Below are 144,179 nucleotides of genomic sequence, written 5' to 3'. Positions count from 1 at the left end.
CCTCAGTGTACTCAGTGTGTATTTAGAGAAAGCAACCAAGTGTTTTGCATGTTCAGTCTTACCTATGACTCGTAGCTCAACGTTGGTGAAAATCCGGCCGTGCTTGTTCTCTGCCACACATTGGTACATGCCGATGTCGGCCAGATTCAAGCTACTGATTGTCAGCACTCCATTATTCACCAGAACTCTGTCCTGCAAGAGACACACATGCACAAATACAAATGTACTACATGACTTGCAGCGGAAGCTGGTCTGCTAACCTGACAACCATGTTGTTCTCTCCGCGAATAGCTAGTGGTACTATTGCATGTTCACTTGGTGCTGAACACTTGCTCATATTGTGATAAATTATTATTATTTTCAAATTACACATCATTTCAAATATTCGGCATCCTTTTGTCTCTGCCCTCACAAAAACTTTTTTTTTATATACTGTACATACTGTATACAATGTTTACAGTGGTGATATGCACAAGGAACAGCATTGGCTCTGTGTAAACAGCATATTCATAATGAAATTGTTCATAGTTTTACTAAGTTGCAAGTAGGATTTGGAGTAGGATTTAACCTAAGCTGTACCTGTACCAGCTGTACTAAACATAATAACATACTTATTTGCTGACTCTGTGGTCAACACTCTCAGTGATGTGTTATATATTTTGTTTTGAGACTGACCTTTTACTAAATCTACATCGAGGAGGGTAATTAGGGCTATTTATTGACATTTTAAGTATCACATTGCCAAATGTGTTCATTCTGAAGAACGGCCTGATCCAATTCATGCTTTAGCCACACTTTCTCTCTCCTTGGGGGGGCTGATAATTGAAACACTGCTAATTGTCTGTGGTCTTAATAGGCCCACGGCGAGTAGATGTAACCCCTCGCTGCTTAACATAGCACTGAGACATCATCAAACGGTGGCTGAGACCAGACCACTGAGGAAATATTTAAGAATAACCCACAACTCGCGGGGTATTTTTGTCCTCGACAAAGTATCATAGAGTGTTGGATGTCAGACAAATATGCTCAGTAAGCGATGGTATTTTGTTTAGAAAGAAATGACATTTAAAACACCTACAAAGACGACAGCCAGTGCTAACAACTTCAGGTATAGTTCTTATCTTTCGCCCGCCTCCCACTGCTCCTTCTAACCTTTACTAGTCCTGGCCCTGCTTTCTGCCCCCTTTTTATAGTTGTGTCAATTTAAGTGTGACAGTGCTCAATTGCCTTGATCTTTCCAACTGAGTGAAGCTGGACCTTTTAATGTCACTGACAAAGTAGTCCAGAGGGTCCTGCCGCCAGTCTGTCTGTCGTCTGGAATCATTACAGCACTGCCACTTGAAAAAGACAAGGACTGTCCCTGAACACCGGCTAGTGATACTACTGCAGGTCTTCAAATAGGGCTCTTTCTGAAGCACAGACACAAAGCTGACCTGGTGCTCAAGCAAGGTAAGGATGGATGCAGTAGTTCACGATTTTTCAAGGGGGAAAAGAATGAGACAGTGATACAGAGGGAGAACAGAAAGAGAGGGAGGAGAAGTCAGAAAGAGCGATAGATAGGAGAGGGTGAGCCATGGCAACTCTGAATAGATAATAGATGGTCCTTTTAGGTTACATAGTGCAAGGGCCCAGGGGGATGACAGATGAAAGAGATCTGTGTAAGTGCAGGGGTTGGTGCCACACTACTCTGTACCCAGTGCCCTGTTAAAAAACCCTCAGAGACTCGGCAGCGGCTCTATCACAATCTCTTTAGCACCAGAGACAAATGGCTGCATTCGTCTGCTTTATGGCCATCATTAATTATGCTTGACTCTTCTCTGATACCAGCACTGTTGAGGTTTTGAAAAGGCAAATCATGGACAGAGTAACTCCTCAGAAGTCAGGCCCCTAGTTTTAGAGGACAAAGGCAGACAGACCTCAAAAACACACTTACATATTTTATTAAAGGGAGCGCTGGCAGAGGATTGGAAAAATACAAGCAAGAGTAGGTCCTTGTTTCACTGGGGTGACATTTTGAAGTGACAGCCCTCCTCTGTGCCATTTAATTCCCTTGGAGGTGGCCCAATATGAGGTAGAAAGAGAGAGAGATAGAGAGAGAGAGAGAGATAGAGAGAGAGAGAGAGAGCGAGGGAGGGAGTGACAGAACAAAGTGGGAGGGAGACCAGCCTTAAAAGAGAGCATAAGAAAGAGAAAGGGTGCACCACAGATGCTGAGATAAAGAGAGAGAGAGTGGGAGATGGGGACTGATCCATTCTAATGAGGAATAACAAATGGGCCCTATCGTCTCCCCCTCATTCTCCCTCTCTCTCCCTCTCTTTCTCTCTACACTGCTGACCTTTGGGTTTGGAAATTGATTTACTGTTGCCGCAGTTGACGGTGGCATTTTGAAAATGGTAACACCCCCACCTCATTAATACAGCCACATGTACAGAGAATAAGTTACCTCGGACACCTGCCAGAGGATTTTCTTTCAATGTTATTTACACATTAGCGAGCGACTTGTGACGAAATCACTCTGGTCTGACAACGTTTTGACAACACACAAAGTATTCACGAATGCATTACGACAAGAGCACTCGGTAGTCACCACTCCGATACATGCGTCACCACAAGGCCACGCCCATCTTCATCCCTGCTTTTTCATTTTCATCTCAACTCCACACCTCTGACAGAATGTAATGGTATGTCTGTGATATTATCACAAGGCCAAATTCTGAACAAACAACTACCAAGGCAGACAAGACTGTCTGATATGTCTCAACAGTGGTATAACCTTTGTCAAACTTTTTTTACAAAACAATACGATCAGACTGGCCTGACTTATGAGCCTTGACTGGCAGTGCAATGTGATAAAAGGTTGGAAATACCTTGTGAGGCAAAGGTAAACAACTGAAGACATGTGCCTGGCATCTGCAGGACGTATCTGAGACCTGGTGATGATCCTTGACATCCGCTACCATGGCAACTTACTGTTCGTCAAGTGTGGAGAACCATCATTGGATATTTACCATCTTGTCACATGTTTCAAATACCGATTGAATTTCTGTTTGCTCCAAAAACAGAACTGTCAGGCAACTTCTTCTATCTGTGTCATAGCAGCTACCGTTTGTCATTGTTTCCCTAATGGCAGCAATGTTTTCAGCAAAATCGAGCCTCTGTGTTCCAAGACGGGTCCTGGCACAGGGGGCGCACGCACACACACACACACACACACACACACACACAGTACACTTCTAAACAAACTTAACTACCACTTTAAATTAGAGCGCCAAGTCACAGAAAACTAAACCAACCCGTCCCCTTCAAAGTAATTTCCTACAAACAACAACAGACCACTCATGGGCTCATTACCCAGCCCAAACAACGGACACTCTCACTAGATGTGTTTCACTGGAGTTAGACAGATAGAGCCCTCACTCCATACGCACAATAACACAAAATATGGCAACTTGCCTAAATGAGCAATGTAGTTCGGACGACGAGGCTTTTTTTCAACCTCCCCCAGAGAAAAGAGAGTTGATGACAAAATTGAGAGTAGCAGATACGAGAGATTGAGTTCTAAATTATTGAGTCCCAAGTTGATGACAGGCAGAAAATGGACTCACTTTGGCTTTCTTGCAAAACACTTATACAAACGCTCACCCGCCAACACACACATATTTACGCACAATCACACACACGTGCACACACGCACTTTTGATGCCAAATTTAGTCCCAAGCAAATGCAGCCTTTTTGGAGTGACATGCTCTTGCCTAGTTTGGGGTTGAAACCATGTGAATCCAGTCCTTTCTGCATGTCATATCCTGTCTGTCTGTCTGTCTGTCTGTCTGCCTACACATCTTTGTAAGATTAGGTGTTGAATAAAAGCTGGACAGTCTGATTTAATTAGAATAATCCTTTTACCTCCATGGGGTCCAGAGGCTCTCCGTTCTTCAGCCAGCGGTACGAAGGTTTGGGCTTGGCACTGGCTTTGCATTCCCACACCAGAGTGTCATCAATGGTCTTCTGAACATCCTGAGGCTTGTCAGTAAAGTGAGGCGCAGCTGAGAGGTCACAAACAACGTATTGAAAATTTAATGCAACACAAACGCTTGAGTAATACCAGTATGCAGCACTTTAACAATAAATCAATGAAGCGACTAGACAGGCAATTAGTTCATTCAAGAAGCATACGAGGGCAAAAATCATAAATCCACTTCCAATTAACCCAAAGTTAAACTTGCTATGTAACTGCCTGAACGAGCCTGAAATGAAGGGAAGGGATCAAAAACAAAGCTGTTTACTAAGAGATTAAAGGTTAAAGGCCTAGTTATTAGATTTGCTACTGCATTGATTAAGTATATTGATGCAGATATTTTACAGGGATCAGATTCAGTGACCATAATACTGTGTACTGTATACAATCTTACAATGAATAGGTTGTAATTCTTTTCAGCAGTGCAGTTAATAACAGAGGTTACGTTTGCTTTTTGTCTTTTGCAACACCAGCAATCCATGGAAAATTCCTCTGTATTTATGATAGTGCTCCTGTTGTCATATAAATGACTAGCACCTTATCTCTGGCGACAGTGTGATACGATTTATGGCCCTAGTGAAGCACCCACATAAATACAGGATGCCCTGCCAGGGTCAGGGGGAACAAGGTAGTTAGTCTATCTGCTGGCCAAGGTGCGCCACTTTGATATCGTAATAGTTTTAATAATACTACCCCATTTTCGCCTTGATTGAAAGAGCCTTTTATCTTATTTCTCTCCATGCCGATGACAATACAGTCACAGCTGGAAATGTGTCTGCGGTAAAATCTGTGTCATGGACTTTTTAGTGAGGCAAATGTTTTCCATACAAATTACAGTCTCTCCTCTCACTGGGTCATATTGTAGTTGCAAGTATTATGAGTGAACCTGTTTAAATCAGTCACAGTGTGCTCGGTGGACCGCAGAATTGTTGGTTTGGGGGTAAAGGTTGGCTCATCGTATCCAGAACAGTCGGTGTTTCAAAACTGTGTACCCATTACATGACACAAAAATGTCAGGCAATGTAAAGATGGTAAAAAGAAAAGATGACTTATGTGTTATGTTCTGTACTGATGATATCTTTGGATAGAGTTTTGTAAGCATGATCAGAATTCCAGTGTACCTGGTAGTAGCTCATATTTCCTTACTTCATTACCATTACCTTGAAGAGAATACGTATTTGTATGGATGGAAAGAGTGCTGGAAACATTTTGTAAGTCAACTACACAACCAAATATACTATATATAACATTAGTAAATTCCATGTTGAATTCTAGTAAAATAAATGTCATCATGATAGCATCGGCTATCAACAGCAAACATAAATTAAATATAATAAAAAAATAAAATCACATGACACACTGTTAGCGATGATAACATCATGGAAACAAGGTCATGATGCACGCCATTTCTAGGAAAAGTCAAAGTAATTGTGTGTGTGAGCCTTATTCAGATACAGTCAGCTGCTTAACCATGATGTTATTTGATAATCCCCCAGAACTACAGAAGGACAATTAAGTGGAAAATCGAAAGAGAAGTCAACCCTTATTGTTCCTCCCGCCACATCGGTTGGGTGTCGCAAACACCACATCCCTATATTGATTCTGCTATTCTGCTACAGAGTTGATGGATGTCCCACAACCGCTTGTCTATGGGAGTTTAAAACGAGATTACAGATTTTTATCACCTGGCGACAGGCCAGTCTGTGGGGCTTTGTGATAAGACAAGACTTAAATCTTACGAGGGCAGACATGACTTCCACACAGCTACAGTAGAGAAAAGGTATATAAGCCAAGCAGCGCGGTATGATACAAGTTCTTGAAACAGCTTGATCTTAATCACAAAATGACCCTAACATGATCATACCATTTCCCAAACATTAGACCTGTAGCTCATCAAGAACCAGTCTCGTTTCTTGCACTATGAAAAGGTGCTTCTCTTTACAGTGAGACAGCTTTAATCTCCAGCCTACCTACAGCTACTGTGAGCATTTCATCTGCACCCACAGGTGCTGGAAAAACTCTATTATCATATCAAAGACATGCTCCTTCACACAGGAAAGAAAAATCTGGATTTGATGATTCCAGTCAAGCACGTCCCTACTGGGCCTTGTGGGCAGATATCATCAGTGCCTAAACTGCAAAATAATGGAGAGAGAAAGCATAAAAATCCTTCATCAAGGGCCATTAAAGCTTTCTCACAATATGGGCCATAAGTCCAGTGTTGGTGACGGAAAAATCACCTCTTTCTGGAAGGTGGTATAAATCTGTGGGACACTGTCGGCCGCTGGCACAATACAAAAAGCTTGTCAGAAATGAACTACTGGTAATAGTGTAATTTACTACCACGCTGCACACATTTGTCCACATGATGCAGTTATATATGAGTTCTAATAAAAGCTACAGATTGCATGACAACAAATAAAACCTTCTTTTGTTAGAGTCACACTAAAGCTGGCCTTCGATTTTCAGTCAGGCTAAGTAGAAGTGAAACTTTACAGGCTATGAATCTGAAAGGACAGAGAATTTGGAGTTAACCCATAAACATACAAGTAGAAAAATCAGTGAAAGTGAATTTTCCAACTCACCATAGAAAGCTAGTTTTCCTTTAACTGAGTTTCTTCCTCTGCTGTTTTCAGCCACACATTCATATAACCCTGCATCCTCCTGCTGGAAGTAAGGGATTTCTAAAACTCCACTGGCTTTATTGATGTCCACTTTCCTGCCAAAAGAGGCTCCATCCACTCTTCTCCAGCTGATGGTTGGCACTGGGCTAGGGATATAACAATAAAACACAGTCACAGGAAGGCCATGCAAAAACAAAAACAAAAAAAACACTCCTGGTGACTGTCCAGGGATTTAGCTTAATTGAAGGCACATGTGATAACACTATGACTAACCAAGGCATGGCTTAATTAATGTGAAACAGAAAGCGTTTCTTTGAATATACAGAACAAGAAGAATCATTATAACAAATGAAATCCGCTGCTCAATTCTCATGTGTCTCTACATATAACCATGCAACTTGGAATGCAAACTGCAAATGTGTGAAGAGTATAATCGTACAGAGTGGGACATACTTTCCAAGTGCAAAACATTCCAGTTTGACAGTTGAGCTTTTAGCAACAGGGACAACTTCAGGGAACTGAACTTCGATCTTTGGCTCGTATTCACCCATCACACCTGAAGATACAGAGAAGCACATTCACAAAGAAAGAAATTAATAAAATGTTGCTCATTTTTGTATTTTTTTATGAAAATGTACACATCCGACATTTACCGAGCTTTTGTTTGTCTACTTTGTTTTAACATGAAAAAAAAAGATGACCACTCAGCCAGAACAAAGTCAATAAAAAGAAAACAAAATACTTTATAATAATCTGATTTCCCTATTTAACCAAACTCCACTTCCACTGTGTTGGACAAAGTGAGCAGTAAATGCACAAGACCTGTTTTAGTCCAAGCACAACACAAGAGACGCTAACCAGAGATGTAATTTAGTAAGAAAAAAAGGTCATGAATAAGCAACATATAATTTAAAAAAAAAAAAAGAATTATATGTTGCTTATATCTGATTTGGATAATCCTAATTTATTATACTTTTAAAGGGTGATATATTTAATTTCCTATATAATTAATGTATTATTTTAAAGACATTATTTATTGTTTTATTTAAAATATTATTATTTAACATATGTTAATTTTAATATTGCTGTTTTATATTATGTTGTCTATTTGGTACCATTTGTGTTCACTGCATACTTTTGTTACTCTTACTTGAGTAATTACTTTCATGAGTACTTTTACTTGAGTACATTTTTTGGCTACTCTACCCACCTCTGTTTTTCTGGCAGCAGATGAACACGCTGGCAAAATATTCATCTTGGCAGGTTATACCTAATTAAACTCATAGCACTTTGAAACTAGGTCAGTCTCACAAATAAATCACATTTCACTCTCTGTTACAATCAGCCTAAGATGATGACTTTCATACCATCAACTCGTAGCACTAGAGGAGTCGGTGGTCCCTGCACGCTGCTTTTGGTGACTGTGTTGGTGACGACACACGTGTAGTTGCCCACATCGGAGGGTTCCACTTTGGCGATGTAGAGGTTGCCAGTCTTCTGGGACACAAATCGCCGCGTGTCCTGGACGATAAACGACGGGTACTCGTTGAAAATCCATGTGAAGGTAAGCTCTGTGAACGATAGGAGACATCATGTATGTGAGACACAGAGACTTTTTTTTTTGTGTCCAACGCCACAAACTCGATCAAGTATCCACTGATAGTGATATTAGTCAGATACAGTAATTTATGAACAACACATTTGTGCTGAGTCTTTTCAAAGACACAGTTCTCCAGCTGTGTAACAAATATTGTTCTCCCAAAAAGAACAAATAAACAGCCCAAGCATGACTCAGCTAAAATGTTTTTGCTGATATTTATTTAGATATTTATAGTCTGTGCATAGTGAAGCATGCAATATATATATACATACTGTACATACATACATACATATATATATATACAGTATGATTTTTGGATGGTGTCATATTTTACATTTTTATCTGTCTGTTTATATGATCCAGCGATTTCGACCAGTATTGGACCGATACCAATTACCATCCCTAATTGTTTATAAATGTGCTTTAACTGTTGTGTTATTCACAATTAAGAACACAATTCACAACTGAATAACTACTCACAGTTGTGCAAATGCACTATGTTGACACACTATGTGCCCTGATAGATTCCCTCGTAGGGAATGACTCGCTTTTCAGGGGAGCATTTACATTTCACTGGAGTGAGACGCTTGTCTTAAAAGGTTAGATGCAAAAATGAGGAGTGGGGTGACAGGCACTCAGGCCAATTACGGCCCAGGGCTAAGACAGCGAAGAAGCTCATGTTGCCTCAGACACTGCTGAGACAGGAAATACAATATAAGGTCTGAATCACAGATCACACCAATCACACCACAATGGTTTATGACACAGGATCTTAAATGAGGTATAGACTCACAATGATCATTAAAACCTTTTGGCTACAGTCCAGACCATGATCATTTCTTCTTATTTTTCCTGCCAACAGAGTCACCTCTGTCAAAGTAAAATAACCCTGTTTTACCACTGCATCTTTAAATTAAGCTCTGTCTCATTTCAGCAACATTTTATCTCATTTTTTATTCTCCTGCTTAAGAATTTACGACTCAATAGGAACTTATTTAAAAACACAGACAGGGGTTGTTCATAAATAAACAACAACAATAACGAGCATCTCCCTTTGTGGCTGTCATGTAGCAGCAGTGAGCCTTACATCAACACTCAAGCTGTGGCTTTTGCATTAAGAAACTGTAAAATGCATAATAAAACCAGCGTATTACAGAACATGTTATTCAGTATTGTACCACATATAGTCTACTATTCATCATCCATGATAACAAGTTTCGGTCTAAGACTCCCAGTGTGATCAACCAAATGGAGTGCAGTCAGAGCAGCTATGAACTACCAATCAGCAACATTATAAAAAAGAATGATGATGTTTTGACATATTGACACAAGGATAGATTGCTCTGGACCATATTGCATCCCTGTCCCAAAAGCAATCTGGGCCATTGGTAAAAACTTGTCTACGAGAGGACTCGACACTCCAGTACAGAGAATGATTGAGAAGTGAGTTGGACACTCAACTCAGTATTCTTCATCTACATCTGACACAAGGATGTGTGGGCTTTAACATATGAATACAGACTGACCTCATCCCAAGAACACACCACAAGCCTGAACGTGTTAGCACTTGATGTAAACAAACATTATTGTTTGCCCAATAACGTGTAGTTATTGATAGATTTGCTGTGACATAAAAGGAATAGTGTAATATAAAAATATATATATATACATAATTCATATCTGTTGAGAAAAGGGTGGAAATCTGAACATTTCTCTTTCCAAAGCAAACACATCTAATTCACATAAAATCAAAGGGAATGAATTGATACTTTTACTGTGGCTTATAAACTGGACAATTAAACCCACGGGATTGGTCACATTTTTGAGTCTTATAATCAGCTTCAAAAACCTCTACCTTTAAAAAAAAAATGGGACAAATTTACATTCTTTAATGAGATTTTAGAGCCCCGCCATCTAGTAACATGGAGTTAAACTGTTGACAAATTTGACACATATAATAAAACGTGGTCCATTTCAGTTTCACCATGATCCATTTGACCCACACAGGAACAGCTGTAATATCCTCCTCTCCTCTAAATAATACATGGCGGCTCTCATCCTGACAACGTTATTTATATTTAATGTCTGTTTTTCAAACAATGCCGTGCAAAGGTGAAGAGCACACCAGACTGGAACGACAGCAAATAAGAGGTTACCAATTTGTTGCTAAAAGATTCATGGTGAGAAACAGGAAGCAGGAAATAGGAAGCGGAAAGCCCCATTGGCTGTGCTTAATGATTTCACTTGAGAGCCTTCTGTGGATGGGCAGTAATGGAATAATGCAATCATGAGTGACAGTGAGTGGCAGATTTTCATTGTGGTTCCATTTAGCCCTTGTATAATGAACAGGCAGCATCAATTCCTCCTTAATGACCTGAGAGGAGGAAAGAGAAATGGAACATGACAGGCCAAGGACATGCTGGATCCACAGCGGGTTTGTGTACAAGTGTGTATCATATAAAATAAAAGTGTATGCACTTGTCGCAAAGTTTGGGCTCGTAAGTCTGCTCTCTAGACACGAACCAGGGCCACCTTTCTGTATTCATAACACACAACAAGTTCACTCGATGCAATGGCTCGGGTCACGCACATTGCATAAAATCCCTGCAAGCTATATGTGTTGTTACTAGCCAGCAAGCAGCCACTGCTTTGGGGTAGATGCAGTGGATATGGAGAACAAGTGATTTCAGCCTTGAGTAAATCTAAAAGGCCCATTTCCATTAGTAAAAGGAGGTCAGGATGCATTAGGTCTTGGGTAAACCAAAGTCATTCAGACGCTCTCAAAGCAAAAAAAACTACATCTAATGCAACTTCGGGACAGCACATTCAGAGAATGCAGCTGGAACTTCTCTTGGATAATTGACATTATTTTGGTCATTCTCTAACAACCTGAACCTGCGTTTCAGTTTTAGAGCATCCGCCGCCACACGAAACTAGTTCCCGCAGCTGTCTTGTGGGTTCTGAGGCATCGTTAAAATGAAATAATGGCTTCCTGAATCATGCATGGGATATTGAAATCCTTTAAAGGGGAGATGAGGCTGATCCATGTCTAAGGCTGCATTGTGCCGAGCATGAATTGTGTCCTGTCACCATTTATAGGAGCATATTTCTCACTTTCCCCAACACTGTGAGAGTGTATTTAAATGCCAGGCCGATTTTCTTTGTTTCAAATGTGCAACAATACAGCCACAGTGCCACGAAATATCGCCCCCCCCCCAGCATATTTGTGTTTGACATGTCCGTAAATGTCTTTCATTTGCACAAATGTTGGCAACACATGCGATGATGATATTCAACATTTATTTGCAAAACCTGTGAGTAAACGGTTAGATTTTAAAATGTTTAAAGTCTTATCTCTTATATCTTATATTTACTCTAAAAAAACAAAGACAAACACAGCTATTTATTGATACAATATTATCAATATCATTCTGGTTGAAACCTTGTTTTCTCCTTTTCCTCTTTTTAAAGTGCATAATCAAACATATATGTGTCCAAAAGGAGGAAAAAAGTGAGTATGCGAGTGCAGCGTGTATGTTTGTCTATGTATAAAGGTCTTGATGGATAAAACATCACCATAACAAATATGGTCAGTCTGGCCTTTCAGCAAAGATGCTGAAAATTGGCCATGATTTATGCTTAAGTACAGCTCAACACCCTCAACATCTCCATAATAGACATAATCTACAATGGCAGCGGCTGAAAATATTGTCAGAAAATGGATCATTCCAAACACTGTGCTATAGGTCTCCAGAGAACAGACATGATCCGTAAAAACAAGAAGGGAAAAAAAGAGGCCATCGGTGTAAACAAAAGCAGCGAGTACATTACTGGTGCGACGGGAAAAATGCAGGCTCTGGCTTTTTTGTGTGTTTGATCAAAAGAAAGCAGAGAAGTAAAACCGACATTTCATTTGAATGAATCTGAATAAAATTAGCAATTATTCATCATTTCCCTGAGCACAATTGCCTCCAAGCACGGGCACAAAAAAACAGGTGTGTGCTTTTGAGAAGCTCATAAAAATTGCTAATGTAGCAAATTCTACTGTATTTTGACTAATATTGACCATTTAATCAGGCAAAGAATCTGCATGTCATTTTATTTCAACCACGGTGTTGAACATTATTGTGAGAACAAGTGGAAGAGACTGTAGTTTGTACGTGTCCATCAGTGCTTGCTGTATTAGCAAAAACTGTAAAAACACATATTATGCCCTCGTTTATTATAGAAAATGTGCATATTGTTATATTTTATCAGAGGTATTGTACTGGTTAACTTATTTAATGATGAATGATAATGTACAGGTAACAGATTCACAGTAAAAGGAGGCAGTAACACTTTATGCATACTGCCATGGGGCCAAATATTATAATTTTAATATATCTGGTTATTGATTCATTGGGAGGGAAATGCCCTCAGTTTTGTGCATCTAATGTTTGTTCATTTATGTTGTCTTAATTACTTAAATAAATGTATTACTTGGTCGTTTGCTGTTCAGGCTTGCTAAAGAACACATGTACTTTGGTCACAGGCCCCTCTAGAGTGCCCTCTAGATTGGTAAAAACATAAAAAAAAATTAGTAGCGTCTCTTCCTGGTGTTCAAAAGTGATGCAGTGCCCTTGCAACTTTGTTTCCTATGTTTCCCTTCCAATCAAAAAGGGTACGTCCCCAGGGCCGGGCTGTCTTTGGCCCCAGGTCACACTTTGGACATGCTTGCCTTAAGCGTACTAGTGGCGCCTGCCAAAGCGGTGCACAGTAGGTGTCCTTTTATATTTTCACCCCTGCCCTTCCAAATGTCAGTGCACGCTTCTGGTCTGCACAGATTTACACTGGAGCTGTGTGCTGAATAATCTGTGAGGTTTTGAAAATGTGAGTATGATTAAGGTGTCAGTCAAACCGTTTTGACAATATTCCTCTGTATGATTAAACAAACAGGAAATACTTTTGACCATTCAGTCAATGCAACATCTCATTGAGCTTGCACTATACAGTATACATGTAATTACCCTACGAACACAGCACACATCACCGATGTCAAGAGAAGTTTGGTAAACATATAATGTGAATGCTCTGGCTTCAGACTGCAAACAATACAGGGATTGTTCTTACACAATAAATCACATTTGCAGTTAACAGTCACCATGTATATAGTGAATATTCTGTTTTGTAAACTTGTGCCTCCATTATAACCAACTGACTGAAATGATGATGCAACAATATTACACCACATTTCTTGCAATACATGCCGATCTTTCTCTTCCAAACATTGTGCTTTCACAACAGACAATTCATTATGTTGCCATAAAGAAAGACCGAATTCTGCAAATGGGCTTAACGGGTGACGTTTCCTGTGAATAATGAATAAATTGAATTTAAATTGCAGTCCGCTGAGTTTCTCCAAATATTTTTGGACATTGTCAAGACACTGTTACAACAGTACAACAGTGCTTACAGTGCTGCTGTTTTGTTTTCAGGTGGTTAGATTGTGTGTTGGCATTTGGACACCTTGCACTGGGGAATGTGTCTTAAAAAAATGACACTACAAGGCTGCCAAATGTAAGCATATGGCTCATTGTTCCAGCTTTTCTTGTTAACATAAGGCGAGATTTCTCATTATAACATAGAAAATAAAGTACTACAAATATAAGCACGGTGTCGGGTATGCTTGTGACTATACGACAAAAACACCTGATACTATTCTCTCTGCAGCAGCTGAAGCACATTGTTCCGCATTGGGACAATGTTGACAGTCAAACAAAAAGTGTTTTAACACAGTTTAACACCAAGGAGCCGAAGCAACTGAGTCTGTTACCTAAATCTCTTGACAATAAACGTGCTTCTTTTGTTTTTGCACAGAAATTATAACTGGAATCCCTTCATATATATAGGAATGGTATAGGAAAAAACAAAATGAACATGAAGATATATTACAAATTCTCTGTAGCATATTAAGTATAAGATGATCAAATGGTCATATTTTCACTGATTAAATTGCGTTTTATTTTTGCACCATTATTCACTGACATGCTACATGGTATTAGTGCTGCATTAGTGCTACTAGTTCATCACAGATGTTCACCAGTGTGTCATGACTGTACATTTAACCCAAACTAATACTATAATAACATCACTATAGTCTTTAACATCAACCCTTAAAAGGTAACAGTATTCCACACTAGAAAAGTAACCTCGCTGGCTGGTGGAGCAACAAGCTATTTTCAGACCCCTGTGTAGAAGTTAATAACACTGGTCGCCAACTCTCCCTGATAGTGCCATGGTGGCAAAGGGCTGATCTGAAGCAAACAAAGCACCTCCAGAGAGAAGGTCCATTACTCAGACTGGCAGGGACCCAGCCACAGACAGACTCTCCACTCTGGATGCCAAAGTTGCTCCTTGTGCCCAGTGAAAATTAGGCCCACAGGCCCAGAGTGACTGTCCCAAGGCATAAAAATGAGTCACTCCATTGATCTCAACCACACAAACAAAAAGCCAAGAGATCTAACGGGAACAGCGCAAACATTTCTTCCATTTTATCCAGTTAAACAGGAACATGATGAGGAATCAAGACAAGGAAAATCACTTTCTGGCCACATTCACTGATACTGATCAGACGGACTTACCTCCAGTGTAAGGTGGTGGACCACACAGTAAGACCACTCCTTGACCTTCACGAACCCTCACTGGACTTCTTCTCTGCGTCTTGAAGTTTTCCAGGTCTGTTTACCACAACACAAAAGCACAATCATTTCATTCTAAATCAATAAGCAGCACACAGGAAGCAAACAGGGTTTGCCTCACTGAGATAAAAAATACAAAACATGTCTGCGGTTGCTCAATAATTTCCAATCTGATACTAACCAATGAGGAACTCATGCATATGCAAATGCTCATGAACCACTCGTGCCATGTTTGCATAAACACACATGTGGCGCAATAAAGTCCTGAACACTTCTGACTGTAGCAGAAAGCAATTCCTCAAGTATAAGTCACACATGAGTGAGTTTAATTGGAAGTGCACATTGTTATCACTTTCTGTGTTTCATCCACTGCACACAGACCAGCAACAATTAAATGACTAAGACTGAAACATCATTTGTATGGAGACCGATTACATGTTGACAACCAAATGAGAGAAAGAAAATAGAGACAGCAATCCTTGAAGTCTTTGCCTTTTGTTGCCCACTGTGGCTCTTGGAAATATCACAGGCAGCACAGCCAAATATGACACCGCCATATAATGACATAATCAAGAGTGAATTTACGAAAACAGAGAGGAAGAGTGCAAAATGACAGACCCTGCACAACAGAATGACCTGAGCTACATAATGAATCACATGCATTAGCTTTACAGGCTTTGTCAGTAATGGAAGTCAGCATTCAGCGGCTCAGTATTACATCACCATAACTAAAAGAAGCTCATATGATTTCACAAATGAATTAGTAGCTTTCATATTTGGTGCAGACAGATTGAGCTGACGCGTTCAGTGGCCAATTCTTAATCTATGGATGATTCATGTGTATTGCCAACTAACGTACAGCCTCATTGTGCGTGAACAGATTCGGCACAGTTTGGGTCCCTCCAAACCAGCAAGACATCAATAAATCTCTCTAGATCCGACAAAGCCCCCGAGGAAATGTGAGAAATCTGTTAATTCACCATGATCATGTTTAATGCTGTGTTTGTCAGATATATTTGTGGGAACAATTATGACCTAATGTCAAGTAACGTCAAATTGTCATGCGGTTATTCACAGTATTTAAAATAATTTAATTTAAAAACACACACACACACACACAAAAAAAAACACTTAATAAAATCTAAACTTTAATTCAAACTGAAGCTTAGGCACTGTTTCCGGTATCTAATATTGTTGAAGGCCATACAGTAGCTCATCGATATAAATAAACCAGCATTGGCAACGCACAGAGGCAGAAATAAAATTATCTTTCTCCAGGCTCATCCAAACATATATCTTATTTTATCTGATGTCTTTTAATATTTCAATATGAAGTGATAAACAAAAACAACAAAAGCCAACATGCCGTCATTTAGCAGAAACAATACCAGGACCTTTAAACTGAGGCAACTGGGTTTAGCCATTATTTTTTTTCAGGGATATACACTCTGCACCTCCTATAATGTCACAAAAACGTCAACCGACTGGTAATGGTGTAGTGATGTTCAGAAAATGTCATTAGGCTACTTCATCTGTGGTCCATAAATATCTGTGCCAATAAAACGTGTCAGTCCAAACCAAAGTGCTTGGCTGACAGACGGAGTGACAGCGCTAAAAGTAAAAATAGTTGCTTCACTCGTTTCACCTACATCAGCATACAGTAGTGCCCTCGCTCTCTGATAACATATTAAACTACAGCTGCTCTGCCACGGCTCAACCTGCTGAGTCAGACAGTATATCCCAGTAGTAAGGATTTTTAATGGTTTGATCCAATGCTTTCAGTAGATATTCTCCACACTGTTGATATTCCAGTGCAGTGATGGAATAATATGCTGTCAACGTTGAGCCAACCAGGGTAACAGAAATCATTTAAAACAACAGTACAACATATTTAAAGGACAATTCTAAATTGTGATACTGATTTCCATGTACAAAGTTTGAGTTTATATATTTGTTTAACTGCATAGACCTCCAAACCATTCTAGTTCTAGTTCTAGTCACTACAGAACAGTGTTGGTGAAAAGATGGTATGTTATACTCTGTATAACTCGGGTTACTGTGACTTGCAGCTATGGATTTACGTGATGCTGTCTGGTATGAACAAAAGGTGGGTTCCTGTTTTGTACGAAACCAACTGCTGCTTGTCCTTGAACAAGCTGCTGCAACTTCTCAACCTGACAGTTTTGGCACCCAGATATTCACACACACACACACACACACACTCATTTTTTGCCAGTGTTTCTCACCCTCGATCCCTTTTCCTATAAGTAAACCATTTTTCTTGCCAGATACTGATACCATAGCCTTGGGTATATCTACAGATACTAATATCAGCCATATAGAGTAGCTTTTACATCTTCTGTTCAAATTCAGTGCTTTACAAATTTATTAGACCACCACGTAATGCCTTAAATTAACAGCATTGATAATCATCCAAATCATTTTCTATGTTTCTGTAATGGTTAATACACCAGTATGTAGAAGCACTTAAATCAAGATATTTGTTTTTCCAAAGAAAATAGTAAGGAACAGTATTATTTCTTGATTAAGATGTCAACTTGTGGTTATTTAAAAAAATGTTTTAGTGGTGGAATGTTATGCTTGATTAATTTCTGACTTCTCAGAGAAGATGTTTTTGAAGGATTTTTGAAATATGTATTGTTTTCTCATTTTTATGACAGTCTAATAAATGTGTTAAGCACTGTACATGATAAATAAACAATCAGTCTGTGCTTAGTGGAATATCTAGTATGTGAAATTGATGCTGTTTTGATCATGTCAGATTTATTTTCCCCTAGTCTCCACTTGCATTGTGTGACTGTACACTGATCCCTCTATGTCCAAATCAAGAGCACAGAGTCTTCAGTTTTTCCAGATTTCCATGACAACTTTATTATTTCTTCACGCTTTACCATCAAGTTTAGCAGTGTACGGTACATGAAACACCCAAACAATCACCTGTGTGCCATTACTGTCAGGTAAACAAAGCTGTGTCTGAAAACACAATAGATCAGAGGGGCCAGACGCAATTGGGTAATTTTGTTCTGATATTCTTTCCATTAGCGGACACCACAAACAACCAAGCCCACAGAATAGAAAATACCGGCGCTGCTCAACACCCACTAAGAGTGAAACTCTCCTGATTAATATTCCTTTGGAGTATGGCGAGGCATAAATGAGCTAGACACACTAAAAGCCAACAATGCCTGACAACCCAAGCTGCTCTGTACCCTGTGGATCATCTTATCAAGCCTATCATGGGTCTGCACCTCCATGTGCCTCTCCATGGCTGGGTTCAGGCTATTTAGAGTGTTTTTAGATCCATGAAATTGGATCTGAATTTGAATTTATTTGGACCTGCTAGTCCAATGTGACCCATTGTCATGAATGAGAGGCGATTGCAGAAAGGGAGAAACAAATGAATTGTTGTTAGAGTTTGAGCAGGAGGACAGTTTGTGATATGGGGACATTTGCCTGTTATTTGAAGTTCAGTGTCAGTCCTACGTAATCATAGTAGAGGCTCAGCTCAGCTCACGATGGCAGGAATATGATCGTATTAATGTCCTTTTTGATGAACTTAAAGGGAGTAGAAGCATTTTAATGTGGTGACATTTACAGTTTTTTTTTTATCTTCCCCATCAAATGTCATCATTCCAAAGATCATTTTCAACTACCACTCACTTTTTCTCAATCCCTTAAAAAGTTCTGAAAATGCTATATCATGCATACATTTCAGCAGTCTAAAACAGAAGATGACTGAAGTTCGATGCAAGGACAAGAAGATGTTATTTAGTTTACGTTAAGCATTAAAGCTAATGCTTCATTTGCATGATAAAGCTTTGTTGTGTTTGTCTCTCTGTGAGCAGTGTAACTCAAAAAAAAAGTTATGAATGGTTTTGATTCAAATTTCTGTGCATTTACGTTACGGCCCAAGGAAGAAATGATTAGCATAACAGTGAAAAACCACTGCACTCTGGGTTGAGTGAACAATGTGTTTCACCCGTGAGTTCCTCAGGTTCACTCAGCTTGGACAAGTGTTCACAGCTGATAACATAATATCACATGACATCCTTTTTTGGGCCACACTTGGGGAGAAACTTATAAGTATGTACAGTACGTGACAGACAAACAATATACATCAGCATCACTTCTAAAATCCCCATCCTTTCGTGTTCTCTCACTATATTTTGTGAGCATAAGTGGCTACAAAAATACAAATTAGACATATGACATGAAAAGAATAAACCAAAATCTACTGTATGTCCCTCTGAATAACCAGTGGGGAAAGGGAAACTAGATGCTCATCTCTCTCTATGTTAGCCCAATTTACCTGCAAAGATAGAGTGCATTAATATGTCACATTTAATTGAAATGAATTCAATTCAATATTAAATATAAAATGGCTTGGGTCTCAGTCAGTCAATAATGTAAGTCTATATAAATATTTATGCAGAATGGCTCCCTTTTAAACTTATTTTGATACCAATAAATCGAAGGGAGGTTGAACCACAGAACTTCTCAATATACTTGTCTAGCAATGGCATTTTGAGATCTATCAGTCCTTTCTCCACACATGCCCCGCCCTCATTACATTCACCTGTGTTCAATTAGCCACACCTAAAGTATATAGTATAGTCTTCCCTCATCATTCAGTCTCTAGCTGTGTCTCCAGGGCTGGATCCTCCCAAGTGTGGATTCATTGTCCAGATGTTGTCAAAACGCATCACAGCACCGCTTCGAATGTGACCGACAAAGGCAGCAAATGGCGTCCAGAGTCTAAAGATGCTAAAGTCTTTACACTGTCTTTAATGAAACATTCCACTAAATGACTCAAAGGTCCAGATAACTGGCTTTTACTTTAACTTATTCTCCAGTGTGTTTCGTAAGAGCTCGTCTCGGTTAAGTGCTTCTCCACAGGGCTCTGCAACAACCGAGTTAAAAAATAACATTATTAGAGTTTGGTGCTGATTGATATCCATGCTCAAGAAATGTTTGCTCTCTGAGTGCTTCCTCTAAATTATGCAAGTCTTTTCTATTATTACCTAGCTTTAACTTAAAGCATCTAGAGGGGACAAAATGAAGAAACAAATGTTAGAAAAATAAAAAAAAAACCTGCAAATAAACATGTCATATAAAGGCAAAGACATAAATAAACACCTGAATTAAAATGGCTTCTCTCAAGAGTTCTCAGGGAATCATCATGCAGTGAAGCATGAGCATTGAGTGACATTTGACATTTCAGGAGTGATAAGCATCAATTAGGCCCAATTCTGACAAAGCCCTGCCGCTGGTTTCTCCTGACAGCTACAGCACTACAGTGAAGTGAGGCATTCAGAAAAAAATGCCCACTGCGCTCCCTCCTTGAAAGATGATCTAAAACCCAAATTGAGCACTGATAAGAAAGTTATCGCCCCTTCCTCAGATGCTTTTCAGCTGAAAACAGACTTAACTTCTACCTGAGGCAACAACAATGAGTAGCGAGTACAAAGCTAATAGAAATGACAGACGAAATAAAGAGCGATAGAAATTGGGCAAAGTAATTATATGGATAAGGAGGTCGGGTTTGATCAGAGCTATATGAGGCGCAATTACAGGACTGAATTTGAAAGGAGGAATCACGAGCACAAAGACACAAGTGAGTCGCATCCTGCATTTCCTTCATAAATATAGCAATTTCACCCTTCATTAAACACACTGTTACCCTTGTGGCTGAATAAGCAGCACTGCATGGGCTGTACCATCTCCCCTCAATGTGTCAGACATCTAGTTCACTTATATTAAAGACCCCGGAATCTGTTGTATAAAGTTGTATCTTCCAGCAGGGATAATCCTTTCACTTAGAGCAAAAATATCCCTTGGAGATTAGGAAACTCAATCTGGCATGATAACCAACTAGATTATTCCTTCCAGCAGTGCAGCAGGGGAGCAGAACCTTTTAAACATTTAAGTCTGCGTTGTCAACAGGATCAAGAACCTTTATACTTTTAGACGTTTAAGCCCTGACCAGATGGTAACAGAACCTGTTATGTCATCCATCTTTCAGAGGATTTAAATGTAGGCTATCTGAACTAAATACATGTAGATTCATGCAATGCAAATTTAATGCCGTGGGGCGTCAGCAGTTGGCACAAATCTAAGACACTGATCTTCATCAGCATTAACTACCATGAATAATTTACTAAATATAGATTACATTGCTTGAGACGGCACTGTACTGTTTTTAATAATGACACCGCGTTAGTCACTGTTTCTACAATTGTTTTATGCAGTGCAGCTGAAAGCACTGGGGTCAGATGGGATTACGAGCCGGACTTTAAAATAGATCCTTGTATTCTCTTCATCAATGGCCTTTACCTTGGTTTTTGTCTCACAGAGTTATTGCAAGACAGACTGAGGGACAGACGGAAGTCGTTTGGTGTCTTTTGGAGTCTATTACACCTGACTTCATCGTGACTCAAAACTGGCTGCTCCTCCAATGAATTATTCCCTTGACTTGTGTCGCGCTCAATCACACAGTGCACTTAATTACGTTAAACCACGAGCAATAAATAAGGTGCGTGACACATCTGTGCTGATGCTTGCTCTCATTTGATGACAAAAAAGCTGCAGGTTCCAGGTCAGGCTCAGGTGATGGATGAAACCAATCACGGTGACATACAGTTCTGGTCAGGACCCCAAAACTAATTGGAAATGTGAATATGCTCAACAGGCATAACCTAGGACACCGGTGTGTCCTATATGCTAAAGATTTGATGGTACTTTGTGACAAAGAATCACCAAACAGTGGTGAGATGGATACCTCTGGTGCTCTCTGCCAAGGATCATCTCTGCCTCTGCTATGGCAGAGAAACAGACATCAGAATTCAATCTAGCTGCACCATCTGTCCACAGATATAAGAGCTGTCATTTGATATGGGCTGCCCGTCAAGAGTGGAGGCCTCAAGTTCACCTTGCCATCAGAGATGCCTGAGACTTTGGTCTTATAAAATGTGATGGATGAAGGCTGTAAAGCAACGACTACACTGGAGTTTGTCAAGGCCCACCACACAATCAAGTCTTTATCACAAGTGTGCGAGAAGTTTAGAACCGCCAGGCAGAGTAAGCACAAGTGGCGGTGTTTTAGTCAGGATTAAAGGAAAACGAACAGATACTTGTTCTCGCATAATAGTCTGCTGAATCAACCTAATGTGTGGGTCTGATGACAAAGTACAGACATTACGTTTTCAGCAAAGTTTGATAATGAATAAACTTGTACTTACTTGCACTTAGATCATAATATCTAAACTTGAACTGAGGTGAAGGTGAAAAGGAGACACACAGTTTAAGAAATGTCAAATTCAAGAGCTATATTTTTGCTTGGAAGCTTTCAGTGACTCTCTGGAGTAAGATGAGTGGAAGTTGATGAGGAAATTAAGGATTTCTGGATGTTGCCAGTTTGGAATAGCGTTCTCTTCCAAACTCATAAAAAGTAAGCCGGGATATTATAAGGATCAGATTTATTAAGTCTGTCAAGTTTTGCAATATATTGGTTGAGCTCCTTGGATTTAAAGTGCACAGTGAACTCTGACAGGTTGAATCCAGCACCGATGCCGCTCAACATTGCTGCATGTTAGGCTGCCATGATGGATGTTGGTTGATAGAAACCGAGTCGCGTGACGTCTGGAGCTCTATAACATACCATACTACTGATGAAAAGTTACAAAACCCATCAAAATTGTTGCTTCTCAAAACACATCAATCCACACATCATTTGTCATTGTCAAACCCTGGATCTGTCATTACCCACAATGCATCTCTAAAGTTTCAAAAGTCTAAATGTGCATGATATATGAGCAAAATAAAAGAAATCTCCATTGGTCAACAGCAGGCAAAAAACATGCTGGTGTGTAATACTAGTTAAACTTGCAGTGCCTGCTAATACCGAATTAATGTCAACACTAAAGGTCATTTTTTCAAAAGGTTTCACAAACATTTTGTCATGTGTCCAGCCGAGCTGGAGACAAGTGCAAAACGGATGGATTTCTACTTACATGCGACATGTAGACTGGCCTCTCTGCTGACTATAGTTCCAAAAGAGTTTGAAGCCAAGCACTGATAGATGCCAACATCTTCCTCCTTATTCAGTCGGCTGATGTGTAGGTTTCCTCCCATGAGAGAGTAACGTGACCCTGGTCTGGGCAGGATGAAAGAGTCGTTTAACTTCCACCTGTGAATGCAAACACACAAGACATGACCCGGTGTCCTTAATACAGAAGGTTTATGTGCCGTGTAAAGTGTGAAAAATGGACAACAGGGTAAAATAGAGAGTGGATAATAGCATAGAGCAGACATGAACAGAGACGACACAGTCGGACGTTGCTGGAAGGAAAAACAAATTGACTATAACTCAAATTAAGGGGACAATCAGCAACAGGTCATTTCAAAAACACTCTTCATTACTATTCAGGCTGTTATTCACTTCAACCACAAATCCTACTCACTAATCAAATTCAGTACATTCTGACTGACATGTTCTTTGTCTTCTGAGTCCTTGTTCATCATGCCCGAAATCAGCATCCTCGCGTTCAATCACAGTGATTATCACAGGGGAGGATCAAGAACCAGCACTACTCAAACAAGTTGGCTAAAAGCAAACCACAGGATAATGCCGTCCTCTGATTAAACATTCTTTAAAGTAATACAACAATCCAGCAGTTCTGTGTCTGTGTGTGGCTGTGAGAGACACACAGAGAGACGCGGGGAGAGAGAGAAGAGCAAAATGCAATTGTGAGCAATCAACTTTTAACTAAACACGACGTCTGCGTTTTGATTTAAGAGACTTATTGTTGTTCACTTTGCATAATTGCAGCTCTATTTCCAAGGAAACCTGCTGTGCTGATGCATGTGACCATGTCATCGGAAAAAAAATTACACAGACTACAAGGTTCTATTAACTGTGAATAGCGATTAGAGTTTACAAGCCTCTTACAACACGTGAAAAGCAACGACTTTCAAATTTCATTTAGCACAAAACTTTCTAAATATATTCTGGCAAATTTAATAAAGCCACTTGGTGCTTGAGATTCTCTACAAAGTTAATGTGCAAGTAATACTTTCACTCTCATCACAAATGGCAGTTACTGAGGGGAAAAAGAACACAATCTATCAATAAAAGTGAGACTTGCACAGGCAGACGTTTTTGAAATAGCTCTTTCTGGAAAGAAAAAAGGCACAATTACGCTAACCGTTAGCTCTTCCATCTCAATTAGATTGTACAACTCTGAGAGAAAAAGCTATCTTTATGTTTCTATTCTACCTTCCTCCCTCTTTTGTCCATGAACATTTAACAAAGCCAGTGGGGGGAAGGGCTGAATGGAGGGAGACATATGCAGCAGAGTGGTGCTCAACAGCAGATTGGCTGATTGGATTGATTTAGTGATGTGATGCTGGAACTGTTCCGAAGGTTCCAGATGAGAAAAATCAAGGATCCATGGTGACAACTTAGAGTGGGAGTCCTTTGCGGCAGCGGTCGTTGGGTAGTATAACACAAATGAATTTGTCCTTTTGCCCCAGAAATAGACCTGTCTATATTCACCTCAGTGAGGAGTCACTAAGCATACGACGTCATACTGCTGAACCCAGACCAGGACCCAGAAGTCATTTCCAAGGCTGTCAACAGTGACCTTTATTTCAAAAAGGAACTTCTCATAGTGATGACAGCGCCATGTGATGTGTGCAGAGCAAACAAACTATCACAGCAGTGTCCATCCAAACATCAGCTCCATCCTAAAAATTGATCCTATCAGCTTGTGCTAAATCTAAAAAAGAATCACATCCTAATGTGGTATATAAACGCCCACAGTTGGTGACAATTTCTAAATGAATTAGGTGGGGAGCAGGACACTCTCTTGGAACTCGATATCAGAGGGTCAGAAAAGTAAAAAAAAACTTCATGAATTGTTTTTATTTAAAAAAGTAGGACTATTCAGACACTGAAATAGCATCTTTGCACCTGACCCAAATGATAGGATCTTGTACATTCATTTCAATTTGTGTCCATTAGGCATAGCACCAAAGATCTACAGCCACATTAACGGCTGCATATGCTGATGTTATGAGAGATCATTGCAACCTATTACACATTAAATGCTTAGCTTTGCAATTTGCATTTAATTATGCTGACAGGAGTACAACATCTATCTGAACCCATTTGATAGATTGTGAATTAATAGTACATGCACTTGATGCGCTTCATTGCAAATCATCGTTCTCCATTTGTTTTCATTTGTCCTCATTTCCACAGCAGAGGCGCTGGACATCAATTTGTTTCTACCACAGTCCCTGGAGGAAAAACATAAGGCGAGTGTGCTGAACGTGCACAAGGAACAAATACTGTTTGTGTGCACCTTTGTCTATTGTGGGATTTGTGTAACGATAACCTCCATATCAGATGCCCCGTGGCAGTGTCTGAACAGCCCCTGGCAGTGATTCTCTACATAAAACATTCGCGGGTGTAGTTATGGGACGACCCTTCAGACCCTCTCCGTCCACTTGATGTTCCCAATGGTCACTGATACCGACAACAGGAAATGCTGCAGCAGATCAATGTCTATCTGGCAATGCAAAAAATATGACAGTGCAGCAACTAAGGCTAATTAATTCATCATTCTCAAATTAACCATGACTGACAGCAAGGCTTAGCACTGCAGTCAGTGACCAATGGCGAGCCATGAGGCCCGCCAATCCCCCAGTTTTCCAGGGCAATCAATACAGTCTCATTTAGGTTTTTGGTAGTGTTGGGTGGTATGACTTAAAATGTAAATCACAGGATTTTAGTACAGTTTCACAGAATACAAAAGGTATTTTTTATGCATGATCATTCCTGCAATTAATACCAGTTACTTCTTTAGCTATGCCCTTATATAATTAGATTTGTGTCGATATTATCAAACAAAAATGAGCCACAAAATCAAAATATACAAATTGCAAATAAAATTATTTGTGTATTGTATTGTATGTATTTCATTTGTTTGAAAATACACTTTTTGGAATGATCGGAATTCGCTTGCTCCGCCTCATTTGCGTTTGCGCTCAAAACTTGTTCTTTGCACTTGTTCTTTTGGTTTTTTGTAAGCAAGCTGCCTGCCGATTGGCTACTGGAATGAGCTATGATGCGTTTAATGACATCCAGGAAAATCCAGCTCTGCTTCACAAAAAACAACCATATTCTTTCTGGAAATATAATCATAACATACTGAAAAAGTAATTGAATTCAGACATGTTCAGACACAAATTAATTTGATTATTAAAAATAATAATAATAATTAAAAAAAATACTTTTTTGATATTGTCAGCAGAGAAGGCCCTGCTGGCCCTGACAACCCACCACTGTATATACATATATATACATATACATATATATACATACATATATATATATATATATATATATATATATATATATATATATATATATATATATATATATATAAACATATACTGTATGTAAATGCATCATAGCTCCGTGGACCTGCTCTAGTAGTATTGCTGGCCTTTCGTTGAAGCTGCCATTTCCTATTTGGTTATAACTTTGACTGACGTGTGTTGTCAACCAATCAAAATGTGATATCATAGTGACAGAACGCCCCAGGCCCAGCGATGTGTCTGGCGCTAGCCCCCGCTGTTGTCATCAACGACGTTTGAACCTTTGGCGGGTTTTGATGTAAGCTATGATCACTGCATTAACACCACCGATCTCATGGCGATCGTTTGGAGAAAAGAAGGACATTATTTCAAGAGGAAGACCTACACCGAAGAGGTACATCATTTACCGTAGTTGGAGTGTTAATGATAAATTTATAACATTTTTTAGAAGTGGTGAGGACAAAACTGTTGATCATAAATAGTGTCGGGGACGTGTTCCGCCGCGTAGCTGACGCCTATGCTTATGTGGAAGCTTGTTTTTGTGTCATATAGTGGCTTGTGAAATTGCGTTTGCTGAGTGACTTAACGGAAGATGTGGTGGCAATGATGCAGTAGACTGTATGTAGACTATAGATGCGCAGTGATGTGCGTGTGCGCTATGGCGTGTTTTTTTTGTTTTTTTTCTTACTGAAGGCCCTGACTGAAACCCCACGGTCCGCTACTGTGTATATATCTGATCAATTAATTTGTGGCCAATCAGCAGGCAGCTACCTAAGGCCCGCCCATGGACAGAATCCCAAACAAAAAACCAGGGAGAGAGTTGGAGCATGCGAAATTCCATTTGTTGCAAACAAAAAGGTGAATCTACATATATATATATATATATATAGATAGATAGATATATATATATACATATATATACATATATGTATATGTATATATATATATGTATATATATATTTTATTTGCAAATTACAAATTAGATTTTGTGGTTCATTTATGTTTGCTCAATTCATAAAGTGATGGTCCCCTGTCGGACAGCATTTCAGTGCGCCACGTTCCATTTTTCATATATCAGTCTTGTGGGATATGCCCAGCATTAGTTTTTTGTAAAACATGTTGCACGTGAAGGCTGTAGAGTATTAGTTAAGGTTTTGTGAATCTAACCCAAAAAACTAAGCAGAAACTGTATGCAAAAGGTCATGCGTATGTTACCTGTAGAAGGGCAGAGGGTGGCCCTCGGCCTCACAGCTAAACACCACCTCTCTGCGATTTTCTCCAGCTTGAAAGGGAAACACCACACTGCCAGGCTGTTTGGTGAACATGGGCCTCAGCTGGACTCCACTTCCTGTGTGGGAAACCAGAGAAAGAAAAAACTACATCAACTGCGATGTGCTGGTGAGGCATTAAAAACACCTTTTTAAAAATATAAATCAATATTTTTAATGAAGCCAATGGGAAATACAGCTCCACAGGAGAAGGTTGAATCGCTGTACTTCTCTGGCACTGATCTTCATTTTTCATATTAGTCACTAAAACGTACCAGATCCCTGAGGTGGTGCATAATCAGCTGTTAACCTCCATAAAAGTTTAATGAAAACATCTAAATATACAGACTTGTCAGAGGCACACAGTGCTGTCACAATGCGTCAGCACAATTTTATGTAATCCCTTCAAACTTATTGCCACCTTCCCAAGGGACGTTTCCCACACGCAAACACAAGAAAGACAGGAATAATATGCTCTCATTTCAAATTCTCTTTTCATTCAAAGCATCAAACTGGTGTCCTCTGAGAAGCAGACAAACAAAAGGCCTCATCACTTTCAAATCATTTAAAAACATGTATGAGAGAAAGAGCTCTTGTTCTGTGTTTGCGTCTTGTGCTCTTTCAACATGGTTTTCTCTTGTGGAACCAGGACACACCATTAATTCCTCAAAAATGAAATGTTGCCATGATACAACAAATCACAATTGCTGCTTCCATTTACACCTTTACGGTGTCATCCACTTATTATTACACAGTCATTATTATTCTGTTTGTGAGAACATAGTCAGGCAGCAGCATGTTACCCATGGGGTAGTCAACACTTGATTGAACTAAACACTTCTTTCTGTAATGGAAGGGAATTCAAGTGTATTTGTCCGGATACGTTTGCATCTCTGTGATGGAGCAGAAGAGGGGAGATACTGCACGTACAATATCTATCGTAAATGTATGAAACACAGGTCGCCAAAATACTGTAACTCTCTGAGAGGGTGGGGCTGGGAAGGGACCTTGTAGACTATTCTTCCTCCTGACTACAAGGATGAACTCCTGAGAATAAAAAGGCGGCCTAATTATAATACTTGTTAGATGAAGCGTGTCCTCTGAAGCAGTGCTGACAAATGATTGATTGCGAGGAAGATGCCTCAAGTATATTCAAACCCAAATCCTCACATTTATTGTACCCACACTTGCCAGAATGATAAAAATCTGTAGTAAACATGCGATTAATCACGCTGCCTTTCCAAACTGATACATGTTTTTTTCAGTTATCACGTCACAAACATTTGCAATTTAAATAATCAATGATGGTTCAAGATTAATTGTGTACACATCAGATAAATAGCACAAGGTGAATTAACCTGTGTCCTTTTGCACCCAGAGAATAGACAAAGTCAGTCACAGTTGGGAAAGTGCCTTTTATATTTTCTGCAGAACACCTTGAATTTGTGGAAATCTCATCTTAAAACAAACCAATTGTTTTTGTTGTCATTGTTTTGTTTTGATGAAATGTTACCTGCATTATTATTTTTGTGTTGCCATGAGAATCTACCCACTGACAACATCACAGAAAATGTGAATTTTTTAAAAAAAAAAAGTCTGTTATAATGGGTTAAACTGTTTAAAGCATACAGATCCAGAAAGTCTTCTTCAGGCATGAAAAACGCTCTTGTTTCCATGTTGTTGCTAATTATACTTTTGTCTTATTGCTGTCTGTACTTTTAACGTGAAATGCTTTATTTTTATTGCCTTTTCTTTTTTTACATGATTACAGGCTTTACTGTACAACAGTTTTTACCAGTGCTTCATAAACAGAACTGAAATGGATTGGACTGAATTGCCTTGCTGTGAAAATCCGCTTTACAAACACGTTTACCTTGCCTTGACCGGGTAATCTTGCATGCACTGCAAACACACTGCAACACTCAGTGTTTATGTAGCAAAAATGTACACAGGTTTACTAACGATGGATGCCAAAGAATGACGGCGCTACAAAAAAAGAATGTGGGGTGTTAAAGTGTACTGTGTATATAGTGCAGCTTTACTGAGTGAGTCACAGTGAGCTATTCACTGTGCTTATTAAATGTGGTGAACCTCTCACGTACTGCGCTGTTGCGCCATTTTAACACAGACACCTGCAACAGAACAACTTGCATTGCGATGAATGCAGCCAGTTTAAACTGTCAGTGCTTGGTTTGCATACGTGTGTATTGCCCTGAGTGATGTTGTGATGTGTTGCATCACAAACATGTAAATCAATGTTCAATTATTGGGACATTAATCAACATAGATATTTCTATGTTGATCAACAGGCAATATTCTTGGCTATAATAAATTGAGTTCCCAGGGCTTAGCCTAAGGGTTCAGTTCACACTGATACTAAACCTCTGTAACTCTTTCATATCCCTAACAGTAGTGAAAGTAAGACGCTATAGGAAAAGCTGAATTATTATCTGTATGTTTTCTTGTGAAAAAAACATTGTGATCCAACAAAACAATCTCATTTTGGTGGCATACCTTGTCTTGACCAAACTTTTGGAAATACAGTAGTTACCCTATTCAAGATATAGAGAAGAGGTCAAGAAACCATGTTGGAAACAGAAATCAGATTGCAGGTCCAGCCCTGCGTAGCCCAGAGCACAGAGAGTAAAACGATGAAAAAGTGCTCAATCAGAGCGGTGCACTGATCCAGAATCCTAAGAGGAAGTCGACTGCACAACGCTGTGGGACAGAGATGGAGGTCATTATAAAGGGATCTTTAATAAAAATAAAAAAATCTGCCGCCTCCACTCATATTTGTCACCTGCTGCCAGATGGTGATATGTGCAGCCATTTTCGAAGGCTCCACAGACAACACAGGACTCAGCAGCGGAGCACAAGTGGAAGGCAGAGGGAGCTGTTTTGGAAGTTGAAATAAAAACTAATCTCAAATTCAATACTAGCTGACAGCAAATGAATTCCTCCAGCTTACCTCAGCATGAATAAACAGGCGCATGGGATGTTGGCTGTGGGGGAGGTATTGGTCGTTTGTGAGGTCCCAAATCCATTCGTTTCAGCTCAAGGTTTTATGCATCAAATAAAAAAAAGCCAATCTTGCTTCCTAAAGCATCTTTCCCCTCTGTTCAGGCAGATAAGGCACACCTTTAAAGTCTCTCATTCAGGGGCAAATATTGCTCTGGAGCAGGAGGCAGGTTTGAGTTGTTTCGATTCCAATGTGATTTGATCTCATCTTGTCTAAATATATGTTAATATTTCTCATCTCTCAGGGTCCTTCAAAACCAGAAAACATTATAGCCTAAAAAAATAACATTTCACCAGTAAAACTGTAGCGAGAGGAGAACGTAAATGACTTTCAGTGACTTTTCAGATGTAGAAAGCAGACATAGTGAAAACCTATTAAGGGGAATTAAGCTTACAATGTTGGGACTATATTTAAGGTTGTACTGCACTGTAAAAGGTGTTGATTACATTAATTCCAATGCCACTGACACAGTTCGCAAGGGGCGGAATGTTGCAAACACGTCCCCAACCAATACCTAACAATGTCACACCATCCTCTAGCTAATCAGAGCTACAGTGCAACTGAAATTAACACCCCTTGTATTGATGGTATCCAATAGCATGCTCACTGGGGAAACACAGAAATCGATTCAGTCCAACTCCATATGTGGGGAAAAGCCAATTAAAGCTGTTTTTTTTGTTGTTGCTCTCTAGTTCAAACATACTGCTTACAAGAACACCATTTGTTACCTAATTGTGGTATTATCCCTACCTTTCCCTTTGGTTATTTGTCACTTACCAGCTGTTTTGGTACACACTAATGGAAACATTCATCATAAAAAACTGTACCATTATGTTTCCATCTACAGGAACTTACAGAATGCCTAATATGACCATTAGAGGTTTTGTAAAATAAATCATTTGTAAAAATCCAGATAACATTTTTACACAACTACTGATAAAATATTAATCTGATGGTAACTATTAAGAGCCTGACTGCCGTGTCTGTGTAACATAATGCGGCTAAAAATGTTCAGAGGAAATGTGGAGTAATGTTATCACACTACAGGATGTATCCCCGTCACAGACATATCAACATCTTCACTGCTTTTTAATTGAACGTGTTTTTGTTTACAAGAATTCATTCAGCTTAACCCTTTAACTAGACCTGAAACAATTAATCGATGAATCGATTATTAATCGTTTACTAAATTAATCGACAACTATTTTGATAATCGGTTAATCGGTTTGAAGCTTTTTTTGAGAAGACATTCGAGAACATCATCATTTTCTGGTTTGACGAACACAGATCAACATTTTTTAAGGTTTTCTGTTATTTTATGGACCAAACGATAACTATTACTATAAAAGGTCCAGAAAATGTCCTGTGAGTAAGTCCTTTTGCCCATTTTTCCCGAATAACTTCATATATATATATATATATATATGGCAGTTATGTACTGCTTGTTAAGATGGTGTATTAACAATTTAAAATGAAGAAAAACAAAACGTTTCATTTAGAGAAAACACTGTAGTTGTACACAAACACCAGAGTTTGTGTGTTAAATTTGAAATTTGAACAGTATGAATGTTTTAAAAAAAAAAACATTTGTTTGAGTCTTTGTCTCAATGTGCAAAAACAGGGCAACAAAATGGAAACTATGAACAGGCGTTTTTCCAACTCTCTCCTCTGTGGTGACAAAGTGAAATTACCGAAATAACCACACAATGGCTTCGACGTGCAACTTCTCAGCTTTCAGAATCTGCTGAAATTTTTCCGACGGCACAAACCGTCGCGCAACAGCGGTAATGCAAGTTGTGCTACACACAGTAACACACAGTAACACACAGTAGGATTTGCTCTCGGGGTCCCCCTACAGTTTATGTTTCTGTAATATATGTCGTAGTAACATGTGCATTTGTGCATTTCTGAGGCAGGACTTCAAATGTACAAACCACCATGCCTTCAGACCAGATATATGATAGCTATAACACTCAACATACATATATGATTACATAGTTTTTATTTTTCAAGTGCCGTAAAGTACAATTTTGTAGTTATTTTTGTGGCATTGACCTGAAAACCAGAACCACTACAGGCGACGTAGACCGACTCAGGCTTTGACGGATGTGCCACTCACCCTCTCGTAAGTTGACAGACCATCAAAACAATCTCGGGAGACATTGTTTGAAGGTTGAAATCCTACATTGTGTTGCTTTAAGGGTATATTAATCCCACACTGTAAACAAAGGGGATGATATTCCATTCCCCAGAGGAAGTAAAAAATACACCCAGCAACAGAGGAAAGGATCATGGGGGAATCTTCCTCAGCATCACATGTACACTGAACTTCAAGTATGCAATAAAATCCTCGCTTAAGTATTCCTAAAAGGCTTTACTGTGTTCTGATGAATCAGTAAGATAAGTCAATATATGAAAATCCTCTGTACACATGGGGATATTACAGAGCAGAGTAAAAGCAGTTATAGGAGATTATAATGTTGGCGCGGAGCAGCACACTTCATTTTCACTCACTATCCGCTGAAGCTGCTTCAAATCAATGGATGGGCAGACATTTGGAAGTCCTGTCCTGTAAATATTTATTTGGGGTGACTACATGCTGTGCCATGGATAGATTGAACCTTTTATATCTGTCTAAAAACAGTACTTAAATACACGGATGTTTCATGAGCTTCTGAGCTGACTGCAGATAGCAATTGCTATTTTGGTAAAAAAAAAAAAAAAAAGAAAAATGCACAGCACGAGTCAGTCTCATTCAGCACACATTGATTTGACCAACGTAGCCTGCCAAAGCCTCTCAATCACACTAGGAATCCACTTTCACTTATAACGAGCATTATACCCTTTGTCGCTCACATTAAAATCACCACGGGGACAGTTGTCTTCAAATGAAATGGTACAATTATAGCTACCAATTCTGCTTGTAATCTGTACATTGGCACGTATTCCATCAAGGTAGATTACAACTATCTGGATTGAACAACTACAACATCCGCTGTTATTTAAATCCACTGTCAAACGGACATTATCTCCTCCCTTGGTTGCGCCACTGCCGCGCCGAGCCAGTTAAGTGACAAAATGAAAACCCGTGTTAGCTGTTGCTTAATTCTGATTTACCAGTATGACGTGGGTGATTTGTGAAAAACTAGACATTCAATCATATCACTTAACTGCCTTGAGGACTTTGCTGAACTTTATCACCTAGTGGCAATATAAATGATGTAACTGAGAGACACCCACACATCCAACCGTTTTCTAACATGTATTTTGAATTATTCGCAGAGAGTTTGATGGTAAGAGCCTTAACAGCAACCGGATTTCTGTTCCCAGTGCTGCTAAGCTGAAGCCCCCTCAAAGACTTATCTGTGATTACACTATGTGTAATATATGTCACACATGTGTCAACATTCTACAGCAAAGTACTTGTTAAAGTGGTTGTCCAGTAATGGTGCTTAGTTTGTCCTAATGACCAGACCACTTCTTTTTTTTTTAATGTTCCTACTGATTAAAGAAAAGTCAAAAGTGGAACGGGATATTTGTTAACTCGCTCTGCCAGTGAAACCCTGATGAAATATCTTGTTTGTGCCTCCTCGCGCTCTCGTCCTCATCCACACACAAGCACACATACTAAACAGCACAAGCCCATGCCTCAGGCTATTCAGACCCTCGGGGAGAAACTGAGGGGGGGGCTGGTTAACTCAAGATGAACTCACTATGGGACTGACTTCCCTTGGCCTTATTGCTCTCCCACACAGCAGTTACCTACTGTTTTAAGAAAAACACTCCCAAGTCTGGGTAAATAACCTGCACGGCATCTATCACCCTCACACTGTGCTTTTTCTACCCAGAATTGCAGATCTGCATCCTTTCTTTCTTTCTTTTCTTAGGAGGTCTATCAGTGTATTGCGCCATGCTTGTCTTGCAAGCGGAGCATATGTAATGTAAGCCCATACTGAATATTAATGCTGAGTTACTCTGTGTTACCAAGAGTGAGGCAAGGTCTCTGCAATACAATGCTTTCCAGAAACAATTTGCTCTCTGCTCCTTTGTTCAGAACTAATTTGCTTAATCTGAATTTATCACAGTGGCAAAGAAAATAATTTTGGGATCCCGTGAGCATCACGCGCTGCAAACTAAATTGTCTTCTTCAAGCATGTTAATCTTGCATCAAAACTCCAAATACGGCAGGATGTCAACCAGTGCTTATATGTGCAATGTAAATCATATCGTCATAGTCTCAGTTCCCAGAGGAGCGCCTCATTACACGTCCACTGATGTGCATTGGAATTAGTAATAAGTGGTGCTAATTGCCATGTAGGCAAATTTAGGTCCGGATGTGCCGGTGTACTTTCGAACAGAGACGTGTGCGCACAAGCAAATACACACGCAAACACAAACACGTGCACGTATATTAATTATCTTAGGTCCCAGCTGTGTGTGTGTGGGGCTGGTTTGTAGAAAGGCAACATGAGAGATTGCACTTTCCTTGAGATACTATGTTCATGCAACAAAGCCCTGATTCATCTTGTCCTCAGCTTCAGACTGCAACATTCTTAAGGGAACTAGCATTTGACCCTGAACACTGTAGAAGACAGGACAATTGAGGTCTCTCATTAAAGACAAGATCAATGACAAGATTTCTGCACTACTACCAGTACAATCTCAATTAGGGCAACAATTGAGGGGCTCTTTAAAATGAATGACTACACATTCCATTAGTAGATGAGGTCAGTCTTTCAGAGAAAAGGAAAACCTGGCTTGTTCTTTTCCAACAAGACTGATTGGAAGAAAGAGATTTGAGTACTACTACTGCTACTCCGTAAATGAAAGAATGTAGATTTGCTGTCAGCGGTAAGTTGTTGGTTTGTTTTGTTTTTTTCCAGTAACACAGTCTACCCCTGTCGTGAGTTGATGTACGATCCAAATTATCTTGGAGACAATATTTGAAGGTCGAAATTGGGTTTTGTGTTGCTTTAAATCTGTTCAGTATGCCAAGGCATTATCACGGCCAATTCATAGCCTCTATGCCAACAACATTAAAATGTTTGGGCAGCTTACCTGTCAGACACTCCACCAATGACAGCAGCAGAATAAGTTTCCATAGCAACTCCATTTTAATGGTCTCAGGTCAATACAATCTCACATCCAACCACAGGTGTGTAGAATCCTGGCTTTTTCCTTGGCAGCACTTTCACCGTTCATCTGCCAAATGAAACAAAACGAGGAAGAAAGCCATTACACACCCAGATACAGTCATATACAATGCAGTATGAAATATAAATTTGACAAGTTAATGACGAGCGTATGTTGGGAGCAAAAAGAAAAAAAGGTAATCGCATCTAATGTGTCACATTTAAACTGCTGATCACAGATATTGGGGTAGAATGTGCTCGAATGCATCTGTGGGAATAATCCAGGAACCGCTCCAGCTTGTACAGAAAATTATTTGTCCAAGCAAAACACTAGGAAAACACTGGTGCACAGCTTGTTTCAGTGTTCTTAACAGTGTATAATGAGGATCCTGTCCGCACGAGAAACATAGAGCAATCGCTTGCCTGTATTCAAACCTGCTGAGACAAAACAAAAAGCAAGCCGGTTGTCAGACACATCCCTCGCATGTAATAAAGCACTGTCCTGGCTCCTTGAGTTCATCTGAGCTGGGGGCTGGGGGGGGGGGATTATGTATTTCTGACATTAATAGCTGAATGTATGCCGCAGAAAGCCATCTTGAGTCCCATGGGAGACTCACACAATTGATTTTTCTCAAGGAATAAACTGCAATTTATCCCAGCTTACACTCAAATGAAGTCTCAGGAAAAAAAGATGTGACGTCATAATGAGACATGCTCCCGCTGTCGCCGATAAATGGCGCCGCGCTTATTTGTCCCAAACGGCCGTGAGTTCAAGCAGCAGATACATGTTTGCATATGATCGGCTGGTTACGGGGTGGAAAGAGACGGAGAGAGGAAATTAGCCATTGTCCCCGCTCAAACTTGGTACATTTAACTGACTGATGGCACCGTGTCCCCTGACTGCATATCACCAGCATGCTGAAATAAATCAGGCAAATAAATAACAACATATAGTATAGTCTATCAAAGGAGAAGTGCCAAAAAGAAGCAGGGACAACAGAATGATTGCAGTTTCGTAGTTTCTCAGTCGTCTGCATGCCTCTTCATTTTTGCCCCCACTGAAAGGCATGATGGAGCATCCTGATGCTTATGTGAATACATCAGCTGCGTGCCTGACACACTCGCCTACACTCCGCTCCCTTCTGCATGTACTAAACCATTAAAGGCAACATTTTCCCCCTTTAAATCTCATTATGGAGATTGGGTTTAGAGTGTCATCTTAGTTCAAACTTAACTTGCAATTATTAGGATGCAAATGCAGTTATGAGTAAATGTTGGCTTTTAATAAAATCCCTTCTTGTTGCTCCTGGATATATTTGGAGTGCTCCTCCTTTGAGGGAATAATTGTGCAATACGCAATGAATTAATTACTCCAAAGAGAAGCGTAGATACGTCGCTGAAACTTTATATTCCAACCTCACACCCATGCCATATTATTTAACTGTTTTATTAGAGCTGCGAAGGTTGTACGATTCATCGATTAATAATCGATTACTAAACTATTTTCTGATTTTTCAGCTTCTTAAATGTGAATGTGTTCTGGTTTCTTTGCTTCATATGACAAAGAAATCATTAACACCAACAACGGTAGTTGCAGCTCTACTGTATATTGTAGCCAAATCATCACGACGATAACATAGGAAATACACTTCATGTTAGAGACGGGAGTGTCAATGCAATTGCTCCATGCTCTTTACACTTGGCATTAAAAAAAAAACAGTACGTCACTGCTTCTAAGAGATCGGCACTATCTATATCCGTTGTCTATTTTCTTTCTATAACATATTTTTTTTCTGTCAATACACCACATCCAGTATTGATTTCCCTGTCCCTGTTATGTACTTATAGCAACAGGACACATTAGCATTCCCACTATAAAACTTCTGTGATAAAAAGGGGTTTCAGATTCCCTCTGCGAGTGGTTTGAGTGATTGGATCCCTATGGCCCCGTTTAAACCTGGTATCAACATTTGTCACAGGTCATTTAATCCCAAGTGGACCGCCCTGAGAACGAACAGATGTGATATCACCCGAGAAACAGTGAGATCTGATCGTTCAGACCACATTTGGACGTGTTGTGGGACACACTTTGGTCTTCTTTCAGCAAGGACTGCCTATTCGACTGACGACCTCAGAACTGCCAGGTATAGTGAGCCGAAAGTATTTAACACTTCTCAAAGTTTCCCATCCACTCTTCAATAACCAACCTCGTGATATCACAGTCTGATACACGTCTGTCCTCAGTGAGGAGGACTTTTCACACCTGGTATTAAAATGCATCCTGGATTCATCTCCTGAGACGACATATGATTAGATCTTGGTGTCCTCTGTGTTTACTTAAATACACACTGGTGTCAAGACTGTTTGCAAGATCAAAATTATGTTTTTAACAAGTCTGAGTGTACAGATGTGGCCCCTGCCAGCCTGTGTGTGTGTGTGTGTGTTTGTGTGACCGACAGAGAGGGACCACAAAAAAAACAGACAAGCTGAGTGAATCAAAAGTAGCCTCGAAAATGTGAAAATGTTTTAACCATTACAAAAAAAAAAATCATATGGGGATCAGAGGAAAATATTGTGGTAATGGATTCAAACGCATCCATGTATAAGTGTGGGGGGAAAAAATGTCTGCCTTGAGGTCAGATTGCATTTTTGCATGTTCGGGAATGCAAATGTCTCCTCCGGTAATACCAAGCCTGCATGGGGCCTTAGGTTTCTTGGATCATATCAGACTTTTTTTCCTTTTCTGACAAATCCAACCCAGTGATTTTGACCAGTATCAGACGGATACTGAATATTGCATTTCTCTCTCGGATACACATAAACAACACATTCAAAATGAATTGATCTGTGTTGGGTAAGAGACCTTACCACAAGTGGTTACTGAGGAGATTAGGCAAGATCATATCACCTTAGTCAGACGTTAATCAGGTCAGAACAGAACCAGTGAGTCCTGGTGCTAGTGTAGACACACTTGTATTTAGTATTTAGTTGTGCCAGATGTATGTAAATGTCAGAAACGATGGCCATCTAAAAATGATATATGCCGTCTCTTTAGCACAACCAGCCAAGACGTCAAGACAGTGTGGATTTCTGAGACACCCCACTAATAAACGCAGGTATCTGTTGGCCTCTATCAGCAGTCTCTTGATCTCTGTTACTCACATGCCCTGAGACATGAGGAATCAGACAGAAGGGTTAGTGGGGGGATAAAACACAGCCGTTTGATCCAAAGGAGCTCAGCACTAACATGATGGCTTGGGGAGTCAGGAGTGTCCATGGCAGCGTCAGACTTCCTCTTCTGTATAAATTAATTACTCCTGTGACCTTAAGTGGTAGTGACAGGGCCAATGGCTTACTTTCATCCCAAATTGATTCTCTCATTTGTTTGCTGTATCTGATGAAAGTTAATGACGGGAAAGGCTTCAAACTTCTTCTTTTTTTTTTTCTTTTCAAGTTCACCGCTTTCATGTGTCTCTGCAAAAAAAAAATAAAAATCAGCGGTTGAAAAATGGAAAAATGAACCAAGGCTGGGGCGACAGTCCTGGCCTAAACATTTCCAGACTCAATTTGAATAAAGTCCACTGCATTTAAATGAAACACTACATGCATGAATTCAGCGTGTCATAAATGCAGAGGACATAATTAATTCAAGGATTCAGTGCATTGAATGAAACAGATTCACATAATGTCATTCTGTCTGGTAAATGATTTAACCTCTGCTGACCTTGTGAGGATCATTCCGCATACAACATTATCCTTGTCAAGTGCCTCATATAATGCAATGGAACTAACACATCAATAGAGGCAGTAAACGATTCTGCCCCCATTCAAATGCTTTGACAAGTTTAATAAGTGAAGCTAGTAAAAAGCTTGTGATTGATGCTCAAAGTTCAAAACATTTTCATTAAATCCAAGGTGATGAAAGGAGATTCAGCAAAAATGTGAAGTGCTGTTGAGATTAATATCTGACTCTGTGATCTGTAGGTAAAATCTTCAATTAATATTTCCATTTTAAAGGAATTAGGTTGAAATACCCCAAATGTCAAATTAACATGATAATCAACCTCTCATGACAATGAGGTCTACGTGAAGACATCAAGACTGGCACATTTTACATGGAGATTTATCTTTGGAGAATAATCCACAAAACTTAATAAATTAAACCAATCTACTCAGCAGCCACAATGGCAAGCATTTGCTTTTTCAGGCATCGCTTCTTTTCTGTGTTTTATATCATTATTAATTAAATACCAGTAAAGCAAGGTCTTTCACACTATATGAAATTGTGATGTGCATTTTTCATGAATTTATTACTTTGTAAGTGTGTCAATCGAGGCCTCCGACTTGATGTTATTTATTATTTACTAGACTTTTTTTTGTGATTAATCACTTGACAAAAAGCTCAGTAAAAGAGTAACTGACTATCTGATATTTCCATATTTAAAAGTTACTGGCATGTAAGACAGGGGAAAGCAGAAAATCCACACATTTGAGAAGCTAAAATTGTGAAATAATATAACTTTTTCTTTTTTAATTTTATCAAAATAGTTTTAGGTTCATTTTCTGTCAATGAACGAATCAGTTAATCGGCTAATTTCAGAACTTGTGCATTTCCCAGTGCTTGAAATTGAAAGAATCACATGGAACCTGTACCATAAATTGCAGCAGCAGTAAGCTTGGCTGTTCAATCAGCCCGTTCTTATTCCAGAAGTGTCATATACCGCCACACTGTCACGTTCCATGGATGCACACAGTATCCTACTGCCGCATTTAGCTGCTCTAAGTGTCTAAATGTGGTGGCCATTTAACGACAAGGGAAGTATATACTCTATTATATGTAATTCTTTGTGATTTATTATTGGTCATGGACAAGTTGATGATGCAAAGAGTGAACATCCACTAAGCCTAAGCCTGGACATTTGTCCTCACCCTAACCTCAGTCCTTTTCTTGACCCGAACCCCAGCCTCATTCTCTGACTTTCATTTTACCCGCTAACCCATTGGGTTTACATTGGAGTCAATTGAAAGCCTGGCATGTCTGCGTCTGGCAGGCGATGCCAAGGGATGTAACAGAGCAGTGAATATGATGCTCTCGGGATAAGAACAGGTTGGTAAAACCAAGCACTTGATGTTATTTGATTTTTGAGGAAATGCAGCTGCTTTGAGGGCGGCATCAGAATTGAGGAGACAAAGCGCCCCTTCAAATTTCAGTGTTGTCAAAGTGACACCTCTGTTCCTCTTCCTCTCTGACAGTGCCAGCTGGAGTGGATAAACCACAGATTTTAGTTCAGTCAGCCTCAGAAGCTGACAGCAGTGGCAGCCGATTCGACCCTCTCCGCTACACCCGATCTCTCTGCTGCCATCAATTTTTCAGGACTCAAAAAATGTATTAATAGAAGGGTACTGCAGGTCCCTTTGTTGAAGAGTCCAGATGAAGATAAAATTCACACTAAAATGCACAAGCAGCCCTCACATACTCACACACACATCCACTTCGCTCCGAGCTCTGAATCATGAATGAGACCAGACTCCCACACTGCGCAGGGACGAGACCAGACCAGGAAAAATAGCATACAATGCTGCATCTTTAATCACCTGAGCCTTGACTTAACTTGATCCGCTGACACCAGCTCAATCACTGTTTTCCATGTGAGGCTTAGCTCACTGCTCTGAAGGCCTCCAGTCATCTAAAATTAATTTCCTGGTAGTGCTCAAGTTAAGACTACTGGTAGTAGAGAATGGCAAATTTCTCTCTAATCCTGCAAGCAGCTGTTGAAGAGAGGCAGAGATAATAATCACAGATCAATTAAATGACGGCTTTAGATCCTTTGAGAATAAATAATTCAATAATTTAACCAAAATGCATCCATTGTGCACAGCAGTCCGAAAAGCAATATGATTATTGTTTTCTTATTATTTTTACTTATTTTGGCAGAGAGTTAAAATAATGGTTTGATAAAAAGAAAAAAAAAAGCTGGTATTAAATACATGTTAAATTGGTGGAAAAACAGGATTGTACCCTTCAGTAAAATGTATACATGAAAGGACTGACTATCATTTCAAAGGTGTTTTGAAGTTGCAAGTTCAAATGTACTTTTCAAGTTCCACACAGATAAACAAATTGAAAAGAAGAATAAATAACAAAACTGCACTTCCTCTCCCACCCCACCACCCACCCCCCTTTACAGCTATAACCAACAGGCTCAAAAGTTCTGGGCTGACAATTTGTGTGCCAACCCATCCCCCGCCCCCCCTCCTCGCAAATGGCACACACTACGGCACACACTATAGAAGTCACAGAAGTGCCAGCGTATTCCCCAGACCCAGACTCCACCTCGGATAGAGACAAAGAGACTAATGGTGTTTTGATCTAAGCACACAAGCCGCAGGCATGACATAACACATGCCAGCTTCCTCATTTCTCCACACTGCACCAGGGGCACTCCAAGGAAAGGCTCCTCCCCTTCTCCCTTGTGATCAAGAACAAGTGAGGACGTTGAAAGGTTCTGCCTGCTTGCACACACATGCGCCACGCTTTAACATAAACTCCATATGGTAACAATGCACATAATATAAAGTTGAACGTGTCAGAAATTACTTTCCAAACTTACTTTTTCTACAAATTTCATTAACCTCAGGGAATGTACTCATTATATTTTCATTACAAATAACCTTTGACTGGAAGGTCCTACATATATATATATATATATACACACACACATTTTAATCACTTGTGGCAGTATATATTAGAGTATTTGTCTTGTGTCTGATGCTGGGCATATGACTTTCAGTTAAATACTGTATATTTGCAGTATGTCTTTACTGCAACACTCACTGAACTCAACAAATTGTGGGATGTAATATCAGGTCCTGAGTGGAGAAAAGGTCAAACTTTTAGTGAGCAGCTGATTATACAACCTTTAAGAGCCCTAATTACAAAATTGTTAACATGCATAAAGTATATAATCAAGTAAACATGTTTTTTCTCCTGCATTTGTTATCTCACATTAATGCTTTCATTTCAAAACGAAGGGTTCTTGTCTGCATGCTTGGACACTCATGCATACCATTAATCATTTCCCAGCGTCACCACCACAGCACGTACTACTACAAAATGAGTCTATGAATATACAAATTGCACGGCAGTAAATTACAATACATACATTCCAGTCGTTCCAGGATGAGAGGGAATCATTGAACGTGATGATTCTCTGCCTGCAGAAAATTGTGTTTATGGATGGACACGTCTCTGAGGACGCCACTGACTCAAAAAAAAAGAGGAGGAGGAGGTTCCCCACATTAACTTTTTAGTTTCCCACTGAGTGAGCAGTGCCTGGTGTGCATAACAAAATGCGAAATACACACAAAATAGTTGAGTGCCTGGGTGTCATTCAGTTGACAGTACAAATCCGGGTTGTTGATTTTAATGACCAAGTCAATACTGGTTCATATTTGCATCTCTGCTGTTCAGCTACAACATACATGACTGTGACGAGTCAAATTTTAGTCTCTCCGTCACTGTCAAAGATTATGATGAACAAAGACCTGGTTTCTTGTTGTAAGCTGCAACACAATACTTAAGCACATCATTGTGCACTCAATTTGGCCTGCACCAGTACATCTCCAGTACATGTATTGTTTTGTTTTCCCCCTTACAGAGCATTTAGTGGGGCACCGTGAACCTCATTTTCCACCCTCCTCTTTTTGTGCCAGTGACATCATCAGAAGTGTGTCCAACCATAAACACACTTCCCCAAGGACATGTGTAGTAGCTCTACTATCCCAGCCACTTGAACACAAAAGGTAAGAGGAGTAACTTCACTCCAGAGTAGTCTTTAGTGGTGGGAATTAAAGCGTAGCATTGGGTAGTTACGTCCAAAGAACATCCAGCTGGCACACTGTCAGCACGAAACTGAAGACAGTGCTTACAACCCTGATGTGATGTGCCTGCAAAGGCGGAAGGCAGATGAGGCTGAATGCAAACATTTGGCCACGGGGAAGTGCTTATACTAGTCAGAGGAACCACATCTAATTTACTTAATAGCAGAATGCAGAATGTGCAAGGAAGCTCCCTCTCACACATATGGACACGAGATTTCACAAGAGTAACTATTCACAGCGGAGTCGCACGAACGCAGACGGACTTAAGACAATCTGAATGGCAATTAAGCAAATTGCAATCAAGGACAGTGAGAGATGATGATGTGACTGGACTGAGTCCAACCCCGCAGTTGATCACTGATGACAGATGAGTTCTGCCTGAGGTTTTAAATGAGCTGGGGTTGTTAGGTGGATGTGGCTCCACTTAAAGAGGAAAAGGTGTGTGGAGTAAGTGATGCCCAAGGCAATTAGTATGTTAGTATCTCTTAACTCCAGTGGGGACTGTATCACTGGGATTTCAAACGTGTGAGTTTTTAATAACTGGCGCATGGCCATAAGGGCATTTATTTATTTATTTATTAGGGTTTGAGCACAAGGTGCGTATTTATTTATTTATTTATGTATTTAATTAATTAATTAATTAATTATTTGTTTATTTATTTGACCAGCAATCATTTTAAGATTAATATCTGGTTTAATTTTTTAAAAATAAATTTGACCTGTTCAACATAGTACACAATATTCTTGTGTCCATTCACAACATATTTATATGCTAGACATGGTGCATTGCCTATAGTGTAGTGTTTGGATGTATAGACAGATAAGATGCTGATATTCTGACTTTAATTATGACTTAATAAAACATTTAACTGTAATTATCTCCTGCCTTGATTGGAAGTTTGTTTTAACTGAGAGGCGAGTGAACAGTGTGAACATAATAAAGAAAAATAATAATGAATTAGTGGCTGGAGAAAGCAAGTATGGACAATATTGGAATTTATTTACCTGAGATTGTCGCCTGCGGTGTTGGCTGGTGTTTATCCCTTCTCGCAGATCCATGTTACTCCGCGCATCTCCTCACTCCTTCTGCCCAACAGTCCCCAGCATGTAGACGGCGCCCGTGAAGTTCAGTTCTCTCAGGTGCGGACGTCGATTCCGCGTAAATACACACAAACCTCCCGCCGAATCTGCATTAAGTGAAAAAGCCGTCTTTAGAGGAGACTATCCCACCGTACCCTCGACGTCTTCAGTGTCCGGGGTGAGTGGTTGTCGGCAGCACCGCTCCTCTGCTCCTCTCTCCAGACTCCCGCGGCTCATTCACTCAGGCTGTTCCCCGCTCTACCTCCACCGCTGCCGGGCTCACACACGAATAAAGACTGCTACGGTTGTCTAATTCTCAAACACGTAACTGTGCGGTTTAAAGTAGTTTCGTTTTTTTTCTCCCTACACCTCACGGTGTTACTAAATGTAAACGTTGGGAACAGAAAGTGTTCTTGTGGTCTGGCGTCGCTGTTTCTGAATGAATGAGGCTCCTGCTCGTTCGCGGGATGTCAGGACTAGTTGCCCGCGCGGGGCGGCGGCAGAAGTGGCATGTGGGGCATGAGAGTGGGAGACAGGCTACAGTAGTATGTATTTATTTATTTATCTAAATGTACGGAATTAGGGCCGCAAGTAAAACATAAAAATACAAAATGAGAGAAAGAAAGAAAGAAAAAAACAGCATGAATTCTGAGATTAAAATCTTAGCAAATTAGCAAAGAAAAAGTCAGTATTCTGAGAATGTTTGAGAGAAAAACCTTAATCCTCATGTCCTAATAATCCTTCTACTTCGGTAGAAATTGAAGCAACACTATGCAGCGCCCAACTTTTGGTGATTTTTATTGTGGTTGATTTTGTTACTCTTCTGTGTTCTTCGTCTGAAAACGGACTCTGTCAAGCAATACTATCAGAACTGACAAACCCCCAAAATACACTAGTTGCAGAATGGGTTGCGCTGCACTCTGATCCGCACAGCTCCACCAATTTACACTGCTTGCGTCTCACGTCCCTCCGCTTCCATGTGGCTGGACAACTGGAGTCGTGAGACTAGGTTTTCTCGCGGTACTTCTCGCACAGAATATACATGTATATGTTGTAAACACAACAAACAGAGCAGTATTTCTACCGACCGAAGAAACAGGTGTATACATTGGCACAGGTGGGGGCAAAAAGCATTTAATTCCATAGACATTTTGAACAACTTTTAGAATGCACTTCTAAAATTTATACTGGTTACTTTATTTTCTGTTTTTTATGAACTTTTATTTTGAAATCAGTATTCATTCCTGTGCTAATTCAAGCACTTTCCCGCACCTGATGCCAATTTACCTCTCTGTATTTAAGCTCCTCTGTCACAACCTGTCAGATTGTCTTTGTTGCCCCTGTGTGCATTGCTTTTCTCGTGTTCTGTGCGTTCATGTTTTGACTCTCTTTGTGCTCCCAGGTTTTGTGGATTTTACCTTGCCCTTGTATGTTTTTGGTCATCTGGATTTATGGGACGGCTGGACTGTATTTTTTTGATTGCTACCTGCTTCCACTGCAGTAAAGTGAGTCTGAACTTTTAACAACTGTGTGTGGTGTGTTGTCTTCTCTGCACCTGAGTCGCACCTGTGTCTCTGGCCTTGTTGTGTGTGGAGTAATGTCATCTCAGAGCAAGAAGGTCACCAGATTGTTTCCTGGTTCAGCCAAGGTCTTGTTCTGTGTGGAGTTTGCATGCTCTCGCCCGTGTGTGCATGGGTTTTCTCCGGCAAATCCGGTTTCCTGCCACAGTTAGGGGTTAGGGTAAGGGGTAAGGGGTTAGGGTAGGGTTAGTGTAAGGGTTAGGGTAAGGGTTAGGGTTAGGGTAAGGGTTGGGGGGTTGGGGTTAGAGGTTATGGAGGGTCCATTTTATGTACAGGCCTACCCCAGTTAGGGGTTAGGGTAGGGTAAGGGTTAGGGTAAGGGTAGGGGTTAGGTAAGGGTTAGGGTAAAGGGTTAGGGTAAGGGTAAGGGTAGGGTAAGGGTTAGGGTTAGGGCTAGGTAACCGAGGTTAATTGAACACTCTAAATTGATCATAGGTGTGAAAATGAAAGTGAATTATTGTTCATCTCTGTCTGTTGAGATTGGCTCCAGCTCCACCGCAATGCTCGTGAGGGATAAAGCAAGAATGAATGAATTTATGAATTAATTAACTTTTCCTGCGTGCTCCAGAGCTCTATTCTGTAGATCTACCCCTTGCGTTGCCAAGCACGCACTCACAATAATACTAATAATACTAATACTAATAATAATAATAATAATTATTAAATTTTTTCATCATTATCTCTACTTAAAAAGGTGGAGATAGTAGCTCCACCTTTAACTCAGGGTTTCTTATGCATGCATATGAGCACTGGCTCATAATCAACTCATAATGTTGAGTGGGATTTACGAGAATCAACTTGTGTTTGAGCAAATGGGAGAGTGATGATTGCAGAAGAAATTAATAAACGCCCTGCTGTGTCTTGGAAAGGCGAAGAGAGAGAGAGAGAGAGAATTTGGATTTGAACATTAAATATTACTTAGCCACACATGCACATAGCTACTTATGGCACATCAAAACTCTGAGCAGCACATCATGGTAGAGCAACTGTAAACAACACAGAGAAGGACTGAATGTTGATTTTTTTTTATATATATATATATTCTCAGGACCTGAGAGGTCAGTTTTACAACAATATTTTTCTTCCAAATAAAATGAACTGCATTTCACATTGTGCGGTTTTACTTTTTTCTGTGCTCCGGCCCATGAGACAATGAGTTTTCATTGTTGTTTGAAGGATGCCATTTCAATAAATGATAAATGCTTGTCCTTAGACAGTAAGTGAGATGCTGAATCGCATTACTCAAAGCTGCCAGGAGTCAGAACATGTATTTTCAGGTATTTTCAAGGCCATCTCAGTGAGAGTAAGAGAAGGCGGATAAGTCTCTGCAGTTAGCACACTGGCTGCCAAATGCTCTTTTAGACGCATGTGAAATAACTTCTTAAATAAACTTAATTTTGAATGTGCTTGATGTGTAAATAAATGTTTTTCTTTCTTTCAAAAGAGGAACTGATGAAGCACTTTTAAGCCACGTATCCCTGTTCTCCTCACTTTTGTGTATCATCTGTCTTCATCTGGCCTGTGGTGTGTGTGTGTGTGTCCTGTCACCTCACCTGCACACCAGTGTCTTAACAGCAAATGCACTGATCTTGTTTACACACCAATCGGCCATTACACTAAAAAAGACAGGTTTCAGTGTTGTACAGTATATTAGATTCTTCTTCTTAAAGCTTCCCCCTTTAGGGGGTCGCTACAGCATCCATCTTGCCCCATCCCACGTGTCCTCCTCTGTTATACCAACTGTCCTCATTTCCTCTTTCACAACATCCACAAACCCTCTCTGTGGTCTTCCTATTTTCCTCTTGCCTGGCAGCGCCATCCTCGATATCCTTTGTCCAGTATAATCACTATTCCTTCTCATGCATGTGACCAAATCGTCTCAACCTTAACTCTCTTACTTTATCTCCAAACCGTTCAACCTGAGCTGTCCTTCGAATATGCTAATTTCTAATCCTATCCATCCTGGTCACCTCCAACCAAAATCTCAGCATCTTCAGCTCTGTCATCTCCAGCTCCACCTCCTCCTGTCTTTTAGACAGTGCCACTGTCTCTAAGCCATACATCATAGCAGGCCATCATCCCTGACACTCTCCCTCTACTCCACCCTTCCTGCACTCTCTTCTTCACCTCTCTTGTGCACTGTGAATGGCTTTGGATGGCTGACCGCAGGTATTTAAACTCATCCACTTTCTCTACTTGTGCTCCTTGCATCTTGACTGTCCCGCGTCTCACTGTCATTCACAAAGTATTCCATGTTGTACTAGATTAGTGGAGATGTTTAGGCCATGAAGCCATATGATACAGAAAAGAATAGATGTGCTCCTCATATTTACACTATTCTCAAAGTGAATGCAAAATTCAAAACATTTGTATTGAAGTGGTTTGTTACCTCATTGTGCTACTGTGGATATCAAAATGAATTAAATACAATTTTAAAAAAAATCATTCTTTTTATCCTTTATCTATAAATATCATAGAGCTACATTGTTGTGGACTTTCAACTCTAATATCCTGAAACGGCTACAAAGCAGAGTGTTGCAGCGATACAATGGTTCCTCAGTGAATGGTCAGACTGACAAATCAAAGGCAGTTATAATCCTCAAGCTGCAAACACAGGTGTAGCGGGCTTGTGGGCTTTTTCCTGTCCAGTTTTTTTTTTCATTTATATTGTCTGGAGGGTCATGTGGAAATGTAAGTGTCACTTTGGACATTTTACCAGAGATTTTCCATGTCAGGTCTCTTGTGAAATTCCTGAAAAATGTCCACATGAGTCCACACAGCAAGGAAATCTCTGGAAAGCTCACAGTAAATAGGCGAGAGGGCAAGTGTGCTGCTTGACCCTGATGCCACCTCTGACCTGAACGTCTAAGAAATGCTCCTGCTGGTGAGAACTCTGTGGTGTAAACAGACGTCAGACGTCTGAACTTCTAACGTGTGGAACACGTCAGTCCATAATTGGTTTCTTAATCACTTTCTTTTAATCTTGTTTGTTTTTAGGCTTTCTAGATGTCCTGATACCATCACTAAACGAGGTTGCCTGGAAAAAGAGAAGAAAAAAGTCCCTCGCAATACTATAATAACCTAGAGCAATCATTTTGTTTGGACCAAATGGCCTGATGCTCCAGCGCGCCTGTCATTCGACGATCAGCCTACCTGCATGGTTCATTATGACTTGTTTGTTTTTTTTCTTCCAGGTGATTCAGCGATCCCCTCTCCTCCACTCAGCCTCTAGCAGATATCAGACAGTCTGTGTTTTTGTGCTTTGAAGTTTTAATGACAGAGCAGACAGCAGGAGGTGGGATACTTACAATAAAATCAGTGTCAGCCTTTTCCTCTGCGATGAGTTTTGATAGAGAAACTCGCCGTTCAATAGAACATAACACGGTGCCAACATTCGAAAATATTTCCACGAGACGACTTAATTGTTCATAGTTTTTTTAAATGTTTAAGGGAATTTGATATTGATTTATGACTCCTGACTTCATGGAGCATATTGTGTGAGTTGGAGTTATCTCAGGGAAAATCATGACGTTCGGGGCATTCTTTCTAAACTCCAGCATTCACTTGCCGTGCAACAATGACGGTCTTGCCGAATCATTTAACCTCGAGCCAATCAGTCTTCTCACTTAGAAAAGCTGAGCAATTGAACCATGAAATGGAGGTAGTTGTTCGTGTGACAGGGAGTTCCAACCCCAGACTACCTTAAGATTAATCAGTTATTGGTATTTCAAATGTCCAGCAAATGTTGAGAGGACTCTTTATCAAAATCGTGTCATTGCCGTCGGCTTTCTGGCCGCTTTGTGACAACACCAACAAAAAATGCTTTGGTTTTGAGTGTTTTTCTTTGATTATTTTGTGCATATTAATCTCTTGACATGTACAAAGACCAACCATTTTTAGATACTTCCTGCGTGGGAGTCAAATCATTAATGTGTTAATTTATTTCACCTACACATAATTAGTTAGGGTAAAAGGTTAAAATGAATAGGAACAGATTATTCATTATTGTATTGCATTGACTTACAGTAGATGTACTGCTTTTGATTGTCGTCATTTCTGAGCTTTAAAATAAATCTCAGATTTGACTGTTCAAGGTCATCTTCCTGTTTGTTTGTTTTTTGTTTTTATTACCATCATTTGTAGAATAATTGTAATCACACATTGGCTTTATCTTTACCACACAAGCTGTAGGCTGACAGAGAGAAAAAAATTAACTTGGCTTTCATTTCAATTAGGTTTGGAAAAAGAAATCCTTGTCAGAAGGTGTGTTGTACCTGCCCACACACAGAGGGAGTGAGGAAAAACCTAAGCACCAAGTATTTCAGGATGTCTGCTCTGAGATTTAGAGAGTGATATGATTTAGCTTTCATATGCTTTGTCTCAAGCTCACTTCTGCAGTGGCAGCAAATGTGACTATATGTCTCTCCTGTCTAATGAATAATGCACACTAAGAAACCCTGAGTTATCCAAAACCAAGTCCCTCTCATCCCTGTTTGAGTGCATTGATTTCCTTGCTCTCACCAGCATCTGCAGAGGCTCAAAGGCTGCTCCTGTGTGTGGGATAAAAGGATAAAAGAATAACAACATGGCAAGCATCAAGCTTCTAGTGCACTTGTGGAGTTCACTACCTGGTGCTCAGATGAAAATTGAGGCCACTTCATAACCGTACTTATGATTTCTGTGTTTAGAAAACCAGTTAAACGGATCTGTGGCATATGCTAACGTTGTAGTGATTAGCCTCAAAAATGACATTTAGCCCCAGATGAGGCCTACTGTATTTCAAAGCGAGCGCCTGCAACAAACTGAGCAATTTCATTAACAAAAGATGCCAAAAACAACCTCTGTTCTAGCAGAAACCATTTCTCTTTTACTCCACAATAAGCAACAGTTCTCACCCAAGAGAAATGAGTATATGCAATGCATCTATTTTAATCATAGCATAGTATTTAACTTACACATGAATTCAGCTGTGCACCTTTTACTGTAGTGTCCTGAGTGCAATTGATCTGGGTCCACTGGGAGTAGCAACATGACGTGATTTCTCTGTGAATGTTCAACATGATATTAGAAGTGACTTGTCTCATAATGTAACGAGGCCACAGATGATGTTTCTTCGCTCCATGACAAACACATTAAAAGTCAACAAATGACTTGTGGCCGTACAGAAAAGCCCAAAGACACCAAGGGAACACAATGTATTATAGGTTATAGACAATAGTTTTCAAAATTCAAGGTCCTTCCACTGTCACCATCTGTCCCATATTTAACAATTTCAGATTAAATCAGTATTAATCTTCTACCGAGCAAAAGGGACTTTCCTCCCATTCAAATAAACCAATCCAATTTGATAAGGAGCCAGACTATTTGGATAAGTGTGGCGAACAAATCAGCACGTGATACTCTCGTGGAGATTGTCTATTTTCTCTTTATCCTTAATTGCTTTAAGGATTTATTGTGGTAAAATGTAAATTTTGTGGATTCCGATCGCTGCCAGGGACACGCCATTTCAGAAAGGCTTGCTGAATACTCAAATGAATCCAATATCAAAAGGCCACAGAAGCTGCAGAGTAGAAGAACATCCCCTCTCGAGTCAAATTATAGGAATCAAAAAAATGATGAGTGGCCCCCAGTTACGCCCCATATAAATTCAACTGAATGGAACATTTTTCACCGTGTTGCAAAACATATAGGAATCAATATTTAATCTGCACCAAATATTGGACAATGCACAAAAGAGCCTGAGATACTAAATGTTTGACAGATACAGTGGTTTGGTGTCACTAGACTCAGCTTTTAGAAACGTTTAGAATTAAACTTTGTGTCATCAGTGCTGCATTAGGAGGATTTGAGGAAACCACACTATGAAACCAGGTCCCACAAACATCAGCAGGCCACAGAGCCGTGTGTTTCGTTTGACAGTGACTACACTTTTTTAATTGACAAATAAGAATTTGCAGGGGATAAGAAATGCATTTTGTGTCCCAGACTAGGTCTGGTATCTTGTTGAAGGTGACCTCAGCCTTAAAGAGAACAACAAATTTGCATGACATTGGAGCAACTGTGCTTTTGATCAAGATGGCTCTCTGAGTGTGTGTGTGTGTGTGTGTGTGTGTGTTTTCACAGTTCACAGTCTGAGGGACATGTCTTGTGCTTGTTCTAATAGGCTTTGCTCCAGTGAATGCAGGGCTTACAGGTGTACCCATTCCTATGCACACGCACACACAGAGCACAGTCACATTAGCTTTCAGAAGTCACCTCACCTTTCTACGTACTTTGCATGCCAGTTAGTTCGTCCCCGCCTCTAAAGAGAGGCTTTTTCTTATCACGAATCAGGGCCTTTTATTGAACAGAATTATTTGCCTTGAGAGAGAGAGCTGAAAGGCAAAAAAGGGAGAAAATTCTGTTATTGTTTGCAGTTTCACTCAAGACATGTCATTGATTATATTATTAATTTTATTGATCATTTTAGTGGAAAATCAGCAAAGCAGCGCTAATGAAAGCAGTGAACTCGCACATTGTGCTGAGTGGTTAGAAAATATAGACTTTACCGAAAAAATTATAATGTATAGTTCATGCTTTTTGATCCACGTGGATCTGCATGAGTTACCACTTTCCCTTTTTGGACTTTTCAGAGAGACAGTATATCATGAGCACTCTATACTGTGTGGGACATCTCAGCCTGAGCACATGAAAGCCCGGACACCAAGACAGCTACTTGCCAGAAGTGTACCACACACTTATTGGACTTGGTGACAGTGTGGGCACATGAGCCCAGGCTAGCAACACTCTATAAGGGGCCAACATTTCTGATAATAGCCATACATCTCTATTTGTATCCGTGTACTTTCTATTCACAATTCATAGTTTGCTGTGATTATCAAAACAACTGGTTTGCAGTAATACAGTAATAACAATTGGAAGATTTGGGGACAGCTTCCGGGGGGGCACTGACCCCAGCTGGAATCTTACTGGCCCCTGAAGTGGCCCTGTCCTGGTCCTGTCCGTCACTCATCACTTTGATGCCAATCAGTGATGACAGATGAATGCTATTCTACACCCAAACAACTGTCAATCTCTTTCTTTCTCTTAGTTTTTAATTCTGCTGATTTATTATTGTTATTCCCATCACCCATCACAAAATGTCCCTGTTACATAAAAGCCAGTAATGGTAGCAGAGATTCCAGATGTGCACGTCTCCAAACATTCAGAACCATTATCATCATCATTATGTCATCGGAGCATTAAGTACACACCTGTCAATAGCAATATTGACAGGTGTGTCAGATAGCAGATTAGCAAATTTGAGCTGAGTTTAGTGTTTTTGGAACCTGTAGGGAAAAGCTACCAGAGATTGTTCATTTCCATTTGTTTAATAGTTGAATAAGATGGTTCGCTCTGAATGGCTTTGAGATGCTGAACAATTTTAAATGTATGTGTATATTAATGAATATTGTGTGAATCCCATCATGACATGTTATGGCTGCGAGCCATAACATGTCAAGTTGTAGCAACAACTTGGCACTTATGTCAAGACACCGTAGAATAACAAAGAGAACAGGTGCAACTGTACAGAAAAATACATTTATTTTAATTCCAGCCATAATGGCTATCTTGCTAAGACTTAACACAACTTCACTTTATTCATTATGTTTGTATGTCAGTGGCTGCTCACTAAGGGAAGGACAAGCAACCAAGATGGAGAGGAAGAGGAGGGTCACTGAAAAGGAAACTGGTCATTGAAAATACAAATCCATGGCGTCTTACAGATGACTCATAACTCACAGTTATCTATTCTTTCCTCTGGCTTTTTTGTCAAGAGCAGCAGAAACGCCATATCATTTTGCAAATGAAGAGACACTAGAGGCAGAGTTTACAATAAATAAAGAAAAAAGACTAAAAACTTAAGAATAGATAGATAAGACTGAGTCAGTCCGGGGAGTAAAATAAGAAAGTGAATTAAAAGTGAAGTGCTGGATTAACTGGCTTTGGAGTGGAAACGGTGCAGGAGATAAAATAAATCCATTAATGGACTACAGAACTACAGTTTCCCACAGCGTCACATATTACCCTTCCTCACAAGTTCACACTTTCCATAATCCTGAATTTAGTTGTAGGGATACAACGATTCACAGCCGCCGCTAAAACCTCCAATATTTAAATGACACTACAAAGTATTTAAATAAAGTGTGACTGGTGAAATGTGAATGCTCCTTACTGAACACAATGTTGTGTGCACTGTGCATGCCCCCCCCTTTAGCCCATTTATGTCCCCTGCCTTCTAACATAATGACTGTATTTTTAGATTATTTTTAAATATATATTACCAGAACAAATGAATGTGTTGGCAACATTCCCCGGCCTCAAGTTAAAAGGACACGGTGAGGAACGGACAGCAGGCCTCACAGTGGGTCACTGCATCTTTTTGCCAAGGTCAGGAAAGGTCACAGTCACCACATGTTTCCTAACCAGAGCCATGTTGCTGATGTACATCCAAAATCTACATCATGCATAAGGAAGCAGAGCTTTACGTCTTTCATCTTGTCTTTATATATCCAGGATTCTTGTAATATTAATAATGCTGTAACGAATGGTCATAAGTGAACTGTGTATGCTATAAATCATCAATGAAATAACCGTTTATAATAAAAAAAAAGAAAACACTGCCCAGGGACACATCTGACTCTTTTGGAGAGTGCGCGAATACAACAAATTCACAGAGGAGCCAAAGCGTTAATACTTGAAACCATCTTCAGCAGTCTGTCTCCAAGCACAGCTCTGTCATAATGAACACTAAAGCCCCCGACAGACTCTGCACCACTGTGTCTCTAATAGTCCACAGATTAATATTTCATGCATATTAAGGTCAGACTTCTTTGTGTGATTGGGTTACAATAGTCCCAATAAGACACTCCAGATCAAAGCCCCGCTATGGTTTTTGCCACTGCATGAAAATACTTTCTACATTTTTCATTTTACTTGAACATTGGAAAGGCAGCTGTTCATCTGCTAGTTAATAACATCTCAAAAATGCACCTTTTTAATTCATGTATTAGATCTTTATTTTTTATTAAGGCAGTCATGTAGACAGAGTCACATCTTCCCCCCCAAGGTCCCCCACCAAAGTTGTCCAGCTAATGCATAATATCCTGCAAGTGAATAGGACAGAGACGTGACTCGGCTCTGTGGTTCCCTGGAGTGGACAGTCAAATTTGCGAGCATGCAAACACGGGTCAGCACATAGATCCTCTCTAGGAAAGAGCCCCCCGCGGGCTACAACATGCAGCTAAAGGTGGAGCGCACAGTGAGGGACATTATGATGATGTTTGTCACTGCCAGTGATTCTGCTTGAGTAGAGAACAAGAGAGAACGCATGAGGCTTTGCACCCAATGGAGCAGAAGACTCGCTAAGAGTGATGGTAGTGCTGGTGGTGGTGGTGGTGGGGTTGATTTCAGCCAGTCATTACTGGCTGAAGAATGAGTGTACAGGGGAAGGTGTGTACTCTCTCAATTACCTCATTATATGAGCATCAGTTCATTTAATCGCCAGTTATTTAACAGTGAATTGTGGTGCATCCATTAGCCTTCAAACAATGCTGTGGCATACTTGTTCATACAATTATCCCTGTCTAACCCTGTCAAATACATCATTCTATGTTTCTTGTCCAGCTGCAGTCCAAAGTAGCCAAAGGCCATGTTACAGCACGGATAAAAAGGCCCAAGTTTGCTTGTATTCACCCCAGTAACATCACTATTTGACCCCATTCAGTCCTATCAATTGTTAGCGAACCCAAACCTGGTGATTAATAGCCTCAAGGCACAGTTGTGGAGTACGCAACTTGACCTCAGAACATCACAGTAATACTTTTTCTACACCACACCAAACATTAACCTGCAATGACTGGTTGTTTGGCCACGTACAGGAGGCAGTAACCATCACATCAACATTACTCTGCCTCTTTTTAGTCTCTTTAGTCTCTATTTTTTTTGGACAGAATCAATGTATATGTGACATGTATTCTGCATCCTTCATGTGGAAATGGCCTCTGTCAAGCATCAGACCCGACTGAGGGAGTTTAGGGTGTAAGAGCAGATGGGGGCTAGAAACATTTATCACGTCAAACTTCTGAATGACCCTTTACTAGTGCAATGTTTCTGTTACTTCTGTCTTTCTTTGCTTAAAATGAATCACAATCGTGTGCCGGATTGAGTCCCCAGGAGACATTAAATCAATACTGAGAAAGGCAGGGCGAGTCATGTGGAGACTCGCTCTGTATTTTTTATTTAAAATGCGTGAGCTACAGTTTTAAAAGGATAAGAAGACCGTACACAGTTTCCTATTGAGAGTGAAGTGACAGTTTTAGTTCTATATTTTTGTAGCTTGGCATTGGGAACCCATTGCATCGTCACGGATCGGTTTGTGAACGGATATTTTGAAGCCTCCACTTGATGAGTGGGTGAGTGGTTGAAAACAAGTCTATACAAGCTATGACAGAGCTTAAACAGTACACTGGACAGCTGGATAACAGGTAAACACTGAGCTGGAACCGAGAGGAGCGTAAGATACAGTATAGGTGATACTACACAGTGAATATAGCTACTATTTTCTGCCTCATAATGACTTAAAGTAAATGTCCCTACCTTTGGCCACAATACCTGTGTGGAGGTGGGTGTGTTTGGCAGTCAGCTGTAAGAGGGAGCGCAGGTGTGAAGACGGCTCGTTAGGTGAGCTAATTAACACAGCTGGTGCTGCTTAGTACTTAACTATCTGTATGAGTTTAACTCAATAGCAATACTATGATATGGGAGTCCAGCTCAACCCGAATCTAATGCCAAGGAGAAAAGGTAGGTTCTTAAAAATCACACAGTCACAGTCTGGTTTTCAGTTTAGTTTTAGGGACTTCCAGTGCAGCAGTTCAGCCAGATATTGTTATTGTGCTGGACCAATTAAAGGGCCGTCTTAGCCATCTGTTTCCCACTTGGTCACATGAAGAATCAACTTAAAATCATTATGATGCTGCTGTGTTTGTTTAATTCACATTCTATTACAGTCTGATTTAATTTGACCAGTTTTTTTACACATAAAACTTGAAGGAGCAGAGTAGGGTTTTTATTTTCTTTGAAGGAAGTGACTTTGATGTCGACTTTTTGTCAATTTTATTCATTTTTTTCAATCCCAACTTATCTCAAATAACATTTTTATCTCTGGAAATTAGATATAAAAAAAGAGACTGTATTGGGGTGATATTCTCACCAGTAAGTGTAAATATGATCTGTCTATACTGTTGAAAAGACAATCTACAGCATTCTGCACGAGCTGCAGATGATACATCAGCAATTGGTCAATATCACAATATAAAGAGCCCAGTCTTGATGTGAACATGAATGACTCTTTCCAGATTTTGGAGGGAGGTGGCCTTAGATCTTTGCTAGAAGCCTAAGTTGGTAAAGTTTGTTTTTTATGGCAGAGCTGATTTGTTTGTCAAATTTAAAAGCAGAATCAAAGGTCATGCCGAGATTTTTCACAGATGAACAGACGTTAGGGGAAAAGTGGACCCGAAAAGACCAGTGGGACGGTTAGGGGCATGTGTCCAAAACACACACACAAAACAGTAAAAACAGAACAAACAACAACAAAAAACAGTAGTAGATATAAACACACTATATATGAAAGAAACAAGAGGAGCAGGTTTCTTTCAATGTGTGACTCATTTCAAAGGAAAACTAATTGGATATCTGATTTGAGGTTTTTGGTGTTGAAAAAGCAGCATCATTTGTTTCATATTACGATTGATTGGCTGTTGTGTTTATTGCTCTTACGAGGCTGCACTATGGCCGCTTGAATTGACCGAGCTTGAGGGCAGAAACACAGAAAGCACAGAAGTCACACTGAATAATAAAAACATCAAAGGTTGCGCAGGTGCCCCCTTGAGATGATAGATGGTGACGCGTGTGTGTAAGAGCATCTGTGAAAGTGCCAATTAGTCTATATGTGTGTATTTATCATGGGAATCTCTGTTTTTACATATGCATCGGTGCGCGAGTTAATCATCATCACACCTCGCCAGCTGTTTTACTGTCATTAGGGTTTACTTGTTTCAAACATCTCAACCCGACAGCTGCATTAGTTTAAGAATAAAAAGCTGTTGGACACATGTTGTTTTTTGCTGTTTCGCAGCGATCGACCAGCATTTCTCTGCAGAATTAGAAGCAATTCAATGTAGCTGCTATTGTCTGTCCGTTCATTTCAACCAGTACAATCAGATACACATGGCTACGACAGAATTTGCATTTGTTATTTGGGTTATTAACATTGACGAAATGGGGTGATGCTCACTGAAATGAGTGTAACCTTTCGTCACGTCGGCATAAACAAAAATGATGTAGCAGAACAATCCTCTCTGGTAACGCTGATGAATATAGTGAATGTATTTGACTGTATTCAATTGTAGATAATGGAAATGACTTCTTTTCAAGGGGATCAAGTGGTTAAAACAAAACGAGCCTTACTTGACTCACTTCGGCTTTTATGTGGTGTTTATCTTTGTTATATTTAAGAAATACATTGATTTTTTTTTCCATTCGTAAAACAACTTTAAAGCCATAATTATATCAAAATGTACAAATGTATCTTGGATCCAAGAAAAAGACTTTACATGAAACACATCACAATCTGCAGCACCACCAGCCTCTCTAAAGAGTACAAGGTCATATTTAGTCTCTTCTTTGAAAAGCTATTATCAGTGGAACAAATTGCAATAGCTTAACCTTGGTACAAACTCTGCAGTGGGATAGCCTGGTGCAGTTTAACAGTGATTCAGCAGTTAAGCCCTCCGTGGTTAATAACAGTGTGACAGCCTAGTCGCTCCAAACTTTTAAACTCTGTGGCAAGTCACAAGGATAAATAGTTCACAGCCAAAATAAAGTACAACGTCTTGCTGTCTGGGAATGACAAGCGTTGTGTTCATCAACATTTTGTCACCCTTGACTCTGTCTCCATCAGCATTTATAAAAAGTCGTGAGGAGGCAAAAGTTTCTGAAAGATGGTGCAACATCAGCTTAATGTTCAAAAGACAATGTTCATATTACTCTCGAAGGGAAACTAAGTGGTTGACGAGCGTTTGCTGTCTGTATATTAAAAATGGTGCTTAGTCTGTCGTCAGCGGCAAAACATTAATTTTTCCATTCATAAAACCTGTATGTTTTGTGGGTAAAGTTAGTAAATTAACAATGATTATCAAGTTTATCGTGAGGTAGCAGTCGCTGTTTTTTTTTTTTATGTTTTATGATTTTTAGACGTTAAAAAAGGACTGATTGACTGTTGAATGCAAATGCACCTATCATGTAGAGGTGCATTCATACTCTCATTCTTTTATCTTACAGAGATTTATCGAAGAGCGTCAAATACATAGGTAAGTAGACAAGAATATAATCTATAGACGCTACACATCTTGGACAATATATCACATTAGTTTCTATCCAAATAGTGCAAATTTGAAAGTGATCACAAAGTGATTTCCACAAAATAAATAAACATGTGTTACTATGCTAATGTGACAAGATGTTTGAAGATAGTTATAGCCTAAATAATATGCTGCATTAAAGAAAAATCTCATTTCTTTTAGCACTTTAGATAGCTCTAAGTGAGAAATCTCTTGACTCCAGTCTCGTCATTCTAGCAGTCTGGGGACAGGAATAAACCAAAGAAGAGTTTTAATAAGAAAGGTAATGCAAACAAAATTTGAGTGATAACTGTTCTCGCTCAACATTTTTGAGATTGGTTCTGAGTTCCCTTAGGTATCTTAAGCTCCCTTAGGTAATTTGTTGCAACATTTGACAATGTTGTGTCTCAGTAGACAGTCTGTTGTGTATAGAAAGCGATGGGAAAACTCATCCACTGGCCATTATTTTAGATAGATGGATGGATGGATAGATAATTGTGCAATCAGGTTTACATTTGATTCAGGTGAAGGTGAAAGTTTGCGAAATGGTTTTAAGTCTCTGAAGCATTTGATCATTTCAAAAGCATGTTATTACTCAAGAACATAGTCCTATCAAAACCCAAGGTTTGGGATAGGGGATGTTGCAAGTGGAGAACCCATACAGTAAAAAAAAATGCAGCTGCCCTAACACAGAGCCTTGTGGTAAACAAACTAGGACTCTTTGGGTTTGGTCATCATATTAAGTTCCGACAAACTGTCATTCAAGTGTTTTCTCAGTGTTTTCAAATGACATAATGAAACACAAATAAAACCTTATGAATACATCAATATGGACAAAGAATGATATGACTCAGCCCCCTGCTGTTATCCAGATATGTTTACCAGCAAGGGAAGCTCATAGCATTGGCAGCATTTAAGTCTAATATTGTGAGGAATGCCTAATCAAGGTTTTTGAATGTTCAAGATTCAGTATGATAACATCCAGTCCCTATAATTACTTGTATATAATAAAATTGTCATAGATAGATAGATAGATAGTTTGGATCGATAAAGGTTAAATGTATGTATGTATGTATGTGAGTTTTTTGGCTTTCCACCAAATCACATCCACACCTTCAGTCAATGTATGGTCTCAAGTTAACCTAACCCTAATCTCCATGTCTTTTAACTGTGAGATGAAGGCAGAGTACCAAGACAAAACCCCTGCAGACATAGGGAGGACATGCAAACTCCACATAGAAAGGGCCTTGTCCAACTGGATCTCATTGCTGTGAGGTGAAAGCCACCACACTGTCATGCAGCCGTTTTGGTATAAAACCTTTTTTTGTACTACAAACTCAAGTCAAAAAACCACTTGGCTGGATCCTCAAATATATGCTCACATGTTCTATTATGTCACTATGGCTCTTATTCATCTGACAATTCACAGGAGTCTGAGACAGACTTCAGTGCACTCCCAGTACAGCTGTACCGGTGCTACAGAAAGCCTTGTGATGTGGAGTCTGTCAGGTTTCTGACATGTTGCTTTAAAGGTGATAAACCCTCATGGGTGGCACTGGAAAAAGAGGAAGGACTCCCTCCACTAAACCAGAATAAACAAAGCGGCAAAATCATTGGAAATGTCAGGGGTGACGTAATGAGGGCAATGAGAGCACTTTTTTTTTTTACAGCTGAACCACTGAAAGCTGTCTTTGGCCATGAGACATAGTTGGTCAAATCAAAGTGTCCTTACTGTTACCCTGACCTCCCGTCTGTCGTCAATATTTTATTAATTCAAGTGGAATTTGACAATTGAGCATCAGCTGTGCAGCATGTTCCTGCAGCACTGTATGATCAGTAGAAATGTCCTCTGGCTGCTATTGTGACACATGGATTCTTTCTTTGTAAATGTCACCCATTTTCTGGGGAGCAGCTCCACTTTGCAATCCCCAAACATCAGTGCTGTTTGTTCAGAGTGATGCATAGAAATATCCCTCCTTTTTTTCCCACACCTGTAAAAGACGTGACGACTAGAAACGAACACACCTGGCAGCTGCTCTTCTTTAAGTATAGTTCCAGCAAGTCTCTATTTATATCCAATCAAATGTGAGCAGCTTTTTAATTAAGTGCAATTTCAATGTGTCATTTGACACACTATACTTTCCGTTTTTAGATGTGCTGTACTTGTTCCAAAGAGACAGCGATACTAAGCAACTAAGCCCTTATTAAAGCTAGAATAGACCACATTTTAAAAATCCCCTTTTATGACAAGAATCCATGTTTACTCTGATTCCATACAAGCCTTGCTTTCAGTATGTTTCACTATTATTATCACTGGAATGGGTTTTTGTGTGACCTATGATTCACAGCATACAGGAATTGTGCTTTTGTATATGTAAAACAGTTAAAAAAAACCTGTTATTTCCTGTGTTTCTGATGCAGTGGTGCTTATCAAAAGACATTGTGTTATTTCTTTTAGCTTCTTGGTTAAGGTAAATGTAATTAAGACTCTGGCTTCCTCCATCCGTGCAGAGACCTGCAGACTGGTGTAGGTGTTAGTAGGTGTGTGAGTGTGAATGGTTGTCTCTGTGTTAAAGATTCAAGATTCAAGGTTGGTCCTGCGATGGACTCATAGTCTGTACATTGTGCACACTGCCTCCCACCCAATATCAGATGGTATTTGCTCCACTTAAGGGTAGAGATAAGTGGTAGATAACGGACAAATTGATGTAAAATTCATAAAATAAAGTGATGGAAAATTCTGCCCAGATTCCACAATGTCATCAAAATGTGCAAAATAGAAACGTGCATAAATTATCTTTCAATATTTAAGAATGCATAGAATGTTATACATCCAATACTGCCTCACATCAAGAGGGAGCACTAACAAATACTTCAAAACTTCTTTTCATGGCGCTGGTGAGCAGAGGAATGCCAGTAATGTATTTTGAAAAAAAGTCAGGGCCACTATTGTGTGCTTAAATAGAAAAATAAAACACTCATTCAACCATAACTATCCAAACTCAAAGCCTTGCACCAAAGAATTGAATGTTCATGAGTTTCTGAATTGAGGGGATTTTACAAAGCAGAGTGGCAGATGAAACGCGCCGTGTTTTGGTGTGTGAGCTCGATAAGGCAGCATTTAATGTGGGGCTACAGGAGGGAGGAGGGGGGAGTGGGAGTGGGAAAGTTATGTTGTCATGGAGGAGAACAATTGGAAGGGACAAGGGAGGCGCTAAAGATAAGAAGCACAACAAAAAGCATCATCTGTGTGTCAGGATGCTTTGCTGTAATGCTAAATGTATTGGTTTTTCCCCATGTTTCATTCCTGCGCGCATGCTGCAGTAAGGCAGGTGCGAGTGAGGGGAGAAAAACAGAGAAAGAGGTGATGTTCACATGTACTGTTTGCTAAGTTTTCTACTGCAAAGGCAATTTAACAAACAGTCACACTTTTTCCAAGGTGGGGTGGGAGATCATTTTTACTGTATTGCTTAAAATCCTCTTCACACCCAGATTGTAACCAATTCATTAATGCATTGTCACAAAGGTGAAAAGTGGAAAAGCGAGGCCTGTAAAAACATCAGCCAATCAGAGACTGTCCTCCAATAAAACGTACATATAGGTCGTATGCAGGAATTACGACCTATATTTACATTTTCAAAACATGCGCCCCTCGCGGTTGTATACATAACAGCAACCACTTCTGCCTTAGACGCTGTATCTAGTGGCTTCGCCGTTGTCGGCACCGGCAGTCGGTGCAGTAGCGAGAGCGATGCACCGGAGCGCGGTCGACCATGGTTCGGTCCAGAAACTATACCACCTTTTTAATATTTTTTTTAATTTTTACTACCTAACCCTGTCTTTTTTGCCCTAACCCTACCCTCAGTAACATCTGTGCATATTCGAGTTGGAAAATACTACCTTTACGTCGCATTCAGGGGTTTGAAAAAAACGACCCACAGTCACGTTTTCAGAAAACGACCTATATGTACGTTTCAGTTGGAGGACAGGTTGGCCAATCATATTGAACGGCCCAAGCTAATTAATAATCTTAATTAATTAATAATTAATTAAATAATTAATAATCCCAAGCTAATCGTGATGCATCAATCAAACTGACATCTGCCCCTCCCTCCCCCCCATGCTCGTACCCTGGTATGCTGGCGACAACTGAGAACCCACAAAGGGCTGCAAAGTGATGGCATGGTGGCCCTGTTTCTACTGGACAGGTAGGTTAACTTTATGTCTATGTGATCTTTTGAGAGTTGTTGTTTTTCGGTATCCAAAAAGGTTAGCGTCACCAGAGCGTCTCCTGTGCTCTGGAGGCGTAGCTTCAGAGGGAGGTCTGAGGTAAGGGTCTTAGACTTTTGAATTCAAAATGTAGCCTGCTTGAACAGCTTTTCCACCATCCCCAACCCTTCCTTTAAGCGTCAAGTATTTATATGTACACCTGAACAACAGCACGACCCTTGCTCTCTTAAACATGATGTCAAACCCTAATTAATGTTATTGATAAAACCTGTGTATGTCCTTCTATTTAATTATGTGCTATGAAAAAGGTTTATTATGCTATTACTGCTTGAGCATTACATTCACATGTTGTATCAGGTAAAATGAGTGAAAGTTTACTTATATATGAAACCAGCGTTTAATCACATCGTTCCAATCCAATGCCAATCATCACAGAATTTGACAAACATAAAAACAACAAAGCTGGTGCTGCAATAGGACTTTCTGCACAGTGCTGTAACCAAACCCACATGAGACCACTTGATTGGGTTGCAGCGGTGATGTCAGTTCTGATTTCAAGGGAGGACGTCTTGACTTTGCATAGGGCAAATTGATGTCAGGAACGGTGGAAGGGGATGGTGGTGGTGGGGTCTCCTTGTGCATGCTAAAGTGCCAGTGAGTGGACTGGCATCTATTATTTATAGATGCCAGTCCCCCTTCCCACCATTAAGCCTGTAATGAGCTGGTTTAATTCACTGGGCAAACAGGCTTACAGCAGTCATGTATCAATAAATGTTAATTATCCTGGCTCCTGCTCACGTCACAGACAGCCCAGGTGCTGCAGTCCTGGCCTGTATGCCCCAGCATAGAATCCAATACGTTAGATATCGATGCAGCATCAAAAGAGGAATGTGGTGTGCTGTTTTCGACAATAAGGGCTTCCCCCCTCTAGTCTTGGGTTTAGCATAATTGAGCAATGCTCCATTGCAACCCTCGCTCTTCTGGTTTCGCTATCAACAGAGCTATTGATCAAACAATATATCAGTGTCAAATCTTTGCTTCATTGTGCTGAAGTATGGATCAGGTGTTTTAACCAGTTCATATAACTGGGAGATAATAGTGAACATGCCTCTGAAAAACACATCTAAGGTTTGGCATTGAAATTGAAAAAGCTGAAAAAGCTGCAGTCAGCATGATTGATAGAAAAATAGTTGATTGTTGTAAATACTAAAGGTTTGGAATCAGGGGCTTTCACTCCTGAGATCCTCATCAGACGAGCACAGACAGATGCACTTGTTGCAGATTATCTGTGGCAGTCTCTCCATCTCCGAAAACACTCGATATTGACAAGTGTTTTACTCTGTTTATTGTCTGATTCTCTCTTAAACTCGATCCGATGAAAAGTAGATGATGTGGAACAGCCAAAAGGGGCACAGGCCTGTCTCACAGAATCGACAAAGGCTGTAAATGGAGCCCAGGGGAGTTCTCAGATGACTTGGTTTACATTATACTTAAGGGTTGCTAAGGAATTATCGACCAATAAAACCAAAAATCATGCCTATTGCAAGCCTAGAGTGGACTGTTTTTACTAAATAAATAATTCTTAATGACCAAATAAATAGATTTTAGCAGAGAGGCTTGAGACCACCTGTCATCTCACCTTACTAAAAAACTGCAAAAACCACCAAAAGCAATCATGAGGTGATTAGTGGGCAGTTGGTGAGAATTTAAGCTAATGTTCAGTGTTTCATATGAGACCGCAGCCCTACAGGCTTTTTATGATGCAATGCTGAATCTCCATCAAAACCACGTTGCATCTGTTTACGTAAAAGCCACTGGAGATTGATGATATATTTGTGAAGGAGTGTTCTGAGTAAATAGGGGCCGATATCGTGGCTCTGACAAGATTTGATATGTTAATTTGAGAGACTGTATACCAGGATTTACAATGTCCATGTAGAGAATCCCTCATTACATTTCTATTCATAAAACGACAGTAGGCACCTGATGTGCGGAGCCCAATGATCCAACCCAGAGAGCAGGCTCACGTCTAGGGTGGTTTAAGATACACGGCTTTGTTTAAAGACACCCACAGATCACATGCAACGGCAATTCATTCACCCACATGCAATTCAGTTGAAAAAGAATGGTATATTCTGCTGTTTTTTTGCACTTTGTTGGGAGACTAGCAAACCGTCAGTGAAACAGAATGTGATATATCTGTGCCCACCTTGCCTCTGTCAAATTGAATCAGTGAAGGGCGCCTGTGAAGAACAAGGAAAAAGAAGAAATGTTTGGTATTGTGCATAAGAATACAGCTCAGAAGGAATGGCATTACTCACCGATAGATAGGCATCATTTTGGACAGTGAGCAGCAGAACAGCAGCGAGCAGCATTTTTACTCTCTAATCTCTCTCGCTCTCTCTATCTCAAGCACACACACATAGAGGGTTTTGCTATGACACGATTCATCGTCTAATGCTGCATTGATGCATTTTTTCCAGTTCACGTGCAGTTCAGCGTACTTCCTCTCATTCCCTGGGGTTCATCAGTGAAAGACACATAACATATATGGTATATGTATACATAGTATATATGGAGAATACATAAACACGGTATAAATGAAGAGGGACAAAGTATCATATATATTTTAGTTAAATGCATTTTCCATTCACTCGGAGGTTTACCATCTATTCAGAGAGGTGTCTCGGCAAAACCTCTGCATTTACTGTGTTTGGAGGAACCACAGCACCAGAGGACGTCATCGCTTAATCCTCCACATGAGGGTCACGGGGGAGCGCTGGTGTCAATCCCAGCTGACGTAGGGTGAAAGGTGAGGTACACCCAGGACAGGTCGCCAGACCATCACAGGGTCACATAGAAACAAACAACCATTCACTCTCACACCTACGGTCAATTGTGTCCAATTTACCTAATCCCCAGATCTGCATGGTTATAGACTATGGGAGAACCCAGAATAAATCCACACAAACACATAACTGTGAAGTGGTCATGGCCCCATTCTTATGTTCCACATGGCAACCAGTCAAGACAGCTCCTGCTTTGAAACCTCCAGATTCACAGCCTTAACCTGCAACCAGGCCACTCATCGAACGATACCAGGTGTCAGTCACACTGGTACACACTCATATGTGTCATATATTATCACCTATTATCCCCTAAATGGGAATGTAATTTACAAAATTGACATCATATACTATTTAAAAAAACATCAAACTACCACCACTTATCAGGAAGATAGTCACTGATTTACTTGTTTTCCCATAGACCATAATTTTTCCCATAGACCTTTTTTTTTTTTTTAAACTTCTGTGTTGGTGTCAGAATGTCGATATTACTTGGAACATCATTTGGGATGGGGATTTATTTCTTACTCAACACTAATAAGTAAAGTTGGCAGATTTACCCAATGACATATCTGAAGAAAAAAAGATGACATCTCGTTTCCTGATCAGTACGTGACAGTCTCTAACGATATCAAATAGTCCAAAAATCCTTGCTGTAATATAGATAAAATGAAAACGAGCCTGAGCACTCAGCAACAAGCAGTGAACAGGAGTTATGTGTAATTCTAGTGCCTATAGCCGCATACTATTCACTCTGATTTGTTGCTGGTGTATGTGTGTTACACGACGGAGAGCAAGAGACAGCGGGAGACAAAATGTGCCCCTCTAGCCTTTGTAATTATCTGCCAATTTTCTCCCCGTCAGTTGCTTTTATCATCCCTTTTCGATCTCACCTAGAGGTCGGAGACTGTCACTCTGTGGCACCTCCATCTCTCAGTGTGCACTACATGAAATGTAGAAGTCCTCCCATTGACCTCTGCCTGCCAGCCTCTGCTTCCCTCTTCGCTTATTTGTTTCCTTGTAACAGGAGACATTTGGAGATAAGGATAATTATCAATCAGCGATCTCAGCGGCTATTTATGCAGCAGCTGAAAAGGAAACAGAGGATGGGTGTTACTTTCTGACACCGATTCAAGGTGGCATAGGGACTATCATGCCACCTTTTTTTTTGGTTTTTACAAGTCTCCTCCACAAAGAAAATGTTCTTGAAAAATCCAGGGATTTGTCACATTTTACTCTTTTTCCATTCTTTGCAGTATTTCTCCTTTTTTTTATTTTCGGTGTCACTGACTTTCTGTGCTGTTTCAGAGATTACTGTGATCCCCGATGTTGTGATTGTCTACCCCTGTCTCTCCGTCTCTCCTCCTCTACTGTGTGTTCATGTCATCTTGGTTTAAATAAATCATACTTTTTCCAGTTTTCCTGGTTTATTTACTAACTCGATCACATCTCTGATTCATCCGTTTGGATTTGTTTGCCTTCTGTGTGTCGAAAAGAGGATTTTACTTTGTTCAAGGCAGTTTCCATCTCTTCAAATACTACCATTGGCCATTATTGTCCTATACAGTATGCCCTATACTACTCTATATGTATAGTCCTCCTTCAACAATGTCACAACCTTATTTCCCACAAAAAAAGCCAAAGGGGGCAGGGCATAATCATAAAATATATTCACAGTCAGGAAAACATGATTGAACTAAGATGCCACTGAAGTTATTCAGGGTCCAAGGAACACAAAATTTGATTTACCAGTGAGTATGTGAGTTATCTTGTTACATTTAGGATTAAAGTTTTCCATAATTCATAAATTATATATATATATATATTCTAGATAAGTCGAAACGGAAAGTTTAATTTGTTCTTTTAATAATCAATTAATAATTCACCGATATAACCTTCTTTTTTTTAAAATACCTTTCACCCGATGTCGGCTGGGTTTGCCTCTTAGCAGTGGAAGATGAATGAATAATGAATTGACCTACTACTGTAGGTCTAATGTGTAAATTTGGTGGAAGTGAATGCATTATGCTAATACGTCTGAAATAAATACATATCAAATTCAAGACGATACGATTTACCTTTGTTGTCCCACAGTGGGGAAATTCCCAGTATTGCAGCAGCAAATGATATATTATACATTTGCACACAAACAAGGAACAACAAGACATTCAATATATCCAAATATGGAGTAAATGTTCATGTCAATCAATGACCACTAAAGTTTTCTAATCAAAATAGATTATTTAAGTCCTGCTGCCGTTAGAGGTAGAAATATCTGTCAATATGCAGAGTGGTGTTATTAATGATACAAGTTAGACCCATCTGTCAGAAAATCCCCAAAGCACAACTTTTGTTAACTTTAATTCAATTTGTACATATCTGTTAATCAAGAATCTAAAGTGAAATCGTCATTAAATCAATAATGAGCAATCACTCGCGCTGCAATCGCTAAATTTTAACAACGATCTGTTTTTGTTGCTGTACTCAAAGGTACTTTCAGGCTTATCATTATTATTTTTGACTAAAGAAGACATGCAATCACGACCTGCTTCTACTGTGACAGAAGTTTGTGTACTGTTGTTCCATGAACCTGAAAATCTTTGGTCTCTCTAACACTGACACTGTAGCCTGTTGTGCCGCTGGAGCATTAAGAGCTCTGCTGTCTCCACGTCGTGTCACCACCATCTGGTTTTACATCTGGAACCTGAGCTCCCTGTAGAAAAGCTGTTGAACATTATCTCAACTATATTTAGTGGGTCTAATATCAACTGGTGATGACATTCCCTTCTCTCATTACACCGTCATCACAACCTCGCAACCTTTGACGTCGTAATTAGCTGCTGCAAGTCAATTAGCGATCCACCATCAACACGCCCTGTTTGTCGAAACACTCCTCAAATTTCTAAACTCCAAATAATCACCCGGGTGTTGGTGTTGAGGAGCATGCAGCAAGTAAACTAAATGCAGTGTGCGCACTCGTCGATGCTGTGGGCAGAAAGAGAGAGCACAAGAACAACCTCACAGCCGTGGTGGTGGTGGTGGTGGTGGTCTGCATGGGGCTGCATTAGGTATAGCTTCCTGTTTTCATATGCGTGGGATGGTTTGAAGGAAGCTCCCGCTGTGAACCGCATCTCATTGCGCGGCTCCTCCTGCAGTGAACTTTCAGTCAGGAGACTCCATCTCTGGTGCCCAGCTGTGTCCTTAGGTGCTCGTATTAAAGAAGGTGGACAGTGATTGCTCAATTTCTCTTTCGCTGATAAAATATTTACGCGAGTGCCCTCATTTGTGGGTGGTTTTTCTTTCTTTCTTCTTTTTTTTTTTTTGTTTTTAGCAGACCAGGCTTTATACTGCATGGGTATTACTTCAATAACACTTGTTGCAAAGGTTTCCACTGAGAGATGGCATCATTTATGAATATAAGTATGTCAAGGACATGTTTCCTTTGTGGTCGATCCTTGTTTTTGCACAGTTTTTCATTCCATTTGCATGCACTATCTAGGTCATTTGTGAATGCCAGAGTCATTTGGTGACATCTGTGCAGTACATTTGTACTCACTGGACTCAGAGAGCTTGTAATAAGTAATCATTTCAAAAATCTCTCTCTCTGTAGGTTGGAAACACAAACAGCCACCTATCACAAAAAACTGTGAAAATAATCCCACATGGAGAGATGTAACTCAACCAAAGAGACCAAACACCAGGTAAGTTCCTTGAAGATTTTTCAGGAGCATCAAATGGCTGCTTTGGATTTCAGGTCATGCTTGCAATGGATTTGTGTGGCTGTTATAGTCACTGAGAACATGCTTCAACTGCCAAGAGGTGGATGAGAAATGGAGCTGTTAGACCCACAACAGCATAAAACCACTATTTATATCAACACTGGTTTTCACGACTGAATCTACGATTCTTTGAACCTGTCTCTCCAAAAGCCAGGGCTGTCTGAAGCACAGGTGTTGTAAAAAACACAGACAGGGACACATCAGCGTACATCCTGATGTGCCATCATGCTGTGTATTTACGAATTAAAGTTGAACGTGCAACTTATCTGATTTACATTCATTAAAAACATTGTCGCCAATGTATTTTAACTGCAATGATAAATCCTCATTTTGGTCTTTCACAAGTATAACATTGAATTCAATGGAATATATTGTATCTATGTAAGTTCAATACAAAGTATATGCACTTAAACTTTACTTGAGTAATTTGAATTTGAATTTGAACCCACTACTATTGTTTGAAGTATTGTTTGACTATTGGGATGTGTTGTAGGGTTACTAATAAATATTTGAGTATGAGTATATTTGAAAGCATTTAATTGTTATAGGGAAGAACTAAATGGTTGTGTGTTTTCTTTTACTTTTATTTCACATTTGAAATACATATTTAGACAAACCACTGAACATTAAGTGTGCTGCAACTCTACGGTCACCGCATGCCTTTTTTCTTCCAAGTGTATTTCATTTTATTAACATTTTTCTTATGTTTCTTTTTTTTTATCAAATGTTTATTTCACCTCATAAAAACACAGCATCTCCTCCGTGCTTGAACAGTGCTAGACAAAATAGGTTTGCTTTGCCATCTACAGAGAGTTCATCATCAGAGTAACCCAGTAGTGGGAGTGAAGGACAGTTAGGGGTATTGATACTCCTCCAAGTGCACACTATAATAAATCTTGACCTGAGGTCTCTTACCTGTCAAAACAGCTCTGCTGGTGTTTTCAACTGCTGGTGTTTTCCTGTCAAGAATCACAACTTTAAAGACATAAACATTGGTTTAAACACAACCTGTAGGCTTCTGTTTGAGCAAATTCAATAGTGTAAGAAATGGTTACACCTTCTCTTAAAAGGAATTTTCCTGTGTTTTCTGGCTGCATCATTTTGTTTGGAATTTGCAGAATTTGTCATTTTTTTCCTTGGACAAAATAGTCAGTTTTTGCAATCTATTCATTAGGAATAGCCCCAGTTTCCTCTGCAGGTTTCAATCAGTTACACAAAAAGAAATTCTGTGTTCAAAAAGTCAAAAGTGGCATGAGGCTATGAGCAAAAATGTCTTTGCTCCGTCTTCTTTTCAAAACCAAGACATTTTGTTTGGTTGAATTTCGGAGCAGCAAGGTCAGAATTGCTGCCACAGAGATTTCTGTTTCCTCTATTTATGCGTTTGTATTTTTGTCAGGTCTTTGAGGGCGGATGACTAACGACACAGAGGGATCGACAAGCCGCAGCCTCAAGCTGTGAGAAAGATATGATTTATCCCCGTTATTAACCTGTGCCATTCTCCTCCACGCTTATTCAAATTCACGACTAAATCCATCTCTTTTCTCATACCATTTTTTTCATCAGCGTGCTTTTGCTTTCTCCCTTTCCGTTTGATCTATACTCAAGAATAAGAATTTGCAGTTCATGAAGGAGCCATTTAGAGGGCGCCCAGTGGTGGGATGGATATGAATCTTATATGACAATGTTTTCGATTAAAAGCAGTGCGAGGCGTGCGCTCAGGAAATGGCTGTGCACAAACCTGCACCTACACGTGCACGCTGGCGAGTCTACGCTGGCGGCCTCAAAGCCTGACAGACATACATCGTCGTATGATTTCTCCATGTTCTGAGGTCAGATGCTACCTGGGTCAATAGTCGACTCCCCTATTCATTTTTAATGACCAAGGGTTCACAGGTAGCAAATTTCACAGCTCATTGTCGCAAATATTGTGTTTCAGGAGTTCAGGAGATAGATGGAAACACAATAGCTGTGAGGAGACGTGATCTTCTCTGGGGTAAACCGAGGTTAATAACGATAATACACAATGGCTTTCTCGGGTCTTGGGGTCAGACTTTGTGTTCTAATATTGGTGAGGATTCATGCCGCAGTTGAAAATTGAGCAATTTATGTGGGCATGAAGCCATTGATCCTCTCGTGACTGGGGCATTGAATGCTGACTAGGGGAAAAAAAATCATCCCAGCACACGTAGCAACATGTAAGACCTTTGCGTCTGTATGTATATGTGTGTATATATTATATATTGGTGCAAACTGGCTTGATTCACAGAGCTCACGCGACGCGCAAACTTCCCCTCCTTCCTCTCCAAGAACCTTATGTGTCACTGAGATTAAATGAGGCTCAGAAAACATGCTGCTAACACTAAAGCTAATTAACTTTGGGTCACTCGGCCTCATCTCAAGACGAGATGTTTTTTTTTTTCTCTCCTTGAAATATCAACATTAAATGCAACGCCATTAGCAAGCGTGTACAGCAACTGACCTTGAGCACTGGAGGCAGTTACAGTGTGCATCTGATTTGTATCTACAAATATAGAGTACAGTATGACTGTATAGTGTATGGATTAAAGTATTTAGCAGAAATTCAGTGAGCGTAAAACTTTATGAGTGTTTTATGTGTCAAATAAATGCTGAATCTTTTGCAAACGGGACAAGGCCACAAAATATACCAGCAATCTGAATTTTAAATGCTAATCAATACCCTGTTTCCTCCACCCCCCCAATCATTTTTTAAAAAGAGTGTGCATCTATAGCAGTTGCACCCAGGCAGAAGAAATGTCAAGTACATTAAATTGATGTGAGAAGAAGAATGAAGCTCAGGCACACAAAAAAATAGTCGCACAAACTTTTAACAAGCAGGGAGTACGATAAGATGTAGCTCCAGAGTGATGCTGGAGCCATCGTGACTGCAAGACAGACTTTCAGTCACACACAGATATCCACAGTTTCCATAGCAACACATCTTTGATTTTTGTGGTGAAAATATGACTTATTTTTTTGGGCGAGATGAAATGAAACATCATTAATTCTCCAGTCGATAGGAAGCAATAGGGGGGGCTATAACTTGTAATTACTGTCCTTGATGTGCGATACGTTGTGTTTTTGTTTGGTTTCAAACCCGGGCCGCACCCGGAGACGCGGCTTGCATCCCATCCACGTGTTGAAAGAAATAGATCTCTACACACACACACGCAGCCAAAAACTTTGTGGCGTGTTCTGATTTCCTTCTAAGTTTACATGATGGGACTCGTAAGGTGTAACTTTAAAACTCAACAGTGTGACTTCTTTCCTTTGGCCCCACACCGACCACCTGACGAACAAACACAGCACAGCTGCTCCTCATGTGCAGTGCACCGTGTGGATGCCGGTCATGTGGTGCTAACATCAGGTTTTGACAGGGAACGTTTTACCTATTGTCTCGACAATTAACACTTTCTGTCGCTGAGTGGTGCGATCTCAGGTAATGAGGTGATATGACACTGTTTTGCGTTACAGTGTGGCTTTGTCAACACTGCTATAAATGTGCGTAACTCTGAGGAACAGAGGCGACACGCTCTGTCTGTATCTTCACCTCACCCACAGCTCATAACTAATTAAATTTCAATCAGGGGAGACGAGTGAATGAAAAATGAATGTATTACAGATTAAACAGAATAGAGTGCTGACGGTCTTTCTGGCGCTTGAACACGATGGGGGAGATATTGAATGAAGCACAGGGCTTCTGCTTCTGAGCGGGAACTTGGAGAATCCCCTGAAATCCAGACACTGGTGGTGATGGTGACCTGCTGAGGCTGATGAAGAACGAAGAAAGATGGATAAGATCACACTTTGAAGACTTGGTGGCACTGATGAGGCGGAGGAGGACAGAAAGAGACTACGTTATTTGAGAAAAAGAAGAGGAAAGACAAAAAAATGAACTGATTGGCTAATTAGGCAGGCACGGTGCGGCGCTAATGGGACACATAAAACCAGCTGATAACACCAGTGACACCCCTTGAAATGACAGCAGATAATTGAGAGTGTGAGGATAAACAGGAGGACTGAGAACGAAACTACCAGGATAACGCGCATATTTCTGCAAACCTTACAGAATTCTTTATCCCTATCCATGTAGTTTTCTAATGGGTGTTTTAAACTTAACAAAAAGTCATTTTATATACCATTTAAGCAGCTTATAATGACAAAATAACAATAGACGGCTGTGAAAGCATCAAAATGCTCAACTGAGTTCTCTCCATTTATAAAAACATGTTACCTGATGTAACTTATAGGTGCAGTAGACACATACTTTATTATTGTTGTTGTTGTTGTTGTTGTTGTTGATGATGATGAAGGACAAAGTGCATCCCCCTGCCTTGTGCTCAGTGTTTAACAAGACAATCATTTGAAAATGATCTCAGTAATTACTATTTAGTTTAATTTGGTGAATCATTTATGCGCAAGTGTAATAAAATGCAGCGGGCCTTAAAATGACTTTATTAAAAGCACTGGGAGTGTGCGTGCATTAAAACCAAGGAGGTTAATAACCCAGTATGTGTTGCCCTTATGTATTTTAACAATCTAATACTGATATTAACACCAGTGGAGATGCGTACGTGATAAGACAGTCAAACACAGAATTCAAATTTAGAAACTTTGGAGTTTCCCCAAAAATGACAAATGTAAAATAACAAAAAAAGAAAAGAAAAAAAAAGAGGTGTTGTTTGAGTTGTCCAGGGTGAATGAGTATAGGAGCAAAGAGGGGGACAAAGTGTGATCAATTCTATGCTGCGATGTTTGATTAAACAAATGAGACGAATAAGACGGCAAACAGAGTGCCTGTTCTTTTCCAAGCTGCCTTTTCACCTCATGAATGTCAATGAGGAGGTGGTAGGGGTTTATTTATGATCAAAGATTGAATGTAGGGTCCATCCCTCTGCCTGATAATGCCGCACTGTTTGTCTTCGTGTAGAGATGTGGAGATGTTTATGCTTACAGCGACACAGCTGTAGGATCACACCCAGCATCTCCACACACACACACACACAGGTATATTTGAGAGACGCCTGTATCGGTGGCATGGATTTACAATGGCTGGTGCGAACACTCACCGTGATCACAGTCCACGTTCATACAGACAACAGCGCGTGGCCTTTGTGTGATGCCCACTCAGTGGACTCACGGCGTGGATGATTACCATAATGAACATAAAAGCCCAGACACAAACAGCGCTGCGTTCATTCCTGTCATGTTAGCCACATATTACATGTAATTCATAGTCAGCCACAGCAGCAAGGTTGGAAAAAGCTCTCGAATTTAATATATATTTGTGTCTGCTGAAATTTACAAAAGCCGTATCTTCTCTCAGATGGTGAAATATTGCCCCCGGGCTCCGTAGGACATGCTTTGCAATTGCCCTGCCAATGCTTTTCAAAGTGTAAATAATCTTGAAGCTTCACAGATCTTACAGCGCTGATGAATAATGCATGCTTGAAATTACAGTTGCTGTGATAGTCACCTCCGTTGTGTCAGGGCATCCTCTATCTTTCTCTCCCGCTCTCTCTCTCTCTCTCCGATTGATTACAGCCCATAATTCTGTCTGAAAAGTGGGATGTCATAGAGAAGACTCTGATAAGAGATTCTGCTTTGTCACCTGTTGAGAAAGGTCCCTCTATCTGTGGTGGTACTGCAAGCAGAAATTGCATACTCGGCCAATCCAAGAGTCTGAGCTTTGGAAAAAAAAAAGTCTGAATACATACACATGGTGCCTGTGGCTCATTTACTCTTAACTTAACTGACCTTCTTCATGGACTTTTTTTTATTTAATTCTACTAATTCTTTCTGCAGGATATTCTGTTGCCGATAAACAAACCCATACAATTCAACTATCGGCAGCTCATGGCCAATTCAAATTGGTTGTCAGACAACGGGAGCTTTCCTCCATCATCTATTGCAAATATCAAATATAAAAGAAGCACTGATTCTTCAGACAAAGCTGGCAACTGTGTCAAATGTTTCTCTTCTACTATTTTTTTTTTACACCTCAAAAGTGAGTAAAGTAAAAAAAAGTTTGATTAGATGATGATTTATTCTCACTAATCCAGTAGTGAGAATAAATAAAGAAATCCAGTGTGTGTTACATTGTGTCACAAGCACTGAACTTTTCAACATCGGAACTATCATATATGGCATTACACTGTATCAGAGCAATAATATGCAATGGTGCAAACAAGTCCCGCTGCTGCTGCTGCTAAATTGTGAAGGGCGCCCATTGTGAGTTTCACTGTCATTGAGGTTATTGCTACAAGAACTCATTAATCAAAAAATGCATCTATAAAACAAGACAATGGTCTCACATATTCAGCAAGTTGACAGCCGATCCCTTTTCAACATTTCACGAGGTAATGGAACAAGAACGAGCAGCCAGTGAGCTGTTAGATGAGGAGCAACAGGCCACAGGCGGCACACTTCCAACTCCTTAGCAAGGTAACACGTGTCCCTGTGTCCTGCTGTGGTGCAAAAAAACAACACACACCATGAGCCATTGACTGACTACTTCACTATTGTGACTATTTGTTTGAATCTGATGTAAACAGATGCACCAGTTACCAGTTTGTTTGTTTTTTGATGTTTGCTGTCGAATCACACTGTGCTTGCACAAAAAGAGGAAAACATTGTCATCCTTCTCCACAGATGTTTGTCACAATAGAACCCCTTCTCGCCGCTGTTTATCTACAATTATTTTAGATAAAATAACCAAATAATGGGAAAAGGCATCTTTAAATAAATAAATAAATAAATAACTGACAAACAGAAAAATGCCCCTTTCTTCTCAAACAATGCATCCCGAATACTATTCTCATTCATTTGATGATGCTCCGCCGTGTAATATATGATTCTTATGTGACCAAAATAGCAGTGGCATTTGCAATTGTCTTGAAGGCACTGAAATGTTACCCATCTCCTGTGCAGATGGGTAACACTCTGCTCTCCGCTCCTCTGTGGAGCAGCTCCACGGTACAGACAAACAAATCTCTGTGTGAGCAGCGTGGTTTTATTTTACTGACTGTCACTGTGTTGTTTGCTAATTATACTCTGCTCGGCGGCATGGATGCTTTCCAAGCACAGTATACCATGACTGTCTGGGAAGAAGGAAACACATGGTTCATCAATAAAATATGATGTATGTATATATATATATATATATATATATATATACATATAGAAATACTTCTTTATTAATTCACCTTATCTTCATTGTACTGAGAATGAGCCAATGCACAGGACTCACTAACAAACCAGGGGCATTTGAATACTGGTTATGAAAGACAGGTGATAATTCATTACATTTAATAGGACGCTATGCTGCTCATTACGGTTCTATAACAAATAAGCCTGTTGGAATATTTACCCAGTGTATTGATTCAAGATGCCTATATTGCCATCTTCCATAACTTCTACATGTAAGAAACCGAAATTCAGTTTCCCTAAAAGGACATGAAAGAATAATGCATTCAATTTGAATAAATAGCCACCCAAAAGGAATAGGCCTATAGCAAGTCACACTTTAAAATGTTTTGAAGTGCAAGTGCAAGAATGCCCATGTCTATAAAGTGCATATTCAATTGAAGGCGACATAGACCGGAAGCTCCAATTAACGCTGCGTTTGTGTGTGTATCTGTGTCATTACCTCGTTTATGAAACCCTAAAGTCTCAGAACAAACAGTTCAGCCACTGCTGAGGGTTTTATTGTTTTCCTGGGCTCTACGAAGCGGATCGGCACTTCCGTATGTTGATGCCGTCATCAGTATACCTCACCACTCCTCTCACCACCGTAGCGCCTCCTGGTGCGGGCACTACATTCAACCGCAGAAGAAGAAGAACTACTCTCGTTGTAGCTGCTGAGATGCAGAGCATCCACCGTGCCAGAGGGGGAGCTGTGTATCTGAGAGCTGGCCTATCTATTACGTCACTTCCAGGTACCTGGCCAATCACAGGACAGTGGGAAAGCTCTCGTTGGCTGGCCAATCACAACACAGTTCTGAGGGCATGGTTTTGGTCTGAAACAGCACGGCTGACGAGAGCGTCAGTGAGGAGATATTTTGATCGGCTCGTTTGCAGCGACGAGGAGGTTTTTAACCATGAAAACAAGTTAATATATGTAAGTAGACCTCCATAACTAACATATATGTGTGATACAAGCATTCTATGTCACCTTTAACCTAAGTACAAAGTCATGATTTAAAAGATGGGGTTAGCACCCTTGTCTTTGCAGCTAGAAGACCCGGGTTCAGGACCCGGTTGGAACAAGGACCTTTCTGCATAGAGTTTGCATGTTTTCCCTGTGTGTGTGTGGGTGTTCTCCAGGTTCTCCGGTTTCCTCCCACAGTCCAAAAACATACAATATAGGGGTTAGGTAAATTGGACACTCTGAATTGTTCATGAGTGGTTGTTTGTCTCTATATGTTGCCCTGTGATGGACTGGCAAACTGTCCAGGGTGTGAACCCCGCTATCGCCCTATGTCAACTGAGATTGGCACAGCTCCCCCCACGATCCCCCCTCATCCTGATACAACAAAACAAGTGAAGGTACTTCCATACAACTTGCAACTGAACTTATTTTATCTGTGCATGTGGTGCGGTAGAGCAATGCCGCCATCTTATAGTCCTTCTATTTTTCTGCAGCACTCAGCAGCAGCAGCAGCAGAGAAAATGAACAGTACAATGAAGTTATATCCAAAGACACGACCTGACCACTGAGGTGCTACGGTAGCAACTGGCACATAAAAAAAGTGGGAGCCTTTTCCTGGAGCTACAGTATGAATGCTGTGTGAACATGCTGAGCATCCATTCAGGAATCATCGCAAATTAATCACAGCGGCAAGTTGTGAAGGGGAGCTGTTTACTGCTGCGAGAAGAGCTCAGGGGCAAGAGGTTACTGACATTAGAACTCCTCCCTTATGACTGTTCCTTCATATTAATGCTGCAGTGTCATAGTAGCAAGGTCTACTAGCCCAGTGTGTGTGTTGTAGCCAATGCAGAGCCAGCAGAACATCATGTTCCTCAAATGTTTATACACCTTCTACCTCGTGCTCCCTCTCTCTCTCTCACTCTGTCACTGCATCAATGAATGAAGAAAAAAAAAAGTGGGACAAATGAATGAATGAATGAAAATTGCCACCCTGGGCAAATGATATAGAAAAGGGTGAATTTCATAGTCTGCCTTCTATAGAGCAGAATTAGGCTCCATCGCAGCTGAATGAGTTTGATGGGAAAGGACAGTGAGGGGCTTTCTAGTAATCGTGCATGTCAGGGGAGATTTCTCTCAGGCAGAAAGTGCCGAGTTAAGAAAAAAGGATGAAGCGAGAATAAATGAGGTATAGGCAGGATTTGATGGATTCCAGAGGAGGATGACTGACCACTAATTGAGGAAGTAGCATCCCTGTTGTGTCTCGCCGCATGTCGCTCCGTTTCCTGAAGTCATCCAGGGGGTGCGGTGTAAGGTGTGATGGAGTGTAATAGGCTAATGAAATGAGGTGATTTAGACTGAACGATGCAGAGGACACAGCTCCTTAGGGGAGCTTGCGGCCACTGGAGCATGAAAAGTTATAAGAACATGGTATTATGAGCTCAGGCGAGTCCAACTTTGTGTCCCTAACTTCTCATCATGGACGGCAGCGATGTCAAATCCAACGTTACTGATGACACAGAAGCTTCTTCACGTGAACCATGGAAGTGAGCGCTGAACATGTCATTGTTCACTCACTCGAGTCATGTTTATTTATTTTATGTTGTCTCACCGCAGGGCTTGCAGGTACAACAGGGAAATAGATCCTGACCCAAATTCAAAGGTAGAAACCTCCTCTGCTACTGGAATAAGTGGAGAAATAACACATGTTATTAATATAGTTATATAGAGATGGCAGTAACCATTAGGAAAAATGCCAAGACAACAGTCATTTAAAACTGGAATAATTGTTCCACACAGTTCAGATTTAAGTCTTATGAATTTTTACGTGTCTGTGAACCACTTTGTAACTTTCCATCCTCTGCTGTTCTGTGAATATTAGGAATTGGGCTCATTGAGATAAACAGTTGGTCGCACTTATTCTCCAGTTGGAATGACTGTGAAACAATACGATATCATTAAAAAAGCAGCCGTCAACCATCAAAGAAATAAAAAACGTGGCTTTTATCTTTCATTAACACAATTATCGGGCTCCTCTTCACAGATGTAATGTTTTGTCTCCTACATTTTGAGCCAGATCTTTAATGGATGACAGTCTTTTTTCATTTTGCTTTTGTACATTTTGTTTTACTCCAAACAATAATTTGTACACCTCAGCCAAGATTAAAATGCATTGTTCAATTCTGTACTGAAAAATTAATTGGACAAAGCAAAAGCAAACGACAAAGGCATCTATAATTCCATTATAAAACAGTCACGAATGAGAGGGATTTCTTTAACTGACAGTGTGATCCAGGAACTAATATGGTAACCAGTTTGTGCAAGTTAAATTCTCACTTTATAGTTTGGGCATAACTAGAACAAAGACATTTCTGAAGCCGCATCCCAAAATGACATGGTGAACAATAAATCCTCTCGGAATCACTGGAGACATCAGATGGTGTCTGTGTTCTGACTCCCAGTCAACTGTTGCCAGTTGCTGCCATTTGGTTTGAGAATTTAGTTAATCGTCCCCAAACAGAATTATTATTCACAAGTAGCAGCAGAGCAGCAATTTACAGAAGCATCAAACAAAAGAACAAAAAAAAGGCAGTCGAAGAAACGTTTTCACCACATCAAAAACGCTGTTTGCTGTTTTAACCAGATTGAAGTGTTTGAACTGGGCCTTGAGGGGGAACACATGATTATAATAAAGATTGTAATAAAGGAAGACAGACTAAACACATATCCATCTGTGCTCATTGTCCCTGTGTGTGTGTGTGTGTGAGAGAGAATATTCTCAATAGAGATGGCACACAGCATGCAAAAGGATCAAGCGTTTTCCTGGCGCATCACAGGACAAATCCATTACAGTAATCAGTCTACGCTGAGAGAAATAAAACCAAAACAAACAAATACAGTTTGCAGGTTATTATGTTATGTCATGTGTTCCACATGGATTTACACAGCCAACGGTGTAATAGTCTCTGGCCAATTGATTGCCTTCTGCACAAGTCCTACTTGCCTTATTCATCCACACATCCACATCGTTTCACAACAACAGACACATAGACAGACAATAACCAAAACCTCACACAAGCACAAGAGGTGCATTCCATATATCTGATAACATGTCTGCATGACGAGAAGACAGAGGTGGACAATGATTAACAAGCAAATAATTACATCGTGGACATGGTGTGTTAGGATAATTGAAAGTAGAGGCCAGAGTTGATGATGTTTTTTTACTCATAATTCAGTTCTTGCTCTGACAACTATATTTCTGCTGCTGGCCGTAGCAGTTTACTACGCCGAGTTTCAAGATCATTATACTATAACTGGCCATTTTATTAGGTTGATCTAATAAAGTGGCACCTGAGTGAGTGAATCAAGGGTTGATGTGTTGTTTTTCTAGTTACTGTTGCTATCATTTTAAACCTGTCGGGTCATTTTTCATCTGATCACTGGCATTAACAAGATATTTTCTCTTTTCGGTGCATGAAAATCACAAAAATGTGCACGGGTGTTTGTGTGTATCTTTGTGAGGACCAAAAACACATATAAACCATAGGGATGCTCCTCACAACTCTAAAATACGTCTTGGAGAGGGTTAGATTTGAATTTAGGTTAAGGTTTAGGGTTAGACATTTAGTTGTGATGGTTAGGGTTAGGGTTACTGGCTATTGAATGCATTATATCTGAGTGTCCTCACTAAGAATGCTGTGTGTGTGAAGTCCTTGACATTTCATGCAGCCCAGTTACAGTTAGTTGATTGATGTTAAAAAAAACAACGTTTTATTTTCAATTAAAGTGGCAATGATTATTTTTGTAATGTATTTATCACTGCGAAAGGTCTAAATGTTAATCAAATTTAAGTTAACATGTTTATTTTTGAAAGAAAATCTTGGCAGTAAATAGACACTGTTATTTGGAGGTCCTCTCTTTGACAGGTAGAGGTCGCTCAAGGACTCAGGTTCTCTCTTGGCAATACATTTGAAAAAATTAAGTAACATTTTTGAAAAAAAGACCTTAAAAGAAAATGTTCTATTAGATTTCATTGTTTAAAAATAACCAGAAACAGAAGTCCTCTGTAGGTTGGTGTAGAACAACAGTCCCCTGTTAGCCTGGTAAACGTGTGTGTGTGTGTGTGTGTGTGTGTGACGAGCAGGTGGCATCCTCCCAATTAAAGCTAGCAGTATTAATGAAGTTCAGCTGTAACTGCTTTGGACACAAGGCTGGTGCTACACCTGTCTCTCCACTGCAGCTTTTTGTCATTCAATCTGTGTTCATTAGCCTGATTGCTGAAACCAGGAGGGAACAAGCAAGAAACTGTTGAAAATATGACGGATGTTCAGATGAGTGTGTCGGGGAGATATTAGATCGAAGAATCACCAAACTGTGTGACACTAAAAACTAGAAAACAACTGTATTGGAAATCAAGCCACAATTACTGTGTTTTTAATTCTAAAAGAGGTGAGGAAACTCACAAAAACACTCACATAGAATGGTACCGCAAAGTGGACAGGAATGGCTGTGTTTCGCAATGTTAATGGTAGAGGTTATGAGCCTGGTGGCATCACACTCAAAAGAAAGTTTGCTGTGTGTGAGTGTTGTCCTTGGATCTCGGTGTTGACGCCCCACAAGCACAACACACAGACTCATTAAAGTTGGGCCCATGTGGACGCCCTTGCTGACTGTTACCCCCGCACCGCCACCGCACAGGATGTTTCACCTTGATGTAACTGCACTTCAGCATTCACAGAATAGAAGCCACCTTTAAAAGTGCTTTCCTCATCTCTACCGGGATAATGAGTCACAGGAAATGATGGTGTCAAACACTGAGTTGAGAACGGGGACACACATATCACAGCATTGTAAATTAAATTAAGACACCTTTCGCCACCTGTGGATTTCAATAAACTACTTCACTCACAAGAATATTTTTTAATAATGCACTCATATAGATTCCAGTTACACAAATGAAACCAGGGCCAAGATGGAATTTTAAAAGCAAGGCAATAAGTTAATTGCATGAATGCCACTGACTGCATGGGTGAATGAAGTGGATAGACAGCCACTTTTAGTGTTCCTGTTGTTCACAAATGTAAGTACTTTGGGGTTATTTGTCTCATCTTCTCCCCTTGACATATCAGCCACTATTAACTATAATTAAATCCCAAGTCGGGGATTTAAAGAGATGCGGTACACTTCCTTCCTCATTTCAGTCTAGACGGCCAGTCATTAAAATAATGTATTGCCTCGTATCAATTAAATCAGTTCACTGATACTGCGAGCCCAAACAGATGGCTACTGGGTAAATGCATCATGCAGAATTCTTAGAGCAAATGGCATGCAATACCGTGCAATGGCATAAATGATCAGGTGGAAAATGTTATTCATGGGGTGTCAAGTGTTTCCTGTTTTATTTTGACACTTCAGTCTTGTCTTATATCGAGTATCTTCACTTCCTTCCCCTCCTGTGTTTCCCTCCTCTTTGATTACCTGCACCTGCCCTGATATGTCACACCTGAAACTCGTTTTCTCCTCCTCCTCCTCCTCCTCCTCCTCCTCCTCCTCCCTCGTCTATTTAGTCTTTTCCTTTGTCTGAGCCAGTTTGTTTGGTACTCTTCTATTAGTGTTGCATGTTTTTCCCCTAATAAGTTGATATGTGAGTTTTGACTGAGTAAATTATGTGTGGACTGATTCTCATGTTCCAAATCTTAAGTTTTAAACCTGTCTCAGTGCTTCCATTTGAGTCTCTTTGACATTAAGTCCAGCCAACTCCTGATAAAGGGAAATGCAATTTCAAAGGTGTTCATACTATCAAAGACAATGCAGGGCAAAAAGGTCCCAAGATTTATAAAAATCCATCATCTTTGGTTTCGAAACCAAAGATAGATGCAGACCTGCCAGAGCCATCAAGAAAGTAGAAATGTATGATAAACTTCACCACTATCCACATGGAAAATGAAGAGAATCACGACAAGAGGACGTGATGATTTATGTCCAAAGGGGACAAAGACAAGTCAATGACCTCATGTGCCACACTATTGGGACATTAATATAACTCCTCCACAAAGTACTACTGTATGTCAGATTTACAGAAAAAAGTGGCCATCTGTCTTCATGCAGAAGTTTTTGCTGTAGCTCTTCTGCACATTGACAGGAATTGAGCAAGAAATATTACTTTCTGCAAAGTGGGGGAAAATATTTAAAAATTCAACTGTCTCCTGAAAAAGGAAAGGCAGTTGATGACGTGGTTTTTATTTGACTAAATCTTCTCACCTTTGCTCGTGTAATATGTTTTGAGTATACTGTAACAAAACTCGTGACTTTTTCTTACCCTAAAAATGTTGTGCCACAATCATAGCGACTCTCACCACTGTTTATTGGCACCTGAAAATCTACCTTGATCTTGGTCCAAGGACAAGATCTACTCTGCATTTATGCACTTGTGCAACCACACGAACTGGCTGTGTATGAAAGTGATCTGTGTAGCGAATATTTGGTTCAATAATAATAATGATAATACTAATAAAGATAATAATAATGTAACATGATCTTTTTAGAGGTCAGGAATATTGTTACTTGTTTTGTATATTTACCACAATTAAAATGTTTATCATCAGGAACTGAATGTGTACTATTTCCAACAATTAAGTGGACCCCTGAAATAACAAGTAAATCGGTCTGAATCTCCAAATGTACAAGGAAAGAGTAACAAAAAATAGATTACACTCAATAGCAGATTACACTCCAACTTGACCACTTAATGTTGTTTTTTACAGATTAAAATTTAAAATTAGTTTAGTGCCTTCATTTTTCTAAATCTAAATTACTCCAAGTTGAATGACATAATATTTAGTTTTAATTAATGCAGTTATTACACTATACTGTCATTAAGTTGCATATTGGCCGTCACGTGTTGTATATTGCAGTTGCTATTTTGAAAATTGCCCAAGTGGAAAACACAGCAACGCCAGCATCAAAATAATTCTTATAATAAATCACAATGCTGATTTTTCTTCAGAGAGAAGCACTAAACTTCCCCAAGAAGCACAACTCCTTTATCATACTTTATTTACTTCTACAAGTGGGTTATTGCTCCAAAGGGGTCCAATCTGACCCACTTACACCATATCTCTGCATGACAATTTCTCATTTCAAATTTCAAGGTTTATCAACTGCTTATTTTGAGACATTTTGAAACATGTTGCTGGGCTTTTTGGCAGTCCAGCTCTGTTAAATTAGTTGACACGTACACCACGATCAAAAGCTCTAATGCATCTTGTGCGGCCTCTGTGTGTTATGCAAATGGAGGTGCTTTAATGAAGACGTCATGAATAATTCAGGAGCGGTGTTCCACAAGAAACGCATCACAGACACAAAATCACAGAAACACAGAATTGCTTTGGAGGAAAAAAAAAAAAAATATGACACTGAAGTATCTCTCTGTGCTCATCACTCGCGTATTAACAAGCAAACATAATGAAATGACCCATTTAATTAGTTTTGTAAAGTGCGGGACATGCATACGCTCTGTGTTCGCTCAACTTTTCACTCGCTGCTGTCAGCCTTTTGTACTTTAATAATCCCAAAATGTAATGTCAGTATAAGGTTTCAAGCTCAGCTTGTCTCTTTTGAGCGAGTCTGATTTACAGCCTTGAAAGAAAAAGGGGGGAGAACACACTGCTGCACTTAATTGAATCCCTATTAGGTGCGCTAAAAAAATAACATTTTAAACTCTCACGGTGGGTGCGCACGTGGAGTGTTCAAACATGAACAGCAAATAAAATCATTTCTGATTTACCTGTGCAAGTTACAACGCCATTTTCCACATGGCTCCGTCGCAGAGATTTCGAGCAGACTTACATTTCGTGTATGAATTATGCCAAGTTGTTGCTTTCACAGCCCCAGGCTAAGAAAGGAAAGTGAGAATTATTCACCTCCCACACGGCACTTACATGTCTATTATCTAATCCTCCAGCAGGAGTCTAGATTAAATCCGTTTTTTTTTTTTTTTTGGATCAAACTCGGGACGTGTTAACCTAAAAGAGCCTGGACTGCAGTCTTCAAAGACGCACACGCCGGGACATTCATCAAGTCCCTTTTAGTTGGTCGTCGTCATCATCTAAATGACAGTGAGTCTGAGCCTCATTTTCACCTCCTGCACTCCCTGCTACTCACTTTCAGGGTAATGTAATGCAGACAAGGTGCAACTGAACATCAGAGCGTCCACTTTGTCCCGAGCAGATGTTGCCACCAAAAGCCCACTCCACCCCTCATTCTGTGACACAGCCAGGCTGACTTTGTAATCATATTACCAATGCATGTCTCATTAGTTTCTGCCATGGCTGAGTGTCCCTGTCTCCCCCTCCTCTACTCATACCCTCTTCCACATATACACACACAAAAGCACGCAAACACACACACACACACACACAATATCCACTCAATTCCTGGCTGGCATTTGCGAGTGTCTGGGCTTGCATCTAAAGCAGTTTACCACGGAAATAACAGCCCCCTAAAAGGATCCTCTGTATGCAGCATCATCCCATTCCATTTGCATTCTAGTGAGACAAATTAAATTTTAGCACAAGGTGAGTACTGCGCCATGTAGAGATGGCAAAAGAATGACTGGAAAAGACATCTGGGACCTAAATTAGGTATTGTGGGTGTTACTGTGACAGCTTTTATTGAAGATATTGATGCATTTAGGTTTGGTTTCTGTCAAACGTGGGAGTCAATGGAAGCTTTGGGCTGAGGAACGTCTTAACGACAGACAGACTCTTGAATGTGTGTCTAGACACTGACGTCTCAATTGGCAGATGTCAGTTTGATCTTATTAGTCTGCTGTGGGTTTCAATGAATGGTTAAGCATTGTTCCATCCAGCGGATCCACTTAAAAAAGAGGTGCAAACAAGTTCACTGAAAGAACATGGAGAATAAATTGTCCATTAGAAATCGGCGGGTCATGCATGGGCTGTCTTTCTACACTCTTACTAAACCACGCACTCTTAGACGTTTCTTTGGTAGAGTGCCCACGAATCGTCCTTGAGAGTATTAGTACAAATTTCTTCCAATAGGCCCAACTCAAAATCTGTTAAAGAAAAAAAGCTGTGATGTTTAAAATCCTGACACTGGCGCTTCTGCAAGTGCATGTGTGTTCCTTCAACAGGGAAGAGGGTCTTCCTTAAGAGCATCTATGGAAACACCTGTCACAGCTCCCCTTTCAGTGAACCTGACAGTGTTCATTATTAATGAGATCTTCGTGACCGCCATGCTACCTTCTTAGCTGCAGCGCAAACTCAGTATCTCTATGCACATCGTCCAGCCCTCGCCAACGTCTTTGGTTAGTTAAAGTTGATGCAACGCCGAGCAGTTACAGCCTCCAGTTACTGGGCTTGAAATCGCCAGCACGCTATTGATTTCCTCCCACCATGTAATTTCCAGGGCACTTAGTCTAAATATCAGCTCCGATCAACTTGCCTGAAAGGGAGTGCTCCGCTTTGAACTCGGACCTTTGAGCTCGTGCGTGAGCGTGTAGCATCTGCCCGTGAACACACGAGCGGAACACAGGGCAACCAAACAAGGCACGTATCTGACTGATGTTAAAAGTCACCCTGACCTGCGTCCCTTGCAAAAAATAAAGCGATTCACTCTCACACAGGGACACTCAGGGAGGCTTTGAACAGAGTAATCTTATGTTGTTGTTTTTTTGTAGGGGGTTTTAGCGTTTTACGGAGAAAGCAATTTTATAACGGATGAAGGTGTAATCCCTGACAATACAGGGATTATCTCTTTAAATGACCTTTATTTTGCCATGAGACATGGAATGCTTTACAACCACACAATCCCAAGTTTGGTGTAATTATGGCTCGAATACGTTCTAATCATCAGGCTACAGACAGACGGGCAGCAAGTAGACGAGGACCAGCAGTGGGAGGATTCAAACAAAGGGAACATTATGAAGTAAAATCAACGTTTTGTGATAGCTTGTCCTTTGATAAATGCTCAGACTGTTACTATGGACATTCTGTAATGACGCATATCCTCACATCCTTGAATGCACAACAATCCCAGTTGTTCTGGGGCACACAAATATTATGGTTAGTAAGAAACAAGGAGGACGTAAAGAGGTTCCCACCAAACAAAGAACGACTCACTCATGTCCATCTTTGTTAGTTGGATCTTCCAGCTCATCAAAAATGCTATCCTTTCCTCTCAGAAATTGAAGAGGAGAGCGAGCACTCCTTTTGGCTCAGATAATTGGAGCCATGGGACCTGGTACAGTAATGGGAAAGAGATTGGCAACAGGGTATAGAATATATTTCACAGCTCAACATTTTATGACCACTTTTGCTCTTAATGTTCTGAAGTGCATGAATGGACACTTTTGTTGACCATTGTTTTCTCTCATTGTCGAAACATTGCCCCCCGAAACATTGTCAAATAAACACTTAGCAGAAGCCGTTTCTTTGCTTTGCATTTCTATGGACCACATTCTCCTTTCTTCAAAAAAAGAAAAACAAGAATTCTCTCTGAGTTTAAAGTGGACTTTCCATCTTGAAAGACCACCGTAAACAGAAAAATCCAGCTAACGAAACATTTAGTGCTGGTTGCAGTTTACTACCGCTCTATCCTGTTTTATTACCACTGTTTCAATGAGACTGTTGAATAGGTCAATTCTTGACTTTATTTGAGTTATATCCTTGATGAATATTTCAGCAACATGTATTATTCATGCGAGGATTCGCTCCATTCATTGCTGAGATAACGGGCAAAATCATTTTCAAAATTGAAAATGTCTTTGACCTTTGATAAAATTGAGCTCAAATGTGCCATGTTTTATGCTATGATGTTTAAGTTACTTTTTATTATTATTATTATTATTATTATTTCAGTAGCACGTTGTGCACCATTTGTGAACAAAATGTCCTTGATTGTTGAATGTAGCTACAGACTAATAAATGCTATGGGGTTTTTATTTTTTAATTCCATGCTAAGTTCAACTGAAAGTGAGCTTACCATACACAGTAAGTGGGTGTTTAATTAGATTTACAAGAAGCAAACAGAAACCCATAAGTGCACAAAGCAAAAATGTGGGGAAAAGAATTTCAAGATAATAATGAATAATAGCCCAGTTCCCGGATGATTAAAAACACAAGTAGACTGATTCTTTCTGAGATTTCTGGCAGAATGAAAGCACATGATTACAGAAGTTTTTCAACCAATTTGCTTCAGTTTGAAAACTTCCACCTCAGCACTGGTGAGTCAGTGTAAATGTGTTCAGTTTTACACTGAGTTACATACTGTATTATACTATTACACTTTTTCTTCTTTATAGATGTAATTATTAAGAATATACCATTTTTCTTATCCTCATGTGGAGGATAAAGCGGGAGAAAATGGATGAATAGATATAATTTTTCTTTCTAAAAATAATTTCTATTATTAGAATATTTATAATATTTCTTTATTTAAAAAAACTAACAAAAACCTATCTGATTAACTGTCCAGGGGGCTAGTTAGATAAACTGTTACTCCTTTTGTGTTGATAAAAACATTAGATACACTTTATATATACATATTATTGTTTAACTGTGTTTTTGTTTTGTTGCAAAAATCCATGTTCATCACTGATGATAATTAGGTACAAATACATTTTATTATCACAATAAAAACATTCAAATGATACAGTTCTCTGACAGTATTTACAGCAAAGTCTCAAGACTCACATGGGTTTCACACTGATGAAGGATATGGTGGTTGTACTCTTTACTTTCCAGTCTTCAAAAAAAACAACTTGTCGGGACAATTGGGCCATTTTAATTCCTCCATATTTGGCTATTCAGGCCATTTTTTATTGCCAAGGAAGATGAATTTCAAAAGTATCTTGAGAGGATTTGAAGTAGTCTCTTTGAACTGGAGCCGAGCTTTAAGCAGTGACCGGGTTGTGTCCACTGGGCTCGCTGACGGAACCTCCGTGCTTGCGCCCCGAATATTCTCCAATAAATGAACCATCCTCGTCGAATTCCCCGCCGCCATCTGCGTAGTCAACCAAGCTGTCTCTGCTGACGCTGTCCCCGACTGTGTCATTGCCATTCAGGGAACACAAGCTACCGCCCTTCAGTGGTTTCTCGTCGCTGTCACTGCCATCAACGACAACAGAGAGGGTTGACTGTGGTCAGCGGTGCAGAGCATAAACAAACGTGTTGTAAAGCACATAAAGCAGCAGATGTTACACAAGCTGCACGTGTGCGGCCTTCGATGGCTGCAACACGCGATCACACACCCACACACGTAGTATCACACGGAATCAAAAGCAACACAAACTCACAGAAACACTATAGAGCATGTGCAATGGGTATAGACTATTAAATGCTTGGCTGCATGAACAGACACACAGGCTCCCACTCAAAAAGCTAGTTCTTATGGGAGGACTTGCAGGAAAAAGGAGCACAGGGGAGGTGGGGAAACATTGCTACAATCACTTCACTAATTGCTAATTGCCAAGGCTTCAGGACCAAAGGCAATTTCAAATCTCTTTAGAGCCAAGGATGGAAATTGCTAGAGTGCAGTAGGAAAGACGATGGGTGGGAGATGCGTGTGTGTGCGTATAAAGACGGGGTGGGGGTTGAAGGCTGAGATTGAGACAAGGAGAGGGAACGGGGGGGGGGTTGGGGGAAGAGGTGGGGCATATGCAATCCCAGACAAACAGCCTGTCATTCCCGGTATTCCCGAAGGGCTCACACGCAGGCTGAGGAGATTAGATGCCAATTTACGGCTGGGCAGCTGGCCAACTCGCAGGTGTGTCACGATGAGACGTGGGGTCACCTCAAAACACTGAGGATATTTTTCCTCCCTGTCCTCCTTTTCTAATTCCCTGAACCATCCGTGTTTGCTAACACCTCTCTTTGGTTTAGTATTCACGTCACAGAACGTCTGCGCTCAGAAACAGTCCTCAGGTGGCCGGTGTATGTACCATGAGGCACTCTGTCTCTGACACCTGTGCTGACTACAAGCCTGACATTTTGAGCAGCATTTTTGGGCATACATGTGGTTCAAGCCAAGATTAGAAATCGGGGTCTCCTTCGCGCGGATTTTTAATAACTCGTCTTATCTGGCCGATTTCATGAGTCCGTTTACCATGCAAGCCACATAAGGTCCGCATTTCAACTCTTATCAAACCTTCTTTCTCTGACGACTCTAGAGTGCTGAAGATAAGTGGCTGTTATCTAAGAGCAGTGGAATGCCACAGCCGCGCCGGCCCGCCCACAGTGACTTTGAATACGGTGATAAAACAGGACTGTGTGAGTGCCTCTGAGCTGCAACTCATTCAAGACCTTGGTCGGGATCCAGCTCCAGTCTCAGCTGTTGCCGTGAAAAGGCTTCGCTGCAGCCTGACAAACAGGTGAGAAATGGAGGTGCAACACAGAAGGAGCAGAAGGTAATTAAATTTGTCTTGCCACTGACCCATGCTGACTTGGTTTGGGGGCAGCATGAGACACTTCAGGTGCACGATAGATTTTTCGGCCCCATTGCAACTGTCGTTGTGTTTATTTCAGTTTGGAAAAAAGTTCCCCACATCTGTTGCCACCTCCTAAATTGCACATTAAAATGTGAGAAGATGAAGGGTTTAAAAAGATGGGGAGGGGGGGGGACAACAAACTAGATGAAGAAAAAACTGCATCACACAGTTAGTTAACAGGCAAATTCAGCTATACGACACCTGCTGTTTCTACAATGGACAGAGGGACAAAGCAGCAGAGGCCTGTCTGAAAAGAGAAATCATCCGAATCGTAATTACCACTTCTCAGCTCACTAGACACATAGAACACCGGTGGGTGATCCATTGCCCTCAGTGATTCAAAGGGCACCAGAGAACTCTAAATCTAACACTAAAAGCCACGAAAAACATCACAGTAATGCTAAAGGCACTCTGGAGGGGACAGTAGTCAGAGGAGCATCATGGGCACGATCCATGGGAGGCATTCCAAACAAACAGCACAGATGCAACCTACTCACACATTCAGTATATATTAATATGAGCTTCAAGGTAAACCATACCAAAGCCACCCTGAAGTGCATACAGTCCAGACCAAGCTGCTTTCCATCCACATACCAGTCATTAAGAACTTCAGGGGAGTAAAAAAACTCCCATATTAGAGTTGTACGTGAATTATATATATAAGGCCATGTCTTTTTTTCTTTATTAATAGAATTAGTGTTGGTAAGAATCAAAGGATAGCAATCGTGAGTGATCATGTTCTGAATAATATGATGAAGGGCAGGATCAAGCACACGGCCGTGGCTAGTTTAAGTGCGTGCACAAACAAAACACACCCCTGCCACAAAGTGTCAGCGAGGATGCAGTCCATTCCCCTAAACTGTCAACATGGCAGCTTAACAATGGAAACAACAGACACTTAACAGCTATTAGAAAAAGAAAAAAAAAAACACTGTCTTCCCAGTCCACTGCTCTGTGTCTCCGCATGCATCAGTGAATATAGGATAGTTTCCAATCCACAATGCTGTACATATAAAATCAATATGTCTGCAGTTGGAAGCTTCATCTATTGTGATTAAACCAATGCTTGGTCAAATCTAAGAGCTACAACTGTCTGACCACCATTCAATAAATATGAGTTATGAATATGAACTTGTATGGTTGTCACTTACCCTCAGTAGCAAATGCACTGGCCTGAATATAAGACACAAACATGTAAATGACGTGTATGATTATTAAATAACTTTGACTTGATTGGGTGAATGAATGAATGAATGAATGAATGAATGTCAGTACCTTCCTGACCATTTATTGCAATTAATGGACAAATGGTTTTGACTTGATGGTTCCATTCTTTAGATCAGAGGTCTCAAACTTGTGGCCTGTGGGCCACATGCGGGCCCCCAATTAACATCATGCGGCCCATCACTTAATATCATTTATACTAACTTATTTCTGTGGGGTTTTTTTTATTGAGAGATTGCGGTCAGCTGAATACAGCTGAGTTTCTTTATGACGACAATGTCCTACATGAACTGACACAAAGCGTTGTTTATGTTAGACAGAGAGACAGCAAGTGTGCAGCGGCTGTGTCAGGCGGACACCATTTTAGTTCAACTCAAGAAACACTTCTCCATGAAACAAACACACAACAAGAAACTCGCTGTGCACAAGTATGCACAAACACACAGAGCAACACAAAATAACGAACTGATCCCGACAGAAACAAGCTGACTCTACTGTCTGTAGAGTGCACACATGCACACGGTCCAGTCAAACACACAGATTACCATTTCATCTACAGGGGAACAAAGCTCAAGTCGAGTGTCACCCACTACTCTAAACTGATCTGTGTGATTACCTAGCCCATTAAATGGCGAGAACATGGGCTTCTCGCTTGGTCCTGCTCATGAATGCAAGGTTTGCTTTTGGGATGGGAGAGAAAAACATTACTGTGACAAATGACAAATGAGTTTCTCAAACAGAAATATTCCACATATGGTCGTTAGATTAATATTGCTGCAACACAACACATTTATGCACTGTGTTTATGCAGATAAAAAAAAAAAAATGCAATTTCCTCAGCACAGATTTGCACTGCAGCTTTGCTCTGTAGAGTCGGAGTGTAGCTCACCTGTATTCACAGAAGTTGTCGTCATTCATTCCATGTGGCTCAAAGTCAGGGTGGAGGTCCTCCTTCTCTTTCACTACAGGGGGGCAGCAAGACAGACATTTTAGCACATTTGTAAAAGAGCATGTTACACCATGTCACACATGAATGTGTTTAATAATTATGATGAAGTTGACCATTGTGCTTTTAGATATAACTTGTTATCACCTCATTACAATCTCTCAGAGCACTAGTAACTGCAGCATATGTCATTTCTAGTCTTGTCGCAATATTGAGATGGAGTAGCCAGTATTTGCACAACATGATGACAACATGAAGAAAGTTCACTCTCTGTTGTGGAGGACTTTTGCCGCGACCGTTGCTTATATCTGTGGCGTTAAAGGAACCCAAGAGTGATGTTTCCTGACATTAGACATTGATGATCTGGAAATTTCTGAATGTGAAACCATACATTTCTAAACCAAGACTGAAGACTAGCGGACTCATCCCCACAATAGAGTAGAATGGTGAATGGTACGTTGGGTTGGGGCAGAGCATCAAAAGACTGCAATGGAATGTAACTCCCCCCAAGTACAAAATGAGTCATGAAAAATCTCAAAGCATATTTGAGGACATAGAAACCTCTACAATCCAATGGGAGTAGTAAAGAAATGTCACTTTTGATATTATTGTGTGAACAGGTGTGAAATTTACTTTTGTTGCAAACATGTATGATTAAAGCACTAAAATGCTGATTTTGATGTCACAGGGACTTCAGTGTCATATGTAATCACCTTCCCTGCAGCTTCACTGATATATCCTGTTTCCGAAAACACAAGGTCAAAGCGACCTTGACTTTTCACCTGCAAAATTGAATCCCTCCACCCTTGAGACCAAATGAATGCCTGTGTCAAACGTGAAACATTTTCTCTCAAGGGTTTTCTGAGACGTCGAGAGAGAGAGAGAGAGAGAGTGGCACAGACAGATGGACAACCCGAAAAATCACAATGCCTCCAGCTATGACTGTCACAGGTGTGGAGGCCTAAAACCACCACACAAAAAAACTTTATGTCGTCATATCAAGTTGGTGCAAAACCTCTTTTTGTGTCCACACGAAGACTACACATCAGCTCTTTGTGTAAATATGCTTTAAAAATACCATGCTTCTGAGAAAGACAAAGAAGGGCTTTCATGAACAGAGCTGGATGGGCAGAGGGGAGATCCAAAGGGCCTGATGAAATATTCAGTGCTTCATGTCAAAAAGTACTGCAGGCAAAGGAGTGGAATTGTGGGGTGAAGACGGTCAAAGTAGTAGGGGAGGAGAGAAACTGAGCGAGCTGATTCTTTGCAGGTACCAATGAATTTGGGAGTGATACAAGGCAACACAAAGGAGAAGCCAGGACGGTGCGTACAGGGTGACAGGTGGGGAGGAGTAAAACACATCTCGCATGACAAGATATAAATACAGGTACAAAGCGAAAGTAACAAAGACACACACACACACACAACAGCTCATTCAGGGTAATGGCAGGGTTGGCATGCATTGGTGCCTCACATGCATGCATAATTTATTTCCACACAGGGTCGGGGGGTCAAGGTTGAGGCCAACTCCACTTTGCTTCAGAAAGTCAACAAAAATAACATCAAGAGTCAGATAGAGGCATCGTCCTGAGTAAGAGGTGGTGTTTAAAATAATGTGATATAATTCAAATTTATATGAAATCAGACTAATCTATGACGTGTACGGTGTCCTGATATTTATTTATTTTTTTTCCCCTCCCAAAGCAAAGTGATGAGGCAGCCCAACCCTGGTCAAAGACTAACTGACCTTTTTCCATGGAGAACATGTCTTGTCGCTGGCGCGGCGGTGGCGTACCTGCATACTTGCCACCTCGGTTTTTCCGCACAAAGCAGACCATGAGTGCGACGAGGGTGAGCAGAGCCACGGCGCACATGGTCCCAATAATCCACCCGTGCGCTGAGGAGTTCCTCTGCTGTGCTCCCACACCTAAGAAGAGACACATCAGAAGAGTTCAACAATCAACTCAATACACCTGTGTATGGAAAAAAAAAATCCCCTCAAGCACCCCTCAAACAACTAAATCTTTCAGTAAAAAAAACCCAGAAGAACACGATGAATTCAAATTTGAGAGGATGTTCTTAAATCGTATTTCACTTACATTCCCTTCAGCTATAACACTCTATCTCCTCTGAAAAGTATTAGATCGGCAGGAGAAGAAAAGACCAAAAAACTCATTCACCTGAGTCAATATGAGTTCTTCACTGTTTTGTTTGAACTGCCATTGGCAGGACGCTAATCACTCTCTCGACTATGACACCTTTTCTCTCGTCTCACCTTTGACTTGAGTGTGGAAAACATCCTCGAAAATGCTAGAATTATCGAGCAGACTCTTGGCCATGAGACGCACCGTGTACATCGTCCCCGGTACGAGCCCGTCGATAACGTGGAAACTTTGAGAAGCGTTTACAGCCTCTGAAATCCGCCAGTTACCATCACCTACACAGCCAAGCACAACAGGTGCACAAGCAGCAAGTTCATATTATTTGTGCCATTACTCAAGAAGATGGGATTAGCTGTTGCCAAGTCATACATGTTTGTTTGCACTATAGTTCATGCAGGCCATTAAGACCTGGTATTAACACGCGTACATCCTGGATGAGACTTCTGCTGTAACCACATGTGATTGCATCTCGCAAATACAATAACTGCATGTAACTGCGCTGCTTCTTTGAAGTGCCTTATCTGTATATTGAAAATATGTTTGACCGTGGTCTTGTGTTGTATTGACCATTAGTTGGTTATTTGACTCTCTCCCACACCTCTCTCTCGACAGAAGAAAATTATAAATTGTTTATTTTAGTAAGAAAAAAAAGAAAAAAAAAAGCGATATATCACCTTGCTTAGGGAGCGTATCCCTAGATTTTTGCCAATACACAACCCTACTGTTGGTAATGTGTGTGTGTGTGTGTGAGTCCGCGTCTGTACATCAACATGAGAAAGAAGAAGAGAGAGAGAAAAAAAGACAATGGAGGAGCTGAATTTAAGCATCACTCCTTCTACTGTAACAAGAAATAAGAAAATAGAAATCATGTGGAGTGAAGTAATACTGCAGCTGTGGCTACAAATAAATCAACATATGGACACTGAGGAGTGTAAAAATAAAGAGAAACTGCAGCGGGTCACAGGATGTCAGCTAAGTAGGTGGGATCTGATGCCCCCTGAGGACAGATTGCGTTCATGCATGCTCAGAAATGTGGCCGTGCGCATCACCAAACCTCTGAATGTGGTTTTGTGATCAAATTTGATTAAGGAGTGCAATCGTGATCGGAACACTCCGGATATCTCGGATATTAATACCAGGTCTAAAGGCTTTTAACATATTTCTATATACTATAGAGCATATTCCCAGCTGCAATTAAACATGGTGCCATCTAAGTTTCCTGTCAATGTTCACCAAGGTGGGGATGGGAAACATAGCTTACGGTTATTCATATGAGCCACATAAAGCTGTGTGTCCTGCTGCTCTTCTCTTGCAGTCCAGCTGATTTTGGCACTCGTGTCACTCACATAAGCGCTTATGTTCAACAGGAGGGGAACTGATAAAGAGAGAGAGAGAAGAAGAAGAAATAATAGCAGGAAAATCAGGAAGAAAAGGAAAACACAGAAAACCACAGAGGTTAGGAGAAAGACGGCAAGGAAAGAGGATTAGCAGAGGCAAATAGGATCCCCCGCAGTGAGAACTGTGCAGCATGCAAAAACGTTTCAAGACGACAGTTCACAAAGGCAATACTGAGGCAGCAGATTTAATTGAGAGGAGCTGGATTTTGGGTCATAAAGGGTTGATACAGGGATCGTGGGCGGGAGTGACATCTAGTCTTGACACCCTCCTTTAAGCAAACCTGGCATTTCCTCATGCCTCTCCACAAAACCCAACACCCCCGTAAGCAAACATCACACGGGTCTCAAATCCCGTTGTTTGTTGAAAGTTCAGATACTTTAAGATGAGATCACAGGGATATTATTGGCTGTGCATGAGTGAGTGAGAGCTATACACCTAAGGAAAGATGAGTAGAATTTCCTGGCAAAGAGATTGGAGAGGAGAGAGAGCAGTTGGGGCCTGAAATCAAAGAGAAGTCTCAGTTAGATTCTTGCTACAATGCTGTCAGGTCTAATGCTCCATATTGTGAAACAAGTGAGCTCCGTTAGACTACATAAGGGAAGGATTGTTAGAGCAGCAGCAGGAGTCTTATCTTTTTTTAAAAAAAAAACCAAAGAAATGTGTTGTTTTTCTTGATCTTTTTTACCCAAACTATATTTGCACAACTATAAAGGACAGACTTTTGCAGAGGCAATTGCCGTTGCTACGTTCTACACCAACACACCTACAACCTTCTCCATCTCTACCACCACTACAGCTAAAGGCGGGAGATACATACTGCTCTGAACAGGGGCCACAGCTGGAGTCAGGGACAAATCTTCAGAGGGATGAAGATGAAGAAAAAAAAAAAATGAAATAACAGCACAGGATTAGAAATATATGGAGAGTGAGCACTGAGGTTTATAGAACAGCAGTGCACACACACACACTCACAGAGTTGTGGATATGAGTATGTGTGAGTGGCTGCATATATTAAACACAAAAACTTCACACACCTGTGAAGAAGGATCTGTTACTTTCCCGTCACAAATACTGTACATACACTACATAACAATAACTTTAACCAGGATTTCGGCATGTAGTGTATTTTGGTATAATTTGTCTAAAAACTTACATAATGACCAGTTAAACCTAGTCTAAGTGATATCTAGTGGTACATACATTGTATAATTCTTACATTATTTAATTTTTAGCTCGCGAGCCCCCTATTTTACAGATCAGTGTACAAATAACACTCATAAATAATGAGTTCCATTCAGCTCCCTTGCTTTCAGGGTGCATGTTTGTTCACCGGTACACCGGTTAGAGGTATATGCTCTTCAAAGCTCCTTTTTTTTTATCTCGTTTGTAACCCAACTTTTCTGCTTTGTTATCTCATGAGATTAGATTTTTTTTTTTGCCACAATCGTCAGCTGTAGGTGTTAGCTGTCCTCACAGTTTCTCACAGATGGTCCACCACATCCTTCTGCTGCCAATATCTTTAACTCCACCTGCACTATTTGCATCACAAGACTTTCTAACAAGCACACAAGGACACACTCTTACACTGCCAGCCTGTCATTATTCCAAACTTTTTTTTTTTTTGAAGCAGAAAATGATTCATGGTAACTACACGGTGATAAACATTAAAGGCTCATTCAGTCAAAGGTTAACTCTAAAAGGAACACTGAAGAGCATGCTCACCGCGGCTTAATAACTCCCATGTGTTCATTTCGTTTTTTCACTGTCACACCAGCCCTCCGCGTTAATGTCTGTAAATTGACGACGCCTCAGCTCTGTGCTGTTGGCATCCATAAATCCACTCTGCTGCATTGTGTCCAACGTGCCTCCAGGACAGTGCTTCAAAACTACTGTTTTATCTCCCCTCTGAGTCCTGCCTCGACCATATTTACAAACAGTGCATCTAATGGCTCTCCGGACGGACATCCACCTACAAGGTGCGGAGGCTCTCAGAGGAAGCATAAAAGCCAGAGAGGAATGAATAACTGTTATTAAAACATTCAAAGATTGTGGAGCAACATTTTGTCATGCAATCATTTTCTGCCTCCTCGCCTACTGTTAGTGAGGGTTTTTCATGCAAAATTCCAGAACACATTTCCAGTGTGACTGATGTACTTTCAAGGCTGAAATTACACACAGCTATATCTGCGCCTTGACAGGCAGGGAGCCTGAACAGTCCACATCAGCAGAACAGTGAGATTATCACAATTTTCATCAACAAAGATCTCATCGTGCTCTTATCCTTTATGACAGAATTGTTTAAAAATGCCAACCCGAACCCCTGCGAAAAACAAACACGCTGAGCCTGATGCTATTTAACGTAACTCATGAGAAACGATATTTCAGATGCTGAAATGTGGCTTTAATTGATTGATGGGTTATCTGTTGTTTGTTGCAGGCACATGCTTTAATCCCATGCTCCTTTTAGTCACTTCTTTGTCACCAAGCGTCAGATCTGTTAGTGTTTTTGTCTTGCTTCGTTGAGTTCTTGTGTTAGTTTAACTTTAAAATCACGTTAAGTTCATGTTACTTTGGGTGTTGGGTTTGATTTTCACTTCCCCTTTTATTTTGGTAAACATTCATGACTTCCTGTCGTGTTGTTTCTTCATCTGTCTTGACACATCTCCCCTAATTCCCTCATGCACTTCACCTGGTGATCCTTAAGTAATCACTCGCACCTGCCCTTGATTCCCTCTTCCCTATATAGTGTCCCCAGTCCCTCTGTCATGTGCCAGTGTGCCGTTTATGCTACCAGAGAACACGTCAGAGACCAAGTCTGTATCGCCTTTTGATAGTTCGCTCAAGTGCCAAGTTTTGTCTTGATAATTCAACTTCTAGGGGGAACTGATTGAAACCCTTGAATCTTCCATCGTGCATTTGGGTCCAAGCAGTGTGTTCTCCCTTCCTAACACTTTTACAGACACGTTATAATACATTTCCAACAGAGCCAACTGACCAAAATACCCCAAGCTCACGTTCATACAGCTCTGCAGCTCACACACACACAAAAAGGCTTTTAAAGCCAAAGAATTCTGAAAGAATCCAAGAATTTTGGATTTCTGTTTTCCCACATAAAATCAGGTGTTACACTATAATTCCCTATCTTTCAAATCCATGCTAAGCTTTAAACTGCACATCGGCAGAATGACCAAAATAGTCTTCTTTTATCCGTTGAAGTTTGTGTGTAGTGCAACATCTCTGATAGTGTTAGAACATGCCAGAAATCTCACCCAAAATACTGGGCATTCTCACTGTCCACTTTTAAAGGGAATTTGGATGATGAAATAAGTCATAATGCTGCTGCTGCTACACTTAAAATCAAACATAAGAAATAGAAAGTCAGACAATCCAGTTTTAAATGACCTATACTGGCTTTCTATATCCTTTAGAAATGTTTAAAAAAAGTCATTTTATTCCTTTTAAATAAAGTATTCAATTTCCCTGAGCAATTCAAAGCAGTGGTTTAAGACATTATTTAGCATTTATCACTTATTCCCTTCCTCTATTTTCCCTAATTTCTCTCCTCGCTCATTCTCCCCGCTGTCGGACACTTGATGTTTTATTTGGGTGGAAGACATAAATGAAATAAAGTTGTCTGAACAGGTTTTATTCATTAAAAAAATAACCCAGGGAGGCAGGAATATGCAACAGAGAGCTGATGATAAAACATCCTGACTTTTACTCCAAAAACAGAATTGAAAGCTTTTGTATTAGATCATCCAAGCCTTAAAACACCCACTGTTTTTAAACTCGAATGGATTAAGTTTGCAGCGCGAGCTTTACATGGAAAAAGTGGTCTCCAGGCCAAAATAACCCTAATGACATCATCAAAATGTTTTCAAATATTGATAGGCTCTCCCTATAATCATAAAAAGTGGTTTCATTTTGACCACAGTACAATAAATCATTAGCATAAATATCTCCACTTTGCATGAATTATTAAACTGTGACTACCGTGTCTGTGGTACATTACGCTTCTGACACTAGAGGGGCTTTTAAACGAATACCAATGCCAATTTCTGTCAGCCCCACAGTCCAGTGCAGATACGCTGATTTCATCTACTTACGTCCTGAAGTGATTGTGTTGCTCTCCTGGGCCAGTGGAGGTCCACAACCTGCTCGAGTGCAGGCGCTGAGGTGGAAGTGATAGAGGCTGCCCTCCTCCAAGCCCTCAAGCAGCCACTGTGTGGTGTCAGGCCCAGTGATGTTCATCTCCTGGGAGTCAACCACCTCAAGTGTGGTCTCATTAACTATAGATAAAGGAGACAGATGTCAGGTCAGTTCACGTGGCATAAGTGAGCCTACGGTCGGTGGATGGACGCAGAGAGCGGCACTGTTCTGCTGTGTTGTATGTTTATGGAACACAACTACAATGAGGATCAATGGTCGAGGGAGGAGAAAGACAAGCGAATGTCACGCCAGCTCATGCGGAAAGTGAACGCAGTCTAGATACACGTCCTGACAGGTGAGCTGAGGAGGAATACGTTATGAAGAAAAGCGAGAGGAGATGAAAGGAGCAGATAGGGAGCTCGGGGAGGAGGGAGGGGGTGTAAACAAGTAGCAATGGAGGAAAAAGAGGAGGCAGATGAGAGGGAGAGAGAACATGAAAAGAGGGAGGAGGAGGAGGGAATGGAGGAAAGTTAAAAGATAATGACAGTATTTTCAGACCTCAGAACCAATTTTCTGGTGTGTGTGTGTGTGTGGGAGGGGTGGTAATGATTAACAAGAACAAAAATATTTAGAATTGGTAATATTGACACAAATGGGCTGTAATGTAATAAAATGGGCATTTATTTGACTATAATCACTCAAGTTGTAAAGGACTTTTTGCCACTGACCAGAGAGAGAATAGTTGCAAAAAGTACTTTACAACTTTAGTGATTGTAGTCAGATAAATGCCACATTTTATTACACTACAGCCCATTTGTGGTTGCATGTTATAGTATTATAATATTATTGTTCTTGTTCATCATTACCCCACACACACGGTCTGAAAATAGATGTCATAATCTTAAAATATTAAAAAAAAGCACTTTAGTGGTTGTTTATGTCAGACCGTTATTACCTGTGTTTGATGCAGTATGGATTACTACAGAGATAGACATATTAACACAACACAAGTCTCACTCGTGTCAAAAAAGGGCCCAGAATGACTAAAAAAAGGATTTTTTTTTTTTAAATAAAACAACCCTACAGCATTAAAGAGGGAATTTATGAGGAGAGGCAAATGGCAAAGGCAAACAGAAAATATAAGAAGGAGGCAGGGAAAGGAAATGAGGTGAGTAGCAATCACAAGCAGCATAACGTATCACCGAACATGTATAATAGATCAAAGTACAGTATGTGTGCAGACACACTTCTCCTGAAATCCCCTTCATCGATGTCAGGGCCCGTGTTGCAAAGCAGGTGAGAGCTGAAAGTGTGCCGAGTCTGTTGTACCGCTTCAGAAATCTAATGGATGTTCTTTCCCAGCACATTTCACTTGTTTCTTCCAAACACTGTCAGATTTTTTTCATTGACTACTCACGCGGCAGTTTTAATGACTCGACCAGATGCACACTCATTTCAGTTAACAAAGGACAAAACTATTGAAATAATGTTTATGGGCCACATAATGAGTCCTCGTGGAAAAAAACACGCGACTGCACTGTGATTAATGGCATATCTGAGAAGATGTGAGGGAGATAGAGAGCGTGTTAATGAGCTGACCAGACAGTGGGTGTTGATGGAGACACCAAAGGGGCTGCCTCGCACAAAAGATTTCAGAAATGTCAGCGATTCAGCGAGTGGAGGCTTTGAAAACAGAGAAACTGTAATGAAAGGCTCACACTCACATATTCACTCTAACTGTCATGTCAGGGGTTCTTCCCTTCTTCCCTTCCTTTTTTTTCTTTCCTCAAGGATATCCTCACGAATAATAAATGGTAAAGAACGTTGCACTAACTTAAATGATCATCTTTGCTTGAGAACCTGTAGTCCAGCTGCACATGTGATAAGAAACACCCACTAGAAACTGTCAAAGGAAACTGCACAATTCACAACAAACTCATTGTGGAGTGTTCAGTGTCACACACTGCCACCTAGTGTCTGCTGTGAAAAGAGCTGAGCGTATGCATGTATTTCAGGTGTGACTAATCAGTCAAACAACATTGCGTGCACATACTGAGGTAGTACTGCAGGAGATAACCACTGAGGATGCCATTTGCCTGGGGGGGCGGTCCCCACACCAGCAGGATTGAGTCTCTCTGGGCATTGGAGGCCGTGAGAACAGGCACTTGTTCAGGAACTATGAAAAAAAAGAAAATAAATGACAGTTCTGTTAATTAATCTGCACTGCAGACAAGATCGTCTTGCAGGTTGTTGTTCTTTTTTCTTTTTATCTGGAGGGAAATCATTTTTACATCAGAGTTATAAAAATAAAAGATTTGTCTCTAGTTAAAGTAAACTTGAACTAGTATTTTAGTACAGTATATGCTGCGTGCTGTGAAGTAAAGGTCGATCTCGACACCTCACCTCCCTCTGAAGTGTTGAAGGCGACCGGGTCACTTTTGGGCCCATTGCCCTTCTTGTTGAAGACGTTGACAGTGAGTCTGTACTCAGAGAAAGGTTTGAGTCCCGGCACGAAGGCATGACTCCTCTCCCCTGGGAAGGACAGGGACCGGCTGTTTTCTAAAATCTTGCTGGGGTCCAGCAGACCTCGCTTCCTTGACCACTGAACCTGTTTGAGGGAAACCAACTGGAGGATCAAATGTGAACAAACAGAAATTGATGCTAATGAGGCACTAATCTTCACTTATTAACTATGAACGCATTTGCATATTATCCCCCTATTACCTCTGCTAATGAATGTACAAGCTACACAGGTAAAATGCTTTGTTATGACGTTTACCTTGCACATAAGTGATTATAGACATTCAGTGTAGATTCAATTATACATCAATATAAAGGTTAGAAGAGAAAAACGAACACTGATCTCCAAACTGAGCTGCTTCTGTGGGTGGACGTGCAGCAATTACATAATCAGATTCAAGGCTTTCTTCGTTAACTACTGACAAACTCGTCGCAACATGGAGCACAATGAGATTTCAATTTCAGAGACAACAAATCTGTCTTTATGTGGCACTTACAGTAAACACCGTGCAAGCTTATTCAAGTGTCGTCAAATTTAACTGAAGTTTAACTTTATTTTCAGAAAACAGGAGGCTTTATGCTTTACAGCGTGCCACTCAACATGCCGCTCACAATGTCCTGTTCAACCCACACAGCCTATCAGCATCATACTGCATGGCCACATTACAATGCAAGCAGCGCTGTAACAATATTTCTCCCACGGTACATAGCATCAGAAAAAAAGAAATAAGATTTACATCTTCCTGTCTCTGTCTAGGCTCTATTCTGCTTCATTAAAATCTTCATTTGCACTCGCAGTAGTGGTTGAACAAGAGAACCTATGGAAAACAAAGCAGTGCAAATGAGTGGCGTCTCTTTCCCGAGAATCTGTGGCACATTGACAGAACCTCCACATTACGGAAGCTGGGAGAATATGCTATTATAATAATAGCACTATGTAAAGCAGGCAAAGGATTGTGAACAAACTTTCCAAATTAAAGCGAGTGGCATTAGTAAGCAGCGCTCTGCAGTCGAGGATGCCGCTCTTCAAACTACAGATTCTTCCGTACCTGATTAGTTGTGCTGCATGACTAGTGGCAGCTATGTGAACAATACTACACATAATGATCTTATGAAAACACCAAACAGTTACTGACTGTAAAATATGAACTGCATGCTACGGTCAGTGGTTATTTTAAAAGATAGAATAGAATAGAATAGAATTTAGATTAAAGGGACAATACAGTTAACATAGTTCTAATAGAAATAGCTGATGTGCTGTTATGTAGAGTTTATAGCTATTGTTAGTTTGCAACTCTTTTACGTGAATGTGAAGTATAACACATGATCAAACATGTTAAAATTACACAGCACATTAAAATGAAAATGCATATACATAACGACTACTATACAAGATCACACGCAATAACAATTGTCAAATGATACTGAAGACATAATCGGTACAATTAAATATGATAAAACTTGCTAAAACTACACTCGATGAAACATAACACTTCTCCCAAAACCACCCATATTGACCCCTGACCCTTCAGGATGATGGAGACTTACGTTGTAGCCCCCGAGATGACCTCTCACTGTGGCGAGGGGAACTGCGGTCCAGCTCACTCTCAGAACAGTGCTGTTGATCACCTCCACTGCTACGTCCTGAGGCGCTGCAGTCGGGACTGAAGCAAACATGAAGACAGAAAGGTCAAGAACTCAGACAGCCTGCCAACAACAAGCCGTCTTAGCGGAGACGCGCTTAACACTGGCGTAAAATGTGTGTGAACGCTTGCAATTTGCTGCTGCTTGAACAACTCTGTTGTTTTTACGCCTGTGTCAAAATCTGTGATGAATGAATGATGTGACTTACATATTAGCAGGTCAATGCGTTTAGCTCGCACACTGTGTGCATGCAATGCTCAAGAGTGCCTTGAATAAACCTTGAATACATTTCTCTCGACATGACTTAGTGGAACAAACACAGGTTTTACTAATGACATTAATTAGGGCTCCACTCCAGGGTTGTGCTATTGTTTAAGTGTGAAAGTAGGTCACACTAAATACTTGACACTTCACCTGTAGAAGCAGTCAAACAATGTGTTATTTTAAAACTGCCTAAATGTTTCCTGCACTTTGTGGACGTGTTACAACGCAATAATGATACTGTATGGACATTATAGCATTGCTAATCAACACATTTTACTTTTGCATCGCACAGTACAGCGTAATATCGCAATATTCATTTTGCGTGGAGATACTATATTGCTTTTGAGACGCCGAGAATTGACTGTTGTTGTGGATTAGCTAGAAAAAGTACTGTAGTACCAAGTACTGTGCATGCATCAAAAAAGAATTTCTTCTCTACATGCGACTGGGATAGAAGAAAGGAAGGATAGAAGCACAGCGGACACTCGAGAGGGAAGCACCCACTGAGCCTCAGGCTGCAAAGGTGCAAAGTGTGTCATGATCTGTCAAATGTGTGACGGCCCCTGAGACAGAAGTGAAATTTTGACATACCTTTGCTCTACAAAGGTCAACTACCATCTGTTAGATTTGAAAAGAGGGTTCTTACTTTTTCGCTACAGCACATCTGCACATGGTGAAGACTAACTAACATGAAGAAAGGGAAGAAAAAAACCTAACCTGACACACTTTCCTGAAGGCAATGCCAAAAAACAACTGAGGGCAAGAGGAAGGAAATACAGGAACAAAAGGAAGTTCACAAAAAAAGGCGGCGGAAACGCAGATTTGAGACAAACACAGTGAATTTTTTTTTAAAATTACATTTTCAACTCACCGTCTTCTCCTGAGTAACCCGTAACAATTTTGGGTTCAGGTCCCCAGCCGTGGCTGTTCCTGCTCTGAACTTTGACCTCGTAGGGGACAAATGTGGTCGTGTTTCTCACAACAAAGGAGTGTCTCTTAACCAGGTGATCCTTCCACTGAGCCCCCACGCCCAGTCTCCGGTAGCTCACCTTGTACTCAAGGCCTGGGCCGTTGTGTTCGATAGGCAACAATGGCTATAACGGGACAATGTACTAATGACTTATCAATGATTAAGAATTTCTTCACAATAAAATTGCTTTTTTTTTTATTATAAGATCTTTGTCTTACCTCCCAGCTGATGTCCATCTGATGAGGAAGATGGCCTTGGATCTTGATGTTCTCTGGGTTTCTAGAAGGAGCTTTGGAGTCATGTGTTCAATTGTACAATTAAATAAAGTCATGTTTCGTAAAATGAATTCATTTACATTTCTAATCACACACAAAGACTCAGTGTGCTGCCACAATACACGACAAATACAACTACAGCAAAAGATACACACACACTGTGGAGACAGCTTGAACTGCAAAAAACTGCACATTTGTCTTCACACTGGATTTGTTTAGCAAAGAACTTGTCATAAAGTAAGTGTTTTTGGTTTGTTAGGTTTAAAAAAAACTAAAAACTAAAAATAATCTTCATAAATGGCAGCCTTGCACACATTTCCCTTATATTCCAACTCCTCAGACAGTGACATTAAAAGAGAATCAGTAAGACAGTTGCCCTGACATTCTAATTATTATTTATACATTTACTTAAAATTTCAATTGTTTTCAGATTGTGTTTATTTATTTAATGAATACCAACAATCAATCCAGGTAATAAACAATGTTTTTTGTTTTGTTTTTTTAAGTCATTAAAGCGGTAAAGCAGTAATGAATTTGATTTTAATTAAACCACGTTTGTGTTGGAATAAAAAGAATGCCTTTGTTGTTGTTGTGTCTGCATCGTCTACTTACTGGATGCATTTTACATTTCTGCACATTCTTTTAATACTTCTAGAGAAAATTATTGTTTTATGGTGCACTTTCATATTTATGCACCATTTTTGTCAAACGGTTTTGTTTACTTTCATTCTTTTTATTACGCTGTACTCTGTTTTATTTGTGTTATAATTGGGTTTTTCCACACATTTTAAATGTAATTATGTTTTTTTTCCTTTTTTATATAAAGCACATTGAGTTATCCTCGTCTATGAAATGTGCTACACAAATAAAGCAAGACTTTTACACCCCACACCTAAGCATTTGCCCATTTATCACGAGCCATGTCGTCATTGCAACAGTCAAAATCTTTAATTAAATGTTAATGGAACGTGTGGGTCTTACCAGCAGGGGGTGTTTTGTATTTCTCAGTGGGCTCACTAGGAGGTCCAGGTCCAACAGAATTAACAGCATACACTCTGAACTGGTAATCAAGGTGTCCGTGCAGAGCCAACTCGGCTGTTGCCTGGTTACCGGAGACTTTCTGGAGCTCTTTCCACCTGCCAGGCTCCCATTGGCTCTCCTCATACTCCACTATGAATTCTGAGCTCATGAAAGAGATAGAACCGCACATGCAGTGATTTACACATTCTGACACAACCACTAAGAGAGCGCGCATTAGACTCAGGCTTCCTTCGACGTGAACGAAAAAGAGAAAATTAACACGATCAATGAATAACATCAATAAATGCCAACATCATCGCTCAACGTTCACATCTGTGTGTAACATATGAGGCAATCAGTTTAGAGGAATGAAAGCGATTTACAGCGCGGGCCTCAAGTAAAGTTTATCGCTTTGGGTTTTATTTTATCACACAGCAAGTTAATTACTGAGTGACACTGAGTGACAGTGAAACACCACATTACAAAAAGCAGTAAGATAAAAAAAAAGTCTTCATTCTTAATGTTGAAAATGACAGATGTGTCAATTAGTTAAGCAACAAAACAGCTATAAGTGTGTTAAAAATAATGTGACTGAGGATTCATTAACGTCCATGTCTCATAGGAGAACAAAACAAAGGAGTGATTTACTTGCAGCTTTTACATCATTTCTGAGGCTCATTACATTAAAGTAACATTTTCACACACACACACACACACACCTCGTATCAAGCCAATCCACTGATCTTTTAGTGAATGAGAGGCTTTTTCAGTTCACAGTTCACAATTTTTACTTTAGGACTCCACTAAATCTGCTTTACACGACTCACACAGTTCAAAAATAAGTCCTTATTTATTTTAAGCCGCCAGTCACGCACTCTTATTTAATAGCTAAAAAAAAGAAAGCCTCCGCTTTCCCCTGAGAAGTCCTCAAAAAGCCCGCTGATGGACATCGTGTCCAAGGAAAACCAACGCTGTCACTTACTCTGACTGAAGATTTTGAAAGAACTCGGAAACAGCGACTTGTCAAATCCATTCACACATATTTTTTCTCATTCTCATTCTCATTTAGAACACGAGTGGAGACCAAACATGGATGAATACACAGGACACCGCTTGTCTACTTGTCTACTTGTATTGTGTGATACAGTGACATAGTTGAAACACAATCTTTAAATAAATAGTCTCAATATCAGCTCCTGCTAATTGGTCTATACATGTGGGAAAATGTTGAATGAAGCGGAAACATCGGCCATAAGGAAGTACAAAGAAATGTATGTCTGTATCACAGAATATGATGAGAATATTATGAGTGCAAGTAGAACCAACATCCGTCAATTGATCCAATTACTACTGTCACTAAGTGCTAAATTAAGAACTAATGTCAAAGATCGTTTTGAATCCAATTTTTAAAAAACTGACAACGGGTGTTTTGAAAAAACAATGGTAACGATTCAACGCAATGGAATTCATTGCATCAATGTCCAAAAATGACCTAGAAACTAGAGCCTAGAAATATATTTTCTTCAATTAAAAGATATTCTTATGTGTTTATTTGTTTGTTTGTTTCCATGATTTGCTGGGACAATAAGACAAATTCAAACCGTGGTCCCTGCATGGTCCTGGAACCAGCTCAGCGCAGGGAAGCGAGCGCCATATTCTTGTGTTTTTAAATGTTTTCTGAATTCCTCACAGTGAAAAATGTCATGTTTATGTTTTTGTTCTCTTGCAGTAAGGCTGAGGAAATACTTCATTTCTTTTCTTTATACTATTCTATCCTCTCAGCGGTGGAGTGTTTCTTAAGGATGGCTATTGTTGGCACACTTTCATAGACCAATTACACTGAGCTCAGCTCTAATTATTCGAATGACTCGATAATTATATCATTATGTGACTGTAAACTGAGTCACAATAGATTCCCGAAGCAGCTGTTGATGATTTAAAAACTCAGGTCTGATGCTTCCTCTGCATGGACGTCTATACCTGTCACTGAGCTGTTGTGATCGCTCCCGGGTTCCCAGGTCAGCCAAATGTTCCATGGACTCTTGATTTTGGATATATTTAAGTTCTCTGGAGCATCAGGAACATCTGCGATATAAAAAAAAAAAAATCAAACAACAAACATTCATTCATAACAAGTGAGAATTGTAATACATGAGTTCTAATCAGGGGTAATCAATATGGGAGGAATGGTCTCACCCAGCACTGTGAGCAGTGCACTGGCACTGTCTTCATCCAGACTGGTTCTTGCCGTGCACGTGTACATTCCCTGATCTTCAAGGTTGACGTTCATGATCTGCAGCATGACGTCATCCACAAAGTATCTGAAAATGTGATATATGCAGTGACTCACAGTATGAAATGAAATGGCCCACTAATCTTTGTAGATTGTTATTTTTTTTTGTCAGCTTTTGCTTCTCACGTCGCACAACGTATGAGCGATAATCATTAGTGGGCACATTGATATTAATGATGGTGCTGCAGGGAAATACAGCATGAATGCAGAATGAACGTAGGGGAAATACTGACTGTTTAAATACGGATTGTTTATTATTTTTCTTAAGAGAAGGCATTTAGATTACGCCGGAGTATTAGGGACAAACTTTTTTTAAAATCTTTCAAGAATAAAGTCGTAATATCATGAGAATAAAGTCGTAATTATTATTCAAGCAAAATCTCAGGTGATCGGCTGCGACCTGCGTCAAGTTGAGAAATGCCGAGCATTTTGCGGAGTTACATTTTGATTGGGGCTTCACAAATTTGACACAAATACTTATATTTTTGGAACATCAGCACCACCATTATCTTTAGCATCGGGGATTTGAAAAGATTGTAGAGGAAAAGAGAAGAAATCCTCTCTTTTGTGGACTGGAGGAGGAAATGGCTGGTAGTGGTCGACTGCAGGTTCTGCGTTCTGTTGCTATTTAATAAGAATACATTAGATAATGATTAAAAAAAAGAATCTCATAATATCACAACTTTATTCTCATATTATGAATTATTTACCTAATAAGCAGACAAACATTATTTGGTAAATGTTACCAAAACAGAAATCCATACACTAACTTCTTTGCATTTGACCTGTTGGTTCTATTTCTACTCATCAGAGTAAGGAGGTCATTTTTTAAGACTTTTTCCGAATTTGCATCGACTGAATCATCTGAGTCCACACCTGGAATTTTCCTCGAGGGAGAGCGGGATCTCCTCCCCATTCTTTGTCCATACCACCTCAAAGTTGCTCCGCAGACTTTTATCATACTCTGCCCCGCACATCAACTGTACAGTGGTCCCACTGGTGATCACCCTGTCCTGAGGTGGATCGACTATTTTCGTAGGGTCTGAGGGAAAAGCAGAAATGTTATGAATGGGTAAGATAGTGACAGAATAAAACATCTGAATATTTGTCACTTCATCCTCTTTCAACGGTGCTCAATAAATTCTACGATGTAATATATGGTATATACTGGCTTTTCAGCGAGGGCAGGATCTACAAACAAAACATGCACACACAACAGGTTAAGATTTGCCCTTAAGCCAAAGTTTAAGGAACGCTTTTCTCTAACTACACTTTTCCATAATGCACTGCAGGTGAACTGGCCCTTCGGTGAACGACTGTGTGCAAAGCCTTGCACTACTCTTGCTCAAAGGAAGCAGCATTATTCTGTATCACATTTGCCGAGATACCTTTCACCTCCAGCACAGCAGTGACAGTGGACTCCCCCTCTGTATTGAACGCAGCGCACACGTATTCCCCGCTGTCGTCTTTTTCTGCACCGGTGATTTGCAAAGATCCATTCTGGAGGCGAAGGAATCGTTCTTCCTTTATAGATTTGGCAATATCATCTTTGGCCCTAAGGAGGAGGGGGGGGGAAATACACACAATGTTTAGTGCGTGCAAATCTTACTGAACAGTACAAATCATACAGGGTCATGTGTGTTTTTAAGTATTCACTTCCCAAACCAAATCAACCATGTCCATTCAATTGTCGCTCTTATTGTCTTCCACACAAACTTCAACTAGTAGAATAAAGATGAATCTATATTAAAGCAAAACAGGACTAGGGCTTGCTGAATGTTAAATGTTATGTTTTTTTAATCTGTTTTTCTCATGGTTTCTTTAGAAATCTGATTCACTCTCCATGTAACTGTAGCAGAGACAACCTGGCCGTTGGAATTAGATTAATTTCAGGGAGCGGAGGAGGATTATATCAGACACCAGTGCCGTCGCCAGAGTATTTAAGGCTAACACCTGAAACAGTGTAGAAGAGAAAGCAGGATTCTAAGCTGCGATATTGTTCATTTTTGTCCGCAAACACCACACCGTTTCCACAATACGCACACACCAATGCAGTGATGTACATACATACATAAAATCACCCTGAAAGAAACAAGAAAATAAAGGAAGAAATGAGCAAACAAATTCGTCTCACTGACAAATGCCAACAGATGTTCACGGTAATCACTAACCAAGAGATAGTCGGTGGTGGGGAGCTAAAAACACTGCAGTTCATGGTGATGTCACCACCCAGTATCACAGCATACATCTGGAAGTCTCTTGTCAGTATCACAGGAGCTGTATCTAAAGGAGAGAGAGAGAGAGAGAGAGAGGAAGAAGAGAGATGAAGCAGCTCGAATGTCAAGTTGTTATTTGTGAGAGTTTTTCACAAAAGAACTAAAGGCAGAAAAAAAAAAAATCACTTCCAAACACAAGAATCACTACAAAATCATTTAAAACATATTTTTGACTTAGCAGATATTGGAGGTCATGTGGTCATAGATCAAATCATTCAAATATTTAGAAAAATATTAACATTGACACATCATTATCAAGTATGGTTGAGTCTAATACGACAGCAGTAAAAATACTTATTATTACTTAATGTTTTTTGACCCTTAATCAGAGCAAACTAATACTTAAGACCGGAGAAAAGAATTTTTCATGACTTTCACTTAATGGTCAATGAAAGTAGAGTCAGTCAACTGACCGGAAATAATATGTGATTGAAACAACCTTGAAATAAGCTGAAATTCTGATTCTTTTATCAGTGCTTTGCCTGGTATGGCATTGTATGTGTACATTTAGAAAGCGAAAGGAACTGGTACACCTATAGTTATAAAAGCAGCTTCTATAAATCCTATTACATTAAGACTGTAGCTGGTCAGACTCCATGTGCTGTGGTTACAATCCTGAGATGAATGCTTCCAGGAGAATAACGGGGATGTTTAGGGTCTGATTTAACAACACTGGATAATAATAACCCATAATATACACAATAGTGTCCTCACTGGCTGGAAAACTCACTCGTGATCATGATGTTGACGTTGGCGAGAACACTGCCATGAATGTTGGAGGCTTCACACTGGTAGACGGCACTGTCCTCTGCTGTGGCGCCGTGAATCACCACAGTGTCATCGAGCACTCGCGTGTTGCTCACTGGGTCATCTAATGGTAAAAAATGAGAAAGAAACAACAATGGACTATTCAACAAGAGTGGCATATAATGGCATATATTCTCTGGTTAAAACTGGTAAAATGCTAAACTCTATTCGGGTTTCAAAGTATATTATTATGACGAAAGAAGAATGATTTGAAGAGATAAGATTCGGAGATGCTGACGAGAGCTTAACATAATTATGATGAACTATTCTTCACTTGTTCTGACGTGTTGCAGACAAGATTAAAGGTGATTATATCAGGATCAAATCAGAGATGAAGGAAACATGAACAGGAATTGAAATACTGGCTTTACTGATAACAATGGAGTGGATGCAATGCATTGGAAATTCTGAGCAATGCTGGACATAAAAAAGCCTCACAACTCTTCCCAAAAAGGATCTCCACCAGAGGAGAAGTAAAATGAAAGTCTACATCGCTGAAACAGGAGAGGAAGCTGATTGAATTGTGACTGCACTTTTAAATGTTAAAGGTCGCTGTTGTACATATTTTTTCATAATCATCGAATAAAGTGATGAATATGAGAAGTAAAGACTAGTTCTTTTTAATTGTATTGGCACACAAAGCAGTCCGCGCAGTCCTTCCTCGTCAAGCCTGTCTCTAGTGTTTTTAAGCACAATTAAGAAAACAGCTTCTTGTCAACTTGAGGATGACTGCACTGTCCTCGTGCCCCGAGGCTAAAAGATGCTTCCAACCACAGCTAGAATTATTCCCCGTCACCTTGGAAAATGTCTCCATTCCTTCTCCACGTTATGTCTGGCGGTGGTTTTCCACTGACTGAGCACTTGATGTGAACATCAGTCCCAATCACAGTCAGCTGGCTCTGAGGAGGCTCTGTCAGCCACTTTGGAGGCTCTGGGAGACATTAAAGAGAGCTGTGTTGATCCGAGTCAAAACAACTGCCATCCTTGTGTCAGCAGCTTTCCCTTTGAAGCACAAACATTTGTACTCACAAACGCATTCAGTGTGTAATTAGGCCCTGGTGTGGATTTACCTTCCACTATTACATCAAAGTAGTGGACAACCTCTCCGGCTGGGTTTTTGACCGTACACATATATTTCCCCTCGTCACTTTCTGCCACAGCGGGGATGGTCAGCTGCTTTCCAAACTTCTTGAATTTTGTCCGTGGAGGCAGCTTGGCTCCCAGTTTCATCCAATTTACCGTTGGATTGGGACTAAAACATGAAACAACATATTATGAGTCATAGTGATAGATAAATGTAAAAGTGCATGTGATTAGATGTACATACAAGCCCTCTGGGATACACTCGAGGTGCAGGTCCTCTCCCTTCAACAGCACCTTCTCTGTCTGAACACCAGAGGGCAGCAGCAGGCCAGGTTTTCTCACTGGGGGGGCTTCAAATGCACCACAGAGAGCGGTCTTCATCACTCACATGCATAGTTTTCATCACAGGTTTACGATTCAGTCTCTTATGTGCAGCTTTTTGTATGTAAGTGAAACCACCACAGTGTTGCGGGTTCACATTGTATGACAGTGTTTTCATTTAAATGTCGCTTTGATGTGGGATTATCACTCACCGGCATCGCTGCTGTCAGCAGACTCATTGTTGGGTTTCACTAGAAAAAGAAAGGACAAAACAAAAATGTCGTGAGAGTGATGCTGGTAGTGACGGCAGAGCAGGTCGTCCCTGACATTTCTCAAGTCAAAGATTCCTGGAAGAAACATGAAAAGGCAAGCCCTGCTTCTTGGTATGCAGTACATGAATATCTTAAATATGAGTTGGTCTTATGTCATGCTGATCATTTACTGAGATGTAATTGAGCAGTTGGTCTATCATTTTGATTTAAAAAAAAACCAAAAACAACAAACTTAAAGCATGCATTAAAAACTTACAGCTCTTGACCACAACAACCATAGCGGTTTTCTGGACAATGGTGCGTATTCTGGAGAAGGCAACAAAGCAACAGTAATCCTGACGACTGTCGTTCTTTAAGGCATATGAGAAGTACAGGTTGCCGTCAATGTCCATGGAAACCCTGTCATCCTGCTCAATGTGCCGGAGACCTGCAGAGAAACGTCAATAATTATGGGTAAGAAAACACAAATCGGACACTCAAACCACTTTATTGGCTACTCTGGAGAAGCAAAAGTCAAAGGGAAAAAAATATATATATAAACGACTAAAGCATGGCTACGTACTGTATACACAAGACAATGATGGAAATGCCCTAAAGAGTTTCCTGGTGTGGTATCAAGCCAGCAAATTCATGTGCAGCTCAGTGGAGTGCACTTCACTGTGACGGCAGCATATTTGGTTTACACTGAGCTTTTATTTGAAGTTATGGGTCAGTGGCGCTCTCTTTGACTCCTCGGTCTGCCCATTCACAGTATTTAGCAGTGAAATTTAAGACGTTGCCTTAAGACATTAGTAATTACGTCAGTGTTCAAAGCAAACTCATAAACTAGAATTTCCACTTTAAGGTTGGATGCCTCCGTCAACCACATCACAGCGCAGATTACGTTTATCTTGCAGGGGGTGATGTCATACGAAGCATGAAGTAAAACTGACCAGCAAACTCTTACCAGTTAATCTTGGAGCCTGTGGAAATGTTTGTAGAGAATTTCTACTTAAGGCATTCTGTAGGTCATAAGTTATTGAGGCAAAACACTGCACACAGTTCCTCTTTTAGGCCAAGGTAACATTTTCATCAAACACAGCTGTCACAAGGCCACATGGTACGAGTGGGATTAAATGGGTTAAGGGAAAGATGAGCCATTAATGCAAAGATAATATTTTTTCAACTCATGCACATGAAGTGGCTACAAAGGGCACAGTGTTCTGCTGAGAGTGAGGATGAGCATTCAGTTCATTCTCCCTCTTATTCCATTATACATGTATTAACCCAGGTTTGTTTGAAGTGCAGCTCTGCCGAAAACTCAAGCCCCTCTTCAGACAGAAGGAAGGTCACTGACCCTAAATCACTGGGTTTCAAAGCCTCCTTGAGTTAAACTTCTGAGTTTGTACCACTCCATAACTGTCCTTTTCTGAAAGTAACAAGCTACTTGTAATTTTTGCCCCGTGTGGGACTAAAGGGACATTTGACACTGAGACCCTGTTCAGACCTAGTATTAAGTGTATTCATTTCTAATCATATGTGGTCACAGGAGATGTGTCATTTAAATGCAAGGTGTGAACAGTCCTACATAATGCTCTCTGCATGCGATTGGGCCAAACAGACGTCCACATGATCTAAGTCACACCATTAATACAACGCAGCTCCGCTGCTGTGATGTTTGCGGAGAAGTGAAAGAAGGTGAGATTTCTGCTTCTGTATAAACCCTGTGCAAAACCGTGTGTGCGTTTGAACAGAGACTGAACCAACCCGTCGTATCAATCTTATAAAAACACTTGCTTCTTGTCTTACCTATTGACATCCAGTAGATCTGCCGTGGTGGCACACCCTCTGGAGGGTTACACTTAAGGACAATTGGATCTCCCTCTTTCACAACCAGAGGCTCGATATCCTCCTTTGGAAACTTAGGGAGACCTAATGAAAACACGGGCATCAGAGGAAATGTAAAGATGTGAATAATTAGTCCGCAAAACATCACGTAACAGCTTTCTGCATACATTAAGTGTTACTTACTAGGAACCATTAATTCAAGTTCTTCCGTTATAGCAGTGCCCAGCTTATTAGAGGCGTAGCATCTGTATTTACCCTGAAACAGGTTCAGGTTCTTATTTTGAAGCACTAAATTTCCACCTGTGCTGTCTGACTTGCTGGTTGCGATGTGTGGTGGGGTAAAGTCTTTGCCATCTTTTGTCCATCTGTATCTGTTGAAGCAAAACAGACAATACGTTTCTATTCAACAAAGTGATCAAAGGTTGGGCATCTGCTCCCCCCCCTCCCCTTCTTCTCCTTTAAATATTGGGGTTAGAGATGATGATGATGCCACTTACTCTGGTGGTGGGTTGCCCTTAGCATCACATCTGATGGTGACCAAGTTGTCAAAAGGAAGGACAATGATAGGACCTGATGTGTGGGTTATTATGGTTGGAGGCTGCTCCACTGTAATATGAACACACACGAATTACACTTTGTTTCAAAAAGACAACCAGTCAGCATCTTGGCAGCGTTTTGTGCCAACACTGCGGCATAATGTGGACAAATAAGGTGCCTTAGATCTAGAGTGAACTAAAAAAGTAGACCTGGACTCAAAGGCAAAGCATTTACTTAAACATTTTCCATATTTGAAAACATGTACTAACAAGCACTGCCTACCTTCTAGGGGGATACTGAGGCCTGCCACTCTGGAGGTCAAGGCCATAAGCAGAGCAAACTGCAGTCTCCCTACCAAACTCATTCCCCTCCACTGGTTACTGGAGACAGACGAGATCAGCAAAACGATGATGATCAGCTGGCGTCACTTTGAACTGCTGCGGACTGCTGACCTGGGAGAGTCAGACAGAGTTTGAAATGTGTTATTTATAGGTTCAATAATTTCACTTACAATCCAGTTGTTTGATATAGGACCTCATAGAATGTCAGGATGGTAGTTGCTTGACTCTAAATGGGCTGCAGTGTGTCACATTAAGCATTGTAATGTTTGTGAGGTGACACTTAGGACAACCGGGAGGCAAATGCATATAAGTACGATCTGACAGCACAAAACCCCCCTTAAATGTAGAGCAGTGGTTTTTTCTAAAGACAAATCTTCACTTGTTTTTTTCAGTTCCACTCAAATATGCTGTGTCTCAGGGTAAAAAAGATTGTCCTCCATAAAGATCTGCAAGAACATGTAGGTTAGGTTAGTTACCTACAGGGCATTTTGAAGTCAAAGGCACAACATAGAGTGGAGAATGTAAGCAGAAGGATGAATGCCTTCAAAATACATTTAAAAGTCATTAAAATTGCTATATTGGGTGTGGCTTGAAAAAAATTCAATAACAACATTGACATACAATCTTCAGTTTAAGGTTTTTCACTCAGAGACAAACCCTAATCTTTAATTATCTAACATGCTATGATTGAAAAATAGCAATGCTGAAGGATTTAAAACGTTTTTATTGTGAAAATGTTTGTGCCATATCACCCAGGCAGCCCTTTTATTATGTAATCTCAGCCATTTGCACCTTTCAAATTAAAAGTTCTTTAAAAAAAATATTTGAAAAGCTCTGTAAAAAGGCCCTCATTAAAGAATCTGTAACATTACCCAGTGAGGACACAAACCATTCCGAGTAAGCTGTTGTCTGTCATTGTGGTGTCGCAGCACAGCACAGCACAGCACAGCACTTGACAGGAGATTACACCTTAAACTGTGATGCTTGAGTGGTGGCACTGGATGGCATGCTTAGAGCTGCCACCAAATCTGAGCGGCTGTCTGCTAGACTGTCGCTAGTTCCAAGATGGCAGACTATAAATTGGCGTAAGCCCATCTGTATTTCCCAGCTTTGTTTGCAAGCGGGTGAATCGATGAAAGAAACACTAGCGATGCCAAATGGGTTCATCCTGCAGAAGGAAAAGCTATGCTGCTTAAAAAATGACTGAGTGCTGCTCAACAAGGTTGGTGAGAAAGGTTAACGTGGTAATTGTTGCAAACTCAATTCAGGATTAAGTTTTGCTTGATTATAAAAGCGATTGAACAAATTGTTTGACGGTGGCAAAGTAGTACGTGCAGTAGGAACTTTGGGGGAATTGGACTGAAAGTACACACAGCTGTTTGAATGTTTGTACCAGTGGAGTAAACATGGACCTTCATGTCATGTTGTAATGAAGCAGCTTTCATTCTTGGTCTGATGCCAGTGTATGATGTTTTTCCACATAAAGAGGAAGACATGGACAGAAATTTGCAATGGCAACAATCATCAACCGTACTACTAAAGTGTAATTAATGATTAACTTAATGATAGTGCTATGATTAAGGTCACAGGCAGAAAACAGCAGGAGTACTTGTTCACTGACGGGCCCACACTCCTTCACTGACATGAGGAGTGAGACCTCTCGTTCAGATTTACTCTACGTTGATCCTGACAACACAGAAATAACAAACATGGGCAACTTTTATTCTTGGTCTGTTGCTATTGTATGATGTGTTTTTTTCCACACAGACAGATATTTGCAATGACAACCTACTACAAAAGCCCGATTAATAATTAACTTAGTGATTTGATTAAAGTCACAGACAGAAAACTTCCGGAGTACTTGTTAGCCGACAGGCCTTCACTGATATGAGGAGTGAGACCTTTTGTCCAGATTTACTGTCCATTGATAACGTTGACAACAGAGAATATATAACAAACACAGGCAGCTTTCATTCTTGTGTAGAAAAACCCACTCAGAGAACCTTGTGAGTTAGGCACTTTACTAAGCTGTGTGCACACGTGGAGACCTGCAGATGTGCCACTATAATGACAAAACAAACAAAGCCTACACAGCCTGTTCTAAAGGCAAAAACCTCAGAGCGTAAAACGGGGTGGAGTTCCTATGTAAACACAAAACAAAGCATTTGTTTTGGAAACCAAGGGATCTATTACCTGAACACATGGCAGATCACAGCCACAGATCTGCTGGGATTAGGTTTTCTAAGCCAAGAGTTAGCCACAGCATGAAGAGTGTGACTACTACACAACTAATCCAAGCCAAACCCCACTTTATACAATCATTTCTTTCACTTCAAACCTCTTACAGTCTCCTTCAGACCCACCTTCACAGAGCATTCTACTCAAACACAGATCCAGTACGTATGAGAGGAATCCTCCCTCAGGGACAACTAACATCAAACTTTGAATTAAGTTTCCAGTACTCACTCTTTTTTGAGTCATTCTACATCTTAGGTCCACCACAGCTGCACTACAGACCCCAGAGGAAAAAGCACAGGACATCAAAGAATCATTCCAACATCTCTCTCTGAACCTTCTCTGTCATGTCCTTCCCTCCTCCTCCTCCTCCTCCTCCACCTCTCACTGCTGCTCTCCTGGTGCACAGACACGCCTCTCTGCCCGCCCTTCCACTCAAGCAGCTAAAGAAGCATAGGAGACTCACTGAAGTGACATATGTCACCAAAGCCTCTCTCTGGGCAAAGGCGCTCTGTAAGTCTGTGACAATGAGAGGGACAAAGCCGGCACTGCAGGGCTTCTCTGTGAGCATTAAAGAATGGGTGGAGAGGAAGTACAGCTTGCCTCCCTCCTCTCGCTCTCTCTCTCTCCCTTTCTCACCCTTTTTTCCCTTGATTCCTCCATCCTGCCTTCAACGACCTATGCACACCCATTTACACCCATGCTCTGTCTCAGTGCTTTTAATGCAATGTGTCCTAGCTTCGCTGAAAAGGGAAAGGAGTCATCTTGTCTCAGGAAAGTGGGGCCTTTGTGGAAGTGCAGTGCTCCAGGGTATTGATATACAGTAGACAGAGGGATGTGGGGAACGAGCCTGACATAGACATGATGTTGATTATAGAGGGATTTTGATTCTGATTATCTTTCTTCCTTTTACATTTTCTTATCCGAGTATATTTAAAGAACAATTCCATTCAATCTGTGTTCTGTCTGAGGCATCAACTTTTGCACTATGGGTAGCATGGCAGACCCAGGAGTCAGTGGTCTTCAGTTTGTTTCCATATCTGTACTTTATTGAACATATACATAATGAATAGATCAGTGGAGAAAGCAATGCTCACTGTGGCCAGAAGAGTCATCCTTTGCCTCCATTATTAGACATTCATACTATATTGCATAAACACCTGGTTTTAGTCCGAAAACACCTGGTTTTAGTCAGAAATCTGTTCTATGACATTTTTAAAATGACACTAAATGGGGACTTTAATGATTTTGATTTGGTCTTGATACCATTTTTTTTTTTTAACTTAGACAAAGTATTAGAGCGATTGAGAGATGAAAAAACTCCAACAAAAACAATTCTATTATACAGTAAAACAATTTTAACATAGTACGGCTAAAAAAGGAAAGTGTCACCCATAAATATATATCATTAAAATTAAAATTAGGTCAAAGAATAATATATATATCTATACATATATATGAATATATATTATATTATTATATATATACATATATATATATTGTTTTATTAAATAAATTAAACTGACACTAACTGGGTAGCTTAAGTTGACATGTTCTTATTTTTGAGTCGTGACTAACTCAAATATTCAATTCAGCCTGAAGCCCGAGAGTGGCTGTGTGCCATTACGCAGTCTGTTGTTGGCAACACTTCAAATGGATCTCGTCCACGTTTAAGAGGGGAGGTCTTATTTCAACACAAAGCAAGACGCCTTCTAGGAAAAGCATAACGGATGTGCTGCATGTTCACTAGGAGCTTGACATGCAACGGAGACATGGGGCCGTGTGCACAAAACGATTAATGTAAATCAAAAATCAACAGCTGTAGCATGTTCAAACGTGTCCAAAATGTCATTGAATTTAGTTAGGCCTAAGTTAATGGACACATTTAATCACCTGGTTGTGTTTTGTGAGAAGCAGCACAAGCTGAGTTAGATCTAAAAAGAAGGACAATAAATAACATTGTATGTTATAAGTAAGTATATAATAATTTAAAACTTACAATATTCAACATTAAGAGAGAACATACTGACATACAAAGCTGGACATCCCAAGTTGATTGTGCTTACCTATAAAATGTGTATTAAATTTTATATAAAATAACATATACTTTGAGAATTATCGCTTTAAATTTGAATCTCCCCACACTGTTAAATGTGATTTTAATGGAGAGCTCATCGTTTCATAAAATGAATGGTAATGTTTAGAGAAATGACAGAATAAGCTGTGAATTTCAACCTCTCCACATCTCACTCCTGATTCAGTAAAGAAGGCTGCCCTGCCCCGTACGTATTTGTCATTTCACATTTCCTCCTTTGCCTCTGGTGCTCTCGGATAATTATAAGACGTTTACTTCTGTCTGTCAGTCTGTCTGTACACAAAGCTCTGGAATACACTGTAATTACAACATAGCTTACAAGAAATGTACAAAACCCTTGCTGCAACATGATTGCCGGGTTAAGATTATACATGTGCGTGTTAATTTCGGCGCCAAAATGAAATATGTATGTCCGTGAGCCTTGCCAATACAACGAAGACAGCAACAATAACCATCAAAACCATGCTTCACTGGCGAAGCCAAAAGTGTCATGTTGTTATCTGCAGAAGATAACGCTTCTTTACTTTTAAGGCCACTGAGGCGTCACATGATGCTTTACTATCTCCCAACATCTTGCTTGTGGATCTGATAAACTGTAATTATATACAGCAGATACCTATCTAGTACTTTGGTTACATAATGTACAACAATAGTTTCACAAATTTCCTTTGTAAATGCATTAATGTATAATGCAGAGGGTGCAACCTACTCTATGTCAAAGCCTTTCGTAACCTTAAACCAGACTAAAAACGAAACGTGTGAAGTTGGCTAAATATGTCGAAGCCTTTTTTTTTTATTTTAGGATTAAGTCCACAGCAAAATCTTGAACAGCAGACCAATTAACACTTGCGTTTAATCACGTGTATAATTAAAGACGTAATGGAAGGAAACGGGGACACACCTAGCCTACAGGTTTACAACAGTTACAACAGCAGCCGATGTTGTGGTCTATTATGTCGTTGCAAGCGGTTTAGAAATGACAAAGGAGACAAATTCAGACGAACACATGTGTGCATACAACGTACACCTGCACGCCCCAGAAGAAAGACGACAAACTTTGCTGTCAACGTCGACAATGACAGAAATGATTGAGAGGATTTCTGGCATTCACATACAGTGAGTGTGCTGACTCTATGAGATGTGTTATTTAGGGTCACGTTCTTAAAGTGTCACACACACAAAAATGATGGCAAAGGATTATGCCGGGGTGAAGCTGCAAACGTGGACAAAAACTCAGACGTCATGAAGCTCACAGTGTTTTTTGGCTTAATCTAAAAAGTTCGATGACAGCACGACCACAACCACGAAACCTCCAAACCACATGTTACAGAGCTGTGGCTGTGTTAACATTCATTCACAACACTGGCTACATGTGAGAATGTGTGGCACAGATTATTCTGATTTTGAGTACATTATTGCACAATATCTTCCTCTTTATTAACTCAGTGATTGTCCTGTTTATCAGACGATGAGGTTTGTTCGAAGACAAAAACACGTGCACTGAGGAATCTATCAGGGTTTATCAATCAGTTACAGTTACCCAGAAAAACAAGGAAAGGATAAACAAATAAACAAAACAAATATTTTAAATATGTGCCCTGACTGAGTTTGTCTCTGTATCAGTGGGCGGAGAAACATCACCTGTACACAGTGAGATTTCCATTGTAAAATTCTTCGAATTCTCCTCAAAGGTTAAAGGTTGAAAAAAATCCTTACCATACCATATGAGCTTCGCAGCGTGTAGCTATGTTTGGCTCCCAACTCGTCACCATTTTAAGGTCATTAAGGTCCCAAAAGAACAACCGCCCTTACCTTAAAGGTCAGTGCGTCTTCTTTTTGTGTCGTATCTCGCGTGTCTCTGTTTTCAGTCTCAAATCAACAAACCAGTAATCATGTGAGGCTGGAATTCCCACGAACAGCTCTGTGACACACATGGAGCGCTTCCACATCAAACCTGTGCTTCCAGTATTATGTAAAGAGGCAGAAGCTCGGACTCGCTTTTACAAACAGGTTTAAAGTAAATTGTGTAGTAGCTTGTATTTCAAACATTCCAGTATAAACAATGGGAAGCTTAAGGCCAAATGTGTGGGGAAACAAAGACATGTCGATGCTTCTCTGGCTCTGTGTTTGTATTTTACACACCACTGTCATGTGCTTTATTTCACCAAAATATGAGGGTTATTTTGCACTTACTGCTAAAACTTCACCTTAACAAATTTCAAAGTGGCTAAACTCAAAGGAAACACAAGAACAACATGTGTTTCACACAAATTGTGTTTCAATAGGCCAACTTATGAATAGTTGCCATATAAACTTGCCATGTCTTGTCAAGCCTAGCATATACTCTCAGATTATTTGACATAACAACTAAGAGGCATTCCCTGTCTCAGTTGAAATGTTGCCAGTGAATCAACATACAAACATAACCATTTATTTGAACAAGAACAATGTTACACTTTGTTTCTCTGCCTCGTCTGTGGATTAATTGCCAGTAGGGCTACTGGTTTCCAGTTTGTTGGAGCTGTGGAGGTGCCAGCTTCTTCGATAGCACCCCCCCACCTCTTCCATTCCCCATTTTGTTTACTTCAAGACTTGAGATAAATGCGTGCTGACCACTTGGCTAACATTTGCAATTAGTCAAGAACTGTATTGTCTAAACATTGCCATGATAAATGGCAAATTGTTTCATATAACTTAAAGGGGGGAATCATATTGTACATTGCTAATGCCTGTAATCAATCCCAACAGCAGACTCATTGCTCGTTCCCTCACTTACTCATTAATGGTGAGATTGTAACTTTGGTCCTTTTGTTGTGGTGTTGCTCATTAAAGGGCTCCCAGTTCACTCAGGTGGGGTTTAAGTGGTTCCTGTGCTGGCACATTAAGGTTCACCGCTCTAAAGAACGACTATAGCCTGTCAAGCAAACTGCAAACACACTATTAAACCCGGACCTTCAAGTTGAATATTTTCCCTAAACAAACAAATTCCCTGTCCTTAACCACTCCGTTGGCCATTGTAGTTACAGCCATAAAACATTGTTCAGTACAAAAACTGGCTTTCTCTCTGATTGACACAGGCTATGACAAAAACAACACGAATCACCATAGAAACATCTCTCTAGAAAAAGTCAGAGACAGAGTGGCATTCAGGAGCTTAATCAGTTTGCCACAGCTGGCAGCATACGAGGAGACAGCATGGAGACATGCAGTCACACTCAACTTCCTCCTTGACAATGCAGAGGTCGTGCAAAGACCTCTCCACACCTTCCTTAACCCTCATGACATGAGCACTTTGTTCTTTGCCCTTGCAGAGAGGCAGAGGAGCGTGCAAAACTGCCCTCTGTGCTCCAAGATGAGCTGGTAATGAGTTTACAGGATAATCTTGACGGCCTAAAGAGGTTTAGTTTGGGTGGTGGAGTCTCACCAAATGGACGACATTTTGATTTAATTCTGTCATGCATTCCCGGAGTGTGTGTTTGTGTGGTATCACTTTATTGGAACATATCCAGAAATATGGCAAACATGTATGCAGTTTTAAAACAGTGTAATAGTGTCAAGTATTTAGTGTGACCTACCATTACACTTGCACAATAGCATGGGACTTTCTTAAAACTGTATTGGAACTGTAATTATTGTTATTGGTAAAACCTGACTGCGTTTGTCCTACTATTTCATGTCTAATGTGAACAAGGTTTATTATATATATTTATATATATATATATGTATATATATACACTGTGGCACACAATGTATTTGAACGTGAAAGGAACACTGCAGTGCTGACACAAAATACAGATTGAGCGTGTATTACGTTAATGCGTATCATTTTGTTATTATCTAATGGTTTCATTTTTTATCAGATGAGCACAAAAAAGATAACATGAAACAACATTTGGCCAAAAAACTGGTACCTTCGACCATTGGCTGCCATCATTTTTAAAAAGCCTTGTGTGTGTGTGTGGCGGGGCTGACACTCACAAACAGTCACAGGTGAGCTAATTGACACAGCTGAGGCTGCTTTGTAATCATCATGCTCTCACTATATATTCAGTCGCTTGCTGGACTCAAAAGGACTGACTGCTTAAGGGAAATGTAAGGGTTAGAGAGTTGATGGAAGTGTTGGGATATGTTATATTATTTTGTTTGAATCCGCACATGTATACATTTTATCTTATGCTGCAAACAACTGTGTCTACATCTGTGGCAAGAGAACTCACAATGAGACCTACCACACCCTGGTTCACACAGGATTCGTGTGCGTTGTGTCTTGCTCATGCCTGCAAACATATCTGCTGCGTTTCATGACCACATTTTCTGTTTTGAAGTTTTTAGATACAGGCGTTAGTGTCAACACTCTGCGCCGTAATGAAAATGCAGCGGGGCTGGGTCATAGAAGAACCCATACCAGTCAACCCCTAATGTATACTTGTATATCACTGTTAATTCATAGAAACATGAATGTTTGTTATTTGTCCACCAACTGTCTCAGTCTGTGCCAGTTCCCCTTCTGTGCTTTGTCACTGATTAAAGAGACAAACACTTTGTTTACTTTCGAACAACCGAGTCATCTTCAGTTTATTTTATTTAACGGTGATTTCCACCTGTTTATGTGCTAAGTACGGATCACCCATAAATACACACTGACGCTGACATAGTGCATGTGTCTCTTTAAATACAACATATGACATACAGTAGTGCATGTGCCTATTTGTGTGCAGCATTAGCAATAGAAATGTGAGACACTAGATGAGACACAGCGTTGGGTCTACTTTCAATATGCGGTTGTGAGTATTTAAATTCATTCTTATGAATAACAATGCCAATAGCCTCTTTGACCAAAATAAACAAACTACAATTTATTATCTGTAGCACATAGCAACTAAAAGCCAATTCATATATCCGAACATGATGGCTATATGTTTCCGTTTGATACTCTGTTCAAAGCTTTAATCATGAATCAATACACCTGTTAACACACTTCTCTCCTCATCTCATTGTTCCTCTCATTGTTAGTCTCCCATTGAGCTACAGAAACCTCCATGTACTGAATGACAAGTTGTGATAAGTGCCATTTTATGATGTTTGGAAATAACAGCTGTTGTTCAATCCAGGGGATTAACATTCATCTCCAAAGAGCTTAGACACTGAAAGTAATGAGGCCTCACATCAGGGAGAAACTTGTCTGATCTTGTGTCCAAACACACACACACACACCACTGTGAGCTCTCTCTCTCTCTCTCTGGCCCATGCCATCTTCCACCCTATCTTTCAAACACTAAAAACATAGTCCGTGGATGTTATTCCTCGAGCTTTACACTAAAAGCACAGAGAATACCACAGAGTGATTTTCTTGTCACTTTGAAAAAAAAACATATTTTGGGTCTTTGAGTCTTCAGCACCTGCAGCTATAGTTTGTTTTTTTCCTCAAACAAAGCAGAGAAGGATGAACTGTAATCTTTCCACTCTAACATCTGCTCCCACGGATGAAGGGAGTCTTAGCTAAATCCGTGCGCACTCTTTGTAGATTAAAAGTATGATATCTAATAAGTGGGGATGTGAATGCATAAGGGCTTGCATATCTTTAACAATTCCACTTGGAAGGAAAGGAAGTCAAGCTGTTACTTTACGGAAAGTTCTTTGTGAGAAAGTCATCAGAAAACCATTCACTTCACCTTCTCATGCTGAGCTGACACTATGTGAGTTTCTGCTGCAACATGTCAAGATAATAGAACTCATGAGTCACCTCATAATGTACAGTCAGAGCTATTACTCATCAACAGGCTCTCACGGAGAAGGACAACACTAAATCGGAGAAGTAGAACTGTCAAGTGAAGTGGACAAAACCCTTCAAATGATTCCTTTTAAGAGTTATTTATTGAGTCATAGTATCAAAACAAAGGTGTCAAACACATAAAAGAGAAACAGCGGATAAACTTTGACGTGATTGAGGCAGCTAAGTGATTTAATGTAGCTTCCTATTTCCTGCTTGTCTGAACCTCCAATACAACAAAGGTGTTTGGTAGGTCTAAATTATAATTATGATGGCTACTGTAGGAGCCTTGCCTCGCATTAGTCTGTGTGAGTAACACAGGCCCATGACAGGGGTATGCTTGTGAAAGTGTCAGGACCTTGCTTCATTTGCATATCTGGAGCACGATGAATGAAAGAGTTTGTTCTGGTCTGTGTGTCCAATTGAAAGGGTCCATTAAGGAGTGTTTTAGGATTTCCTCTGTGTTGGATCGGATGTTTGGGAGCTGGTCTATGGAGAAAAGTGCCAGAACGAAGAAAAGCTAAATGTTCTGAATGACATGATGTCCTGACTCAAACTGTATGCAGATGATGCACTCCTTGACATCTTTCAGTGTGCAAAAAAAAAAAAGGTGGGCCACATGACAAGTGGGCACACCAATCAGGTTGGGAAATGTTCCAACCAACACTGGACCAGTTGGCAGTCTGGAGTCGTAGTGGTTGGTCTCACATTCTGAGCCAAGTATCACCCAAAGGTTATTGACAGAAAGACAGAGGTTGCAATATCCCCCTGTTAACATTTAGTGTTAGGAGTGAGGCGTGGATGATTGTTAAGGCACTGTGGAAAGTGAAAGTTAGCGATGAAAGCTACGACCACAACATAACAAAAAAAAAAATCTCTCACTGTGAATAAGCAAGGTCGGAAACAACAGCACTTCAAGATGAGATTAGTACTAATACCACACTGTCATCAGATTCTCTTTTCACACTATGTGGATGTTAACATGTAACAAAAACCTTGTTGAAATGAAGTCAAAGATATACTTTTGAATATAACACCTAAACCAAGTTTAGACCTGTAATATTTTTGGTGATAAAGAACATAAGTAGTCTTAAATTCTCCCTAGGTCTTTACAGCTTTAGGGCTACGAGGTAAGATGTACTGTACGTGCAGTTAAGTGAACAAATATCAATATCAGAAAAAGATTGGTTGGTGTAGTAGTTAGCATTCCTGCCTTTGCAGCAAGATGAGGCCTTTCTTGCATGTTCTCCCCATGTGTGCATGGGTTTTCTCCAGGTCCTCCCACAGTCTAACCCCAGATTGGGGCAATTGGCAAATCACACTCTGGACGATGTGCTGATGTTAATCATTTTTGAAATGCCCCTGGTCTCTATCTGTCTTTATTTTCTCTCTCTGTAAATTTGATGTTTTGTTTGTAATCTGCTGAACTTGCATGTCTGTCCGTCCTGGGAGAGGGATCGCTCTGTGGCTCTTCCCGAGGTTTCTGCCATTTTTCCCCTGTACAAGGGGAGTTTTTGCAGAGTTTTTGCTCACTCGATTAGAAGTATACCAGGGCCTTTAAGGATAGAGGGTGTCACTTGCTGTACAGACTGTGAAGCCCTTCGAGGCAAACTGTGTTTATGATTGTTGGGCTACATAAATAAAATTGACTTGACTTGACTTGAACAAAAAAGACAAGTCTAAACAGTTTGGATGTCACAGCTCAACAAACAACATGACTTATCATCTTTAATCAAAGCTGACTAAAAGTTTGTTATGCTGTTCTGTCTAAGTCAAGCTGCTGAGTATGAACATACCAGAAATAAGCTACCAGGTACAGCACACTAAGCGATAGATGGACAATTTGGACAATCTGAAGACAATATATTTTTGGATTTTAGATGTGCAGTTTCATCTGACCAGGTTTATGACTTACACCTTGCCATAAAGTGGTACATCAAGTGTCTTGTATAGCTACTACTGTGAGCGAGACTGTGACCCCTGAAAGAACTCAAAGTGAGGGAGCATGTGAGAGACAAATACATACAGGAGATGAGGAGAGGGAGGTAGAGGGAGTTTTGGGGGGTTATGTCGATGGCACAGGAGAGAGAAATCCATGGGAATTGAACTCATTAGTATATGAATCACATTCCAGCAGCAAGAGAAGACAGACATTCAGTTCAGAGTCTATTGTCAGACCAACAGTAGCAGGTAAAGCAAAATCATTGCACCAAGTACAAGGGGCAAAGTTAATCCTCCCATAGTGTGCCACAAAAGTAGCACTAAAGACTTCACATAACCAAGGAAGATTCACCATGATAAAGATAAAACAACATGCATTACCATGACAAACACAAATTGATTTAAACAATCTTGTACAACACTTGCACAATGTGCTCAGTGCAGTCTGGAAAATAAAATGGAATGCTGTTCCAAATACAGGATGCGTTCTGTCAATCAAATCTCATCGTTTGTTTAGCCGAATAACTCAACGCGCAGCAAATAGCTCATGAATGATCAGTTGTGTATAATTTTTGGAAACTACAATTATTTTTTTAGTCGTTTTAAGTAAAATACTTCCACAGCTTAGATGTCCATCACACTGTGTGAAGTCAGTGGTCCAGCAGAGAGGGCAGGAGTAAGCGCAGCTTGGCTTTAGGTTCTCAGAACTTCTAGATTTGCTGTGAAAATGGAGAACACAAGCAAACTAAACCGTCCTCCGGAGCAGACAATCACAGCATGTGAAAAGTGACGTGTGGAAGTATTTCTCATTCTACACCAAAGATGAGAAAATAATGAAGAAATCTGCGGATTCACCTGTTAGCTTAGCTGTTAGCTCCACCCGAGTGAAGAGGCATCACAGTGCAATGACTGACAACCTTGATTGACTAACAGTAATGGTAATAATAACTAATGTTTTTTGATTGACAATTGTTCTATGTCTTTTCTCATGACGTCGCTGTGATAACAAACATGTTGTACTACTTTCTTCCATTTTACAGCCAAAATTATAAATAAAGAGCAGCCATAGATTAACAGTACAAATCCAGGCAACTATCTAATTTTGGGACGTGTAAAAGAAACAACATGGATTTTCAGTCATTAATCTTACAATTGTAAGGATATGCCATAGTTATTTTTTTCATATTTCAAAGACAAAACATACTTTGTATTATTCTGCAGCAACAAAGTACTGGAGTTATTCTGTAGATTTTACATGGACACATTTTTATTATAATGAATAAGAAATATGTAATCGTCACTTAATACAACAACACTGTAAACTGTAAATGTACATTTTTGATACTGTATTTAGCTGTTTTTTTGTTTCAATGAAGCTGAATAGGTGCAACTACATATAACTATTATTGTACTTTCATTGTGATGTTGCTATTTTTATCCTAGGCTCTTAATACTTCCACCATAGCTGCCCACTTACTGTATATGGTTTGGAAAATCCCCCTGGAAATGCTACACATCAGCCGCAGCACTGCAAGTGACATGTTTGAGTTTCTCATAAGTTGTTGTTGCTCATGTAGATACTCCTCAAAGCAGGGCAACGTGTATGAACACGGAAAACTATGCGTCACAGCAACATTCTTTACTATACTGTCAAACACGCGAGACATTGGCCTGTGTTTCCATACACACACTTGTGTCTACTGTACACTCAGGCTTAGCGTTGATGCCCTGATTTTTAAACTCACCTTAGCTGTTTCGTCTGCAGATACAGAACCAAAGCAAAACAGAACATAGTGATCATAGTGGTGAGAAATCAGCAGGAGGTGACCTCACACAGAGAGAATGTTTCAGGCCATCGTCTGGCGAGCGGGACATGCTGTCACTGACAACAAGGCAATGTGCTGTATTTGTCACAATTCAGTTCTGTGTCTGTCCCAAAGTGAATGCCTTGAAAGACAGCACTACTGAGTGCAGATGAATGCCGCAAGGAGTATTTCAAGTGCCAGTGGACCATGTTGTTCACTCACTGAGAGGAATGCAGCTTCTATTGTCAGTTTGAACTTGTGCAAATGCTCCTGAGAGTGCAGCATCGGGCTGAGGACAGCAGGGATGATTTCCCTCAAAAGCCAGATCTTCTTGCTGTCCTTGTGCTCATTGGAGAAACTTCAGTTGCACCAGTTCAGACAGGGTGCAAAGTTATTTGTGCCCCCCGTGTGAGGTGTTGATTTCACCAAGCAGTTGTTGGCTGGAGTGGTCATGACCTTTGCTCTCGGTTGTTAGGAACAGCCAGAGCCAAGCGGCAGAAAGCCAGACACCATGGTAACCAGGCTGCTGGTCTCTACACTGGAAAGATTTACGAAGGTCTTCTTCAAGACATTTCCTGTTTAATCCCTTGATGGCTGGATGTCTGATGCAAACTAATCTGTCAACAAATGTTTAAGAAGATGGATGGGACAGACGTGGTGAAGAAACAATCAGCGTCTGACAGTGACCCCTCTATTTAAAGCCACAGTGTTGACTGTGGTAAGTTCCTGTGTCAGTGGCTCCCGTAAATATTTCACAAGCATTCCAAACGCGGACTGCTCGTCCTCAGCGCACGGCAGTAAATTTCCCCACCAAATACACAAATCAGCGCTCAACTCGTTTAATGTCTTTTCCAGGGTCATTTACCAGTCTAAGTCAACCGAGCATCATTAAATTACTGAGATAGAGTTGTGCGTGTGTCCGTGTGTGTCCTTTTATGGCACAGACACAGGGAAACGAGTACACACACGAGCAGTCACGGAGGGATAGACCACGGGAACGTTGCGGTGGAGCCACCTGCCATTCCTTATCAAAGGTTAAAATTCTCTTTTTGTATTTTAGTTTGTCCATTTATTTTGTATGACAGCCAGTGCTGTTGTAATGGAGGGTTAGGTTTAAAAAAAAAAAAAAAACAGACGCAGCAAAGGCTGTTTTCAATTTGCACATCAATTAATTGACACATGTAAAGTCTCAATAAGGCTTCATGTTTGCAGCAGCTGTTATCTTGCATTCTCAAGAGCAGACTTGTTTATTCATGCAGATTATATTCTGATTATTGCGTATCTCTGGAAAAGCAAACACAATCACATTCTTTTCACATTCAATCCTTTCTGCAGTGGCGACGGGGATGCTGCTTGACTTGCCAACTACTTTAAAGCAATTGGCTTCCAACAGTTAAATGTGTCGTATTTTGTTAGAGAAATTAAGATAGTGTGCATATTCAGGTGAAACTTTACACTTAAGCCTCCGCTCTGCTTGAATGGACAGCAAAGAATTTTAAATAACTCAACATCTGTGTGTATGTTGGAACAATTTAACGCATTGCAGTCATGAAAACCGTTTGTCATTGCTTCGCTCGACGCAGGTTACGGCCACTCTGATTATGTGCATTGATCTTTATGACGATTTGGCACACCTCCCATCTGCTTTCTTATTAGTCAAATACCCAACCATCTCTGCCACATCAATGCATTTTTAACATTTACTCCTCGAGGATTTCGAGGTGAAAACCAATCAACATATTTAAGTGTTTGAAATCCTGTAAGAGTGGGAGACGTTCTTTGTGCCAACATGTAGCGGCTGCACGATAATAGCGTCATGATGTTTATTTTTAAACGAGTGGCAAGGAGATAAAACTCTTAGCCACACATCACTGATTAAGCGTCCGAAAAACTCACCCCGCTGCCTGGTAAAGCTCACACTGCACTGACTGTCCACAATGGATAACAATGAGCTGCACATTTGCTGACAGCAGCTAAACTTAAACTCCACTCTGTCACGACACATATGGCAGCAGTTCACATCCATCCCATGCATTTGACATGTACAGTGTATTACGTGAATGTTCTATATATATTACACGTCCATGAATCATAGTAATATTTAATTTCGGTAACGGAGGTGTTTTTCATCAGTTTACCACTGTTAAGTCAGGCTTCGAACTGGAGCTCCATCACTGACAGAATATTTAAAAAACTCTCCTGACAGCCTCCAATTATACAATCACCCAGGTTGCTGAGAGGTAATTATGTCGTCTCTTTCTCAGGAAGGCGAACCATGTAGGTGGAGACCATGCATGCCTGGCATGTGGCAACACATGCTGGATGTAACTGTCACAGGGTGAAATGGTGTAGAATCTCTGAAAAAGTAGCAGTAAGGGATTTACTGGGGCACTTTAATATTGATGTTTTCTCATTGTTAACCAATGGAGAGCTATTAGCCAAGGAAAGTTTTGATTTCCCTTTCACAGCATTGGGACATTTCCAGCGTGAATCCACTGCAATTTTCCAGTTAGACATACTAACAGGTGCTTTCAGGCAAACCACTCACCATCTCTGATATTTAGAATTCATTATATTCATCATATTTAGAAACAATAAAACGCTGGATGTAGAAGGTACATTTCAAAACAATCTGTGCAATCGAGAGAAAAACACATAAGCATGAGCTGAGCAACAGAGGATCATATTTTTTATAACCAGATGAAAGGTTTAAATCTCCAGCTAATCAGACAAGTGAAATAAAATCTTAGCCATAACTCAACTTGCAGCCCTTCTGAGACACCAAGCACAGATTTTCAACAATAAAGTGCTGAAGAGGAGGTGGACATGGTTGGCTGTCAAATGCAGCAGGAAGTGGAGGTGTGGAGATGGCTCATGAAAGCGGTATCATGTGAGTTGACACAGCTGTGCTCATTGGTAATTATGCTCTCCCATGATATGCAGAAGCCCGCTGGATCTCAGACGCCTGACTGCTGCACACTGATAGGACGTGCATACAAGACACATACATCCAAGAGGCCGGGGACACCAGTGCTGAACAACATTTATGTTGATTATGTGTGCGCAGCAGTTATAATAAAGTCTCTTGGGGCTGTGAGCAGCCTGTCTTATGTGTCTGTGGCGATGGGAAATCATTGCTACGACTGCTCTATTTAGTTTTAATACTGAATGAACAGATAAACATGGAAGGGATATATATTTATATGCTCAGATTTTTGCATAGATTGTTTGGCTCAATTCCCCCTTTCAGTCAACTAGTAAATGGTTCATCATTAGTGCTTGAAAATATCAATTGAAGCTGTACAATGAATACATAATGTCAAGAATTCATTAAAGTGAAGCAAAGGCTGAGGGAGCTTGTCATAGAGTCACTACATGCCATGAAATAATGCACCGTCTGGTGGGGATAATGTCTTAATTATCCTCACCATGCTTTAAAAAAACAAAAAAACAGCAACAACAGATTATTATGCTGTCCTCCCTTTAAAATCCCTTTAAAAGCCACACCTACAAACACATAAAGAGAAGAGCATGACATTGTGACATTGCAAACCATAGTCACAGCTCATGTGTGGGTAAGAAAACACCAAAGATCAACATAATGAATGTGAACAAGTAACAAGTAGAATTGTAATGACATGTTAGTGTTGAGGAAAAGAGCTAGATCGCGTACCCTATCTTTAATTAGACCCTATAACTCTAATAGTTCATGAGGACCAAAAGACCAATCTTCATGAATTAGGGCGTCCAAATCATCTATGCATGGTACTGATTGTTTTACCAGCATTCACTTTCATTAACTGCACGTCGCTCTCATTTGAGACTGTGAAGGGGAGAGTCACAGAGCACACCACGCCTGACTGAACACAAAACTGGAAGTGTGTCAGATTTAAATTAAAAGCTGACCTGTTTCCCATGTACCAACTTAAATTAATTTAATGAAGCCTCACCCAGCATCACCGCAGGGAGCGCAGGCCCCAGGATTTCCCAGTTTACCGCGTTTCATTTGAGTTGGGTCACACAAAGAAAGAGATTCGACCCACTTCACTGTGACAAAGCTGCTGTGGAGGCTTGAATAGGCAGTAATAAGAGGAACGAGCGTGGCCGATGCTGTGGGCAACTCAACTGCCACTGCTCCCCTATAGTGGCCACAGATGCAGGCACAGACATGAAAAGACGTGGTCTCTCGTGATGAACAGATAAAGGAAAAGATTCCTGACTTTTGTTGTATGGAACCAGTGAGTTTACTATGATTTTAGAGCTAAATCGCCTCTGATCATCATAAAACTAAACACAAATACTTTAAATAATTGTAAATGTATCGATAAATGTCTCACATTAGATGATTGCATTTAGAAGATGTTATTAAGGAACATCAAAAGGGAAATATTTAGAACATTTTGACATTTTTTAAATTGTCCTACAGTGCTATAATAGTGTCTCTATGTTGCCTTTAGATAGAGATTTGTCTCTCAGTTTCAAAGACAAAAAGAAACCCTACTTAAACTACTGCCTGTGCAGAAAGCTCAATGTTTATTCTTTGTGCTGTATAACATAAAGCTGCCTCAAGGTAAACTCACTTTTAAAACTCACCCATGAGACGATCAAGTAGAGTGATGAAGACAATCGAGGTTCCCCTGAAGAGACACTTTCACAGAGATGAAGACTTTTAGTCCTGACAGTGTGGCAAACCTCACATCTCCTTCAAGAAAACAAGCCAAGTGCATCACCGTCTTTCTTCTCTTTTCTTCTCTTACCTCAGTGTGCCGCCCAGCGTGCCAAATTCTTTGACTGACGGCCAAAAGTGCGCAGTCAACAACTGCAACTCTGACTCAAGTCTCCACAAGGTTGTCCCTCTATTTTGAAAGCGACACAGGTCAAAGGGCGCGCAGTAACTCTGACGACTGGGTGTGTGGAATGACTGCTGTCATGGACTATAACCGGCATGCAGCCAGCTCGCACATTAACGTGGGGGGGAAATGTTTCCCTCCGCGTGCTCGTGCGTCTCAACTGTCATTCAAGGTGAAGTCATCACTTGTCGCCCCCATTCATAATCCTAACACAGTACACGTGTGGGGCTGCTTCTGATGACCAACACGGATGCATGTAAACATAGTCACTTGCCTTTTTCTATGATGGCTCTTTCTTCTGCTTCGGATGTAAATGTGTCTATTATTTATATAGCATCTCATCTATTGTTTTCCTCTCACATGAAAAGGCTGATGCAGTAAACAGCTGTAGCAAATATTACATACATTGCATTCATGATATGCACATAGAGAGATTGAGTGGAGGTGGAAAAAAGGATATAAAAGCATGCTGGTATGAGTTTATACCCACGTATATCTGCTCTTAGAGGTGACAAGCACAATTAGCACTTGACCAGAATAAAACAACATTGTGGGTTGTTTTTCTACTGTATAGCGCTGTTGAAACATCCTGTCACCTGGAGTGTCTGGAGGAATGTGGAGTCCAGCTATGTGGAGAGAGAGCATTCTTGGAGAAAAATCCAGCACAAACAATCTTTCACATACGTACAGCACTGAGTAATGCCAGGCTGTGCTCACTTAATCTTATAAAAACATCTTCAGCTTTACACGTGTAAGACGAAGATGAAATAGGGCTGAAATTATGACATTTTTTTTTTTCTATTAGCAATTAATAATTTAAGTCATTCCTTAAGTAAGTAACTGGACTTGTGCAATGAATTCATACATCTGTTGAGCATCTGTTGCCCCGTGTCCTTTGTTTATAACTGTTGCTGACTTTGCTGTGCACATACTGGAAACACAGTCAACAAAGCAAAAGTACGTCGATCCTTGCTGTAATCAGAGAATCAAATCTCAACAACACAAAAACACACACACACACACACACCTTCAACTAAATACAGGTGTTGGAGTATACATTTGGGATTTTACCTTTTGAGCACACCATGTCACTTGGTAAGGCCCCTTAAATATATGCTGCCAAAACAAGAATGCAAAATAACAAGTACACAAACACACACTTATGGCTTATTCTTCTGACACTGCACTTCCATTCATTTGGACACCCTTAAAAAAAGCTTACCCTAACCATAACCAGTTAATACCTAACCCTAGCCTGCCTCATTAGGACCAGGTTTTGGTCTCCATAGCCCCCTTTTCCAACAACATTTCCAGGAACATTTATTACCAGGAACTTATTTACCTGGGAAAAAAAATGATTTCCCGCTAATATGTGTGGTTTATGTTTCTACCACCTCAGTCATTCATGTTGCCGAATCAAAAGAGACAGTAAATACGCTCAAAATAGCCTGGACCTCATCATCCGTCCACTTGTCCTACGACCTTTTCTTTTGCTCCATATTTTTGAAATGACTGAGTTCTTCTTTCTTCTTCTTCGTCTTCTTTTAAAGGTCTTGTTAAAGGTGGGTTGCAGCCACACTGGCTTAAACGGCTGCAAAATGTGTTCCACCAATCAGCTTTCCTGATACCTGGTTACAAGAGTTCCTAGTAATCTATAAAGTCCCTAATCACAAGCAGGTACTTCTTTTTCACTTCCCCCATGTAATTTTAAGTGGAAACGCACCAAGGTTTTTCAAAATCCCGGGTAAATGAGAAAATGTCCTGTGGTGGAAACGGGGCACAAGAGAACTACTGGTCCTGACAAGGTCAGTGTTAATGCTAGAAAAGGTCCAATAGAAATAATGGATACACACCATAATCAAATTGAAGTCCTTAATGTACAAGAAAATCTTCCACACTATGTGGACATGTTTTTAAATACGCCGAAAAGCCCTGATGAAACTTTTGAGTTAATAAATAAATATAAAAACTGAACAAGGCCATGAAAAATTGCCCCCTCTCACGAGGTCTCGACATTATTGTAAGGCTGCAATAAAAAAAAAACAACTCTTGTTCCAATTACCATTTGAACCAGCAGTGAACACATTATGTGCCTCGACCAGTGCCCTCCTTGCACAACAGTTCACACATTTACACCCATTATAAATCCATTGTGCTGTGCTGACCTATAATCTCTCTGGCTCAAAGCGCTTCATTGCTGTTTAAGTGAAATCTGTGCAGTAGTTGATGATTCACATCCTTGACAGTAGATTATTTTTAGGCAAAAAAAAATTCCCAATGGTAGTTCACATTGACCCCTGTCCTATTTCTTTTCTCTTTTTTTTAGCAACAGACAAAACATGCGAAAGATATACCACAGAGGAAAGAGTGGAGAAAATGTAGTTACCATGGTGATGGATGTATATTTCACGGGCACCAGGTCTTTCCTCATGCAGTCTAACAATGCCCCCTAGTGACATCTTAGATGGCCTCGCAAACAAGGATAGCTGTGAAATCATCCACAGCATTTTTCACAGCTTTACTCCAAGAAGTTCAGGAAGCTGGAAATGATTTACAGTAACTACTCGTTATTTTCACTTTCAATACAACATCATTTGACATTATCTGTATACAGGGAGGCCGGGAAATATGCGTTGACTGATAAATCTGAATGTATGTCCAACTTTTTTTTGTCACAAACAAAGTTTGCATATCACAAGGATATGCAGAGGATAGACTCTGCGTTGGTGCATTTGAGCGTGAAACAGGATTTCTACCGGCGGCAGTGATTTGTCCCCGACTCTACGTCTGTGATGTGTGGAGGTTAGTTTTAAGGGAGCTTCTAATGCAGGGTACTCTAGAGGTTTTTTTGTCTTTTATATGGTCAGCCCATGGCCAAGGGGAAAGGAACTGGGCTCATGATGGAAGTTTGCTGGTTCAATCCTGGTATAGACCAAGGGATGTGGTGCCCATGAGCTTCTTCTTCTTCTTTTCCTTTCGGCTGCTCCCTTCAGGGGTCGCCGAAATCCCCCATTGCTGCCCTGGTGCAGAAAAGTGCTGCCCACAGCTCCTGTGCATGGCTTGTGTGTATTCGCCGCACTGGTGTGTAGTAAGAATGGTTTAAATGCAGAGGTCAAATTCACTATTACTAATCTAATTCTACTTCTACAACTCTAGAACTCTTGTTGAAATTATGTGCAATTTCAACAATATTGTGCAATATTTTGCAAAAGTTTACCATTGCACAATTTACAGATCACAGTGGATCTACAAAGGCTCAAAACATTGAGTCACAGGTATCTGAAACTGACAAATATATTATATAATATATAATATTATTTATACATACATATATATATATATATATATATATATATATATATATATATATATATATATATATACAATTTATTTTCACATTATGAGCAGACTTTCACCATAATGTGAAATTTTAACAAATTTACCCAGCCTGGACCCTTGGACTGGAAGCACAACATGCTTCCTGTGGTGCCCACGCTGTTTAAATAATAAATAATAATATATCAGTTTACTGAATGTACTGATCTAGCAGATTAAACTGAGACTTCATCACTATCTTGTAAGCAGCGAGTGGCTGCCACATTATCATATATTTTCAGGACCATGGCTCCCTTGTGACTTGTTAAGAAAGCAGCATATTATCAAACCTGTGACACTTTGGCAAGCTACAGTTAATTTTGAGTGCTATGTTTCAACCTGCCCCAGAAAACATCCCGGTACACAATTTGAAATCTTTGGCAGCGTGTTGCCTAACGCCCCTAAATTGTGTTTGCTTGTGTTTTAATTTGCCACTGACCTTCAAATAATTAGAGCAAAATGTGAACAAGGCAGAGAAGGCATGAAAGAGGAGGGGAAGCAAATATCAGTACTGATGTGGAACACAACTGGCAGGGAAAGAAACTTCCCCTATTCAAATTAAACATGAATTTTAGCCCATGCAATTCATACAATGGTTTCTGCACAGGTTATTTCGCCATTTCTTTGGAATTGAAGTGACACTTCCATGATTACCCATAGTAGAAGGCTGAACTGCTCACTGTATGAAATCATCCAATTATACATTTCTTTGTATTGAAGCCCAGCGTGTGGGCACACTGACCGGAAGATGTTAGGGATCTGTCCCTACACCCAATCCTTTCAGCACAGTATTCAATATCTATCTACCATGCACAGCCCAGGTGTCCTTTGCACTGTCTCAAAACACCAACCTCGCTTTTAAGTGTCAGATTCATAAAAGAGCTCCAGAATGGAAGAAAGGAGTGAGCACCAAAAAAGAAGCTAATGCTTTGTGGAGCAATTCTCTTTCTGAAGGAGAATGCTTCACAGAATACTGAACATGTGTCTGGTATCGCACCATAGTGCTGTAGAGTTTTTTTTGTTGTTGTTGTTTTTTTTTATGGTCAAAGGAATTCTCTCAATTCTCTCACATTTTGCCACATGACAACAGTATAGAAATGAAATGGGCACAAAATAGAGACGTACTTGGAATCAAAGCCGACTAACCTCATTTAACGCCTCAAGACCCAGAGGTGTGAACGTGTGTCTGTGTGTGTGTGTGAGACTGTATCAGTGTTGCGGTGGAATAAAAGAGGTCTAGCTTACTTGTAATCTAAATCTAAAAACAATATAAACCAGTCCTGGTGTTTGTATACATGCATACGACTCAGACATGCAGAACAACAAAATGACTTTATCCAAACTCATACAAAAAGCATTCACCAATGATTATATGCTGTCACCGTTGCTTTAATTCTGCTTTGTTCAAATTCCTCAAAACTCTGTGCACCATATCTTCCAATTAACACCTCACCTTACCTTTGAATAACAGCACAAAGTTTCTTGAGTCTTTGTTTGTTATCTAAACATTGTGCAGCAGTTTGCAAAAAAGTTTCAAAAATCTAATGTAAAATGCCGATTAATGAATACAAACTCACTTAATGAATCTCATTGAATAGATTTCCTGTTTTGCGTGTCACTGCGGTGACCATTAAAGGATCCTTTATGTTAATGAAGGCATTTGAATAATTCATGTGTTTGACATCCTGAATGCTATGATACGCAACTAACAGATGTGCTCGCCCCTAATCATGGAATGATCGTCCGTAAAGATTCATGACGCAAGCACATGTTCAGTCATGTGGAAACGTTGTTTACACTATTTCTGCATCGTTCTACGTCGACAATGTTCATGTCAACACAACGGCAGCGTGTGAGCGCTCTTGAGGTAGACTGTGCGCTTGCGTTTTCTGGAGAATACTGTTTTGGATTTGTGTGTAGCACAAACCTCTTTCCAAGTCAGAAGAGATGTTTTTTTTGTCTTTAAACGCAAGCTTATAATGCCGGTGGTCGTTAATGTATGTTAAATTCTGGGGAATCACTGTGAGGCATTGACCAGTAAAGAGAGTCAACATTCATTAAAGAAGAGGCTATTGAAAATCCATACAACAGTCAGCACCTTGGACCTATACCCCAATCACCTGGATAGATCTTTTTTCATTGAACACTTGAGAATAGTGTGCCAAAACAAATGCCGGCAGCTTTGTGTACACATGATGTGTGTTTAAATGCACGCGCCTTCTCTGGAGTATGGGATAAATCCACCCCCCCCTAGTGTTTGTTTCATTATACTGCCATGTTCACTTACATGTCAGACTCTAATTCTCTCATTGTGGAGGACTCCGCTTGACTCCGTTGGCTTTGTTTTCTCATGAAGGAATGTTTTATTCACCCTTAGTGCTCGCGTGGCGCAGATCTCTGCCGCAGGTGCACCCATGGTCATTTGCTGTGGGAATAATACACAACTCCTTATGTGGACATCCTGGTGTGTGTGTGTGTGTGTGTGTGTGTGTAACAATAACCATCCACTCTCCCACCTACAGTCAATTTAGAATATCCAACATGTAAACTCCATGCAGAAAGAAAGAGTTCCAACCACTACAACTGTGTGGCCTTACATGTAAGTTGACATTTAATAATAAAAAAATGGTTAATTGGTTCAGTTCCTCTTCTTCTTTTTTAATATGTTAGGTTTAAAGTTGTAAGTAAATATTGGCTCTGTCCTGCCAAACTCTGTTCTCCACAAATGTTTAATAGAATACAATATGGTATTACAGCCAACAAAGACTGTGTGAACAGAGTCCCGCTGCTTCGAGCAGAGAGAAATTGCTAGGCCCGTGTAAGGTAGGTCTGACCTTGTAGGTCCAGTGGTTTTATCGATTACAGATGTCAGACAAAATAATACTGGCCAGCGGAACCAACCTCCTGAAACAACACACTGACTCGTATGCCTGCATGCACACGACACACACAGGTTTGGGCAGCTATTGTTTTGCGGACACTGCACTGTCTTCCATTCCTTTGGGCAACCTAAAAAAAAGTGGCATCGCTAACCTCAACTTAAGCACACTCCCAAATGTAATCCTACACGTAACCAGTTCCTCAGAATTTAGGTTCTGCCTTATTGTGACAGGTTTTGGACCACTGGTCCTGACATGGTCAGTGATAATGGCCGATAAAGTCAAAATACACAAATACACACACACGCACACAATGGGGAGCTGGTGAAATAGGAGGTAAAATATTTATAAGTAATGAATATTCAGCTGAGAGTACTTTTGCATCATCCCCCACAACAGTTTTACAGTTTAAATATTTATAGCTGCCTAAACAAATAGAACAGCCACAAATCCTGAACATAGGGGTGTCTAGGTGAGCATAAACAAGAGGTACACGAGGCTTGTCGGTCTCTATGGATATGAAGGAGTTTGAAAGAGCTTAAAGCATCATTTAAATCTGTAGGTAAAGCATCTCTGAATATGACAAGAGGACAGACTTGTCGTATGAAAATTCACATCATGTCACAGGTTTCTGCTATTGAACAATCTCCTC

General features: G+C 40.3%; 2 protein-coding genes across 4 annotated transcripts in view; both read right to left on the bottom strand.

Moving 5' to 3' along the window:
• Window positions 1–45,189, bottom strand: part of cntn3a.1 (contactin 3a, tandem duplicate 1) — a 67,920-nt gene extending 22,731 nt beyond the window's left edge. The window contains exons 1-10 of the mRNA XM_044037368.1: window positions 44,626–45,189; window positions 35,666–35,809; window positions 27,536–27,668; window positions 22,948–23,123; window positions 14,861–14,956; window positions 8,008–8,211; window positions 7,094–7,196; window positions 6,602–6,786; window positions 3,905–4,044; window positions 63–192 (exon numbers count right to left, since the gene is read on the bottom strand). Coding sequence (XP_043893303.1) covers window positions 63–192; window positions 3,905–4,044; window positions 6,602–6,786; window positions 7,094–7,196; window positions 8,008–8,211; window positions 14,861–14,956; window positions 22,948–23,123; window positions 27,536–27,668; window positions 35,666–35,720 — 1,222 coding nt within the window. The 5' untranslated portion in view covers window positions 35,721–35,809; window positions 44,626–45,189. The remainder of the gene's footprint in view (window positions 1–62; window positions 193–3,904; window positions 4,045–6,601; window positions 6,787–7,093; window positions 7,197–8,007; window positions 8,212–14,860; window positions 14,957–22,947; window positions 23,124–27,535; window positions 27,669–35,665; window positions 35,810–44,625) is intronic.
• Window positions 45,190–90,366: 45,177 nt separating this feature from the next.
• Window positions 90,367–137,159, bottom strand: LOC122776961 (neural cell adhesion molecule L1-like protein). 3 transcript variants are annotated; one of them, XM_044037802.1, is made up of 30 exons: window positions 137,017–137,159; window positions 118,519–118,688; window positions 118,197–118,305; window positions 117,883–118,070; window positions 117,661–117,783; window positions 116,129–116,299; window positions 115,813–115,851; window positions 115,524–115,629; window positions 115,267–115,448; window positions 114,993–115,127; window positions 114,120–114,260; window positions 113,285–113,396; window positions 112,502–112,668; window positions 111,990–112,155; window positions 111,017–111,141; window positions 110,801–110,905; window positions 108,782–108,979; window positions 107,744–107,814; window positions 107,427–107,649; window positions 106,196–106,311; window positions 104,531–104,735; window positions 104,181–104,303; window positions 102,085–102,267; window positions 98,796–98,834; window positions 98,414–98,476; window positions 97,842–97,955; window positions 96,694–96,855; window positions 96,166–96,345; window positions 94,362–94,434; window positions 90,367–90,869 (listed from the first exon to the last, which is right to left on the bottom strand). In XM_044037802.1, exons 2-30 carry the CDS (start codon window positions 118,598–118,600, stop codon window positions 90,656–90,658), a joined length of 3,915 nt encoding a protein of 1,304 aa, XP_043893737.1. In that variant the 5' UTR covers window positions 118,601–118,688; window positions 137,017–137,159; the 3' UTR covers window positions 90,367–90,655. The 3 variants fall into 3 exon arrangements, with proteins under 3 accessions (XP_043893737.1, XP_043893738.1, XP_043893739.1); XM_044037803.1 differs by having other exon boundaries at window positions 96,214–96,345; XM_044037804.1 differs by lacking the exons at window positions 96,694–96,855; window positions 97,842–97,955; window positions 98,414–98,476; window positions 98,796–98,834 and having other exon boundaries at window positions 96,214–96,345.
• Window positions 137,160–144,179: the final 7,020 nt, after the last annotated feature.

Source organism: Solea senegalensis, linkage group LG11 (assembly GCF_019176455.1).
Source record: "Solea senegalensis isolate Sse05_10M linkage group LG11, IFAPA_SoseM_1, whole genome shotgun sequence".
In the NCBI taxonomy this organism is placed as follows: Eukaryota; Metazoa; Chordata; class Actinopteri; order Pleuronectiformes; family Soleidae; genus Solea; species Solea senegalensis.
The sequence above is the reverse complement of the archived record's forward strand: the minus strand, read 5'-3'. Positions and strand labels throughout refer to the sequence as shown.

What these genes read in the sequence shown, in the direction of transcription:
- LOC122776961 (XM_044037802.1), bottom strand. Translation starts at nt 118,600, where the DNA reads ATGAGTTTGGTAGGGAGACTGCAGTTTGCTCTGCTTATGGCCTTGACC. An exon ending in TGCACTGCTCACAGTGCTGG is followed by an intron (nt 110,906 to 111,016) that starts GTGAGACCATTC and finishes TTTATATCGCAG; the next exon opens with ATGTTCCTGATGCTCCAGAG. An exon ending in TTTCCACACTCAAGTCAAAG is followed by an intron (nt 96,346 to 96,693) that starts GTGAGACGAGAG and finishes GTCTCTTCTTAG; the next exon opens with GTGTGGGAGCACAGCAGAGG.